General features: G+C 40.8%; 5 protein-coding genes and 1 long non-coding RNA gene across 10 annotated transcripts; 5 read left to right on the top strand and 1 right to left on the bottom strand.

The window, feature by feature from the left end:
- Window positions 1-26,382: 26,382 nt before the first annotated feature.
- Ms4a7 (membrane spanning 4-domains A7) lies at window positions 26,383-41,255 on the top strand. Of its 2 annotated transcripts, none has more exons than XM_076560121.1 (7): window positions 26,383-26,510; window positions 30,780-30,929; window positions 34,632-34,766; window positions 36,179-36,235; window positions 37,468-37,674; window positions 40,278-40,379; window positions 41,077-41,255. In XM_076560121.1, exons 2-7 carry the CDS (start codon window positions 30,831-30,833, stop codon window positions 41,143-41,145), a joined length of 669 nt encoding a protein of 222 aa, XP_076416236.1. In that variant the 5' UTR covers window positions 26,383-26,510; window positions 30,780-30,830; the 3' UTR covers window positions 41,146-41,255. The 2 variants fall into 2 exon arrangements, with proteins under 2 accessions (XP_076416236.1, XP_076416240.1); XM_076560125.1 differs by having other exon boundaries at window positions 26,403-26,510; window positions 30,714-30,929.
- LOC143270367 (uncharacterized) lies at window positions 37,649-68,830 on the bottom strand. The gene is made up of 3 exons (XR_013047534.1): window positions 68,709-68,830; window positions 54,308-54,392; window positions 37,649-37,778 (listed from the first exon to the last, which is right to left on the bottom strand). It is a non-coding gene; the product is annotated as an uncharacterized LOC143270367 (long non-coding RNA).
- Window positions 46,205-60,485, top strand: Ms4a14 (membrane spanning 4-domains A14). The gene is made up of 6 exons (XM_042261109.2): window positions 46,205-46,495; window positions 48,301-48,429; window positions 48,961-49,014; window positions 50,998-51,147; window positions 53,983-54,081; window positions 57,220-60,485. The coding sequence occupies exons 1-6, from the start codon at window positions 46,358-46,360 to the stop codon at window positions 60,238-60,240; spliced, it is 3,591 nt and encodes a 1,196-aa protein (XP_042117043.1). The 5' UTR covers window positions 46,205-46,357; the 3' UTR covers window positions 60,241-60,485.
- Window positions 67,656-77,627, top strand: LOC102916937 (membrane-spanning 4-domains subfamily A member 5). Of its 2 annotated transcripts, XM_006998282.3 has the most exons (5): window positions 67,657-67,930; window positions 70,774-70,902; window positions 72,445-72,501; window positions 74,005-74,157; window positions 77,439-77,627. In XM_006998282.3, the coding sequence occupies exons 1-5, from the start codon at window positions 67,778-67,780 to the stop codon at window positions 77,523-77,525; spliced, it is 579 nt and encodes a 192-aa protein (XP_006998344.1). In that variant the 5' UTR covers window positions 67,657-67,777; the 3' UTR covers window positions 77,526-77,627. The 2 variants fall into 2 exon arrangements, with proteins under 2 accessions (XP_076416251.1, XP_006998344.1); XM_076560136.1 differs by lacking the exon at window positions 70,774-70,902 and having other exon boundaries at window positions 67,656-67,930.
- Window positions 72,446-99,275, top strand: Ms4a1 (membrane spanning 4-domains A1). 3 transcript variants are annotated; one of them, XM_076560090.1, is made up of 8 exons: window positions 72,446-72,501; window positions 74,090-74,157; window positions 91,516-91,689; window positions 92,140-92,259; window positions 93,649-93,708; window positions 94,911-95,147; window positions 96,238-96,339; window positions 97,594-99,275. In XM_076560090.1, exons 3-8 carry the CDS (start codon window positions 91,531-91,533, stop codon window positions 97,810-97,812), a joined length of 897 nt encoding a protein of 298 aa, XP_076416205.1. In that variant the 5' UTR covers window positions 72,446-72,501; window positions 74,090-74,157; window positions 91,516-91,530; the 3' UTR covers window positions 97,813-99,275. The 3 variants fall into 3 exon arrangements, with proteins under 3 accessions (XP_076416205.1, XP_042117047.1, XP_076416201.1); XM_042261113.2 differs by lacking the exons at window positions 72,446-72,501; window positions 74,090-74,157 and adding an exon at window positions 77,781-78,028; XM_076560086.1 differs by lacking the exons at window positions 72,446-72,501; window positions 74,090-74,157 and adding an exon at window positions 84,743-84,932.
- Window positions 99,276-124,349: 25,074 nt separating this feature from the next.
- LOC102903767 (membrane-spanning 4-domains subfamily A member 12) lies at window positions 124,350-136,129 on the top strand. Its single transcript, XM_042283101.2, has 6 exons — window positions 124,350-124,623; window positions 131,722-131,853; window positions 132,503-132,559; window positions 134,926-135,042; window positions 135,748-135,858; window positions 136,037-136,129. Exons 1-6 carry the CDS (start codon window positions 124,351-124,353, stop codon window positions 136,127-136,129), a joined length of 783 nt encoding a protein of 260 aa, XP_042139035.1. The 5' UTR covers window position 124,350.
- The last annotated feature ends 8,050 nt before the right edge of the window (window positions 136,130-144,179 follow it).

Here is a 144,179-nt window from a genome sequence, read left to right as displayed (position 1 = left end):
AGGAACCAAAATGACTCTTTGGAATTTAAGGTTGTATCTATGTCTGTCATCATCATACTTAGCTTGATAATCAGTGTTTAATCATTCTCGAGTGTTCTTACAAGTACCTTTTAACGTGAGCAATACATTTAAAACTGAGTTTCAATTAAATGAATTAATATGTCTGTAATATTCCCACCCAAACATGAGAATGTCACTGTCCAGAGCCAGGGCTGTGTGTCTTAATGCCTCTCACTATAGCCTCCCATGTCATTAGAGGTTAGCTGAGAATTCAGAGAACCTATTCTTGCACACCACCTCCCTCCTATGGCTCAATTAAATAACACCATGTTAATGTCAGGTATAAGGAAAGGAAGCAGAAAACAGAAAGAGAGTCAGGCACAGTGGCTTGAAAACAAGCACTCATTGTCTTTCTAACACACAAGTCTCTTTCCTCAGGTCATACGTTCTCATGTTTTAGTGTAAGAAAGTATATATAAAGATTAGCTCCTCCCCCTCCTCCCATCCACTGTTTCTATATTTATAGTGTTTGTTTCACATCTCTCAGATACAACCTAGTCCTAGCACCTCTTTATTATAAGGGGTGTTTTGTGTGTGTGTGTGTGTGTGTGTGTGTGTGTGTGTGTGTGTGTGTGTTTCAAACAACTCCTCAATGAGCTTCCTCATGACTTTAGCTTTGCATCTAAAGGAAAAGGAGAAGATATATGCAATGCTAAGTTCGTCAGTTCATCATATGTCCAAAGAAGGGCAACCAAGGGCCCTTGAGGACATTTCCTTTCCTTGGAAAATGTGCTTAAAAGGCCAAAAAATATAGGCTCCAGTATTTGATCCTAGGTTTTTTTGCTCTATACTCAGGTGCATTTGTCTCATGCCAGATTGAAAGTATATATACATATTCAATAGGTTGTGTGTGTGAGTGTGTGTGTGTGTGTGTGTGTGTGTGTGTGTGTGTGTGTGTATAATCTTAATTAAGGAAGAGGTCATGGATTAAGAGGGAGTGGATAAAATGTGGGACAAGTTGGGGGCAGGAAGTTAGAAATGCTATAAATATTTTATATGTATATGTACACACAGTATATATATATATATACTGTGGTATACTGTTGGGTTTGTTACTCCTCTAGAAAGCCCTGACTAACACAATGTAAATCATAAATGTTCTGTCATACAACTGACTTAGCAATAATTATCCTGTGGAATAATAAGGATTAATGAATGACGCAAGGAAGTATTTGGTTAATGGCAATAATGATGATTATCTTTTTTAAGTTTATAGAAAAGCAACTTGAAAGAAACTAACACAGAACTGCCTCTTTTAATTTTTAACTATTCTAAATACATATTATTATGCCCATAGGTAAGGGTGCCTCTCATCCCTCATCAGAGAAGCTTCTTGTTGCAGCACATGGAGACTATTACAGAGATCTCCAACTGGTCAAAATGCAGAAAACAACTGGTTGTAGAGTACCCAACATAAGTTGATATATCTATAACCCAGTCCCTATACTGAAGGCTCAGGGAATGTTACAGAAGAGGGGAAAGAAAGACTGAAAGAACCAGAAGACCAAGACACTTTCTGCTAGCTAGTGTCTTCTAGATGTGGCAGGAAAGCTGTACCCGTGAATTTCAATGTTATGAGTGCCTGAACAAGGCCAACAAGACAGTACCAGTTGACATACCAAAGTGGATAGGGGAAATTTCACAAGATCCCACCCTTAGGTAAACGCTATAGGTTATCAATGACTGCTGAGAGTTTCAGTCTTCTCCAGGTACAAGTTCCCTGATAAATTATTCAGTTCTAACTGATCAACCCTAAATACATATGAGCACATTCAATAGACTCAATAGGTTGTGTGTATGTGAGTGTGTGTGTGTGTGTGTGTGTGTGTGTGTGTGTGTAATATTAATTAAGGAAGAGGTCATGAATTAAGAGGGAGTGGATAAAACATGGGAGAAGTTGGGGGCAGGGAGTTAGAAATGATATAAATATTGAACTCTTATATAAATCCTTCAAATTAAATTTTTAAATTAAAAAACCAGAAGTTTCAAGATATCTCAAAGGAGAGAGGGCTTAGAGTAATGCTTCTGAAAATATGGCAAAGGCTGAGCCAGCATGAGTTTGGTGAGGCAATATTTGAGGAAGGAAGGCCAAGAGGAAAGGCGAGAATGTAAAGGTCTAGAGAAAACCAGAACTTTTTTCGTCAGTACTACTCAGAAAAGAAGAGAGCCCAGGACAGAGCCTGTGACTCATGACTGACAGTAAACCTTGATGAGTGTTAGTTCTCTGGGGCACCCCACTAGTGCTTACAGCATGGTCCCATGACAGCCATTTTTATCATCTCTCACCCTTTGAAAGTAACAATCAGGCTCTGGCCAGAGAAGCAGGTGGGCTAGCTGCAGATCTTCACCTCTCCCTTCTCTCCTCCAAATCTAATCCCCCAGTGTCACCCCAAGCTCTGTAGCAGACCTTCTGCTGCAGTCTCCCTTTCCACTCTGCCCCCACATCCAGTGGATCACACAGATCTTTCCTTCCAAACCCCCTTCCCCTCACTCATTGCTTTACCTCAGCCCCCAACTACAGGAGGCATTCTCAGGGAACCCAAAAGCTACTCTGGCCAGGGAAGCAGGAAGGCTAACTGCAGACCTTCACCTCTCCTCCAACCCTCCAAATCCAACTCCCTAATCTCACTCCCAGCTCTATAGCAGACCATCTAATGCAGCCTCCTCTGGTCCCCTTCCCCAGCTCTGATGGATCACACAGATTCAGTCTTTCTTTCCCCTAATTCATCACTTTTTCCCAGCCCCCAATTCCAGGAGATACCCTACAAGAACTTGTCAGTCAAGCCTGCTAGAGAAGCAAATAGGCCAACAAAAGCAGGTAGGATAGCTTTAGGTCTTCACTCTCCATCCTCTCCTCCAAATCCAATCCCCCAGTCTCATCACAAGCCCTTTAGCAGTCTACCTGCTGTGGCCTCTCCTCACTCTCTGCCCCATTCCCAGGGGACTCAGCAGACCTGGCAGAACACTCTGCTTCCTCCATCTGCTAGACCCCAGAGACACTAGACCCCAGAGACCTTCCTCCTAACCCATCCCCATTCCTAAATGTCAGCTCCCAATACATAAACTTACTGTACCCAGAACCTCCAGTGGCCATACCAATCAAGATCACAGAAGAATTTCCTACCAGGAAACACACAGCTACCACACCCTCCTAAGAACAAGAGAGGGCAACAGAAAGCAAGAAATAAAACGTCCACCCAAATGAAGACAAGACCAGATATCAGCACCTTGAATCTTCTCAAACCCAGATACCTAGATGCCAGCATAAAAACACAATCAATAACTGCCAGGACAATATGTCTTCACTAGGGCCAAGCAACCCTACCACTGTGGGCCTGAGAATTGCAACGTAGCTGAAGCACAAGACAAAGACCTTAAAAATAGCCTTTATGAATGTGATAGGGGTCTTTAAAGAGGAAATAAAGAAATCCCTTAAAGAAATGTATGAAAACACAAGCAAACAGTGGAAGGAAATGAACAAAACAGTTCAAGGCCTAAAAGTGGAAATAGAACAAATAAAGGAAATCCAAATTAAGGAAAATCTGGAAATGAAAAATTTAGGAATTCAAATAGTACCACAGAGGCAAACATTACCAACAGAATACAAGAAATGGAAGAGTGAATCTGAGGCATTGAAGGCACAATATAAGAAATGGAGACCTCAGTCAAAGAAGATGTTAAAACAAAACCACACACACACACACACACACACACACACACACACACACACACACACCATCCTGGAAATCTGGGATCCTATGAAAAGACCAAAAGACCAACTCTAAGAATAATAGAAATAGAATAAGGAGAAGAAACCCAGGCCAAAGGCCCAGAAAACATTTTCAACAAAATCATAGAAAAAAAATTCCCTAACCTAAAGAAGGACATGCCTTTAAAGACACAAAAAGCTTACATAACACCAAATAGACTGGACCAGAAAAGAAAGTCCCCCAGGCACATAATATTCAAAACACTAAACATGCAGAACAAAGAAAGAATATTAAAAGCTGCAAGGGAAAAAGACCAAGTAACATATAAAGGCAGACCTATTAGAATTACATGTGACTTCTCAATGGAGACTCTAAAAGCCAGAGGGGCCTGGAAAGATATTCTGCAGATTTAAAGAGATGACAGATGCCAGCTTAGACTATAAACAGGAAAATTTTCAATCACAATAGACAGAGAAAATAAGACATTCTATGATAAAAACCAAATTTAAGGAAAATCTATGTACAAATTTACCTTACAGAAGATGCTATCAGGGAAACAACAACCTAAAGAGATTAACCGTACCCAAGAAAACACAAGGAATAAATAATCACAGACCAGCAAATCAAAAGAGGGCAAACACATACACACAACAACAACAAAATAACAAGAATCAGCTACCATTGATCCTTGATATCTCTCAACATAAAGTGTTTTAATTCCCTGATAAAAAGGCACAGACTAACAGAATGGATATGAAAACAGGCTCCATCCTTCTGCCACATCCAAGAAACACACCTAAACATCAAGGATAGACATCATCTCAGGGTAAAGCATTGGAAAACATATTCCAAGAAAAGTGGACATAAGAAATAAGCTTGAGTAGCCATTTTAATATCTGACAAAATAGACTTCAAACCAAAACTAATCAGAAGAGATACAGAAAGACAATACATACTCATCAAAGGAAAAATTCACCAAAAGGACATTGCAGTTCTTAACATCTGTTCCCCAAGCACAAGGGCACTCAACATTTCTATAGCTTAAATCACATATCTCCCAAGGATAGTGGGAGACTTCAATACCTGACTCATACCAATAGACAGGTCATCCAGAAAAATAACAAAACAGAACAATGCTGGAGTTAACTGAAGTTATAACGCAAATGTACCTAACAAATATTTGCAGAACATTTCACCCAAATACAAAAAAATAGACCTTCTTCTCAGCACCTCATGGACCTTCCTACAAAACTGACCATATCCTTGGGAACAAAGTAAGTCTCAACAGATACAAGAAAATGGAAATAACACCCTACATCCTATCTGACCACAAAGATTGAAACGCTGAAACTTACTGATGTATAAATCAAATAGATATAAAAGACATTTATATATGCACAGGTGTAAATTAAAGCTGGTCATCTACAACAACAAGCTTACAAACTATGGAAACTGAACAATTCAACACAGAAAGAAAAATAGATCAAGACATAAATGGGTCAAGATTTTCTAGAATTTAATGAAAATTAAAACACAACATACCCAAACTTTTGTGACACAATGAAGACTGTTGGAAAAAGCAAGTTCATAACATTAAGTGCCTATGTAAAAAAAAAAAGGAGAGATCTCATACTAGTAATCTAAAACACACTTGAAAGCTCTAGAACAAAAAGAAGAAATTGCATGCAAAAAGTAGATGACAATAAATACTCAAACTCAGGCTGTAATCAATAAAATAGAAACAAATAAACAAAATTACAAAGAATTAATAAAACCAAGACTTGGTTCTTTGAGAAAATTAGTAAAATTAACAAAGCCGTGGCCAATTTAAATCAAAGGCAGAGATAAAATTTCACATCAACAAAATTAGAGATTAAAGGGGGACATAACAACAGATATTGAGGGAATCCAGAGTCATAAGGACCTACTTTAAAAGCCTGTATTCTTCCAAATAGAAACATCTAAAAGAAAGAGTAATTTTTTCAATATATACCAACAACCAAATTTAAATCAACATCTTATAAGCAGTTTAAACAGCCCTATAACCCCTAGTGAAATAGAAATAGTAATTAAAAGTCTACCAAACAAAAAAGAAGCCCAGGGCCAGATGGTTTTAGTGCAGAATTCTACCAGACTTTTAAAAAAGAGTTCATTCCAATACTCTTCAAATTATTCCACAAAATAAAAACAGAAGGGATATTTCCTAGCTTATGAAGCCATGGTTACCCATAACCCAAACCATATAAACTGCATAAAGACCCAAAAAGTTGAAAAGAATTACAGACCCTATTTCCTCATAAACATAGATCCAAAAATTCCCATTAACATACTTGCAACCAAAAACACATCAAGATTATTCATCACAACCAAGCAAACTTCATCCCAGAGATAATAAACATAATCAACCATATAAACAAACTGAAAGACAAAAACCACATGATCATCTCATTAGAATCAGAAAAGGCCTTTGACAAAATCTAAGGCAACTTCATGATAAAAGTTCTGGAGAGATTAGGGATACAAGAGATATGTCTTAACATAATAAAGGCTGTTGTAGGTTGTTTTTTACTCTTTTGGTTCTTTCCTCTTTTGGGGGGACTACAACCCACCTCCCAAATAAATCACACACAGAGTCTTATTCTTTTTTATAAATGCCTGGCCTTAATTTGGCTTGTTTCTAGCCAGCTTTTCTTAAACTATCCTGTCTATCTTTTGGCTCTGGCCTCTTATCTCTCTCTATTTCTTTACTTCTTTCTCTGTGGCTGGATGTGTGGCTGGGTGGTTGGCCCCTAGTGTTCTCCTCTCCTCCTTTTCCTGCTCCTTGATCTCCATCTTCCCAGCTTTCTCCTCCTTATCATTCTCTTTGCCTGCCAGCTCCACCTATCCTTTCTCCTGCTTTGCTATTGGCCATTCAGCTCTTTATGAGACCAATCAGGTATTTTAGACAGGCAAAGTAACACAGCTTCACAGACTTAAACAATGCAACATAAAAGAATGCAACACATCTTTGCATCATTAAACAAATGTTCCATGGCATAAACAAATGTAACATGTCTTAAAATAATATTCTACAACAAAAGACAATTTACAATAAGCCTATAGATAACATCAACTTAGCTGAAGAGAAACTCAAAGCAACTCAACTAAAATCAAGAACAAGACAAGGTTATCCACTCTCTTCACACCTATTCAATATAGCACTTGAAGTTTTAACTAGAGCCATAAGACAACTGAAGAAGATCAAGGGAATACAAGCTGGGAAGGAAGAAATCAAACCATCTTTATTTGCAGATTATATGATGCTATAATATGTGACCCTAAAAATTTCACCAGGAAACTCCTAAAGCTGGCAGACATTATCAGCAAAGTAGATGAACACAAAATTAACTCAGAAAAATCTGTAGTCTTCTTATATATAAATAAACTGAGAAAGAAATCAGGGAAACAACACCTTCTACTATCGTCTCAAAAAATATAAACTATCTTGGGGGTGACTCTAACCAAACAAGTGAGAACTTCTATGATAAAAATTTTAAAATACTGAAGAAAGAAACTGAAGGAGAAATCAGAAGATAGAAAGATCTCCCATGCTCATGACTCAGTAGGATTAATATTGTAAAAGAAATGCCAACCTACAAAAAGCAATCTACATATTCAATGCAATAATCCCCATCAAAATTCCAACACAATTTCATTGATCTGAAAGGACAATTTTCAGCATCATACAGAAACACACACACAAAAAAAAAAAAAACCAAGAATAGTTAAAACAATCCTAAATAATAAAAGATCTGCTGGAGGTATCACTATTCCCAATTTCAGAGAACTACAAAGCTATAGTAATAAGAAGCTATAGCATTAAATCTATAGTAGTAAAATAGCTACAAAGCTATAGTAATAAAAATAGCATGGCATTGGCACAAAACAGAAACACTGATTAATGGAATCCAATTGAAGATCCAGACACAAATTCACACACCTATGGACACCTGATTTTTGATAAAGAATCCAGAAATACACACTGGAAAAAAAGACAGCATCTTCAACAAATGGTGCTAGTCAGACCGGATGGCCACATGTAGAAGAATGCAAATAGATTCATACTTATCATCCTGCAGAAAACTCAACTCCCAATTCATCAAAGACCTCAACATAAAATCAGACACACTGAACTGGATAGAAGAAAAAGTGGGGAATAGCCTTGAACTTATTGGCACAGGAAAAGACTTTCTGAACAGAACATCATTAGCCCAGACACTAAGATCAACAATTAATAAGTGGGACTTCATCAAACTGGAAAACTTCTGCATGGTAAAGAAAACTATCATTTGGACAAAGTACAGCATACAGAATAGGAAAATGTTTTACCAACTACACATCTGATAGAATGCTATATTCAAAATATGTAAAGAACTCAAAAAGCTAGATATCAAGAAAACAATCCAATTAAAAAATGGGATACTGATCGAAATGGAGAATTTCAAAAGTGAAAACTCAAATGACCAAGAAATAATTAAAGAAATGTTGAACATCTTTAACCATTAGGGAAATGCAAATCAAAACTACTTTAATATTCCATCTTACACTCACCAGACTGTCAATAAAACAAGTGACAGCTCATGCTGGCAAGGATATGGAGTAAGGGGAACACTCATTCATTGCTGGTGGAAGTACAAATTTTTACAGCCACTATGGAAATCAATGGGATGGTTCTTCAGGAAGATGGGAATCGATCTATCTCAAGATCCAATTTTACCACTCTTAGGCATATACCCAAAGGATGCTTCATCCTACCACAGAAGAACCATGTCCATTGCTTCTCTATTAATAATAGCCAGAAACTGGAAACAACCTAGGTGCTCGCAAACAGAAGAATGGATAAAGAAAATGTGCTATATTTACACAATAGAATGTCACTGTTTAAAAAATAAAATTTGCAGAATTATGGAACAAAAAAATCATCCTGAGTGAGGTAACCCAGACCAAGAAAGAGAAATATGTGAATTTTATATGTGGAGAATAGCTGCTAAGTCAATGCTAACCAAGCTACAATCTGTAAAACTACAGAAGATATATATAGAGAGAAAGGGACAGAGTGGGGGCAGTTAGATCTCCCTAGGAAAATTGGGGGCAGGAAAATGAGAATTAAGTGGGGAAAGGAAGAGAAGATGAGAAGGATGGAAGGAACAGGGGAGAGACAGATAAAATGAAGGTCCATTTGAGTTATAGTATGGAAATGTAATATATTAGACGTTTCCTAAAATATATACATATGTGAAGGTGATCTAAATGAAATTGCCAAATAATGGTGGTGACAGCTCCACGAGGCCATCTATTTTCACCAAATGAAGTTTCTGGTACTGGGTTTGAGTTACATCTAATTTAGTTGTTGGCCAAAAGGGGTTCTCTGGGAATTAAAAAAAACAGGCTGTTAACATATCTATAGGTTGCTCTCCACCAACTGAAAGTAAGTCCCTATTGATGAAGGCAACAATTACACAACACATAGAACACAGAGAAGTTGAGTTGATGCCTACATAGAGCCTTCAACCCTACATTTTAGTGTCTTTGGTACAAAAAAGTACTCTGCAGGCTGCCAAAAGATAAAAGTAAACACCAAGCCAGCCACAAACCTTCTGATTTACAATAGTATCATGTGTATGGAAGGTATTCTTGGGAAATGGTGACACAGTTTGTGAGAGCTTTCATTGTTGATTAACCAATATCTGAACTGACTTAAGGCCCACTTCACATGATGGGACCCATACCCAACACGGCTTGAGTAATCAAGAACCAGAGACTAGGTAGCCCAGGGAACTAGGATAAAACAAAATATCACAGTTCTAATATATATGTATGTATGTGTGTGTATATATATATACATATATATATGACTCCTAATGACCTCCTCCTATACTCACAAATCAGTGACTTGCTCCATCATCATCAGAGAAGTTTTTCCCTGAAGCAGATGGGAACAAATAGAAGCCTACAGCCAACCATCATGCAAAGAGTGAGAGACCTTGGAACACTCAGCCATAAAAGGTATGTCTCCATCAAATCCCTCCCCTCAGGGCTCAGGCAACTCTGTGGAAGAGAAGACAGAAAGAGTGAAAGAGCCAGAGAGGATGGAGGACACCGAGAAAATGAAGCCCTCTAGATCAACAGGGTCGATGGACATATGAACTCATAGAGACTGAGGCAGCATGCACAGGGCCTGCATGGGACTGCACCAGATGGGGTTCTGGAACTGAAAGTAGAATTGAGCACAAGTCCCATCCCCAATCCAGAAGCAATCTCCAATTAATAACCACTTGTTATTGAAAGTTTAGTTTTCTCCAAGGGAGTCTCACTGGGGAGACCAAATATGCTAAAGGATAGGCTGCATGCTCAGTCATAGATGGGCAACAGATGGAGTTTTTGGAAGTTCCTTGTCTCATGATGTTGGGCCAGGGCTTTTCCTTTTTTAAAAATTCTCTCTTGTTTTTTATTTTATTTGTGTATTTATTTTCTTCTCTCCTTTTATCCCACAGGTTTTTGTGTGTGTATTATGACTTCCAGTTTAGTGCTCTTATTGCCGGCATTCCTGAGTGAGTGAACAAGTGGCTCTCTGCTTCCGTATGTTTCTTGTGCCTTTTCTTGGGCTCTTTTCCCTATGTTTGTTTTACTCTGTTCTGTTGTGTTTAGTTTTGTGTTATCTTATGTTTTATTTTATTTTATTATTACTCCTTAGAAGGCTGCTTGTTTTCTAAGAAAGGGTTTGGAATTAGATGGTGAAGGAGATGGGAACTGGGAGGAGTAGAGGGAGAGGAAACCATAAACAAGATATTTTATGAGAGAAAAATTTCTATTTTCAATACAAGGTAAAAAGGAAGAAAAAGAAAACCAAACCAAGGTCCCGGGGCTAAGCTACCCTCAGCTCAGGGACACCTCTTCATTTGCTTTCCTTATATGGCAAAGAGCCACAAATTACCTGTCCTCACAGTCCCAGCTCTCTCTCCTCTCTTTCCTTCTAAGCACATTAACTGCTCTGTGCTGCTCCCCTTCTGTGGAAGTTGCTCTCTCTCAACAGAGTCAGAAGCAGGTCAGTGGTCTTTGATCTCTTAGAAGCAGCTTCTGCCAGACCTGCTTGCCCTCTGCATCATGTGCTCCCCATGTCATTTTCACTGATTATTCCTCCAGTCTGTGAGTTTTCTATGCCTAGGGATCCTGGAGTTTAATTCCTAGTTGCCTCTAACTCCTATCTCACAGGTTCTAGTGTCCCATGTGGGTGTTGACAGATTCCATGGATTTCTCCTGTCCAGATATTTCTTGTGAGTTTCTCCTTAGCGCACATCTGCTGACACTTAGAAGTCTGATGTTTCCCGTGTCCACAATAAGACACCTGCTCTGGACTGAAGGTCCAATCCACAGAAGTTGTGTGTGTGTGTGTGTGTGTGTGTGTGTGTGTGTGTGTGTGTGCGTGCACTCATGAATGCACACATGAACATGTGTGTACATGGATGGGGAAGCAGAGGACAGTCTCAAATGTTGTTCTTCATGCACCATTCACCTCATTTGAGACAGAGTCTCTCATTGGCCTGGAGTTCGTCAAGTATGTTAGACCAGCTGACCACTGAGCCCAGGGATCTGGCCCTCTCTGCCTCCCCAGCACTGAGATTACAAGCATGTGCCTCCATCCCTGGGTTTTGTTTTGTTTTGTTTTGTTTTGTTTTTGTAGCCTTTGGCTGGCCTAGAATTCACTATGCAGACCCCAGGCTGGCCTCAAACTCCGAGATCTGCCTGACTGTACCTACAGAGTGCCAGCCACCACATCTGTCATGTTTTTTATTTGTTTTTTAACGAGGACTCCTGGAATGAAACATATGCTTTCAAGGCAAGCTACTTTTTCAATTAAGCTATCTCCTTGGTCCCCAGCTATGACTTTTGTTCCTCAGAGACTGTTCCCATTCCATCTGTCACCTTAACGTTAATCCCATTTCCAAACCCTTTGTGGTTGATGGGGCTAAATGGCCAAAAGCAATGTCACCTCTTCCTGACTGGGCCACCTGATCCTGTGCCAGCTCAGGGTGAGTATGGAACATGGAGGCTGAAGATGATTGAATGAATATCTACCCAGCTCCTTACTGGATGATAGAATAGAGCCCCAGCCTACCTTGGGCTAAGATAAGGAGCCTCTTCTTTGGCTTCATAGGACCTCAATCTTATTCATTCTCTTTTCTATTATTCCTAGATATACATCCCATTAATGACACATGGTACTGGTTTATCAAAGATTCATCAAGAATTATCAGAGTCACTGATGATATTGAATATTTATTGATAATATAAATATTTAATAATAGACTGGCATACTGGCATATAAGAATTAAGAAAGTAGCTATTAATGAAGGGTAAAATAGGAGCTGGGAGGATGGCTCTGTGGTTAAAAACACTTGTTCTTGTAGAGGACCAGAGTTCCATTCCCAGCACCAGCATTAAGCAGCTCATAACTACCTGTAAATCTAGCTCTGAAGAATGTGACTCCCTCTTCTGCCTCTGGGCATACACACCCACATGTCATGTACACATTTACACATAAATTAAAACTAAATTAGTTTTTAAAATTATTTTTTACTATTCCAGAAAGAAGATAGCCCTTGTGTTCGGGGTTTTCTGGGTCTGGGTCTTCAGGACATGCTTTTGACAGACAATCTCTAGATATATGACTCTGAAGTCCTACTTTATCATTCAGCCTTCCTCAATTGTCCTGGGCATCCTCCAGCCCTGAAGACAAGATACCAATGCTCTGCTGGGAACCTGCAGCACAGCTGTTACTGCCGTGACTGAATAGGCACAAATAGCACACAGCTGGGCCTGGGTTTCACCACTGGCCCCAAACTGACCACAGATGTGACAGACATCACATCTTCTCCTTTGGAACTTGGATTTCAGCCTCTTCCTGCTGATCTTGCAGAGGGCTCAGTCTTTCATGTCTTTTCTGGCTTCGTCAGCTCTAGTAACTTCCACATCTTGATTGTTCTCCTTAGGGTCTGCTTAGAGCCTTTCTCTGTGGACCATCTTTTTTGGCATCTTAAGATATACCACCATTCATTTTCTTTCAAATCAACAGATTTACACTGGTGAAACCTGATGTCCACTACCTAAGCCATATGGGTAAAGTTACCATCAACAGTGATGTCTATCGTATCCTCACTGAGAAAATAAGCATGATGTCCAACCCTATAGACCAGGTGCATGCACACCTTTCCTCCCAGAAGCCACTTAATTCTATCACCCACATGTGTGAAGCTTCTTTCTGGGTAGATTTCTTAAGTGTTCAGTGCCTTCCTCTATGTCTACAGAATGCAGACAGCTGGATTAGCAGTTCTCCAAGGAATAGAATGAAGAAAGCATACACAAAGCTCTATACAACACAGGAAAACTCATATCTCTTCCCTCTCTCTCCCATCACCATAAATAGGCACAATAAGCATCCTCAAGGTCACTCACAGAACTTTTTCATACACTCTTGTTAGATCAAACAAGGAGAATAATGCATGATGCAAAACATGTGACTCTGATTCTTTGTATCTTTGATAATATGCAATTTCATCTAGTTTGTATGCACAGATGTATTCATGGTGTATGCACATGCACACACACAAATGCACACAGAGTGCCACAACATATGAGTGTTTGGGTCAATACCCCAAAGCTCGGAGACCTTATACGCTTTTTTACAACCTTCATGGATTGTTGTAGTCTTTACAGCAATTACCCAGCAGATGGTGGCAAAGCACCTTGGTACCAAACAGACATTTCTACTTTATTCATACAAGGAAATAGAAGAACTAGAGGTCTGACTGTCCATCCAGTTAAGATAGGACCTAGGCAGGAGACTGTTCAGTTTTATCTGAGGTCCAAGGACAACAGACAACAGAAACTCATGCTAGCACCAGGGCTGGGCAAGGAAGGGGTGGAATCTTCTACTAAAACAACTGGAATTCAGAACATTACTTTTTTTTTCCTGAGAGAAGTCTGTTACTACCAGTATTGTTAAGAATCATCTTCATATGAATGTGAAAAGGCAGATAGCTTGTTTTAAATTTTCTGTATATAGTACTGACCCTTAATGTAACTAGAGGGACCAATTCTACATTTCTTGTTATTAGTAGGCAGAGAGTTGGTAATTTACAAAAAACAAACAAACGAACAAAAAAACCCCAAAAAACAAAAACATGCACAAAAAGAAAACACAAAATAAAAAACCAAAATAATGATTTTTTTGTATCCGCCTATAAACAAAGTTTAATGATTAAGAGACTATTGTGAGATATTTGATTGCACTATGTGAAGATATATTACTGTGATTGGTTTAATAAAAGACAAAATAGCCAATAGCTAGGCAGGAAGTAGAGTCAGGACTCCTGGACAGAGAGAGCTCTGGGAAGAAGAAAGGAGGACTCACCAGCCAGACACAGAAGAAGCAGGACATGCAAAAGGAGAGGTAAAAGCCACAAGCCATGTAGCAGCACGTAGATTAATGGAAACTGGTTAATTTAAGTTATAAGAGCCAGTTAGAAACAAGCCTAAGCTAAGGCCACGCTTTCATAATTAATAAGAAGTCTGTCATTATTTGGGACCTGGCTGGTGGGACAGAGAAAGACTAGTTATATATGGTGTCCAACATGGGGGCACGTATTTCTACATAGGAACTGAGAAAGCTCAAAAAGAAAAGGTCCAAATACACAAACATGGAGGCAGACATAGCTTCCTAGTCCCACAATCTCTCAGACAGGTCACAGCATACAGAGATACAGCTCCTCACTGCTGCCTGAGGGCTGGAGCCAGCTGCCAGCACTTTGTGCCAGCACCTTGCACTAAGCTGAACCACACAATGGCTAATGACAGTCTAAGATTTGTCTCATGTGGTCAGAGAACGCTGCAGGTGCTTAGTAAAGCCGGGTCCAGACACAGAAAGCCTCTAAAATGGTATAGTATGTTTAAAAAAATGTGCTTAGATGCTGAAGAAGGAAAAAAAATGGGTATAGGCAGTTGTAGAAAAAATAGTTTTAAAATAATAAAGTATTCTTGTAGGAGGGAATGGGGCGTGGGTTGGGGGGAGGCTGGAGGGGCAGGAGGAGGGAAGAGGGGGATCTATGATTGGTATGTAAAATTAATAAAAAATTTTCTTAATAAAAAAGAAAAGAAAAAATAATAAAGTCTTTAAAGGGAGAGTAAAGTAATATTTTTTTAAAGTCATGTAAAGATGGGAAATACACAGGACATCTGGATTCTGAGCGGTGCTTTGTTGACTTTGAATATTTTGAATGCTAATGAACAGAGAATAGCAGCTACTGAAAGACATTGGATTGTGGAAGGGACTGCTGAATTAAAACCAGTCTATACTGGTTAGGGATGTCTAGGCTTCTAAATGTAAATTGGACAAGGTGTTGGGGGAGAGGTTATGCTTTTGTTTCCAAAGGAAATGAAAAACTATGGATTCCTTCAACATTAATTGAGATCGAACATGGCTGGGGAAGAGCTTCTGAAGATCTTGGTTACAGACAGGGGGGGAAAGTAAAGAAATACTACAGGACAGGTGACATATATGCTTATCCCTCTGCATGGGAACAGCTCGGAGACTGGATGAATCAGTCCAACTATTGTTGGCTACAGAGTCCTCATGACTTAGTATTACATGCCATCCTTTCATATGGCTGGATAGAGATTTGTATTACAGTTTGGTTATACAATCCAAACAGACTTATAAAGTGGACAGGTGTCCTTTTCATGCTCAACATAAAACAAAAATTATCTTTAACTGACTTATGCACACTGCACATTCCATACTTGTGTTAATACCAATATATATGATCCCTTTAAAAGTTTATGTGTTTTCAGAAAAAAAGAACCAGGCACCAATAAAGACAAGTAGTTTAGGTGATACAGTCCCTTGGAATGCCTGTGTTACAGTTTCCTCAAAAGTCTACATGGGGAATAACTTCAAAGCTGCTAGCTGAGATGGTCCAGTCTGACAGGTTATCCAGTCAAGACTTCAGATAAGTTCTGTACTTTCCCGTCACACAGAGACTAAACAAAAAATAATACAGCTATCTCTCCCAGGACTTGACCATTATCCCAATTTCCTCAGGGTCCTCTAAAAATTCTGTTAACCCCAGACAACAGGGAGCAGTCTAGAGAACATGATGTTCACATTCCCAGGAGGTGGGGTGGGTGATTTTTGGTAATTCAGTGGGTTATGGATATTTGTCATCATTTAGGGGGGTTTGGTTACAAGTTGATTTTGGTCACAGAAAAAAAAGCTGAACAAAGGGGATTAGATTCAGAGTTCTCTTTCTGAAGGGAAAAGGGAGCATATAGTATAGAAATGATGGAATGAAGGGATGAATTGTTGAGTCTACTTTTGAAAAACCACTAGTCTCAAATATTTTACATTGGTATGGATTTTTGTATATTAATACAAATTTAAAGTTATTTTTGTTATACTGTATATATGTCAATACTCTTGTTTAAGGTGTTGTAGCTATGCACCTCATTTAACAATGTAATGTATAGTTATAGTCCTTAAAGGCTATTTCGGATAATAAAGAAATACAGGTTAGTAGTTAGTCATCTATAACAATCAATTTGTAGTCATGTTACATATGTTTTCAAGGTCATACAGAGCTATATTTTAGATAAATAGGTGATCTTCAAATACTTCAAAGACCTAAAGAATATGACATTTAAAATGTTTTAATAACATAAAACTTTTCATGGCAGTGAGACACATCTGCTCCTGGCAGCACCAATTCAATTAAAAAAAGGTGTTGGCTTTCAATGTGGCAAAGCTAGCCATTTGGGCAAGAAACTGCCCTTGTCTTAACTGCTGACAGTGTGCTGTCCAAACTGGGCGAGCAGGATACAAAAGAAGGCAACTGCAAAGCTTTGCCAAGACAAGTTAGGACAGTCCTTCAAAATTCCTGCTTCAGAGAAAAGTCTGTCAGATATTCTAGGTCTGCAAGCCAAAGATGGATGCCCCAATGTTACAAAGGAACCTTGGGTGATTGTCCAGTCAGCCAGCTGTTTTTGACATTTCTATAGTTTTGGCAGTTGCTTGTTCTATGCTTCCTGTTTACTCAGGTAATATTATCTCATTCTCAGGTCTCTGATGGAGATGAAGATGAAATAGTTATAGGTACAGTTTTCTTTGTTACCAAAATCAGAGAAGAAACTCACAAAAGAGGTATAAAGCATATGAGGTTGAGAAACATAAAAGCTTAAATTGCTTATCTAAGGAAATGTTTTAAGTCTAAAAAGATAGTTTTGGGTTAGTAATACAAGTTATGATTAAAATGTTTTAGGTATAAAACTTTGAACTTGTCAAGATAAGATAGTTAATAATTGCTCCGAATTTGACAAATACAAATGGACTAGATATTGTAAATAAAATTGCCTGATAATTGTTCTTATTGTATATAGTTTTACTATGTTAGAGTTAACTCTTTCCTTTTTATTTAGACAAAAGGGGAAATATTGTGAGATATTTGATTACACTGTGTAAAGATATGTCACTGTGATTGTTTTTTTTTTTAAAAAAAAAGCTAAATGGCCAATAGCTAGGCAGGAGGTATAGGCAGAGCTTCTGGACAGAGAGAGCTCTGTGAAGAAGAAAGGGAGAATTGCCAGTCAGATGCAGAGGAAGCAGGATGGGCAGGAGGAGAGGTAAAAGCCACGAGCCATGTGACAGCATATAGATTAATAGAAATGAGTTAATTTAAGTTATAAGAGCTAGTTAGAAACAAGCCTAAGTTAAGGCTGAGCTTTCATAATTAATAAGAAATCTCTATGTCATTATTTGGGAGATAGCTTCTTTAGAGGCATAATTTTATTTGAGAATGGGACTGGAGAATTTCCTTAGAAGAAACTTGTTGAGCTTGGTCTGGTGACAGATCTCTATAATCCCAGCATTCAGAAAGATGAGGTAGGAGAATTTCTGAGAGTTCAAGGCCAGTCTGGGCTGCATAGAGACTCTGTCTCAAACTAAATGAGAAAATTATTGAGGTTGTATGTGATTTCTCTCTTACCATAGAAGGAGAACTCCCCTCAACTCCACCTCTGACATAGAGACCATAGTGGGAGCAAGTGAGAAGACTGACATGAGTCCTTCCCTGTTTGTGGAAATTATAGACTTGTGTCCAACATTTCTTAAGAACAAAAAGAAATCAAGACCAGGGCCTTCTACTCTGTGGTCCATTATTTTTTTTTATTGCTATACAAACCAGAGAGGTTTGACACATTAATTCTCATTAAATTGTTGTGGCTTCATACTCTGAACATGGCCAGAGAGATGCTTAGCTTCAGGGCCTTACTAGACTGTGATCAATATGCTTGGAGAATTGAGTCTAATATGATGCCAGCCTTGGGAAGGTCCCACTTCTAATGTTGCACCACTACTAACAGAACTCAATTCATTGCAGTTGCAGGACAAAGAGCCTTATTTCCTTTTAGGTGTTGACAGGAAGTTCATATAGGCCATTGACTAGAGGCACACTCAGTTCCTAACAGCTGCCCACCTACATAAAGCACTGTGACATGACAGACAGGGTTTTCAAAGTAGCAAGAGGTAGAATGAGAATCTATCAATAGAATATAGATCTGCAACTGTCTCTAATAAAACCATGGAATCACACACATTCTAGCACTTTATACTTGTCAAGCAAGTCATAGAAGCCTTGCCTCTATTAACAATGCAAATGAGCTGAACACTAACTAGTAAGCAAAAGGTAGGAGAGCCATCCTAGAGTCTCCCACAGCTGAGCAAGAGGAGTAGATTATAATTAAGATAGTGTTTACTTCTGCATGTGGGCCATGTGAAAGATCCTTCACCTAAATGGTCTTAGAACTTTCTAAAAGAGAATATGAAGGCTGAACAAGCATATGCTGAATGCTGAAAAAGATGAAGCTGGAAATTTTTCTGACTCACACCAAGGGGCAGGACAGCATCTACATGAGTAGCTAAATTGCAACAATATTATGGTGTTATTTTATTTGTATGTTAATAAATAAAGTTTGCCTGGAGATCAGAGGAAGTAGCAAGCCATTTTAAGTAAACACAAAAGTCAGGCAGTGGTATCACATGCTCTTAATCCGATCACTTGGCAGGCAGGGTCTCTGTGTGTTCAAGGCCACACTAGGGCACAGAGCCAAGCATGGTGATACACTCCTTTAATCCCAGTACCAACCATGAGAACTAGAGGTCTGTATAGACAGGCAGTAACAAGGAAGTGAGGTAACTGGGCTAAAAGCAAATGAAAGGGCAGAACAGCAAGGCAATAAAAGCCTGGGTAGACAGAAAGTTGTGGCATTTTGGAAGTTGCATAGCTGGTGAGGTAAGGTTGGTTGGTGGCTCTCACTATTTTCCTGATCTCTAAGGCTTTCACCCCTATATTTGGCTCCATATTTTTTATTTAATAAGATGGTCACCTACAGAAGACGAACACAATAACAATACCAGTTGTTATGTCAACATGGGGAATTTCAAAAGGCTCCGCTCCTAGATGAGGAGCTATGGACAATTAATGGTTTCTGAAAGAGGGAGAATCTGTCTTCCCCAAGGAGGAGTCCCCAATAGGCTACCCAGTCTCAAGTGATCAGCCCTAAACACATGTACATATGAGTGACACTAAATGGACTTGGCAGATTATATTTATATATATACATACTTGCATTGTGCGTATTTTATATGCATATAAAATTACAAAACACATTGTATATATTATTTGTATATATAATATTAATGATTAAAGAGAAGAGTAGGGATTTGAGAGGGAGTGGAGGGGGCAAAGGAGGAATTGGAGGGGCAAAAGCAATGTAAATATAGTACTCATGTATGAAATTCTCAAAAAGTTACTAAAAGAAAAAGAAACAAGATCCTCTAGCAGAGAGCCTCAGTGATGGCACCACACATGCTTTGACGGCCTGGAGAATGCTGACATCCAGCCAGAAAGAGCCAACTAGAGAAGACATTCACTGCCTCTTCCCTCTTCTCATGCCTGTTCTTGACTCCGTAAGGAACTCAGAAAACTAGGAAGAAGAGGTGGAGAAGATAAAGAACATCCATCCTCTCCTAGGCCCCGCTCCAGGGATCCAGTCTGAAGCAAACCCAATCTAAAGAAGAAGGGCTTTAAGCAATAGCTGGTTTTGATTCTTATATAAGACTGAACACTAGTTCTCTGGTTGAAAAGAACTTACTTTAGATTTTAACAGGAGTGAGGAATTTCCTACTAAAGTGTATCCAAAAAGGACAGTTACAGGGAGAATAAGGTTGTCTCTTCATATATTTTGAGTCCACATTACTCCACTATAAATCACAAAGATTTTTGGAAGTTCAAATAAGGGAAATGCTAATTTATAGTAGATTAATTGAGCTTTTTAATATATATTTTATTTATAAGTCTAATGATTTTTTATTTTAATCTTTGACATGAGCATGGAATCTTGTCAGAATAGAGTTAGAATCTTGTGAACCTTCTGAGTCAATACACAGCTGATGAGATTTTCATGTTGGCTAATTTTTTAAAATAATTTATTTATTTGTATTTTGTGTGCATTGGTGTTTTGCCTGTATGCATGTCTGTGTGAGGGTATTGGCTTCTGGCACAGGAGTCACAGACAATTGTGCTGGGAATTCAACCCGAATTCCCTGGAAGAGCAGCTAGTGCTCTTAGCCATTGAACCATCTTTCTAGCTCTTGGCTAAATTTTTAAAAAATCATTTTATTGATTGACTATATGTTTCAGCTTTTAATTATTTTTAATTGACTTCCTTTTTAAAGATTTAATTTTTTAAATCATCTGTAGTATGGTGTGTGTGTGTGTGTGTGTGTGTGTGTGTGTGTGTGTGTGTGTGTGTGTGTAAGTATATGCACATTGAGTTCAGATGCCCTTGGAGGCTGGAGGAATCAATCCATCTGGAACTGTAGCTACCGGCACTTGTGAGACACCTGCTATAAGTGCTGAGAACTGGATTTGAGTCCTCTACAATTACAGCAGTCTTAACTGTTGATCCCTTTCTTCTCCAGCCCCTTTATGTCATCATTATAAAAACATTGCTTGTGTGTGTGTGTGTGTGTGTATGTGTGTGTGTGAGAGAGAGAGGGGGGGAGGGAGGGAGGGAGGGAGGGAGAGAGAGAGAGAGAGAGAGAGAGAGAGAGAGAGAGAGAGAGAGAGAGAGTTTTAGTTATAATGTTCTAAAATTTTACTTGTGTGTGGTCAACATCTACCTTCCAAAAAATGACATACAAAATGTACCTCAGTGACATTTGTTTCATTTTTTCTGTTTTTGCGCCCCCTTTTCAACCCTGAACCATTTTTCCCATTTTTTAAAATTTTTATTATTAAGAAATTTTCTATTCATTTTACATACCGACCACAGATCCCCCTCTTCTCTCTTTTTCTGCCCCCCAGCCTTCCCCCAACCCACCTCCCCATTCCCACCTCCTTCAAGACAAGGTCTCCCCTGGGGAGTCAGCAGAGCCTGGTACATTCAGTTGAGTCCGGTCCAAGCCCCTCCCCCTGCACCAAGGCTGCACATGTCCCACCACAGGCACTGGGCTTCAAAAAGCCTGGGAATATGGTGCCTGTAGTGTGACGCCTTGCACAGCCTTGGTGCCGTGGGAAAGGGCCTGGACCTGCCTAGGCTCAGTGTGCCAGGCTCTGCTGACTCCCCATGAGAGACCTTGATTTGGGGGATGTGGGGACGTGGGGATGTGGGGTGGCTTGGGAGAGAGGGCTGAGGGGTGGGAGGAGGGAGGAGGGGGGATCTGAGGGTGATATGTGGAGTGAGTAGAAAATTTCTTAATAAAGAAAAATGGAAAAAAAAAAAAGCCTGCTCATGCACCAGGGACAGATCCTGATCCCACTGCCTGGGGGCCCCCTAAGCAGTTCAAGTTACACAACTGTCCATCTATCCAGAGGGCCTAGTCCAGTCTCATAGGGGCTCCACAGCTATTGGTCCTCAGTTCATGAGTTTCCACTAGTTTGGCTGGCCATCACTGTACATTTTCCCATCATGATCTCCATGTCCCTTGCTCATAGAATCCCTCCTCTCTCTCATTGATTGAACTCCTGGAGCTCGGCCTGGTGCCCGGCCATTATCTCTGCATCTGCTTCCATCAATTACTGGATGAAGGCTCTATGATGACAGTCTCACTTCACCCTGTCCAATCTGCTGAAGCTGAGAAATAAACTTTGGACAATACTCTGGTTTCAAACAGCTTATTTGTGCTATCCAGAGGACTAGGCTTTAGTCTTCAGTGGCATGTAGTCTGAAGCATTTTTCTTTTACTATATATTATTAGTTCTTTGAGAATTTCATACAATGTGTTTTGATCACATTCACCTTCCTCCAACTCTTCCGAGACCCATCCCTACCTCCCTTCCCACCTAACTTTGTGTCCATTTATTTATTTTTCTAAACAAATCCAATTTGTGCTGCCCAAATATTCTTCAACGTATGGCTATAAGTGTTATAGCTCTAAAGGAAAAGGTATCCTGGTAGATGGAAGCCAAAGAATACCTATAACTCTGAAGGGAAAGGTATCCTCACAATTGGAAACCAAGGAATACCTACAGCTTGGAAGGGAAAGGTATCCTGGCAGTTGGAAGCCAAGAAACACCTACAGCTCTGAAGGGAAAGGTACCCTGGCAGAAGTGTTACAGCTATGTTCTGGCAGGCCGGGGATGAGAGACAGTTTCCCCAGCCAAGTATTACAGTCCTTGCTCCGAGAAAAGTTTCCCTAATGAAGTGTAACAACTCTGCTGCATCAGGGGAGGGTTTCCCCAGCCAGGTTGTTACAGCTGTACTGTACTGTGCTGTGCTCTGCTGTGCTGTGCTGTGCTGTGCTGTGCTCTTCTCTGTGCTCTGCTCTGCTCTGCTCTGTTCTGCTCTGTGCTCTGCTCTGCTCTGTGCTCTGCTCTGCTCTGTGCTCTGCTCTGTGCTCTTCTGCTCTGCTCTGTGCTCGGCTCTGCTCTGTGCTCTGCTCTGTGCTCTGCTCTGTGCTGTGCTCTGCTCTGCTCTGTGCTCTGCTCAAGTGTTAAAGCTTGGCTCAGCTCCCCCAGAGTGTAACAACTCTGTTCCAGTAAGGGGAAGTTTCCCCAAAGTGTTACAGTTCTGTTCTGCTCCACCTCTGCTCCACTCCACTCTGGCAAGAGTCATTACAGCTCTGTCTGCTCCAGCTAAAATTGTTACATCTCTGCTCCACTCGAGTGAAAGAAAGTCATTACGACAAACTTCACTCAAAGAGACTTATTGGGAGGGAGGAATGCAGGAGAGTGGCTGCCTCTGACAGGGTAGAGAAGGGCAGCCTCAAACTGAACAGGTACACGGCTTATATTGGGTTTCTTGGGGGCAGAGCTTTCCAAGGTGGAGATTTTCAGGGTGGGGTGCTGTGTTGCATTCAATACAGGGACTGTACCTTAAGCAACTGCTGTCCCAAAGGGCAATTGCAACTCCCCAGCTACCGGCAGTGGTTTGGCCAGCCATAAGAGCTGCAGCCAGGCAGGAATTTTGTTCACTCAGACAACAGCTCTATCATGGCCACTAAAGGAAACTGTCTAAATATCTATACTTCTATACAACTTAGGATTCAAAGGTCGAGGTGAAATCCTCCTAGCTCAGAAAGGCTGAATAGCAAATAGCTAACTCTCTGTCCTTGCTCCTGTCTCCAGAAAAAGGGGCATCCTTCTGCTCAGGCCCCACTAAAGAACCCTCGCTACACTTAGTTCCTTCCTACCACTTCCTGTCAGGTAGTTGCTGACTCAGCCTCCTGCCCCTAGGTATTTTATTTAATCAAAAAAGAAAAGAAAAGAAAAGAAAAGAAAAGAAAAGAAAAGAAAAGAAAAGAAAGAAACATCTTTGCATTGTTAACAAAAGCAGCAGAAACAAATGTAACACACCTTTACACAGTTAAAATAATATTTCACAACAGTAGGGATCGTTATGATATCAATTCCTGAGCTTGAGACAAGCACAGAGATTGGTTGGATTTTGTGCTTGGAGACTGGTTGGTTTTTATGCTTAGGGATTGGTTGGATTTTGATTCCTGAGTTGGTTAGGGGCAGGGTGTGTTTCCTTGGCTCTGGTCTCAGAGCCAAGGTGTTCTTTCACTGGCTCTTTTAACCCTACAATGGCCTTCTACTGGAGTGAGGGTGACTTATCAAGGATGCTTTTAAAGTAAATTGAGGCATATTAAAATTTTAAGAATTTTATTGTAGTCATGATTTGTGAAGCTCCAAATGAAAGACTGTCAGTGGCCCCACTGAAGGAACATCTTGGGGCCTTGTAGGGCTTTCACAGGGCAGTCACCAAAGTGAAGTAGATTTGGTTATACTTATACAATTGCTTATCTTATTTTTTATTATTAGAAAATGCCTATTCTATGGCTGTCTCCAACTCTTGTACTAACTTTTGTTAGTACAAGACCCTATTCCTTATACTGGGTCACCTTACCCAGCATTAATAGATGGGGAGTTGCTTAGTCTTACTGCAACTTGATATGCCATGTTTTATTGATACTCATAGGAGACCTGCCCCTTCCTAGATGGATACAGAAGAAGGGATTGGGGGTTGGGTGTGGGGTGGGGTGGATAAGGAGGAAGGGACTGGGAGGGGATATAAAATAAATAGATGAATTTAAAAAAAAGAAAATTATATAAGTGTAGGTTTGTTAGATACTTCGGGTACATCGGGCCCATTCCCATCCAACCTGATTCTCAGAAGATATATGTCACGATCTACAGTGGTGGTGGTGGGGTCTCAAACTGCATGGCTTAGTCCTACATACCCTAGATTTTTCATATACATATATAGAACAATTATAATATGCTGTCGTTAACATAAATTCTCATTCTGTCTGTCTGTCTCTGTCTGTCTCACTTATGGTACAATGTCACCACACTTCAGGGAACAGAAACAAAACTAACGAATATTTGTTTTTACAGTTACCCATGAACATTTTAAACCACAGTGGACTGTGAGTAAAGAAACCACAGAAAGCAAGACTACAGATTAAGGGTGGGTGCTATCATATGAAATTAAAACAAAACAAACAAAACAAATTAATTTTGCTTATGTTTGAAACAAAGTCATGCTGAGGGCCCACATAAAGCCTGACCATTAGTGGTTTTGTCTGCTCAGAATGTTTTAGGGCCATGGCAACAACAGTTTTAGTTTCAAGTACACTAGCAGTGTATGAACATCCATCATGGCATTGGTATCTCCATCTTTCTCTTCATCTCTACAGTATTCTTCTGCTTTATAGATAATCAGTCCTCTTTTAGACCAACACAATGGATGTGGTTTGGTTTTTTGTTTATTTGTTTTTGTTTTTAACTATTTTGGGGACTTCTTTTTTATTAAAAATATTTTTATTGAAAACAAAATTTTGCTTTCCTACAATATATTCAGTTTCCTCTCCTTTTTCTCCCAGATTTCCCCTAACCTCCCTACTCATGCAACTCCACATCTTCTGTCTTTAGAAAACAAGCAGGTAAAAAAAAACAGAATAAAACAAAGGAAACAGAAGAAATAAAAAAGAAAATCACAGGAAACACATACACATGCTCACTGGAGATCCTTGATCAATTTGGAGTTGACCTTCATGCAGGGTAATAGATCTGGATCTATTTTCATTCTTCTACATGAAGTTATCCAGTTTGATCAGCACCATATTGTCTTTTTTCATTCGTTCATTCGTGTGTGTGTGTGTGTGTGTGTGTGTGTGTGTGTGTGTGTGTGTGTGTCTGGAGAGAGAGAGAGAGAGAGAGAGAGAGAGAGAGAGAGAGAGAGAGAGAGAGAGAGAGAGAGAGCTTCTTTGTCAAAAAACAGGTGCTCCATACTTGTGTGGAGTTATGTCTGTGTCTTCAATTCTATTATATTGATTGAGATGTCTATTTTCATGCCAATACCATGTTGTTTTTATTACTATAGTTCTGTAAAACAAATTGGAATATGGGGTAGTGGTGATGCCTCTAGTAGTTTTTTTTTTTTTAATTCGGGATTATATTAGCTAAACTGACTTGTTTTATATTTCTATATGAAGTTGAAGAATTGTGCTGGAATTTTGATGGGGATTGCATTCAATCTATAGATTGCCTTTAGTTGGATGGCCATTTTCACAATATTAATGATCCATAAGCATGGGAGCTCCTTCCATCCTCTGGTGTCTTCTTCAATATTTTTCTTCAATGTCTAGAAGGATTACACAAAAAAAAAATTTGAAATTCTCTCAAATCCAAATGTACCATTGTTATTAGCAATAATTCTCTTTTGTCAACTCTTCCTTTCTTGTTACTTCTGCAACAGCCAGATGGCAGAATTACTAATATCCATCCTTCATTCAGCAGATAAGAAGAAAGACTTAATATCACCAATGTGCTTACTTCACTACATATAGAAGCGCAGGGGATTATTTCCCACAGAACTCTTTGTTTCATGAGATACTTTCATTTTGTGTTATTTCCCCAAACCTCAAAATTCAGAAAGGGGAAGCAGAGCAGCCTTTCATTTGCCAACTGCTTGTAATAACCACAAATTCACATCCTGAGTAATCATGAATACCTTCCGGGGAAAGCATACAGACCGCCTGAGTTTCAAAACTTCTGGAGGAAAGAGCTGGTGGGAGGTTGTGCCTGAGAACTCCCCGGACCTGAGTGAGCAGGCACAGGAGCACACAGCACAGGGCTGTGAGGACAGGTAGGTACACTAGGTTGAGTTAGAACCCCTGGGGGAGATTGTGCTTCTGACAGACAGAAACTGGATTCTCATCCTGTCTTTTCTGTTGACCACCTGGTGCCTTGGTTTGGATTGTAACCCCTGGGGGAGATTGAGCTCTGGATAGACAACCAAAGAACTAGATTCACATCCTGACCTTTCTGTTGTCCATCTGTATGAACTGGTGAGTCAGATGCCCATTTGGGGCCTTCACTTACTTACCTGCCAAAAGGCAAACTACCCTTTGATTTCACTTGAGATTTGAAGTGATGACCTTCTAGAGTTGCCTGCATTTCCTCACTGTAGCCACTCAGTTTTACAAAAACATGTTCTCAAGGAAGACTGGGATTTAATCAAATGTTTAATTTGAAAACTATAGTTCTAATCTAATATTGTAACACAGAAAAGTATTGTGCAGAGCTGTTTGCCTGAATAGTAGGAATTTTTGAACTTTTTCAAAAGCTATGGGCCACTCCCATTCACCTCGTTATAACGAACACCAAAGGGCAAAGCATTCCCTCTCCATTGTTGGATTTGGAGGTGATGGTGTCAGGTGGCAGACATATGCAACTCAAAAAAACCCACTTCATTTTTTAGAGTTGTCCCTAAAATAACTACACATTTCCAAATTTAAATACAATAGCTTAAATTCTATTTTTAAAAAACATACCTCTACATGCTATCATAAGGATATAATTTAGTAGATAAAATAAACATAAATTCTACAATATTTTAAAGTGCACAGATGTTTCTTACAGATTGTTCACAGCAGTAAAAAAGAAATAACCAAATGATCATGGACATGAGTCAGGTTTAATGAATCCAGAAATACGCATTCATTTGGATTTTTTAATTAGAGTTAAACTGCTTACATAATTGTAGCATTCTAACCGCAGGAAGTGTGCAGTTCAGTGGTATCAAGTTCATTCATGTTGTGACACCCGCACTCCCATCCAACTCCAGAACTTGGTCATCTTTACAAAGTGGAACCATATCCACTAAACAGCTGCTCCTCAGCCCTCCCCCAGTCCTTGGCAGCTACCATTCTACTTTCTCCAAAATTAAGTAGTAGTAGTCAGGGTACCTCATAAGTAGAACCACACAGCATCTGACTTTCTCTGACCGACTGACTTTGCATATTTTGTTTTGCCAGAATCTAGCATTTGGCTTTTATACTTAAGGCTCTTAAATTAATTAAGGATGTCCACTGACAAAGCAGTGGAAAGAAGTTCTAAATGGATGGAATGACCATTTGTATGGTGTTATAATTTGGGTAAAATAATACATAAAGAAGAGAGAGAAGCGATGAGAGGAAAAGGGAACATAAACTGTGAAACTGATGATTTCATATTAATTGTTGGGAAATCGAGAACATTTAGATTCATGCAAACTTTATTTCCTTTTAGTTGAAATTGTTGTTTGATGTTCTCTTAAAAAAAAAAAAACAATTGGACTGTTGGTCGTTTTGATGTCTAATTTCTTGAGTTCCTTATATATTCTGGATATCAGTCCTCTGTCACATGTGGGGTTGGTGAAGATCTTTTCCCATTCTGTAGGCTGTCACTTTGCCTTGTTGACCGTATCCTTTGCTCTACAAAAGCTTCTCAGTTTCAAGAGGTCCCATTGATTGATTGTTTGTCTCAGTGTCTGCACTACTGGTGTTATATTTAGGAAGTGATCTCCTATGCCAATGCATTCAAGACTACTTCCTACTTTCTCTTCTAGCAGGTTCAGAGTAGCTGGATTTATGTTGAGGTCTTTGATCCACTTGGACTTAAGTTTTGTGCACGGTGACAGATATGGATCTATTTGCAGCCTTCTACACATTGATATCCAGTTATGCCAGCACCATTTGTTGAAGATGCTTTCTTTTTTCCACTGTACACTTTTGGCTTCTTTGTCAAAAATTATATGTCCATAGGTGTGTGGGTTAATGTCAGGGTCTTCAGTTCGATTCCATTGGTCCACATGTCGGTTTTTATGCCAATACCAAGCTGTTTTTATTACTGTAGCTCTATAGTAGAGCTTGAAGTCAGGGATTGTGATGTCTCCAGAAGTTGTTTTATTGAACAGGGCAACGGTCGATGGAAAGAGAGTGGGAGATCCTAGCTGGATCAAGAAAAGAGAGGGAGAACAAGGAATAGGAGACCATGGTAAATGAAGACCACATGAGAAGGGGAGGAAGCAGAGAGCTAGGGAGGCCCACGGAGATCCACAAAGATACCCCCGCAAAAGACTGCTGGCAATGGTTGAGAGACGGCAGGAACTGACCTACTCTGGTGATGGGATGGCCAAACACCCTGATAGTTGTGCCATAAACCCCATCCAAGGACTGAGGAATCTGGATGCAGACATCCACGGCTGGGCCCCTGGTGGAGCACTGGGAGTCTAATTAGTGAGAAAGAGGAGGGTTTATATGAGCGAGAATTGTTGAAGCCAAGGTTGGATAAAGCACAGGGACAAATAACCAAATGAATGCAAACACATGAACTATGAGCCAAAGGCTGAGGGGCCCCCAACTGGATCAGGCCCTCTGAATGGGTGAGACAGTCATTTGGCTTGATCTGTTTGGGAGGCAGCTGTGCGGTGGTGCCGGGTCCTGGGCTCATTGCATGAGTTGGCTATTTGAATCCTGGGACTTATGCAGGGACGCTTGGCTCGGTCTGGGAGGGGGGGACTGGACCTGCCTGGACTGAGTCTATCAGGTCGATCCCGGTCCTCGGAGGAGACCTTGATCTGGAGGAGGTGGAAATGGGGGTGGGCTGGGGGGAGGGGGAAGGGGCGAGAGGGGGAGAACAGGGGAATCTGTGGCTATTATGTGGAACTGAATTGTGTTGTAAAATAAAAAAATAAATAAAAAATAAAAAAACAACCAAATCGGTCAATTTAAGAATAACAGAAAATAAATGCATACAATGTTGACAGGCTAGAGAGAATCAACTAGGCTTCCAGTTCCTAACACAGAGCTTAGAATAATGCATAAGATAGAGTTCTTGGATATGAGACCTTGCAAACCCAGGAAAGAAATCAGAACCAGAGAGATTAGTTATTAGATTGGGTGAAAGGGATTGCATTGATGTATTTAACAACAAAAATCAAGTCAAAATCCAGGTTTCCCAATATGGGAACAGTTCGGGAAAGAGACACCTTTAACACACTTCCCCTGGGTCACTGCCATTCCTACGGGCAGGCTTTGAACTCATGACTGACAGCCAATGCTCCAGATGCAAGCAGCATCTGACCTCCATTGCAGTACCATCCCCACCTGCCCCACAAATAACAAGAGTCTGGAGTTCATTTCGGTACTGTGGACCTGGTGGAGCACTGTTTTCTCCTAGAGCAGAGCTGTCAATATCGGGATGGGAGAAAAGGCAAGGTGAAATGTCACAGAGAGGAAATTATTGTCACATAAAGGAAAATATTGTTAAGATCCTGAGCCCAGTAGACACAGCCCAGGTACATGCAAGTCAGGCAAACAACAGACTAACGATAATTATATTTGCTACAGTGTATTAAACACATGTGATGCAGCAGGTAAGTGCTTTTTGTGACTTTCAGTTAATGAAATGAACTTGGTAGTTCTGAGCTGCTAATATATGAAATGGACTTAGCATCTAGGATGTAAGACTCTTAGAAGGAGTAAGACCTTTGGTGCTCCAGTGCCTGGAATTCAATGTGGGTTTAAAAAACAGAAGTGATACACATTCTAGATTAGATGTGTTCTTTTTTATAGACAGAAAAGCACTCATCCAATCATTTAATGGAGAGAAAATGAACAGTGGAGGATCAGACAGCATAAATGTAGCTTCAGTATAAGGTTCTGGGAGATGTGACAGAGGATTGTACTATAAAGAAGCAGGGGTACAAGAGGTAGAGAATGGGACCTAAAACTAAAGGCTCTGCAGGGCAGGCAGTGAGGTGAATACACTCAGGGCTGCAGAGCAAATTCTGTTTGAATTACTAACATCCAAATTGTGGGGTTCCTTGAAATGTTTGCAATTTTCCCCAAAAGCATGTTTCTTTTTCATCATGAATGAAGTGCAGCAAACCGACTAGCTCTCCTACGCTCTCCCTGAAACTCAGATCCAGTTCTGTTTGTAGAAAACATGCCAGTCTATGGTCATCACACCCTACATGTACCCAATTCTCATCTAAAGAAAAGTCATCCTTCTTCACTCCCTGCAGACTCTGGTGCCTGTGAGTGTCTGTCAGTCAAGCCCTAGGAACTAATGAGTTCAGTGCCTCTTCTAGCCTCGTCAGTGTCACACTTCTACGGCTTGGGATTTGGGTGCCTGCCTTCCAATGGACATCGTTATTCACAAAAGAGAGAAAGCTGGACACACATACCAAAAAGGAGATGAGCTGCTGGTTGGTGTGCCGAAGGAAGCCACAGTTCTTGGGGTAAGTCCATCTTGGTGGAAAGAGAACAAGGAAGAGATATACAGAGACTACAGAGGTTTGGTGGGTCTGGGAGCATCCTTGTCTTGTTTCTGGCTAACTCCACAAGCTAACCAGAATGTGAAATACAGCTGTTCTGGAAACTATACTCTCCTAGGGACTTTCATTTAATTAAATAACTAAGTAATTAAACCCACTCGTGCTTTTTTCACCAGAAAACTGAATAATTAAGAAATTAGTTTCTTCTCATTTGTCTTTAGTGCAGATTTTTGACTTAGATGCATGATTTTATTTATTTAGTCTGATTAAATTAGGTCTTCCTACTTGAAGTTTGGTTTTCAAACATTTTCAGATGATACCATCTAGATCACCTTTATCCACACATTTCTCTGTGTCCATATGAGCTGCTGTAAGACATCCAAGTATCAACATCATTATTCCTCACAAACTGGACCCTATTCATCATTGGGTTCTAAATACTTCCTATTAAGACCCAACCTGTATTCCTTCCCATCTTCAGAAACCTTACCAAGTGTGTCTTCTGGGATTTGGGTTGAGGAGGGTAGACTAAGTGACACCCAAAACAGTACAGATAATTGATGTAGCCCCTTGTTTGCTTCTCAGGGTTTGGGGGAGGGTCCTTACTGCTGAAGACACTGCAGACTTAGGAGACAGGACTCAGGTGATTCAAGCTGGTTCTGAAAGCATCTTTCCTTTGGTTTAGTTTCCATGGTTCCAGAAAATACTATGCCAAGGAAAGGAAACAAACAGTCCTACCCAACTGCAATACTATGATCCACAACTAACCAGCATAACAAGATATGAATAGAGGTGAAATAAATGGCACCCACAAGTCAGTGGCAACCAAAAGCTATCTAAATGGACTTAAGGCCAATTCAGCAGGAGGGAAATCACGCCTGGGAGGGGAAACCTAGCCAGCCTCCTGAGACTAGTAAGGTTATGGGTCTTAGAAAAATAATCTCCTATAGCCACTTAGCTATACCAGCATAATTCCTTACCACATCTTAAATCTTAATCATTAGATTCTTTATCCATTTTTTTTCTCTCTTCTTTGTTGAGTCAGCAGCACATTGCTTCCAGAAGACACTCTGTCAGCAATTCTCACCCCAAGTCATTGAAAGGAAGTCAGCACTGTCTTTGCTTTTCAGGACTCTGAGATCAATCTTTTAGCTGTCTTCTCACCCCTGGAAATTCCCACTCTAGAAACTCATGTCATCCTACTCAGTGATTATTTCACTACCTGCACACCAAGACCTTGGCCCTTATATCACTCCCACTGCTTTCAACAGATAGATGATAGATAGATAGATAGATAGATAGATAGATAGATAGATAGACAGACAGACAGACAGACAGGTAGATAGATGATAGATAGAAAGATATATATATACTTGCCTGCTGATTACATTCCTGATTGCTTCCCACCCTCTTGGTGGTTTTCTTTCTCTCCCAAATATTTTCTCTTTGCTTTTTTACCATGAGCGTGTGTGAAAAGGTGTGTGTGTGTGTGTGTGTGTGTGTGTGTGTGTGTGTGTGTGTACCTACAGTGCACAACTTCAGATTCTGTATATGAAAGGAGAGCATGGCACTTGTCTTTCCCTCTCATTGTTTTCTCTTATCTCCCACCTTGGACCACTTCCTCTCCCCTAGCAGTGCTTCTTCCAGTCTCATGTTTATGGATATACACATACATATATATTTAAATGTATATTTTTCATGGTAGAGAAAAGACATTATTTGTCTTTCTGAGTTGGTCTTATTTTATTTAGTATGATGATCCTTTGTTCCACCCATTACCATGACATTATTTTATTCTTCTTCATGGTTGAATAAAATTACATTGTGGGTAAAGACCACATTTTGTTTTTCTATTCAGCTGCTGATGGACATCTAAATTGTCCCATGCCTTGGCTATTGTGTAGCAATGAGCTTGGCTGTGCAGGCCTCTCTGTGATATGCTGACTTTGATTCCCTTGGGGACATACCCAGAAGTCATCCTCTGGATCATACGCTGGTTCTAATTTAGTTTTAGTTGTTCCAGGAACCACCATGTTGATTTCCACAGTGGCCACACTGGTTTACGTTCCCATAAGCAGCATTTAACAGTTCCTCTTTCCTCACATCCTCATCAGATGTGTGGTCATTTGTTTTCTGGATGATAGCCAGTCTGACTGGGATGAGAAGAAATCTGAAATCAGCTTTTATTTACATTGCTCTAATTAGTCATTAGGATGCTGAATGTTACTTAAAATATTTGTAGTCTATCCTTATTTGTTTTGAGAATTGTTTATTCTACTCATGAGCCTATTTATTGATTGCTTTGGTTTTCTTAGCGTTTAACTTTTGGGGCTATTCATAGGATATATAGTCATCAATGGTTTTCTCCCATGTCTCAGTCTGTAATTTCACTCTCCTATTTGTTTCCAATGCTAGGCAGAAACTTTTCCATCCCATGCAATCTTGTTGATTTTTCCCATTGTTATCTGAATTATTGGGCTCCTTTTCATAAAATCCCTTCATCTTGAAGTGTTTTCCTGATGTTTACCTCTGGCAGTTTCTGAGCTTCAGATCTTACCTTAACGTATCTGTTCTATTTTGAATTATTTATGAGCAGGTGAGAGATGGGGCTCTAGCTTCATTCTTTGGCACGTGGGTTTCCAGTTTCCCCAACACCATTTGTTGAAGACACCTTTGTTAAATATTAGGTGGCTATATCTGTGTGTGTTCTCTTCTGGATCTTCTATTCTATTACAATGTCTCCCATCTATTTAGTCACAAATCTCTATCCCTGATGGCCCCATCCTTGATAACATGCTCTAGTAATACTTCATCTCAGTTGCCATGAAACCTGTCTTTACATGGTACAAGTAAGAGGTAAGATTCTACACAATGACTTTCATTTGTTTCATGCCTGCCTCTTGGTACATGGGTATTCAATGATGAATTGTGGATATTCAATGATGAATTGTGGTAATAGATAGCATCTTGTACTTTTGAGTTACTTTGTTTGTGTGTAAATTACAATATATACCCAGCAGTGAATAAAAATATGGATTCCCTTTCAAATTGCAGAGTCCAAACAACATTCCAGGTCTTTGACATTTGTTCGGTTTTGTACAACTTAACTCCCTGGTGTTCCTCATCTGTAACACAGATGTGATGAATACTGCTGAGAATGCAGACACTTTAAACATGTTAACTAGTCTGACACTTGGTGCTGCGACAATCAGAGCGATTCTTAAATTCAAATCACAAATAAAAATGGATGAGAGACAGCACTAGAAATACGATGCTCACCAACTCTCAGTTGAAGCTGAGGCCTGCATTGACACTCCTGTGGGAAGTTCCTTCTCCATATTTTCTTAACTGTGCTCTAGTCCAAACAACTTTTCCCAATGACTTTTCCAACACAAAGAAATGCTTTGTGAAGTAGTTTTTTTCAGAATTACAACATTCACATGATCACTTTCTGAGTTTAATGAGCCTTTCAAAAAAAAAAAAAGAGGTAAATTTTGGATTTTTTTTTCTCTTAGAATAGGCATATTTGGTACTTGTGGGGTTTACCCTTTTTAATACAGGAAATCATAACATATTTTACACTCCTTATAAGTCAGTGTATATTCAAATAATCCTTTGCATCCACTTAAAAACATGTTCTAGAGGTCCATGTCTTGTCTGTTGCAGACCATCCAGATACTATGTGCCCTGACGATTGCAGGCTTGGGGGGCATTTTGGTGTCAGTTTCCTACTCTCCCTACTTCAACCCAGCAGCCTCCACTACTTTGATGTCCGGGTACCCATTTGTTGGATCCCTGTATGTAAGTAAAGTTTGATCTCCGAAAGCATTTATGCCTCCTAAATATACACCAGGCATTCAGTCATAGAATAGCTTCCTCTTCAAGAGGAAAGAATGCAAGAGAGAGCCAGCTCAACATTCCTGTCATCATCTCATGTCCTGTCTTGCCTATTCAAAATCAGCACCTCAGGAGGGCTCTGATTAGGACAGGAGGCAGGAGGAGAAGACAACACACTGAGCATATCAGCACATTTCTTATCTGACACCACATCATGTTAGACAAGAGGGATATTATTACAGCCCTCTTTGGGGCTTTGAAGAGGCCATTAAATTCTACCCATTTTAAGGGTAATCCACTTCTCAGGTAGAGAGTGAGAAACACTGGTTAAACAGTAACCTGGGACCTCTATCAGATGTCACAGGTTTGCAGACATTTATCTCAGTAATGACAAGATTCATAGGAAATAGAGGCATTCTTCTGCTTCCAGGTAACCCTAAACATCTGTAGAGTTTGGGGGCTTCTTGTCATATAATGACTCATGCATAGGCAAGGGTACTACTGCAGTTTATTTTGAGAGTAGCTAGGCACAATGTGTACCTCCTGCCAACAATCATTTCTCTTCATAGAAAATCTTGTAAAAATGAGGGAAAGAGGCACATTCTAAGAAGGTGAATTATACAAAGGGGTTTTAGTGACCATGGTCCCTGCATAAACACAACTATACAGTGTGCAAGGAAGTCTGCTCCTGTCCCCAAAGCACAATTTGCCCTGGAGTTCACTGTCTAACCAGTGGTGGCAGCCTCCATATTTCATTAGTGCATCTACTGCTAGTTTATTTTTGTCTCTCATTATCTGTGAATACCCAATACTCAAGCCACAGGCATAATCAATGTTTCATCTTCCCAGACCACCATACATCTGCTTGCTGGGATCCTAGTACCACTGGAATAAAAAACTGCCTTCTAGGCAGTTATAATAAAGGTTTTATGTTGGATCTTGTCCTCCTGGTTTCCTAAACTCTGGATAATACTCAATCCACATACACTAATAGCTTCAATTCTGTATTTTTCTGTCCTTTGCAGTATCAGAGGCTCTTTCATAGGTACTTCTGTTGGTTTCCTTATCTCCATATTGTCTCAAGTCATTGATCACCCCCAACCTCCTCTTTCAATATTAGTAGCATCTGCCAGGCATCTGTTGCATCTTGCCTGCAGCAACTACTGCTTTCCAATAACATAAACTCAACCTCCCTGAGCAGATGCCTGTTCTTTAAAGTCAGCATACATAACCATCCCAAGTAGATATGAAGCCTCCCTAGCAATATGGACATGTCATTCCTGCAGGATTGTCTCCCTAGAGGTTTCCCACTGCTTTCTGTGAGTGGTTTGAAAGCAGTTTAGGCCAACTCTTTCTTTTCTCTCCTTCCTGAACAGTTTGCCATTGCTGGAGCTCTCTCAATTATCTCTGGGAAAACCTCAGTCAAACCCTTTGTAAGTATGAAGACCATCAATCTCCAGTTGGTTGTATTAGTTGGAAACTCATAGGTAATTTTTCTAGTTCCAAGCCTCCACTGCACAGTTTAGGGAAACAAAGCTCAGAACAGGTTAGAGGGCATGTATTCTTCCGCTGGCCCACTGACACACTTGGGACGTCACTTCTGAGGTGGATGTGTTCATTTTCCACATGTGATGGGAGAAAAACTGAAACACAGAGTAGAAAGGAGCTTGCCCGGTCACACACAGAGATTAACAACAGCAGAGATGGGAGTCTACATTTCTTGATCCCAAGCCCAGAACTATGACCCCCATTCAATGCTGGGAACTCTTCAACCACCCCAGGACTTCTGGGTTTGTACTGCAGCTTCAGTCATCAGGAACATGTGCCAGCTCCTAAACCACCTTGTGTGCTCAGCCATAGCTAGCCAGACCCTGTGGCTTCTGGAGTCAGGGTGTGCCTTTCCCACCTGGGTGGGTATGGGGCAGGAAGTAGGAAGGGCTGCTACCCACAGGAGCAGCAGTGTTGCTGCTTCCTCCTGCTGTGTTTTCAAGGCTACTGTCTGCTCATTGTATTGTTTGAGGGTGGGCATAGCCAGAACCACAGGAACTAAGACCACACACCAATACTTCTCTCTTTCTTGGAAGGAAAAAGAAGGTGCAAATTCATCAACTGCTTGTCAGATGAAAGTACATTATCTTCCCTTTGGCCTGATCACCCTGTACGGACTGTATTAAAGGGTCTCAGCATTAGGAAGGTGGAGAACCACTGCTCTAGGGTATCCAACCTCTTCAGGTTGCTTCCATTATTCTCTAAAGCTCCTTTTTATGTGAGGTAAAACTACCTCTGGGTTCTCCAGAGGGTGCCAAAGGCCATATTGTAAGAGGTCTTCAGAGGACAGTTCTGGGAGCTTTGGGAAAGTCAGCGAAGATAGTGGCAGCAGGCTGAGGATCCTCATCTCAGTGCTCAGTGTCATAGAGAGTCGGGAAGCCAGCCTGTGGGGAGCTGCTCACATTCTCCCACTCAAGACATGTTTTCTAACTGTCTCATGGAACAGACTGCAGAGCGCTGAGTGATCCAATGACAAACTATCCATGGTCTGCCTGATAAGAGGCCACAGATTATATTAGAAACAACTCTGGGGAAGCACCATTAAATATAACAGGCAAAGAATGGAGCATCCTGCACAAAGCTGTGACGAGACTCCAATACACACTCTGTCTTCCAGGCACTGAGCAGTCTGGCCTCCAATGCTGCAAGCTCTGTTGTTGCTGCAGCTGGCCTCTTCCTCCTCACGCATGGCCTCATCATCCTGGGGACTGCCTCTCCACACTGTAATTCAGAAAAGAAATTTCTGCCCTTATTATCTTCTCCGGAATCCCACCATTGGATGAGTGAAGACAAGAACTGTCTCCTTGCTGATGTCGGTGTCATGGTAAGTCATTCCAGACTAAATATCTTGTGATGTAAAGCACCAGTTTCTCCCCTTTGGGTAATTTCTGCTTTTTCAGCAATCTCTGGTTTTGTTGGTCTGACTGTCTGGGGCAGACAGGGAAAAAAAAAAACAAGTATGACAGAAAGTTAGCAGATTGTGCATTGGGGGATGCATGAAACACAGCAGAAAGGGGAAGAAGGTGAAGAGATGAAGGAAATACAATGGAGAGTTTTAAATCACAACAGGCAAAGCTATTCTTTGGTATATGTGTTGAGCTTGAACTTGGAAAGTTCTTTGGGGTTGTTTCCTGGCACTGGAAAGCTCCACATATTAGATAGGTTTGCCTTCTGGTCACATGTACTCCGAGACTTGGAGCAGACACAAAGTGCTTTCTGTCCTCAAGTGCACGTCTGCTCAGTGTTAGCACAGTGAAGAGAGGGCAGGGGGCAGCTAACCAGCAGATATGACTCCTATGAAAAACATCAGTGTTCCTGGGCAGAGTTTTCTTGGCACCTTTCACCCAAATGTGACAGCCACCACCTACTGATAGTGACAAGCCTGGTTTAGTCAATGTTCTAAATGTAGGGTTAGACTGTCTAAACCCTAACAACGAGTCTTTTAAAGAAGAAGATTGTTCCTTCATGACTTCTCCTAGTGGGAGCAATGAGTGACCAAGCCGATATCTTTCATTCCCTTGTGTCCGTCTCACTCAGAAGTCTTAGAGAATGTGTGAAAGCTTTTGGACTCACATCCTTCTATGAGTCTGACCATGTGAGGAGATCAAAAATGTTGACCTGGGAGCTTGAGGAAGTGAAAGAACAGAGTCTTATCTGGTTAGAAGTGAGCATGAGAAAGCCCAGGAGGTCATACCGCAAGACAAACAGGGTAAAGCAATGTGAGAGACTCAGCCTCCCACTGGGATACTGGGGGATTGCTTTAATTAGGATTTATTTTAGCACATCAAATTGTCTCCTATGCTCATACAAGTAGAGTCAGAAAGAATTTCCTCAACATCAGAAAAGTTGTAGCATGGCAGAGAAAGCCAACCTCAAAGATATGCTAGTACTTAATAAATATGGCATTAATCTGAACAAAAGTAACTGTGTGTGTGTGTGTGTGTGTGTGTGTGTGTGTACTTAAGACTGGAAAAAATAAAAAAGGAGCTAGAGGAAGGAAGAAAAAATGATGATGTAAGTTGCAGAAGCTAATAAGGACTCTAAAGTCAAATTATCAAGGCAGAAAACTGGGAGTCTGCACATAAACAGGTGCTAGAGAGGAGGATCCAAAACTGTCAACGCCTGGGTAAAGCTTTAGGGCTGTCAGGCTCCCCTGCACACACCAAGAGCCCTGCAGATGCATTAGAAACAGAGACTGAAAAGTCATTTGTGATGACTGGACAAGGAAATGTACTCAATACCACAGGAAGTTTCACGAATCCCTGCCCTCAGCTCACCCAACCCCGTGCAGATGGCACATGGAAACTCACAGTTCCACAGATACTAGGAAGGATTCTAAAAAAGGGATTTTAAAACTGTTTCTGTATCTCTGATATTCTTAAAGTCCTTACAAAATCAGACTTAAAGCAACTATGTAGGGACATATCAACAAATCCCACTTATAAGATTCTTATGTATTGAAGACACACACTGATACCATCACCATCGCATATGCACTTAAACTATATAATGATAAACATATAGGAAATGTGAGAAAAATGCTCAATCCTGCTGAGTGCTGCAAGAAAGCAGGCTTAGCAAGCAAATCAGCAATGTTCCTCCATGGCCTCTGCTTCACTTCCTGCCTCCAGGCTCCTTCCTTGAGTTCCTACCTTGACTTCCCTCAGTGATGGTCTGTTACCCGGAAGTATAAGCTAAAATTAACCCTTTCCTCTCCAAGGTGTTTTTGGTCTTGGTGTTTTATAATAGTAATAGAAACCCTGACTAGGACAAAACCAAAACATAAGAACAGGACAGTATGATCAAAAGGACAGGGGACTTGATAAAGAGGGACTATGACTAGAAATTTAAAAAAAAATCTTAAAAATTAAAAACTGAGATCAGCGAAAAGCAGATTTAATGCATCTAAAGAAATACCTTAATTAAATCATATCAAATTTGAAAAACATGAATGACACAGAGGCTGAAGTTACAAGAAAGGGTTGACCATGAATGTAAGTTCTAATAGAAAAAATGTAGGAGAGAGAAGGAGACTATAAAAAAAAAATAATTATCTAAGAATTTTTCATGAAATTGCACGCGAAGGAACCCAGGGAAAATCCTACAGGGTAAGTGAATCTGAATCCACACCTGAAAACAGGATGAATGAAAAGCACCAAGGACAAACAGGAATTGGTGAAAACAAGCAGAGACAGGTGGCCAGTCACTCTTGCTTCTCATCTCTGTGTGATCACCGAGAAACCTGAACAAGAAAGCAGAGAACTGAGCCATTGCCTCTGCTCCTCCTAGTCTCCATTGCTGAGGGCTTCAGTGCCCAGCCTGCCACGCCACGCCACGCCACGCCACGCCACGCCACGCCCCTATCTCCTCTCAGTAGGGCCCAAAGGCTTTGTGTGAGGTCTCACCCAGGTCTGTGTTCCTTTGCAGAGTGGGCTGGTGGTGATGCTCGTCTTCACTGTGCTGGAGCTTTTCCTAGCTGTCTACAGTTCTGTCTTTTGGTGGAAGCGAGTCTACTTCAACAAGCCTATGGTAAGCAAGTTGATATCTCTGTGACACCCCCGGTGTCCCCACCCAAAGGATCAGATGGAAACCGACTTTAATAATGAAAATAAGAGTTCACTGATTGGTCACCTGGGATCAGAGTGCCTACAGGGCAGCAGCGCTGAAAGAGAATCCCTCCCCAAGAAACCAATTGGCTCTAGCAGTTAGCTCATGAAATCTCATGAATGAACCGAAACTTAGATTAAAAAATATGTGGGGAAGAATAAGAGTTTATACAGCCTTGTTCTTATCGTGGACACGGACGTCTGTCTCCACAGCCAAGCCCTTGCTAGTGTGATTTTTACCAAGATTTTACTGTTTTGTTTATGTTGTTCTGCTCTTCCCCTTGCTTTTTCTTAGCCTCTTACATTATAATTTCAAACTGTTTTCATTTCTCCTAAATGCTACAGCAAAAAAGAAAATGTTATAATTTCAACAAATAATGCTTCAATACCGAGGCTACTAGAAATCAACAAGATGAGGAAATGGGGAGTGATATTTGCTTGAAATAATACTGCTCCAACTATATATTATGATAAAGCTGCAAAAGTACTACTATGAAATATTACTATAATATATATAATATATTATATATCATGTATTTGAGGGAAAGATATGAAAATATTTTAAACCTTATCCCCCAAATCAAAGTGTTAAAATCTATTAATAAATTTTATTCTTCTAGAGTGCATATTTCATGTCTGAGTCACAAGATCATACCCAACTTATCAAAAGCAGTTTGTTGAGGCCATGAATGTGAAATACAGAAGAAGAAGGAAGAAATCCAGTGCTCATGGCAGAGCACAGCTAGACGTTCCTGAAATCCCAGCCTTGGTAGATCTCAATAAACTTCTGAAGAAAAGCTTTCCTGTGGTACTTTCAATATGAGTCACTTCATTTCCATTGAAAGTCATTTCCTCAAAGTCTAAGTCAGCAAGATTCTATCATCCAACAGTCCACAATGATGAAAGACTTTATAAATGTCTCTGAACAGAGTGAACAGACAGTGTTTTATCCATATGATGTTAGATGAGAAAGTGTGCAGTCCTGTAGTGGTGGAGGCTAATGAGGTCATGCAGCTGGGTAGGATATTTCTTTGTGTTACTTGCACATTCCTGTTGCTAAAATATTAAACATTATGCATTGCAAGAACATTTGAGATCCTTTGAAAATATGACAGCCTGTGCAAGGACTTGGGTTTGATCCCCAACAATGGTAAGCAATAATAAATCATAGTTAGGCATGATGGTTCATGCCTTTTATCCCAGCATTTGAGAGGCTGAAACAGGATTGTCCTGAGTTCAAGGTCAGCTTGGCTGCAGAGTGAGACTCTGTTGCAAGAAAATGACTTATTTCTGTCTCACATAACAATTTCAAATGTATTAGGAACAGGGTATTGCATTTAGGACCTTGGATATGCTGAGAAAGTACTCTACCACTGAGTTAGCTCCCCAACACACTGGCTTTATATTTTATTTGAATTCAAAGACTATAATTAATCATAGTACACTCTCTCATCTAATTACTAGAAAGAATAAGTCATTGGACATAGATAAGCAATAGCAACTTCAATCGTGGACTGGAAAAATCAACATTGCTCACCTGTGGTGATATATTGTGTACTCTAATAAAATTTGCCTGAAGATCAGAGAACAGAACAAGCCACTAGATTAAACATAGATGCCAGGCAGTGGTAGCACACACCTTTAATGATAGCACTCGGGAGGCAGAGATCTATTTGGATCTCTGTGAGTTCAAAGCCACCCTGGACTACATGAGATTGACTCCGTCTGGGAGAGGAACAGAGCCAGGCAGTAGTGGCACACACCTTTAATCCCAGTACTTGGGAATCACATGCCTTTAATCCCAGCACTTGAGATCTCATGCCTTTGCTTGAGAAGCACACAGGCCTTTGATCCCAGCACTAAGAAGGAAGTGATATGCTGGGTGGAGAAAGGTAGTGAGGAGACAGGAACTAAGGCTTTTTGGCTGAGAGCTGTTTGAGCTAGAGGCCTTTTGGCTAAAAAGTTTTTCAGGCTGAGGAGTCCTAGAGGTAAGACGTGGCAGTGGCGTGTTCCTTTGTCTCTCTGATCTTTCAGCATTTACCCCAATATCTGGCTCTGCTTTTTTTTTTTTTTTATTAAAAGACCTGTTAGAATTCGTGTTATATTTTAGCCTAAGAAAGAGAGCTTCCAATATTGCTCCCCACAAAGAAAAGTGCAACTGAAATAAATACGTAAGGTTTCCAAACATGTACTATGTTTGTACTATGTACTATGGAAATGCAGCAGTACATAGATTGGTTCCCTACATGCCTGAGAACTCTTAAAAAAGACAACTACAATCTATAGAGAACTCAGAAAGCAGAGTGTAAACAGAGCTGGTCTCTTTTTCTTGGATTCATTTTTTTTAGTGTGTGTGTGTCTGTGTCTGTGTCTGTGTGTGTGTGTGTGTGTGTGTGTGTGTGGTGTATGTACATATGTGTATGTGAATGCATGTGCCTCAGAGGCCAGATGTGTCAGATGTCCCTTACAGTTATGAGCCACCAGATATCAGTGCTAGGAACTGAACTCTAGCCCTCTGAAAGAGCAATACACACTCCTTTATCATCATCATTGTCATCATCATCATCATTTATATATAATGGCATGGGTGACGACAATGAGAGAAAGCTGGTGGGATGACCAATCCAGCTACCACCCAGGCCCAGTACCAGGATTGTGAGTTAGCCCATCCTAATATCCACCTCATCTATGGACTGCTAGAGGATTGAAGGGGCCAGACCTGCAGATCCAAAGTTGCAGGATCTCCATGATCCAGGACAACAAAAGGATATCCAAGAGGAGTTCCAGTGAGGGTCCAGTGTCAATAGTATAGCAGGACCCAGAGGCCTCGAACCAGACCAATGACTCATTGCAATGAACACGTACAAGTAATGACCTGTGAACTAAAGGGTACGCTGTGTGACTCACTGTGATACACTACAGCTTCCGCACCAATATCTTGTTTGTTTGTTTGTTTGACTTTCGCTTTTAAATTTTGTTTAGTTTGGAGGGGTGAGATTGCAAGGTCAGAGGGCAGAATCAAGAGGACAGGAAGATGAGTATGATCAGGATGCATGATGTGAAATCCAGGAAGAATCAATAAAAAGTTTTTTAAAAATATATAATGGCATCACTTCTCTCCTTCCTTTCCTCCCTCTACCCTCTCCCAAGTCCCCTCCTTTGACCTCTTTCCATGCTTCCGCCCTCCGAAATTGATAGCCTTTGCCTTCCTGATTACCATTGGTACATAGAGTACATATGCACAAATATATTAATATAATTATTATAATAATTATATATTCATAATAAAAATGGCTGTGTGTATATGGTTTCAGGGCTGACCCCTTTGTATTGGACAACCGGTTAGGGGACACATCCCTAGGAGAGGCTAACTCTTCCTATCCCAGCAGCCATTAGTTGCCAGTTGTTCTCTGTCTAGGGGTAGAACCACACGAGATTTCCCCCTCTCACACTGACGTGTCTATTGATACTGCCATTCTTCAGATCTTGTTCACGCAGCCATTTCTATCAAAGACTGTTTCAAGCAGACATCCTGGTATTCTGGCTCTTACAGTCTTTCTGCCTATACTCCTAAGACATTCCCTGAGCCAGAGATGCAGGAGCTGTGGTATAGATGTATTCACTGGAGCTGGGATTCCCACAATCCACTGATCTCTGTATTGTATCCGGTTATGGTTTTCTGTGACAGTCTCCACTTGCTGTAAAGAGAAGCTCCTTTGGTGAGAGGTAATAGCTACACTTACCTGTGAGTAAGATTTACAGTGTGGTTAGGAAGTACACTGATCCAGCAAAGTGGAGGTAGTAGTTTTAGTCTCATGTCCTGACCTCACTATCCCTGAGGGGAGAATACATAAATTATTTGTCTTCCTGGGTCTGAGTTCCTTCACTCGATATAATCTTTCCTAGGTCCATCTATTTACCTACAAGTTTCATTTTTTCATTTATTTAAGGCTAAATAGCATTTCATTTTGTATATGTACCACATTTTCGTTATCCATTTTTCTGCTGAAGGACATTCATGTTGTTTCCACTTCTTGATGATTGTGAATAGGACAACAGTGCACACTGCTGAGTATAAGTGGAGCAGGACGCCAGCTCCTTTGAGCATATGTCAAGGACTGGTATACTGGGTAATAGGGTAGATTTATTTTTTGTTTATTGAGGATTCACCATACTGATTTCCAGAATGGCTGCACCAGTTTGCATTTCCAACAGTGACTGAAGATTCCCCTTTCCCCATGACCTCACTAGCATTTCTTGTCAATTGTTTTTATTGATCATTGCCATTCTTATTGGAATAAGATGAAGTCTTAAGGTTGTTTTAATTTTCATTTCCTTAATTGCTAAGAATGATGAACACTTTCTGAGTTATTTCTTAGCCATTTTTATTTCTTCTGTTGAGACCTCTCTGTTTAGATGCCTTGCCTACTTTTTTTTTTTTTATTTCAAATACCCTCTTTATTGGCTTTCTAAGAAAACAAACAGCTGCTAAATGGCCGAGTCATCAGAAAGGTTGCCCTTATTTACAACTCAAAGAACGGCTCACAGGGTTTTCACAGTGGCAGTATCACCTTGCCCATTTTTAATTGGATCATTTGTTTCCGTGACTATCTGTCTTTTGAAATCTTCATGTTCTGGATATTAATCCTCTGTCAGATGTGTAGCTGGCCAAGAGTCCCTCCAACTCTGTATCTCTTCACTCAACTGATTGTTTCCTCAGCTTCTGCACAAACTCTTAACCACTGAGCCATCTCTTCAGCCCTGAGAGTGGATCTTTAGTTTCTCACCACAAGAAGGAAAAACAATAACAATGTAAGGTGATGGATACATTAATTGCCTTCATTATGGTAATCATTACGCAGTGTATATGCATATTAAAACATTACCCTGAACACTGTAATTATATGCAAGCTTTAAATATACTTTAAAAATCTTGAAAACATAATTACAAGTTACTGTTTTTATACTATTAAGAGATGTTGTTAAACAAGAACATTTTTTCCTAAAAGAAGGAAATTCCGTTTGCCAAAGGATGGAAGTATGGCTGAACAGTAAACACACAGGCTGTGGAGACAGAAGCACAGCCTCCTCCACCTATGCCCGGTGTTTATCCTCTGGCACTTGGGCCTTTCCGCTTCTCGGGTTGAGCACTGTTCACGGGCAGATGTGCCACTGCGGTGCACACGGAAGCGAAGCACCTGACACAGTCCCTGGGACATAGCAGATGTGCCAAAGGCTTAGTTCCTTCATGTTTCCTCAGCAAGCCCATGGAAGTTCAAGAGCTGGAGTAGGTCCAAACAACAGCATGCGAGAGTTAAGAAACCCTGGCGTTTGTGACTGCTGTGAGCCAGGAAATAGCTGAGAGGATTCTTGCATGATCTGTCTGGCCTTATTAAACGGCTCACCTCAGTGACTTAGCAGTTGAAATCATAACAAATACATAAATTTAAAAGATTGGTCTGGAAAAACAAAGTTCTAAACCATGTATAATTATAATTAGTACTTGGTAGAGACCAGAGCATAATTGTGAAATATATGCATGCACGTATGTATGTATATGTGTATATGTGTATATGTATGCGTGTGTGTATATATATTAATACAGATACAGGCACTTGTTTTGTGGGTACCATCTATCAAATTTTGTGTTTACTACATGCTTTTTAAGCAAGCTGATAATAGTAACTTTTCCAGGTTTCCTCTGTGAGAATCGAGAGGGCTGGTACACTCTAGAATTCTCAGATTCTTATGACTCAATGACTGGGATTCTGTGGTTCTAGTACTATGTAATTGCTACGGGCTCACTGCGGAGGACTCCATGTGGCCCTAGGGGGGAAATACATCATGATTATGGCTACAATATCCTTTCACTCCTTCCCCTAACAGCTCTGCCACTGAATCATGGCGTCACCATCTGAGGAGAAAAGAAGGACCCATGTCATCACTATAGATCCAGATGAAACTGTCTTGACTGCCTTTCCCTACAGACCTCATAACTCTCTGCTGGATTTCCTGAAGGGGGAGCCAAAAGTTTTGGGGGTGAGTTTTGCCTTATCATGGATCATCCCAGAAGGGAGGAAAGGGACCGCATCTCCATTTTTTTCTACAGAGGTAGTTCTGTGCAATAATATTCAGGGAAGGAGTTGATCTCCCTTCCTTCCTGGCATTTCATCTGCAATGTATCCTTTTACAGTCGAGGAAGCTCACTAGTCTCCACCCTTCCCAGAGGAGCTATTGACAACTAATGGTTGCTGGGGGGCAGCAAAGGAATCAGTAATTTTCTTCAAAAATGTAACTACTGATAAGTTTTGCTCATGCTCCAAAAAATAACCCCATAGCCCTGCTTATATAAGCAACTCTAATTAAAGTCAGCAAGTCATCAAAAAAAAGACCTGAAAATTAAGGACTAGTTGGAAAGAAGAAAGGGTCAGCATGGGAGGAGGATGGAAGGGGGATAAGAGGGCTAATATGATAAATACATTGTATACACATATGAAATATTTTTAAAAGGCAGCACATCTAAGACAATTGCTTGTGAAAAAATGGATCCTTCAGAGAAGAGTCATCACATGCTAGTTCCCTGAATTTTGAGAGAATTGAGAGAGAGAGAGAGAGAGAGAGAGAGAGAGAGAGAGAGAGAGAGAGAGAGAGAGAGAGAGAGAAGATCTCTTTAGAAGTGCAATGCACAGTTTGCCTTGGGTCTGTGTTATACATTAACTCTCAGCAGTCAATGAAGAAATGTTTCTGAGGTGATGGATTAAGTAACTCTTGGAATTAACTAGTCTACTAACTCACCTAACCCCAGGGAGGTCCCATGGCTATTTCATGGGGAGCTAGTTCTGATCTTTGATTTCCAACCCAGGGGAAGTAGGAAACTATGTAATTTTTCCAAATATCTTCTTGAGGAAGTGACCCGAGGGTATGGCAGTGCCTCTCATGGAACTAAGAAGCCAGTGAAGGTGAGGTCAAAGTCCATCAGTGGAGTATAGGTCTAAAGGATGCATAACCACAGGCTCAAACAACATGGAATGAAAATATTTTTTAGTTACTCCTGTACTGAACAAGTACAGCTAGTGTTCTTGTACCGATGCCACAGACAGTACAATAAAAAGCTACTTCCTGCTTTTACATTCTATTAAGTATTTTGTTCACTCCTAGGCAGGTGATGCTTAAAAGTTTCTGGTGTTTGTATGTATGGTACATCGCATACTACCATCCTAGGAGACCATTTAAAGTGTACAGAAGGAGAGGGGTGTGGTGCCACAAGCCTGTCATCCCAGCTTTGAGAGGGGGAGGCACAAGAGAAGGTGATTACAATCATCCTGTGCTCCATAATGAGTTTGAGAACAGTTTGGGATGCAGGAGATCCTGTCTGAGGAAAAATGTACAAAGAAGAGGATATGTGCAGATTACCTACAAATATTATGACATAAGAGACTTAAGCATCCTCAGATTTGGGTCCTGGAACCAAGCCTCCCACACACTTTCCCATGCAAACCAAGGAATGACTGCACTTAACACGGACAATGTGGAGGCTAATTGTGAGGATGATCCTAAGAGTTCAGTGCCAGGGAGGAGGGAGGGGTGCAAGGAAGCAGTTTGTGGGGCCAATCACTACAAAGTTTGCAGTCTAGGTTCAGTCACACGTGAATTCAAATACGTCTGCTACAAGATATACCAGTGACTCTGAGAAATAGTAAAGAACAAGAGTGAAGAATTAAAATTTGGAGGGACTCAGCATGATTGGAGATGTTTATATTGGGGTAGTGGGCAGCCACAAGTGTGTCTGGGGCAGCCCACAGGCCTGGGCTCTTGTTATCTCATGTTCATTTTTCTCCTTCCAGGCTATCCAGATTCTTCTTTCTCTGATCATTGTGGGCCTTGGGATTATATTAGCATTTAATTTCATCTTTTTCTCCAAAAAATTTCCTCTCGTGATCCTCACAGGATATCCATTCTGGGGAGCATTTATTGTGAGTACCACTTACTAAGAACTTGACAGAAATTGCTATAAAGTCTAATGTGAATTGGATTAAGCTCTATGACAATAAATTTCATAATGTGTTCTCATTAGAGTACATTATGGGTTTTTGAGTGGGAAATAAATTCAAAGATGACAGCTATCCTGGGAAAATCAATTGGAAAGAAGTTGCAATTACCCAGAGAAGGAAGGTGAGACTGTGTGGCACTAAGAGAAAGGCTTTGACAGGGACTGGAGGTGGATGGGCCAGGTGGAGCAGAGGAAGATGCCAACAGTAGCTTCCCAATGTCTGTACTGCAGCAGAGGGATTTTAGAGTCTAAGACCCAAATGTCCCCAAGTGCTGACACCAACTCCTACAGATGTAATTAAAACAAGTACCTTTCTATTAACACTCAGGTTAGAAAGACTAGATGCCGGCGGGGGTGGGGGGGGTGGGGGGGAGCTTGAAAATCCAAAGGAGACTGTGTTGTAGACCATTTAGATGTATCACCTGTTAACCATTGCCTCTTGTCTTCTGGACAGTTTTTCCTGACAGGATTCATCTCAGTGTTCGATGATAAATCAAAACAAATTCTGGCAAGTAGTTTTTATGACTTCTACCTGATTTCAAATCTCTTTTCTTTGTAGCATCTTTGCCCTTAAGCTTCAGGGTTTCTCTGGAAGATCTTTATGCATCAAGTTTGTGGTTCAAACCCATTTGTGGATGATTTATCCCTGCATTCTCTCCCTTTCTCCCACTTCTCTAATCAAGTAAACTGGAAGTTATTCTTGGGAACCATCCTATATTGCTGTAATTAAATGATTCTCAATTGGGAGTGGATTTTTGCTTCTTCTCTTTCCACGGGGAATAGTTCACAATAACCAAAGATATTTTTTGATTGTCATAACTGGGTAGTGTATACTATCGACAGGTAGAGGGTAAGAGCCAGGGTTGTCTCCAAGCATCCTTTTTCTTTTTAGGTTTATTGTTTTTATTTTATGTGTAGGAGTGTTTTACCTGGTGCCCACAGAGTCCAGAAGAGGGTGTCAGATCCCCTGAAACTGGAGTTACAGATATTTGTAAGCCACTATGTGGAACTGAACCTGGGTCCTCTGAAAGAACAGCCAGTGCTCTTAACTACTGGGCCATCTCTCCAGTCCCCTCTAAACACCCTTGAAAACAATGGAAGCAAGGAAAGGCCTCCTAACAATAGAAAAATTATTGGACCAAAACATCTACAGTCTCCAAGTTGAGAAGCCATACCTCAACCAAAATTTATCCCAGAACCCTGTCAGCCTCACTTTCTATCTCCAGCCCCACCTCCAATGCCAACAGAGAGGCCTGCCCAAGGACCAGACAAAAAGTGTGGCACTGATGCCACACAGTTGTAGGATTGAGTCAGAGCTGCTTGGCTCTCCTTGCTCTGTCAACTTGAAGGAAGATTACCTAAGAGCTACTTTGAGAATTAAAATATTACTTACAAAAGACATGGTGATATTTTAATGTTCCTATTCTCATCTAATAATTGCAGAAAACCCTAGAGTTGTGGGCTTCTTCTCAAAGTCACCGAATCCATTTTCATGGCTCTCTGTCAGTTTCCTTGGGGATAGTTACAAACTCTAGTGAAATCCTAGGGAGAGGGATGAATGCTCCATCTGCTCCTCTGGAGATAAATGCTGACAGTTCCTATAAGTGTTCAGCCCTAAACAAACATACAAATGAACAACACTAAATTAACTCTGTAGGTTGTATTATAAATTTATATGTACATATATGTAAAAAATAATCATGAAATAGTAAGGAGTGAATAGTTGAGGAGTGAAGGGACAGAACATGGGAGATGTTGGAGTTGGAGTGGGGGGATGATGTAAACACAATACTCACATATGAAATTCTCAAAAAAGAAATAAAATCATTTTAAAAATTAAAAGGAATTAAGCAGGTCAGTTTTTTATGCCTCCCATGTTGGAGCACTAAGATCAAAACAGGGCAACTTTAAGCACTAGTCCAAATTTTACCATCTTTAACCATCTGGTTTTGTCAGTCATCATTTGACTCTTCCTGGGGAATATAAGGGAGCCAGATGGTGAGCCGTCAGTTCCCACATGAGTCTGTACATTCGGGGCTTAATGTGGTAATGACACATATTTAGTATACACGAAATTTTTAGAAAATAAATGAACACTACACTAAAGGCATTCTCCTTTTTAAAGGTAGAAATTGAGGCTCAGACAGATTAAATAGTTGGTATAAGTCCTAATGAAAGCAGGACTCACAATCAAGTCTGATTTCCATGTTGTGATGCTTTCCAAGGCACCATGTCCTTTCAGGGTATAAAAGATGGTTTGTGCTGAGATGAGATGGACATTTTCAGGAGCATTAACCACACAGTGTTGTTGGCCCATTCTACAGTGGGCTTTGCCTCCTGACTTTGACCAGTCAGAACTGAACTTATCAAGCCTTCCAATCACATGGATCTGGTGAGACCTCTAGAACTAGAGAAGTTCTGAGAATTTCCAGCAAGGTATCTTTACCTTTAGTTTTTATTTACTTTCCCATGTTTTAAATCTATTCTCCAGGGACAAGGAATCATGACCATGAATATCTTCAGCTCACTGGTTGCGTTAGCTGGGATGGCCTTGATCTTCATCAGCTTCACACAGCAGCACAAATTCTGTCAGGCGCCCTCCCTCGAAGGAACGTGTGTTGTAGGCAGAACACTTCTCCTTGTGAGTGACCTGATTCTGGATGAAGAGGCTGAGTAACCTTAGCCAGGCTGTGTCCATGACACAATGATGAATTGATTTTTACCCCTGACCTCACTACAGGTGGTTCTGGAACCCTAGACTCTGATTTTTAATCCTACTTTTAGCTCCTGGGAGCTTGTGACTTTGGCATAACATTGTAGTGTCTCTGCATCTTGGTTTTTCCTCTTGAAAAAACTTGATATAGTAATATAATAGCTGCCTCACTGACCTGTGGTAAGGATTACTTCAAATAACACCTGGAAAAGTATAAATACTCAATAGTTTTAGCTATTACAACTGTTATTACTTCAATTGTATTAAATTTTACCTTTTTACTAATCAAAAAAATTACTCTATTGATATGAAACAAAATACAGTGGAAGAAAGTACTTCAGTGAGGTGTTTCAATCTTTTTTTATATACAAGCCATTTTATATAATTATATAATTTTTACTCAGTATGGTAAATTTACCAGGAAATATAATTATACATGATGTTTTTATTTTACTTTTTTAACATGTGTAGGTATCTTGCCTGAATGTGGGACTGTGCACCACATACATGCCTAGTGTTCTCTGAGGTCAATAGATGTCAATGGATGCTGTGGAACTAGAATTACAGATGTTTATGAGCTGCAGTGTGGGTTCTGGGAACTGAACACAGCTCCTCCAGGAGAAAGCCAATGCCCAAAATTTCTGAGCTATCTCCAGTCCCTAATGATAGTTAAGGTTTTAAGAGTCTATTGTATAAGTAATACATGACATTATAATTATTTTAATTATTTTTTACACTTACTTATTTGAAGTGTGTGTAGTATGCAATGCCACAGCTTCTATGTGGACATCAGAGAACAACTTGCAGGAGTTCTTTTTCTCTTTCCAACATGTGGATCCTGAAGCTCAACCTCAGGGTGTCAGGCTTAATAGCAAGAGCTATCACCATACCAGCCCTGACACCATTTTCAGTCATGTCAAAGACTCCCATGAGCCTTTTCCTCTGCTCCCAAAGCAAACTCTGGGCTTTTAGTCTGCTTCTGATAGCAACATCTGGAAGCCTGCAGCCCCAGATTTTGAAAATTTGAACTAGTAAGGACAAAAATGAAGTAGACTCATGGGAAATTATCTCCCATGATTTAATCCCTGTAACCACCTGTTGAAGTGGACTAAAGGACCTCTTTGTGTGTGCTGAGATAAATTCCAGAATTAGACTTGAATTCCTAAGGACAGTCGGAAAACAATTACAAAGGATGAAATCCTGTCCTACTTGATCCAAGTGCATAGGATGGAAGGTTTGCAAGGGCTGGGGCCAATTCCCTCCTGCTGGAGGACAGGCAGTGTGGAGGACAGGCGGTGGGAGGACAGACAGCGGGGAGGACAGACAGTAGGGAGGACAGGCAGTGGGGAGGACAGACAGTGGGGAGGACAGACAGCGGGGAGGATAGACAGTAGGGAGGACAGGCAGTGGGGAGGACAGACAGTGGGGAGGATAGACAGTGGGGTGGATAGACAGTGGGGAGGACAGACAGTGGGAGGACAGAGAGTGGGGAGGATAGACAGTGGGAGGACAGACAGTGGGGAGGACAGACAGTGGGGAGGACAGTGGTGAGGACAGTGGGGAGGACAGACAGTGGGGAGGATAGACAGTGGGGAGGACAGACAGTGGGGAGGACAGACAGTGGGAGGACAGACAGTGGGGAGGACAGACAGTGGGGAGGATAGACAGTGGGGAGGACAGACAGTGGGAGGACAGACAGTGGGAGGACAGACAGTGGGGAGGACAGTGGGGAGGACAGACAGTGGGAGGACAGACAGTGGGGAGGACAGACAGTGGGGAGGACAGACAGTGGGAGGACAGACAGTGGGGAGGACAGTGGGGAGGACAGACAGTGGGGAGGACAGACAGTGGGAGGACAGACAGTGGGAGGACAGACAGTGGGAGGACAGACAGTGGGGAGGACAGACAGTGGGGAGGACAGACAGTGGGGAGGACAGACAGTGGGAGGACAGACAGTGGGGAGGACAGACAGTGGGAGGACAGACAGTGGGAGGACAGACAGTGGGGAGGACAGTGGGGAGGACAGACAGTGGGGAGGACAGACAGTGGGAGGACAGACAGACAGTGGTAGGACAGACAGTGGGGAGGACAGTGGGGAGGACAGACAGGGGAGCTTCACACAGCAAAATGTGCACACCCTTCAGCTTCAGCAACACGGCCGTTACCTAAGCTCCTGCATGTGCTCAAAGGAAACTGAGGTGCAGAGAGCTGTAGTCACTCTCCTAGTGTAAGCGTGACCCTAGGCCCAGCTGTGCCCAACTTGTGTTGCCTCTGGTATTGAAGCCTTTTTGAATACCACACTGCACCATCTCACTTCTCAATGAAAACATTACCTGAAGTAGTGTCGGCAAAAGCTGATCTGGGTACTAGATCCATCTTGCAGATTTATTTGGCACAGAGGTGGATACATAGCTGAAACTTTCACTTCAAAAAATATGCATTAGCAGCTTCCTCAGGGAAGAAAAAGCAGGTGTTGGGGTACTATATTCCCACACTGAAACAAATTATTTTAATGAAATGGCAGCTATTTATAGGAATGCTCTTTCTCTCTACTGTCCCTCTCCTGGTGTCACTCTAGAGACTGTCTTAGCCCACTCCTTACCAGAAAGACATTAAAATTATGCAATATTTAATAGCTACAGAACAGCATGAACATGAGTTTTCCCAAACTTGGTCATCATGTGTAAAGTGTTCTGGGCTTCTGTTTTTAAAGTGATGCTGCTTTTGTCCTAAATATGATTTCTTTCTCTTCCTTATTTGCAGGGAATTCTGTCAGTCTTATTAATCATCACCATAGCAGAGTTCAGCATCTCTGTGACTATTGCATCCTTAAGAAGCAAGTGCTGGACCAGTTCAAGAGAGGTGCGCCCAAGGTTGTCATGAGAACTGAATATATGCGCGTGTGTGTACATGCGTGTGTACATGCGTGCGTGCGTGCGTGCATGTGTGTGCATGTGTGTGTGTGTTTGTACATGTTCCTGTGTGTGAGGAAGCAAGTACTCTTATGCCACAGTGTGAGTGTGGAGATCAGAGGACAACCTCAGGAGTTGGTCCTCACCTTCTATGTTGTTTCGAGAAAATGTCTCACCTGCTGTTCACTACTGCATACTCCAGGCTAGCTTGCCGATGAGCTTCCAGCGATCCTGATTTTCATGTCTCCTCCCACACTCCCTCTAAGGGTACAAATAGCACAGAGGTTGGTACTACTGCATCCACACTGAGAACATCACCCAAACCCAACATTGACCTCTATTACAGTGCAGAAGCAGTATGCTCAGATACCACACTGAAACTCCTAAATTAGAAAGGTCAGAGGGGTTTGAGCTTAAGACTGATGCTCACTCTACTCTTTCAGGTAACTTACTTTCCTTTCTTGTCCTATCTACTGTCCTCAGTCATCTCTGTTAATATATAATTCTTTATCTTCCTGGGGAAAAAATGGGAAATATGGGACTTTGTGGAAATCCCATAGTACTGCGACATTGGGAGTTTATAGCCCTACTGATTGTTTATAATGTCAAACATCATTATAATTGCTTAGTGGCAACTTAATAATTATGTTAATATTATATCAACACCTTCATTATACATCAAAATGAACTAAAGCTTAACAGAGAGGTTAATTAACATCGCCAGTATGACAGAACACAGGATTCTGACTTGTGTGGTACAGCTCCTGGCCTTGCTTTCTGAGTTACAACAGCAGTCTGGATTGTGCTTGGTAGAGTGTTTGCTTACATCCTCGATTGCTTTTAACTTCAAACAATCCAGTGCACCAATTCTAAGCATACTGTGCAATAATTTTTGACAAATGACACACATCTATTTAAAGATCATCACAATCAAGATACAGTTCAATCCCACCATCCCAAAGGTTAATAGGATGTTCCTGAGGGTTAGTCATGCACCTATTAGCAGGAACAGATCTTCTTTGAACAAGAGCTTTTACAGGCCCATGCTCACTTTGGGGCGGGGGGAGTTGAGACAGGGTTTCTTTGTGTAGCTTTGCACCTTTCCTAGGTCTTGCTTTGTAGACCAGGCTGGCCTCGAACTCACAAAGATCCATCTGCCTCTGCCTCCCGAGTGCTGGGATTAAAGGTGTGTACCACCTTAAAATGTGTAGCCCAGGCTGGCCTCCAACTCGTGATCCTCCTGCCTCCACCTCCTTCAGCAAATCCTACCAGCGTACGCCACCACAACTGGCCCATGCTCACTTCTTAATTAGGCTGTTCATTTTGTTGTTGTTGTTGTTGTTGTTGTTGTTGTTGTTGTTGGATTGTAGTGTTTCCATATGTACAGTTTGGTAATTTCTTATTAGACATATTGTCTATAACTATTTCATCCCATTCTGTCCCTTCAGATAGTTATTATTTTTTTCCATCCTGGACAGTATCTTCAATACACAGAAGCCATATATTGATCAAATCTGATTTATGTATTCTTTTATTTCTTTCATTATTACATACTTGAGTATATTGTGATATTGTATATGTGGTGTGTACATGTGCATTCATGCACACTGTATGTACCCATGGTCAGCAATTGGATGAGTCTATGTTTGTTTTTGAAACTGGAACTCTCACCGAACCTGGGGTTCATGGATCTGCCTAGCTCATCTCCATGCTCCCAAGGCTAAGGTAACAAGAACATGGTGTCATGCTTTGCTTTTTACATGGTTTCTGGCCATCTGAACTCAGGTCCTTCTGCCTGGGCAGCAGGTACTTTACCAAATGAGCCATCTCCCTATCCATCTTGTGTTGTCTTACCCATAAAATTGTCACCAGATCCAACTGTGACAGTTAATCTTGGTGTCCATCTTGATTGGATTACAAAAAGCCTACATGACTTTAGTCCTATGGGCTTGTCTTTGAGGCTATTTTCAGAAAGGAAAGGGTAAGTAAAATCTGTCCTGAATGTGGGCAGCACCATCCCAGGACAAAGGGATTAAAGAAAATGGGGCCCACCAAAGTGTACATTTTGTGCTTTTAAGTTTATCTATGGTACTGGGTAAGTGTTGAATTCATTCTTTGCATGTGGCTATCCAGTTTTCCTAGTGCTGATTGTTAAAAAGACTGTCCTCTCCCATAGAATGATCCTGGCATCACTGCTGAAACTCAATGAACTATTTATGTTACGTTTGCTTCTGGGTTCTTTATTGTATCTACCTATCCATCTTACCATAACTTTATGGAAGTCGCAAAATTGACAACTATTATTTCTCCAAATATTTTTCTTCTGTTTAAATGGTTTTGCTATTCTGGATCCCTTAAGATTCCATATAAATCTGAAATGTGTTTTATGCTGAGAATGAGCTTATTTATATTTTGACATGGATAGAATTGAATCTGTATATTTTTTGCATAGCATAGATTTTTTTTAAACAAGTTTAAACCTTGTTATAAACAAACGGAGAAGACCTCCATTTGTCTAGTTCTTCTTACAAATACTTTCAGAAGTATTTTGGAGGTTTCAGCATAGAAGTCTTTCATCTCCTTGGGTAGGCATTTTTCTTGAATATATTATTCTTTTAAATGATACTGTAAATTAGCTTCTTCCTCTGAACCTAGTAACTATTTCAATAATAGGCATAGTGCTGGGTGATTTTTATCATTATCTACTCATATGTTAGTCTGGTTATAATTGTTATCACTTTAAGGGTAAATTCTGATTGTCTTTGATAGTTTAAGTAATTAACAAATCATATAGTAGGCTTTTGTGTGTGAATATTAACTGGATACTTTAAATGTCTTAGAAAACTTAGTATTATTCAGTATAGAAAAAATCCTGAGGCAAGTTTGATAAAAATCCCTTTGTTTAGTTTCTAGGATATAAGGATAGTGACATCACCCAAATCTGATGAACAGACAGGAAAGGCTAGAGAGCTTCATCTCCTTTCTCATGTACACATGACAGAGGAAAGATAATATGAGAATACAGTAAGGATATGACATAAATACAATTCTGGCCTATTAACACTCTGCTTTCCCCTTGGTATTATAGGCTGTATTCTTTTTTCCTTCAGAAGTTCCTCAAAATACTGAACAGCCTGTGCCAGAAGAAAATAATCAATTACAATTTGAGTTTCAAGGAAAATCTCCCAGTGGTAATACAGCTTCAAACATAAAAACCATTTTCTTAGGGGGTTATGCTTTCTTCAAGTTAAGAGTCTCAAGAAATCCTTCAGCTCCCACAGCTCCCAAAAATATCCCACAGAAAAGTGATAAGGGTACATCTTCTATGCGTGTTCCAGATGAACAAGAGACTATTACTCAACTCCCACAAGAAGAAAATACTAAAATGAATGCTTTACCTCCCCCATTAACACCAAAGTCTTCAGAAAATATTCCTTCTCCAAAAGAGTCTAGAAGCAATAACCTGAAAGATGAGGACCTAGAAGCTGTTACACCTCAAACCTCTGATCTGCAACCCAAATTGCTTGACAACCAAAATGTGTCACTTGCAACTCTTAAAACTCCATCCTCACATGATTTCCTCCCTTTGTTACCTGACACTTTATCATCCCAAACATTAATGGCAGGTCTGTCAACACAAGTTTTACGCTCTAAACCCCCATCATCCCGTTTTTCTTATGATCTGACATCTGAAGACTTGCCTTTTGAAGACATGCCATCTCAAGACATACAATTCCAAGATACGCTAACTCAAGACCTACCATTCCAAGAGACTCTATCCCTAGGGACTCCATACCAAGAGCTGTCATTCCAAGATATACTAACTAAAGACATGTCATTCCAAGATACTTCATCCCAAAAGACTCCATCCCAAGGAACCCCATACCAAGATATCCTATCCCAAAAGACTCCATCTGAAGCATACCAAGATATCCTATCCCAAAAGACTCCATCTGAAGCATACCAAGATATCCTATCCCAAAAGACTCCATCTGAAGCATACCAAGATATCCCATCCCAAAAGACTCCATCCCAAGGAACCCCATACCAAGATATCCTATCCCAAAAGACTCCATCTGAAGCATACCAAGATATCCTATCCCAAAAGACTCCATCTGAAACATACCAAGATATCCTATCCCAAAAGACTCCATCTGAAGCATACCAAGATATCCCATCCCAAAAGACTCCATCCCAAGCAACCCTATACCAAGACATCCCATCCCAAAAGACTCCATCTGAAGCATACCAAGATATCCCATCCCAAAAGACTCCATCCCAAGGAACTCCATACCAAGATAGCCTATCCCAAAAGACTCCATCCGAAGCATACCAAGATATCCCATCCCAAAAGACTCCATCCCAAGGAACTCCATACCAAGATACCCTATCCCAAAAGACTCCATCCGAAGCATACCAAGATATCCCATCCCAAAAGACTCCATCCCAAGGAACCCCATACCAAGATAGCCTATCCCAAAAGACTCCATCCGAAGCATACCAAGATATCCCATCCCAAAAGACTCCATCCCAAGCAACCCCAAACCAAGATATCCCATCCCAAAAGACTCCATCCCAAGAAACTCCATACCAAGATATTCTATCTCAAAAGACCTCATCTCAAGAAACTCCATACCAAGATACACTAACTCTAGACATACCATCCCAAGACACTCAAGCTGTAGAGACTCCATCACAAGAGATTCCCTCTCAAGATACTACATCCCAGGATATGAAATACCAAGATCTACTGTCTCAAGACAAACTATCCCAGAGCACACAAACCCAGGATTCAGCACCCCATGACATGTCATTCTCAGATCTTCAAGTATCAAACACTCAAGTTCAAAGCCAGCCATATCCAGAAATAATTTATAGGGACATTCGAACAGAAGTAATGGAGTTGACTCAAGAATGGAAGTCTGATACAGGCAAGAAAACCCCAAGAAGACTTTCCTTATCCTTGAAAGGCACACATGAAAAAGTCTATCCCAAGAGACATTCCCTGGATCTGCAAATCAAAGGTGACAAACCCCCAAGGAGACATTCTGTAGACTTACAAAGGAAAACTTCAAGACGGAAATCCATAGATCAGCAAATCAAAGCCTGGCTATCCCCAAAGAAGCACACCTCAGAGAAACAAGATGCATGTACTCAAACCTCAGAGCAATTCCTAGAGCAAGCTGGTCAGCAGCAGGCAGATGAGGAGGAGGTCCCAGTACAAGAATCCCAAGATCAGCAAAGCAAAGACCAAAAATCTGTAGAGGAACTATACCCAGAAGAACAGCTTAGTAACAAAGAGGAAGAAGATCAGGAGTCTAATAAAGAGCAACCTCCAGAAGAACAAGCTCAAGTTCAACAAGCTGAAGACCAGCAGCCCCAAGAGCAGAAAGCCCCAAAGAGCCAGTCCTCAAACTGGCAACAAAGACAACAAGTGCTAGTAAGGAGAGTCCCAATGCAGTCGTGTGAGGACTGGGACTCCCAAAGCTTTCAGTTCACAGAAAAGTCATGTTCATACTGGTCAACTTCATCCTGGCAGCCTGCTAGCCTGGGATCCCAAGACTGGAGAAGTCAAGGCTGGAGAAACAAAGATTGGAAAGCACAAGAATGGCAGTTCGAAATACATCCTTCCCTAGACTGGGAATCCCAAGAGCTATTAGAGAGAGAATCCTTAAGGCAAAGGGCACTATACCAAGAAATCCAACCCCGCAGCACCATAGTCCGATACACCCAAGATCATCAATTGCGTAACTTTATATTTCAAGTAGGTCTGTGTCAAGGTAACGACCAACAAGACTCTGAAGCTAGTGTTGTAAGAGGAGATACGTATGCAGATGATGTACAAACAAGAGACAGAGAACCTGGAGACACAGAAGATACATGCCAGAAACCAAAAGATGAGCAGTCAGAAGACATGAGGCCAGATAATTATCCTGCTTCTTGTCAGAGCCTGGTTCCATACACATATGTAACCTGTTTATCCAATATAGCTTCAGAGCAAGAGGTGCAGAACAGTACATCACCCCGTTCAAATTCATCCAAAGATCTGAATGCTACTTCTTCCTCATGTTGTCAGAGAGATCAACCTCAATCTGAAGATTCAGACTAACATGCATATCTAACCAAAAACCACAGATCCCAGATAATGGAGCCAGATGAGGATGAAGTGGTTGATTTCCCCCTAACCTGTCTTCTCACCTGTGCTTGCTGTCTAATTCACTCACCAGAGTAAAGGGCATGCAGGACCTACAAAGAACTCATTCCTTTTAAAAGCAAAATGACAACAAGCCAAATGTTAAGACTATATCAAAACCTTCTGGGAGTGAAGAAATAAATGTCATCTAAGCTGTAAAACTTTTGTCATCAATTTTAGTATTTCAATGTATGATCGTCAATTCATCTCACACCTTATTACTAAATGGATCTATTTCCCCATAATGCTAATATTTTTTTCTCCCCACATTTGTGTTGAAGATATGTGCACCAGGTTTGGTGTCCAACACTTGGTGAAAGAGAAAGCATAGCTAGAGATGGAAGAGTAGAAGTCAGGAAAGGGTGGCCATGTGCATATTATAATAGAAAATACGGCAAAGTGGACTGTACTGAAAGAAGCTGCAGCTCTCGCTCTCACACACCTGCACTCACAGCTTTGTAAGTATTGGGAGCCAATTGCACCTTCTCTGGCCAAATGAATTGTGTTAAAAACTGTCAGTTACTCTCTGTCTTCCAAGCCAACCACAGTTTTTGAATTTTTTATAAATATTTTTATTTTATAATTAATTTAATTTTACATATCAGCCACGGATTCCCCTGTCCTCCCTCCTCCCACCCCCCCATTCCCACCTCCTCCAAGGCAAGGTCTCCCCTGGGGAGTCAGCCCAGCCTGGTAGATTTAGTTGAGGTAGGTCCAGTCCCCTCCTACCTGCACCAAGGGTGAGAAAAATGTCTCAGCATAGGCCCTAGGTTCCAAAAAGCCAGCTCATGCACCAAGAACAGGTCCTGGTTCCAATGCCTGGGGGCCTCCTAAACAGTTCAAGCTTATCAACTGTCTCACTTATCCAGAGGACCTGGTCCAGTTCCATGGGGGCTCCTCAGCTATTGATTCACAGTTCATGTGTTTCTGCTAGTTTGGCTATTTGTTCTTGTGCTTTTTCCAATCATGGTCTCAATATCTCTTGCTCATATAATCCCTCCTCTCTCTCGCCAATTGGACTCTTCGAATTCTTTTTCTCTTTGATGTCTTTGATAAAATCTTGATTTTCTGTCAGCTCTGATGCTTTGCATTTTACTAGGCTGCACAGTGTTTCCTTTCCATGTATGTGTACCTGAACTTTCTAATCTGTAAATACAGAACCCCCAAGAACAAACATGGAAATAGATATTAAGGGTAAGAGCTAATTTTGGAAGCACATAATGTTGGATCTCGGGTACTTCTTATGTAGTCTAACAAGCTTCCTGAGCCACTATAAAGTTGGGGCCTGTGGTCAGTTAAGTCCAGTTAGAATACAGAAAAAATGACAGTGGGTACAGTCATGTCCTGATGAGAAGGATTGTCTGACACAGCAACTCCTTCAGAAAAGGCCATCATAGTTTTTTCAGGCAAGGGATTATTCATACAGATAGCCAGGCCCCATTGGGGACAGAGAGACCTCCTTCCCTGAAAATGATAGACTCGTCAGAATTTAGGGTCCAGTGTTTTCAGATTTGCAAAGTCTTGTTGTACTTAGCCATTCCAACTTTAGAATCACACTTGCTCTTACCAATGTCCCTGCTTCAACAGCAATGTTGCTGAAGAACAGAGAATTCACCTTGCATTGTAATCCAGCCAGTTGCTAAATGAGATTCTGCACTTAGTTTCCAGCAACTTTAACTCTGTAGCTACAGATGAGAAGAGGATCCTTCAGAACACACAGCAATGGGTCCTGTCTACTGTGCTTGGTCTAGGAACCCAAATCCCCGAGCTCCTCCCTTTCTTTCCCTACTTTGCCCAGAAAAAAAAAAAAAAGCAAAAACTACAAACGTGGCAGCAATCAACTTCACTATATTTGTGCACTCTGAAAATCTTAGACCAAAAATTGTATTGTCATAGATGTCTGCATGAACAAATCATTATTAGATGACAAATAGGTGATAGATGATGTTTTATAGTATTAATCAAATTATCTCTTTGCTTTGAACTGAAATATCCTACCTCTAAATTCTAATGTGAAAGTCCTAAGTCCTAATGTGATAACATTGGAAATAGAGCTTTTGAAGATACTAGGTTCAGATGAAAATAGAGGAGTGTGACCTTCATGGTGGGAATAGTACCCTTCTACAATGGTACGTGCCTACAATTCCAGCATTCAAGAGTATGAAGAAGAATTGTGAGTTCAAAGCCAGCCAGAGCTAGTGAGCTTAAAGCCAACTTGGACTATATTGTGAAACTCTTTCACACATACACACACACACACAGAGGTGGGGGGGAGAGAGAGACAGAGACACAGACAGACAGACAGAGACACAGAGAGAAAGGGATACAGAAAGAGACAGAGACAAAGATACAGAGGCAGAGAGACAAAGGGGGAGGGAAAGAGAGAGAGTGGGAGGGAGGAAGGAAGGTGAGAGAAAGAGTGTACATAAAGATCTAAGGAAATGTCATATAAAGGCATCAGAAGAAATCAGCCACCTGAATGCCAAGAAGAGAGACATCATGAAAAACTAAGTTTGCAGGTATAAGAACAATTGTTTATAGACTGTTGTTAGGGATTATGCTGGTTTAACAAATTAGGGGTCTTAGATAACCCTCCAATAACCATGATTTCACCAACACTGAAAACTAGATTCCTGGTGCCAGGCATGGTTTCTCTCCTGTATAATGGGTTTCAGTATAACTATAGAGCTTTTGTTTTCCACCAAGATTTGTGTGACACTATTACACCCTTAGGGTTATCGTGCCATGCTGGTTGATGCGCTTCATAGGCATCATGGGTGGGTAGAGCTGTTGGTTGCCTCCCTCTTTTGGAAGCTTGCATCGTACCTTCTGGCACCATGAAAACTAGGCCTCAGGGAGGGGACATTCAAGTTAGTTCCACATTACAGACAAGCGTAGTCTTCACCCCACATCAAAGAAACTTTGCACAGACTGAGACCACTACAGAAAACCACAATGACTCAAAAGCACAGGTTTGTAGAGCACAGTATTAGTGGAAATATACACAAACCAAAACCACACATAAAGTTCAGGGAACACTGTGGAAGAGGGGGCAGAGAGATTATAAGAGGCACAAAATCAAGGAGTTTTCTGTGAGATTGTGTCATGTAATAACATCAGAACATGTATCCATAAAGTCTTACCAACATGATTGCCCAAACATCAACTGAAGGAGGATGACACCAGTTGACATGCCAGACTGGATGAGGAAAAGCCCATGATCCCTCAATCCTACACAAAGACTACAGGCAACTGAGGAAAGCTGGGAGTGGGAGGTCTTTGCCAGAGAAGGGCACACCAAATGGCTGTCTAGTGACAAGTAGTTAGTCAGGAAAGCATATACATACAAACAACATTATAAAGACTAAGCAGGTTATATTTAGAAATATATGTGTATTTATTCACAGTGAAAAAAGAAACCATGAATTTGAAGGAGAGCAAGGAGGGGTATATGGAAGAGATTGGAGGGAGTAAAGGGGAGACATGTTGTAATTATATTAATCTAAAAAAGTTAAAAATCTAAGTTTGATGGCACCCAGATTTAATATTTTCCACTTTCTAGAATCATAAATGAAATTGTGTTGTTTAAATCCCCCAACCTCAGGCACATGGTTATGGCAGCCCAAACATACTAACACAAACCTTTTATATTTCTTCTTATATGGTAGAAAGAGCAAAGATATTTTAAAAAAATCATCTGACCTCATGAATCAAATACCATTTTGTCTCTGACAGAAAAATCCCTGGTAGTCAAAAAGGGAACACTATATAGAGAGAGGCTGTGTGGACATACTGATGTGCCAATGAATAGGAATTAGAGAGTGTAAGTCAGAAGATACATCCAATGGGAACTCCCTAGTGCCTGCTCTTGTGGGCTCTATAAAAATGTTTGCAATCTTTATTTTAAAATTGTCTATACATCTTGAGATGCTGCATCATTACTGCTTGAAGGTAATGAGGACTCAGGACCGTGACAACACAGTGGGGAAGAGATGTCCATAAAAATCAAGACAGCAGCCCAGGACAACTCAGCAAGAGAGAAACACCAGCTGCTTTTTCCCTCTCATGTCTCCTTGTTACTCCCCAAGACAGCTGAAAATATTAGGAGAAATAATGGATTTTTCACTGCCCTTCATGGAATAAGGTCCAGAGTCGGTGTTTATAATTTAAATATCAAATGACTCCCAGAAGATTTGCAGGCCCCCAGGCAGAGGACACCTGTCACTGTCCTGCTCTCTGTGGTTGGATATGGGTCTTTGGAAGGAGAGCAGTTTTCAATATAAAGACAAGATATTTCAAAACAAAGAAAAATAAGTTTCATCTACGGTATGATATAAATGAAAGGACTTGGGAGACTTTCTTACAACCACCCAGAAAGGGACTCAGAGAAGAAGCCTTGAACTTGGTCTGACCACTTGCATCATCATAACTTCCCAAGAAGATAAAACTTCCCAGCAAGATAAAATAAAGGTGTTGTAGTTTGAATGTAATTGTACCCCATAAGCTCATAGAGAATGGCACTATTGGGAGGTGTGGCCTTGTTGAAGTAGGTGTAGCCTTATTGGAGGAAGTGTGTCACTGTGGGGGCAGGCTTTGAGGTCCCTTTTGCTCAGTGTGACAGATAGACCATTTCCTGTTGCCCACAAGATTAGGACTCTCAGCTACTTCTCCAGCACCATGTCTGCCTGCATGCCACCATGTTCCCTGCCCTGATGATAATGGACTGAACCTCTGAAACTGTAAGCGAGCTACCCCACCTTGGTCATGGTGTCTCTTCACAGCAATAGAAACCCTAACTATGACAAAAGGTTTGATTTGGGAACATTAAGGCCTACAAGATAGTATCCAATCATTCATAAACCACTTTAAGATTAGAGGGCCTCCCAGCTAAGACTCCTGGCAGTAGTGGATGCAGAGCCTAGACTGGCCATCCCCTATGATCAGATTGGTGACTACACCAGTTGTCATCAGAGAGTCTCACCCAGTGACTGATAGAGGCAGATTCCGAGACCCAAACCTTGGGCCAAGCTTGGGGAGTCCTGATGATGAGAGGGAAGAGGGATTGTAGGAGCCAGGAGGGTCAGCGTCATCACAGGAAAATCCACAGAAATGACTAGCCTGGCTCATGGGAACCCAAAGAGTCTGAACCAACAAACCAGGAGCCTGCATGGGACTGACTTGGGCCCTCTGCATATATATGACAGTTGTATAGCTTTGTCTATTTGTGGGACTCCTGGCAATGGGAGCAGGGGCTGTCTCCAGTGCTTTGGTTGGCTCTTGGGAACCTATTCCTCATATTGGATTGCCTTGCCCAGCCTGCATACAGGGGGAGGTGCTTGGTCTTACAAGCACTTGGATATGTCATGCTTTGTTGATGACCATGGGAGGCCTGCCCCTTTCTGAGAGAGGGGTGGATTGAGGGAGGGCAGAGGGGAGGGGAGGAAGGAGTGGAGGAGAGGAGGTTGTGGTTGGGATGTAAAAATAAATAGATTAATTAAATTAAAAAAATTAGAGGGCCTCTCATGAAAAGATGAGATTTTGTAATGTCAGGAAATAAGGTATGTAAGAATATATGAAGCTTTTTAAGGCTATGATCAGCTATGCCATTCATGTGTGAACACAACTGAGATGTCTATTAGCAAGCAACTGCCGACAATGGAGAAATACAAGACAATAACATATGTAGTAACTCAGTGTGGTACTGCCGAGGTTCTTATGGTTAAGCTCATAAATACATATTCAGCTGATAAAGAAATAGCCAAAATGAACTATGGAAGTAAAGTGAGACAAAATATTTGATCGTCATGGTCAGAACAGAAATAATATAAGAAGTAATGCTGCCTGATAGCATTTTCTTATTATTACTAAAATTTATTTATATACCAAGAACATAATTCACTCAAAACAGCCTTATTATATAATCATTACTCCAAATAAGACATGTCATGTTTCAATAAATATATAAACTAATATGAACACAGAAGTTAGTAACTTTATCTTGACCCTAGAACTAGTAAATAAACTTGAGAATGAGACATAGAACTGGTCATTGGATACATGTTTGAAATTCTCAAAGAAAAAAACAATCTATTTTTAAAAAGGCTTAGGATTAATTCTAGATTTTCATGCTCCAAGGATTTAATTCTGTGGTGCATCATGAGAAGTGGCTTGGATAAAATAAAACATAATAAACAAGTTATTTCCCCACTTACCAAGCAGTTATAAGAATGTTACCATGCTTGGGAGAAAAACAGAGAAACTTGAAAAAGCCTATAGCAAAGCTAAAACATGGGCAATAAACAAAGTTCATATAGTCCATTACAACTAAGCCGTTACATTGGCCCAAAGATTACTTAACTCAAAAGAAATGAATTAAATACCCGATGATTTTCATGAAGGATAACCATCAGCAGGAATCCACATTCACTTAAGCTGAATGTGACAAAGGTCCACTCAAAATAGAAACTATGCTATATGGATGTAATCGACTAGTAAGATGCTGGTCTTGACAAAAAATTCAATGAAGGTATGAGATCAATAGAATAATAGAGCATGACCCCCCCCACACACACACACACCTTAAAAAAATAAACAATTCTTTTTTTTTTTTTTGCTCACTTATGTCCTTGCAGTTTTACATGCCAGATCCACTAATGAAGTAGTCTATTTCTATTTATCACTTGAGTCTAAACTGCCTACAGAATTTAGGTTAATGAATGGGACACTAGCAAATGACTCAGAAGAAGTCTGAAGAGCAATATTGTCCTGAAAAAAGTCTCCAACTATCAGATGCATGACTGATGTCATCCTCACTCATTTAACCCTACACAATCTACTAGTGGACCAAAGATGTATGAGAAAACTTGGCGAGGATTAATAGAACAGTACCAGCAGTGTAAGTGGCAGAGTGTCCACAAAATCAAATTGTAGTTATTTGAAGCCACTATGCTTTGGGGTGGTTTATAACATAAAGCTACTAAAATGAGGTTGCAAAAATTATCTTTTAAGTGACAGGCAACATGCATAAGGTGTGTGCTTAAAAAATTGACTAGTTAATTCTAAGGTCTGAAAGGTTTTGTCCTCTCTACATCTGAAATGGAAGAACTGGAAATTTGGGAACTAAAAGATTTCACAGGTTAATATATATATGAGGAAGTTGTAAAAACAGAGGACTATGTGACTTGCCCAAGGACATAGTGTTTTCTGACCAAATCAAGACCACTAGTCAGCTTCTCCAATCCAACACACAGATGTGGGCACTTTAACTCATATCTTTGGGCTCTTGACCATTCCTGAGATTCTATGACTCTGTGACTTGATGGTTCTATAATTCTAAGCCAAAGTACAACAATGCCAGTGCTCTAGCCAGCCTCAGTACAGGAAACAAACATGGTCTAAATGGGAGTACCAGCTAAATCCTTTTCTTTCACTTGAAGAGACCAACTGTACCATCATGGATTCAAACAATATGCACAGTCCTGTGTTCCTGGTGCTTCCTCCAGAAGTTACCAGTCAAGAATACCAAGCAACAGGACTTACAGCCACAGCCTATGACTCCCAAAAACGAGTGCAGAAAATCCTTATTAGAAAATTGAAGATTTTAGGGGTAAGTAAAATGTGTCCCTCTGCATATTCTACACTGGGTGGAGGGGACGGGGGGAGTAAGAAAGTATCTGGTGGCACACATTCTCCAATAGGAATAAACTCAATTAAGGAAGTGTGGGTTGGACTTCTATATAAATTATGCACAAGATTCTGTGAATATAAAAACACAAGATGAATAAATTCAATGTTCCTGGACTCTTAAAAACCACAGCCTCCAAACTAACCATCTTTGAGGTTTTTCTAGTCAGTTTCAGAGAGAAAAAGGAAAAATGGCAATCAAGAAGTTAAGCTAGATTTTCTATCAGCATACTGCAACATGTAATTTTATACCTTCTCAAAGCTCAGAACTCACAGCTTTATATAACATGCACATTATAGGCTTATTTATGCATATAAGTATAAAGATTTTTAGAATAGCCTCTTTTTCATTTTTTAAATTAAAAATATAAGTACATCATCTCCCTCCAACCTACTTTATGCTCCCTCCCTCACTGTTCTCTCTGAAAACTGTGGTCTCTTTTTATTTGTTATTGTTACATATATGTATAATACACAAATACATAAATACAACCTACTGATTCTGATAGTGTTGCTGACCACTTGTACTTGGATAATCAATTCACAGAGGTGGGAGTATGCTTATCCCTAGAAAAGACTTATTCTCCCTTTCTCAGAAGTCCTTAGTTGCCTGTAGTTCTTTGTCTAGAGGTAGGGTCCTGGCAAACATTCGTTTCTCCATCAATCAACTCATTCATTCTACAAATACTAATTTTATTTACCAAACTTTTCTTAAGACAATGGGCAGGTGAGAGGTAGTCAGGTATATTTGAGGTTGTAATGTCACCAATATCTTTGAGAATATGCTGTCCTTTGAACTCCAACCTCCCAGAATGGAAAATAGAAAATAATCTTTTTCTGAAAAAAAAAAAAAACAGAAATAAGAAAGACCATCCTGTGGCACGTGGAAGACCACTAGTGCACTCTGCTTCAGCATCTCTTCAAATACGATGGAGTCCAATCTCGAATGAAATAGTTTATAATACTTTAACAGAAATGGAACTAGGTGCGAGCAACTATGTTAGCTTCTGTACTCACAGAAACAAATACAAGCTAGTTATTCCTCACTGAGGCAAAGAAAGGTGTCATTCAAACACAATAATAGCATGAAAATATTGAGAATAATATTTCAATGGAGCATGTAGGAAGAGCATAAATGGTGATAATGAGAGTGGGAGCCCCAGAGTTGGAACAGTCATCACCAATGAAAAGGGGATGAGCACATTTCACAATGAAGTGGACATTGAACCCAGACTCTGATGAAATAATGTAAGTTCAACAAATATACATGAAGGGGGGAAGCAGAAGCCAGCTAGCATAGGGAGGGGTGGTAGAGGAGAGCTGGGAGGGGTCAATCTAGGCCTAAAAGATTTAAGAAGACTAAAAATAAAAAGAATTAATCTGTCTGATAAATTAGTCATGATATACCCATACAGAACAACAGTGTTCTGTAGTACAAGAAATAAGCTAACAAGCCAAGAGGAAGCATAAAGAATCTCATTTTCATATTGTTAAGTGAAAGAAGACAACGAGTGCTTCAGGTGATGATAGACAATGGAGGACTCTCTCTACAAATTCACCAACATGTGGGAAAAACATAAAAGTTATGAAATAAGCACCCCAATGTTTCCCACAACAGGAAAATGGGATCAAAATCAAATACGTGTGTTTTTGTAATTCCTCTATCAGATTGCTAGTTTATATTTTACCTGTATTTATTTGTTGTTGTGCATATATGGTCACATGCATGCCACAGCAAATGTGTGGAGGTCAGAGAAGAACTTTCAGGAGTCCACTCTCTCCTTCCACCACACACGTTCCAGGGACCGAACTCAGATTGTCCTGCTTGGTGCCAGGCACCTTTACCTGCTGAGCCATCTTGCTAGCTGAAGTATGTATGATTTTACAAGATGAGATAATAGGAAAAGTTAGCTACTTTGGGATTGTTGCAATCAGGGAACTTGAAAAGGACAGGTGACCTGATGGCCCCAGGCCTAAAAGGATGACAGCACCAACAAAGAAGTCAGAAAATCAGGCTTAGAGGGGGAAAGCAAGCCCATTTTAGGACACATGGAATATGAGTTGGTAGTGGGACATTCAAGAGGGATAGTCATCCAGATGTGATATGCATACCATACCTCTTAGGATTTAGCCACCAAATGTTGGTACTGCAGCAAAAGAGCTCACCCAGACTGAGGAAGTACAGCAAAAAGACAACAGGGGACATAATCCCTGGGTCATACACCTTCTGTTCTTCTTGTCATTCTTGCCAGGCTTCTTTAGCACCCCTGGGCCCCCTGCCTAGCATTCACAGTATGTCCAGAATGTGCCTTACAAGCATAGCACAGGGAGAATGAAGAACAACCTATGAGGAAACCTCCAGGCCTGGGGATACAGCCCTGCTTCAGAAGGCTCAAAGGATTACTCACCTCCAAGAGGATTTTCCTGAGTGTCCCCTGAGGCCAAACTGGTTCAGTAATTTAAAGTCGACATTCGCATGCATGTGCTGAAGAACTGGGGGCTTTAGTAATAAGCGAGTGGGGCCTGAGAGCTTCCTCTCATAGCATCAGCTGACCTTGAGCTTGGGAGCAGTGGGACAGACTCATTTTCCTCTTAGTAATTATCAGATGGAGGGATTAAGAAAACACAAGGAATATTGAAGAGGGACATCCATTATCCTTCCCCAGACTATAAAGAGGGTAACCGCCAAATCCTGGCAGTAAAGATGTAAGCGGAATGGGCTCCACCCCCGCGCTTCTGCTGAGCTGACTTTCCCTTCTATTGCAGACCGCCCAGATCCTGTTTGGAATCATGAACTTTTCGTTCGGAGTTGTTTTCCTTTTCACCTTGGTAAACCCATACCCAAGGTTTCCTTTTATATTTATCTCAGGATATCCATTTTGGGGCTCTGCTTTGGTGAGTTTAGTGCATTTAGTTCAATTTAAAGGCATGTCAACCAGGCAATGTGTTAGTGAATGGATTCTTAGTTATGAAACAAGATAGGTTTGGGTATATGATTCTGTAGAAATGCCACAAAGACATTAACCCCATCGCGACTACTTCTATCCTCCACTGAATCACCAGAATTGGTGGTAGCCCATCTTTGGGTCTTGAAATTTGGAGGGACTATTTATTTGGATTTTATGATTGTTTATTGGTCCATCAATTCATCCAAAATTTCTCGCAATACATGATAAACTGTATTCACAGAGCAAGACAATGAGGATCCAAATTTTAGTACAGTGGTTATCCTCCAATGGACATTCAGTCTAATAAGAATGAAACCATGCCAAGAGATCAGCATACTTCTTATACCTATGTGATACTGCTTCTGATGCTGATATGCTAGCGGTTTGCTCTGCAGAAAGTAAAGGAGGGACAGGGACAGCTCCTGCATGTGCCTTCTGAGCCACAAAGAGAAGCTTATTTAATCACATGTAGTCCTCGTTGACTTTGCACCTGCTTAGCATCAGAGACTGGGTAGAGTGTGGGATTCAGTAGAAGGCAGTCCCTGGTCACAAGTCCTCATACCATAGGGTATGACAAGTATTTGGCAGAGGACACAAAAGCTGCTAGAGGAAAGGCATCTGAGTGTAAAGGAAACTGTGCAGAGTTATTTCCAGCTGGTCTATGGCTTAAGGATGAGGGGTTGTTTAATTAGGTGAAAAGCATATTCAAAAGATGGGAACAGAGGGTGTCTGGGTATAAAGGGAGGGAGGTTTCATTATCTGTCTGATGGTCTAGGAGAGCATCCACTACTAATGGGGCTGAAAGAAGAGGATAAAAATTTAAACATAGCAGGGTTGAACTCAGATTGTAAGTTTCTACTGGACAATGAGGCTGCCATATTTGACCCACCTCCACAAAAATGAATGTGTGTGATATCTTCCTTTTTACCTTCCTCCCCCCTTCCTTCCTTCCTTCCTTCCTTCCTTCCTTCCTTCCTTCCTTCCTTCCTTCCTTTCTTTCTTTCTTTCTTTCTTTCTTTCTTTCTTTCTTTCTTTCTTTTTTCTTCCTTCCTTCCTGTCTTCCTTTCTTCTCTCTCTTTCTCCAGTCTGTTGACTGAAATCATACCTAGTGTTCCCATACAACAGAACACACTGATTGTACTATAATGACTCTGCAACCTTAGTATTCATAAACTGATGACACTGGTATCATTTGGTAGCTGAGTCATAGTTATCAATAACAGGAGAATGGATGAGGAAATAAAAGTCCAGTAAAAACATCCTCTTCTTCAAACAGGTGGCTCAGACTAAAGCAGATCTAGCCTTTTTGTTCTCTGTTCTGTGGACAGCCATGTGAGGTGGCTCACCCACCTCACTCCCTTGGGGTTTCTGCGACCTTAGGAGGGAGGCATAGGGAAGAAATGGCCAGAGACCTGACTGAGAAACCCTCCACATCAGCTTCCTGTGTCCATCATTAAAACATTTATTCTTTATTTATTTGTTTGTGTAGTTCATTAACTCTGGAGCCTTTCTGATTGCACTGAAGAGAAAAACTACGAACACTCTGGTGAGTTCTATTTCTACCTTATAAAAATTTTAATGGCTAAGTAATTGCCTGGCTTTGGAAATCATCATATAATCAGAAACCATTAGTCATCAGGAGACTTTTCCAGGTTATCATGTTTGAGTCTCATATTCTACATGAAGACACTGAGGCGCAGAACAGTTCAATGACTCGACCATGGTCTCTGGTCGTTAATGCAGATTCGGTCTCAGTAATCTAGTTATTCATTCATTTTTTTTGTTTTTTGTTTTTCAAGACAGGGTTTCTCTGTGTAGCTTTGCGCCTTTCCTGGATCTCGCTCTGTAGACCAGGCTGGCCTCGAACTCACAAAGATCCGCCTGGCTCTGCCTCCCGAGTCCTGGGATTAAAGGCGTGTGCCACCACCGCCCGGCTTCATTCATTCTTTTTATAAGTAGTTTTGGTGCCTACTGCACACCAGATGCTTTACCAGGAAAAGCACAATGTAGACAACCCAATTAAACCATAAATGGACTCCAGAGGTAAAGAATACATTGATGATCTATATAAATTTGTAGGAGTAGAATATTCTATCTCACTCAAAGAAACAAAGACATTAGATAGTAATTAATAAGTCAGTAAGTTATTTGGATCAAAAAACATTGGAAAATTTTATAATTTTAAAATGTGCTTACTTTTATTTATCAGGTATGTGTCGGGGGGTGGGGGGGCATGTCCATGCCACAGTGTACCTGTGGAAGCCACATTGTACCTGTGGAAGTCACAGTGTACCTGTGGAAGTCACAGTATACCTGTGGAAGCCACAGTGTACCTGTGGAAGGCACAGTGTACCTGTGGAAGCCACAGGGTACCTGTGGAAGTCGCAGTATACCTGTGGAAGCCACAGTGTACCTGTGGAAGTCGCAGTGTACCTGTGGAAGTCGCAGTGTACCTGTGGAAGTCACAGTGTACCTGTGGAAGCCGCATTGTACCTGTGGAAGTCGCAGTGTACCTGTGGAAGCCACAGTGTACCTGTGGAAGCCACAGGGTACCTGTGGAAGTCGCAGTGTACCTGTGGAAGTCAGAAGACGGCTATCAGGAGCTGGTTCTCTCCTTCCACGGTGTGGGTCCAGGGATGGAACTCTGGTTGTCAGGTGGCAAGTACCTTTATCTGCTGAGCCATCTCACCAGCCCTAAAAGTTTGTAATTTTAGGAAGATATAAAAGTGACAGAGAAATGCAGTGTTTGGTTAAATACGGTTTTTAAATGAACATTTAAACAGGCCATAGCTACCTCTATTTGAATGGAAGTTAACCCAGGCCCAGAATGTGAGAGATGGAGAGGTTATCAAAGGCTGGCTAACTTCCCCATTCACTGTGGGTGAATGTCTAAAGATGTATTATGAGTGGTAAATGTTTTTAAATGATCACATGGTGGCTTCTTGGTGTTGTGACTAATCCAGCTCTCCAGTACTCACCCACCCCACACTGCTCTGTTTGTGGCACAAGGTAGGCCTGAGTCTTGTGTTATGTTCTGATTCTATTGCAGATAAAAATGAGCCAGGTGATGAATTTACTTAGTGCCCTGGGAGCAGCAGCTGGAATCATTCTCCTCATATTTGGTTTCCTTCTAGATGAAGAATTCATCTGTGGCTATTCTCCAGATGCTATTCAATGTGGTCCTATTACTGTTCTATTCCTTGTAAGTACCCTGTGCCATTTCTAGAGTGAGAAGCCAATGGTTTAAACAAAAAAAATAGCACCCAGTCAGCACCATCCAGACAATATTATAGGCACCTGTGTATTTCCTTTTGCTCAAAACATCCAAGAGTCCACTATACTAGACCAACATTATGTCAGACATTGTGGAGTAGAACAATGAACAGTCAACAACTTATAAAAGGTATAAAACATGCAAGTAAACTAAGGATAATAAAAAGAGAAAGTGACACTAAAGGATAGAGGCATAGTGGTATGCTTGTGGTTCAAAGTTGCCAATATATATTATAATTGTGTTTTTGGTTTTAATATTTAGATTATATTTCTGATAAAGTATGGTAAACTGAAAATAGACATTTCTGCTCTGTCCAAACTACTGCAGTAATTGGTGTAAAATAATGTAAAAGGTATGAGTGAATCTATATAGAAATAAAATGATAATCAAGTAGGCACATTAAAGACTGCTAACATGGCTAACTTCATTATAGAGTGCATGCTTAGTCAAGATGGGGCAATAGTTTGGATCCTAGTGCCCCCCAAAAATTGCTGAAGAAGTTCAAAACTACCTAAGAGAATGTAGCTCAGGTAAAAGAGAGCTGTTCTAAGATAGTGTGTGGTGTGATTAGGTGCAATAGGACCCCCAAAATCAGGGGAGGGGAACAGAAAAGAGGGAACTTATCCTGGTCATGCTGAGTAGAACTTTTCAAATCATCCCTTCTCTGAAAAAGAAGTACTATATATAAAACACACAAAACAAAACTCACTCAAAGATATTTAAAAACCTTAAAAGTCTGCTATTCACAAACTAGAAGTTTGTAAGAGAAAAGTTTAGGACTTGGAATTTCTAAACAGAATATTAAAGAACACAGAAGCTGCTTACATGTCACAGTTGTGTGCCAGTGTTGGCCTTCTGCAATATAATTATGAGAAAGACATGGAGGCCATTGTCCACTCAAGGTCTACAGTGACCTAGGCCCTCAATAGGCTTCTTAGCCTTCGGGTAAGGATAAGACAAAGTGTCGTGCAGTAAAGTGGTACAGAGGACTGCCTGAATAAGGTGAATACAGAAAAAAAATACTCATGAAATTGTAGTAACAAACCAAATTTCTGACTTCTTCCCACTCCTCAGCCCTGTCCCCACACCCTGAGATTTTAACCTTCAGTAGACACCAACGATATAATCCAAGAATGCTCACAACTTGAACATTTGCTAATGCTAAAGGATATATGGGGATAAATGACCAATAGCTTCTAGAAGCCCTATAACTTTTCCAACTCAAACTGAAAACATGTATAAAAAGAAATGACTCTGTGAATGACAGCTAATAGAAGCAAGATAGACCATGCTCCTTTGCCAATAATCCAATCCAATCTATCATTGTTCTTTGTGATTTTCAGCAAGAGAATATACATACATATAATATTGTATATAACATATTTTATATCTTTATAACATATAGATATGTTTATGTGTGTGTGTGTGTGTGTGTGTGTGTGTATTCAGAGAAGTTGTATACTGAAGCATCAGTGGATAACATCTTACTAAAACCACCACCCACTGTCACCTGTCTACCTCATGTAGTCTCAAACAGTAGTCCTTACGAAATTCCAAAGTAGATGTTCTATAAGACACAACAGCTCATAGGCAGCTCAAACTCCTTGGGATTAGCAACTACATCTTTTCCATTCAAGACTACTGGAGCAAAAGCACCCTCCTTCAAAGTGCCAGTTACCATTAATTGTGGCTTTCTTATTTTCCTATTTTTCCCATACTAGCTCAAGGTTCAAAATAACTAGTAGACAACCTTACTAACATGTGTGACATCACTGTGACAGTGTCTGGCTATTCTGTAAGGCTGAAATTAACCAGGCTCAAACACTAAAAACCCATGAAGATAACTACAGACCAATATAAATATAGATATAAATATCCCCAGTTGAATACAAGCATGTTGAATCTAGTGATATATACACAGGGTCTCCAACTACAACCAGGTATCCTGTATCCTAAGAATGAAATGTATGTTTAAGTAAATCTATGTATTTACTATACTATATCAACAAAACACATGATGGAACTCACATGATATTTGAGTGGAAATAGGAAAAAAAACATTGACTAAATTCATCATTAAATGATAAAAACACTCAACAAGCCATGAATAGAGGAGGAACTCTTCAGTTCAATTAAGTCCATCTGTAAAATTCTTCAACTTGCTTTCTCTCTGTCAAGTCTGATAATTTATTAATCGATGTATTCAGCATCCACCAGGATTCAATCAGAAGCTCCCAGGCTGCAGTCAATGATTAATGAGGAAGTAGGATGGCAAGCAGAGACATGATGAAAAGATGCATCATCATCTGAGATGGCACAGTAAGGAGACAGCATTCATTTACATAAAAGGCACACATAGATTTCATCCCAGTATCTATCTCCACTGCAACTAAGTCACCTGCATATAAACATGTGTTACAAGAACACCACTGCAGCTTTGTTCAGAGTAAAACAAAAAAGAAAAGACAGAAAAGAGAAGGAAATATATCAGCTCCTGTCACAGAAGAGGAAAGTATTGAAATGCTTTACACCATGACATTAGATTAAAAACCAGGTGGCCTTAAATGGTTATTCAACCTATCATAAAGATACAATAAACAAATATAGCATAGAACAGACTGTTAATCACATGAGCCTTTGCAATGGCCATAGAAGGATCCATTCTTGGAAGAGGACAGGCTTCAATCAGCTCTGTGCCAGGGTCCAGCCTGTGGACTTCTGGCCAGGTATGTATGGCTATGTGTACTCTTAGCTAGCATGGTACAATCTATTTTAAAGTCTTCTGAGTGGTGCTTCTAGCCTAGCTTTCTCTCCATGTCTCTTTTTCCATGTGTTACTTTTTTCTGGGGTAGTAGTTTTCTCTTTCCCCCTCTTTTTCTTGCCTTTTCTATTTTTGTCACAACCATTTTCCTATATCTTGGCTTTCTTCTATCTTTGTCCTTCAAGAGACCACTTTTTCGATATGCATTGCTCTGTGGATGTTGTGTCTATGAAATGGAGGATATCCTGAATATAATTTAGCAAATATTCTGTCTAATTTTTCTTTAAGACAATAATGTTATCCTATGCTATTCTGGTATAGCTTATATTCCCATTATCCTTCACTAATTTGAGAAGTAATGGTTTATTATGTGGTAATGGCTACTTCATTGTGATCAGAAAACCCATCACTGTCCTAACATCATGACTCCATTTTCTTTCTGTTGCAGGGGATTTTGGTTATGTTGATGATCTTCAGCATTGCTGAACTGCTTATTTCCCTCTTTTCCTCATTTTTGGGATACACCAAAAATTAATTTGCAGAAGGCTGCTGTTGAATAGCACTGTGCAAGTAAAGATGCAATGTGAGACAGCTTAGAGGCCAGTACTGCGTGTGATAAAGAGCCAACACAAATACATATTTAAAGTTTGTAATTATTTGAAGCAAAGGGGGCTGGGAGCGACTCAAGGGGGATCATTTTGGCCGATGAAACCCATCCTGCATCCCGGCAATGCCACTTCCTCTCCCAACAGAATGATTCCCTCAGTGTAATCACCCTTCTTGTTCTTTGTGGCATGGCCGCTCTATAAGTAAAGAGAGGAACCAAAGCTCAAACTCAGGTGACCACATCATCTGACTGGAAGTCTACACATGACAGTTTCCTGATGAGTCCCCTAAGAGATGCCACACAAGGGCTCCCGCTCCATGAAGCAAGAAGATGAACTGAAAGGAAGAATAGGTCGGTCAGAAACTTTTACCTTGAAGCCACAAGACTGTCAATTGTTATTAGCCAGCTACAAGAGTAGCTACAGCATGCAGGTTAGTTTTTATTTTTAACTTGACACTAACTAAAGATACCCAGGAAGAGAAATGGCCAATTGAGTAATTGCCCAGATAAAGTGACCTGTGGTCATGTTTGGGGCACTGTGATGCTTGACTTGGCAGGTCCATGCCACTATGGGTGGTGACACCCCCCAGCAGGTGGGGGGGAGCTGTATAAAAAAGCTGGCAGGGTGATGGGTCAGAGAGCAGAGTAAGCCGCATCCCTTTGTGGTTTCTGCTCCAGATTGCTGCTTTGAGTCTCGGACCTGACTTCCCTCAGTGATGGACTGTTATCTGAAAGTATAAGCCAGATATAACCCCTTCCTCCCCTAAATTTCTTTTGGCTATAGTATTGACCAAAGCAGCAGAGAAGCAAACTAGGATAATTAATACTCAATAATTAATACTCAAATCAATAATCAACGATGACAAGTATTGGTAGAGTTACTATGGTACAGAGTTTGTACCAAATGGTAAAGCTGCTGCTCCTTTGACCTCACAAAATCCTGAGAAAACTGTTATTGTTACATCTAAACAAGGAGGCTGAGCATGAAAAGGGTAAGATCTGCTCGATGTTACAAAGCTTGCAGTGGTGGGTCCGCATCAACATGCAGTCTGGTTCCACAGCCTGAGAGGTCTCACTCCTCATCTGCCGGTATCTGTCTCTCAAGCTCTTGTTGGGTCTCTGAACTCTTTTACAACCCTTCAAAATTAAAAGTAATTTCATGTTGACAGAAATAATGCCTTCCTAAAACAACTATATTTTCCAAAGTAATGTGAAGAATAGCACTGGCTTTATTTTCAAAACCCCTAAAGAAACAGTTCACAGATTTGGCTGGCTGTGCATTCACATCATCTAAGGAACTTCCAGAATCCCCAGTGCACCATAGGCAAACATATCAATTACATCAGAATATAGTGGGAGCCATGCACTTGATCAGTTTTCTGAGATTTACAGGGGATTCCAATGCAGAGAATCCTGGAAGAGGCTGCTGTAAGACAGCATAGTATATATGGGGGTGGAGGGGCAACAAGATACTCTCTATGACAATTCCCTGCAGTCCATCATGTCTCATGCTCTGCAACCTGTGGAATGTACCAGTAACATCTAGTGAAAGAGCTAAATAAGATCTTAATGTGGGTGCTGGAAAGATGGCTCAAGTTAAGAGAATTCTCTGCTCTTCCACAGTTCGGTTCCCACTATCCACACTGGACAGAGCACAGCTGCCTGTAACTCCAGTTCAGAGGTCTCTTACACCCTCTTCAGGCTCCCATGGCATCTGCAAGCATGTGGTGCACATGCACTCAGGCAGGCACACACACATATACAAATAAATAAAATATAAAATGTTTTAAGGTCCTCATGTTGTTTTGAAAACAAATGACATCATGAGGTTTGCAGGCAAACGAATGGAACTGAGTGAGGTAACCCAGACTCAGGAAGACAAACATGGTATGTACTCACTCATAAGTGGATACTAGATGTAAAGCAGAAGATTACCAGACTGCAACCCACAGCTCCAGGGAGGCTAGCTAGTAAGGAAGACCCTAGGAAAGACACAGGGATCATCCAGCGATAGAGAAACAGATGAGGTCTACAGGAGCAAACTGGGGGTGAGTGGGGGTAATGGAGGGCAAGGGTTGGGGGAAAGAGAGCTTAGGAGAGCAGGAGGTTTGAGCTGGATCAGGAACAGAGTGGGAGAACAAGGAAAGAGATACCATGATAAATGAAGACACCATGGGAATGGGGAGAAGCAGAGTGCTAGGGAGGTCCCCAGGAATCCACAAAAATGACTCCACCATAGACTACTGGCAATGGTCGAGAGGGCGCCTGAACTGACCTACTCTGGTGATCGGATGGCTGAATACCCTGTCATGATAGAACCCTCATCCAGTGACTGATGGAAGCAGGTACAGAGATTTATGGCCAGGTCCCAGGCGGAGCTCCAGGAGTCCAGTCAACAAGAGAGAGGAGGGATTATATGAGCAAGAGATATGGAGACCATGATTGGAAAAAGTACAGTGATAACTAGCCAAACTAGTGGAAACACATGAACTGTGGACCAATAGCTGAGGAGCCCCCATGGTACTGGACTAGGCCCTCTGGATAAGTGAGACAGTTGTTTAGCTTGAACTGTTTAGGGGGACCCCAGGCAGTAGGACTGGGACCTGTCCCTAGTGCATGAGCCAGCTTTTTGGAACCCAGTGCCTATGATGAGACACTTTGCGCAGCCTTGGTGCGGGGAGGAGGGACTTGGACCTGCCTTAACTGAATCTACCAGGATCTGCTGACTCCCCATGGGAGACCTTGCCTTGGAGGAGGTGGGAATGGGGGGTGGGTTGGGGGGGGAAGGCTGGGGAGTGGGAGGAGGAAGGACAAGGGAATCTGAAGTTGATATGTAAAATGAATAGAAAATCTCTTAATAAAATTTAAAGAAATATTTGAACACACATCATAGGACATGATAAAAGTAAGAATCAAAGATGGGAAGAAAAATAAAATTGAGTACCTAAAAGAAAAAATGAACAACTTGATAGGAAAAATGGACCACACTCTTGACTAGACACTTTATAGAATAGAACATCACAAAACCATCCACATATATGAAGATAGGCATTGCCATCAGCGCCATAGGAAGAAAAAACCTAAACCACACTGACATGCCATACTTCTATTTATAAATATTTGTCATAGAAAATGATGAGCTACATGTATGAGGGTGTATATATAGCATTCACTGAAAAGTATGTTCTAAAGATTGAAAGCAATCATGACATTTTATTTAAAACAACACAATTTGTTTAGATTAAAAATAAAAACCAAATTAGAGCCAAAAAAAGAATAAAGCATTGGAATTTATTTCTGGAATCTTCTAGACCCAATAAAGATAATTTTTCCTCGAAAGAAAGGAAGGAAGGAAGGAAAGAAGGAAGGAAGGAAGGAAGGAAGGAAGGGAGGGAGGGAGGGAGGGAGGGAGGGAGGGAGGGAGGGAGGAAGGAAGGAAGGAAGGAAGGGAGGAAGGAAGGAAGGAAGAGAAAGAAAGAAGAAAGGAAGGAAGGAAGAAAGAGAAAGAATGGAAGAAAGAAAGAAAGAAAGAAAGAAAGAAAGAAAGAAAGAAAGAAAGAAAGAAAGAAAGAAAGAAAGAAAGAAGAAAGAGAGAGAGAGAAAGAAAGAAAGAAAGAAAGAAAGAAAGAAAGAAAGAAAGAAAGAAAGAAAGAAAGAAAGAAAGGAAAAGAAAGAAAGAGAGAAAGAAAGAAAGGAAAAGAAAGAAAGAAAAAAGAAAAAAGAAAGGAAGAAAACACTTTTGAACTCATAGATCCCAAAAAAGGTCTTGAGGATGCCAAAAGATTTCCAATCCTCACTCTAAGAATCACAGCATTGTACTGCATTTCCCTACACTAGCTGGATACCACCAGCACTGAGACATTGCCTGTGTCATTTCAAACTGGCATGGCTGCCCATTAAGGAAGGTGTGCCTTCAGTCACAGACATGAAAGTGAAACTCAAAGCAGCCAACTTTTTCTGAGAACACAAAGGGCATCTTATTTAAAAACAGGATTTGAATTAATATTCCTAACTGCAAATCTCATATTTCATGCTGTCTTGGGCATAGGAAGAATTGTAGCCTGTTCAAATGAATAAACTAACAAGCTTTCTTAGATTTCTGCCCTAAGCTAGAAGGAGCTGAGGTGTGCTCTCAGCTGGAAGTTACATGGATGAAGGTGTGGAGCAAGAGACATTAGTTTTTATTTCCCATAGATTGAGGTTCTGGTGAAAGAATATTTGGTAACTGAGTGAGTGATATTTAGGCTTTAGAAGTATTTAAAGGTGAAAACCTGACACATTATGGTAAGGACTTGTAAGTTAGACTAATTATTAGATGTTATTTTATCATGTACAGTCGTGTGACTTAACAGAGTATTTAAACACTATGGGCTTTAAATTCTATGGCTAAAATTCAGTAACATTTACCTAATGCTTTGCTGTGAACTGGGTAAATGGTGTAGGTACTTATAATTGAATTTTTTTTTGCTTCTAAAACTTTATTAATTTCTAGCAGTGTGTTTGGGGACCAGCTCCTTTATTTCCTAAGCCTTGGTTTCTCTAATCATAAAACAATCAGTTGATATTGTGGGTGTTATCAGAATTTTGACACAGGTGGAGCGTGGCATGTGCATGGACATTTGATGAATGTTACTTTTCTGTGCAAAGTGTGAAGTGTTTCCTCAGAACACAAAGAACTATAAGAATGTTAAGTACTTGAACTTATAAGTACAACATTGGGATCTTCAGGCCTACAGCCAGATTCGATTTCATTTCAATACTGAGCCTCAGTTCTGAGCAACCTGCTTCTCCCTTACCAATGCTCTGAACCAAAAATCCCTCCAAAGGCAGATAATTCTGGGTGCCAGGACTTTGCTGAGCAGCTGACAACATGGCATCAATTTCCTTCCTAATTCTGAGTAGCCTGCTGGTCCTTACCTTCATGAGAGAAAAAGCCAAACAGAGCCCTTAGAAAGACTCAGAAAAGCCTAGCCCTGCTTTTAAAGGACATGGTGATCAAAGGCTGAGTAAGGAAAGGACACAAACAATCACAATGTAGAAGTCAGTCTTCAGAAGAGGGAAGCACAGTACTAAGAGTTGGGAGTTGAGAACATATGTGGGTCTGCAAATGCTAGCTGGATCAGAGTTATTAGACGTTTATATGCACCGTCAGAGCATCTTTTCCAAATTAGAGGCAGAGGATAGTGATAAGAGGATAGTTTAAAGGAAAAACCTGTTAAGGGTATAACAGCATCAACAAAACATCCAACATAAAACAGGAAAATCAAAGGCAGGGCAGTTGACAAAACCTAACTGTGGTGAGCATTTGAGCACACTCAGTCCAAATCAGCCAAGACAAATTAAGTGGATGATATAAACTGAATTCGAGTTGGTTTGGGAGGATTCACACTGAGACAAGGTCATCTCCTTGGCTAGAAAGACAAGAGAAACAAATATCCCAAGACTAGGAAAATGGGACTTAGAAACAGATATGAAGGCTGGGTTGTACATCCCTGGGTCAGGGCTCTCAAAGGTCATACATTTACAAGGCCTTGTCCTGCTCTCACATGCAGTGCACTGAAAGGTACTTATCTCTAACCCACCCACCATGCCTGGATAGGAGCTTCAGGTCTCACAGTCATCTACAGCCCAGGCCTGGAGAGCTCTGGTTTGAATATATTCCTAAAGATCTTAGAAAAGTTAACTCTCATTGTGACCGTGCTGAGAAGTGGGCCTTAAGTGGTGATTGATCATAAGGACTCTGCCCTTAAAAATGCTAACACTGTCACCATGGAAACTAGCTAGTACCCATCCCTAATCCCCTCCGTGAATATGTGTTCTCTTGCCCTATGCCTTTCTCCACGGGATATTAGAGCACAAAAGCCCTGTCAGATGTGGGACCCTTGACCTTGAACTTTCCAGACTACTAAATTGTAATACGTCTGTTATTTATAAATTTAAAGAGTCTTGGATATTTTAGTGGAGCAACACAAAACAAAGACATTATGTCATTATATCCAACCATTGACACTTTTCAACAGATGTGCACCTAGAATCTTTAATGGTTGGGGGATCTGCCATTTTCCCTCCCCTCCTCACTACAACATTTCTGACAGGTGGCTGAAAGGCTGTCACCTCAGTTTTCTGAATGGCAGTGTGTCCCCTACCCAAATAGCCAGCTTGTTACACTAATAAACCACTTCAGCAATATGGTGCACCAAAACCAGCCTCCCCAGAAATACTTCTACTCACTGGTCCTAATAATATGTCTCTAAACCAATTTAAATGAAATAGAGAGGGGAAAAAAGAGAGATGAGAGAGAGGTGAATAGCCTCAGATTCGTTAATATAGTTACTGCGTTTCAACCCTTTAGATTAAATGGGCAAAGATACATATCTACAGCTCTGTACCTCTAATGAAATAAAATAATAGACAATGAGATTAAAAATTAATAAAAAAGCCTAACATATGAGCATACAGGGTGTATATAGAGGAGGGGATAATAATAACCTTAAGAAAACTCTTTTATTCACCTCCCAGATGTTTAGAATTTCGCCATGCCACCAACTTCCTCCACTTACCTACTTGATCTGTCACTGAACGTGGGCATACAGCTCCAGGCATACTGAAGAGAGAGGGCAGCAGGAAGGTGGAGAAGAAGGGTGGACTCCTATGTAAAAGTGTTGTTTCAATTCATAGCACCCAAAATGGGAGCTGAGTCTTGCCTCATGCTTCTGGGTTCATGTTCTTTGGAGAACAAATTATATTTGAGGCCATTTCTGCTGAATTTGACACAAGATTTCCATGGCCCGCTAGAACTGTGTATGAGCAAATGATAGTACCGTTTGCAAACCAACAGGTACAACACTCCCAAGTGTACCTGTTCTGGGCTTCTGAGTCTCTGCATGGGTGCCTCCCCGACCTGCTCAACCCTAAAAGTGAAGCATGAAGGTAGTCATGTCCCTAGCAGCCCATCTCTGGAGAATTTCTAGCGCCCCCCCTAACCCTTAGGGACCCACCATCCACACCTGCTTACAGGGTGGGGGCTGCAGAACTTCTTCTAATTAAGGTAGCATGAAGCACACCAGACTGTCCCCAGGGTATTTTTCAAGAAGTGAAACCTCCTGGTAAGGCAGAAACTTTTTTGTATATCCTTTCTATCAAAGCGAAGTGATTGGAGCGGATCTCAAGGTAGCAGAAGCTGCCAATTTCCTGTCACCTGGTGTCAATCAGAGGTACCAGCCCCAGGGCCTGGTCTATCTCACTCATCTTCAAGTACTTGAGATAGGAGAAGCAGCCAGCTGATCTCAGCAGTGTCTGAATTGGCCCTTGAGCCTTGAAGCCTTGGAGACTCAGGTAAGGCATGAGTTTGCTCTGCTTAAATGATTAAAAAGAGAGGCCGGATGAGGAGAGGAGTGGTTTTAGAGACTAGAGAGTCTTTCAGACTGGGGTGCCCCTGGTGAGACTTTCAAATGGCAGCATGATTTAAGCTGTGATGGCTTCAAGTCTGGATGTGCCACCTTCCTCCTAACTGCCTCCCCCTCTCAAAAATGACTCTAGGCAATGCGTGGTAAGCAGATGCCAGCATGGAGGTCAAGTCTCCGACATGTTGGGCTCAACCTGAGGCTCTACTATATTGAAGCCTCATAACCTTGGGTGAGTGGCCGAACCTCTCCACGCCCCATAAAATGGGAGCAATAGAAAGGCCCTCTGCATCATGAAGATTAAACCTAAAATACGGAATCTTTTTAGGATGGCCTGAGACTAAACTAGAAAATAAACCTGGCCGTAAGAGTATAATTCCGTTCCTCGTTTCTGCTGATTTTTGTCTCCAAAGATCAACTTCACTGTAAACATGCATAGATGGTGTCAAACTTTAGTGGCTAGCATTTTCTACATGTTATTGGTACACTGAGGACAACTCCTGCTTTCTATGTACCATCTAAGAAGCTGAGGGTAAGAGTGGGCCCTGGAGACAGACTAGAGGGATTGACTTTAACTAGGTTCTAATGTGTTCCCAAAACTAAACCATAAAGTGTGTGTGTGTGGTGTGTGTGTGTGTGTGTGTGTGTGTGTGTGAGAGAGAGAGAGAGAGAGAGAGAGAGCGAGAGAGAGAGAGAGAGAGAGAGAGAGAGAGAGAGAGAGAGAGAGAGAGAGAGAGAGAGAGAGACTGTCCCTGTTTCCCTTATAATGGTTTGGTCTCATCGATGGTCAGGTGAAGGGAGGTTATCATCTTGTGAATAGATAGCATCCTGAGTATTTATCTGTAAACCTTCCAGAGGAGGAAGCTGAGCTTGATGATCTGTTTAACTCTGAGTGAGATCACAGCATCACAGGAGGCAGGTTCCCTGTATAATCCTGCACAGCTCCCTTAGTGGATTAACACTGTTTCAGAAGTTACATATCATACTAAAATGAAAGTGGTTGGTGGGAAAGTAATAAACATGAGTGACTGTGGACTTGGAAGAAGTTCTTACCATCAGGCAAGGAATGGCCTCATGAACATCCTTTTGTGGAGGTTGACAGAATTGGGGGGGCGGGGGAGTTTTTGCAGATTCAACAAAGAAGGCAGGAGACATATCCAATTATGACTACTGAGGACATGGGTTCTGAAAGTCATCAGAGCTGGACTGTAATGAGGAGTCAGAAGGATGTATCAAGAAAGCAAAGAAAGTGAGTTAAAGGTAGTGAGATAGGTTGGGGAGAGCTGAGGCCCAGGAAGAGCACAACTTAGCAGTGATTTAGGGGATGTGTCTCAGTTGCTTTGTAAAGGGTGTATTAGAAAAATTATCGAAGGAAAACAATAACCATAATATTTCTAACATTTCTGACATTAATGTGTGTGTGTGTGTGTGTGTGTGTGTGTGTGTGTGCGCGCGCGCGCATGCGCATGCACACATATGTGGAAGTCAGAGGACAACCTGCAGGAGTCAGTTCTCCCCTCCTACCATGTGAGTCCTGGGGATGGAACATAGGTCATCAGCCTTGGCAATAAGCTGGCCTCATCACAAGATTTTTTTTTCTTATGCTATACCAGGAAAGGAAATGGGAATAAATCTACAGGTGATACTAGATGTAAGGAAAAGGTCCATGTGTATGAGGTATTGCAGATGTAGAAATGGCATGCTTTTGCTATTGCCTGAATATGTGAGGGAGCTAAAGAAGCAGGAGTAAAATCTGCCTCCAAGCCTGTATGTGTCAGTGCACATCCATGCACACACATGTGGAGGATGGAGGTTAACATTAGATGCCTTCTTCAGTCACAAGACAGGGTCTCTCACCCAATCTGAAATTTAAAATTTTGGCTAGACTGGCTGGCCAGCAAGCTCCAGGGATCTGACTGTCTACACTTGCCCAACACTGGAGTTACAAGTGCATGCTACCACAGCTAGCATTTTATGTGGATGCTGAAATCCATACTCAGGACCTCACACTTGTGATGCATGACCTAAGCCATCTCACAAGCCCCCTGGTTTAGACCTTTGAAGTCTGGGCAATTGGCAAAATAAAGTGACCCAAGGCACTGTGCCCAGAAAAGGCCACAGACTGCAGCACAACCTTTGTGTAGAGAAGTTTCGGGTAAGTGACAGAAACTAGTTTAAGAATTGTGTGAGTGAGGAGGAAGTTGGGGAAGGGTAGGAGGCAAAATTTGAAGAAGCTGAAGTGAAGAAAGGGGAAATGAGGACGTAACTGGGGACTTTACCAGAATTTTTAAATGGGAGTTTAGGGACTGGGGAACAAGGTACCACAATTTTGTTCAAATAAGGCTCGGGAATAATAATTATTCCTTGAGTATTATTTTATCAATCACAGCATGTCTTATATAATCCTAATTTTACAGAGATCACGAATTGCATAATGCCACACAAAGAGTGAGAGTAGGTCCCAGGAAGAAGAGATTTCTGGAAAGAGCAAGCATCTGGTGATAGGAAATGGACTGAAAGGGCTGAGGAGGAAAGATTGGAAGAAGATTCACCTACAGCCACAAACACAGGGCAGAGGGAGGGAAGAATAAGTGCAAGGCTATTTTTAGTGGCAAAGGAGGAAGGTGAGGTTGGAGGGGCTTCAAGCATCTCAGTAGATGATGGAGTTACTGAACCTAAAAGTCATTATTCAAACCAAAACCACAGAAGAAGTTGTGACATCTTCAGGGGGATGGACAAGGAAATGGCGATGCTCTAGAAGTCACAAAGGTTTGTGGAAGTTGCAGTGATGGTAAAATGGGATGGTGTGTGAGCAAATTAAGTTGGGATTTCAGTATCAGTATTTATTTTCATATTTGTGAAAATAAAGCCCTGTATCGTTACAATTTTGGCCAATGTGGTCAGTAATCTTGATAATCTACCAGACAATCTTTGCTGTGAGCTGGGGTCCACTGAGGCCATTTCATATAATGTTTTAATGATAAGGCAAAGTTGGAGAAATCTACATTTGTGGGAGTATGTGGACTAGCTCTAGCTTCACAAGTTTCCATTGAATGTAATTTTATTGCACTGTCAATCTACAGTGTCCTCATGTGTGTGAGAGAAAGGGAGGGAGGGGAAGGAGATCATGAGCATAAAATGGCATGTCAAAGTCATATTATAAATAGTATTATAAAATACTATTTTGCAGTAATATTTATTTAACACTTTGTAGAAATACAGTTATTAGAAAGATACTATTCTAGCCGGGCGGTGGTGGCGCACGCCTTTAATCCCAGCACTCGGGAGGCAGAGCCAGGAGGATCTCTGTGAGTTCGAGGCCAGCCTGGACTACCAAGTGAGTCCCAGGAGAGGCGCAAAGCTACACAGAGAAACCCTGTCTCGAAAAACCAAAAAAAAAAAAAGAAAAAAAAAAGAAAAAAAAAAAAGAAAGATACTATTCTAACAGAAAGAATGTTCTTCTTTCCATATTATTATTGCCAATAGCCCATATAGATAGCTCCATGAGACTTTGCCTAAATCAAAGGTTTATCTCAGCAGCAACACAGACCCAAGACTTAATGAGCAGTTGGTAACTACAGAAGAATTATAATGATGGTAGTCCAATCATTTCCATCACCCTGAATAATTAATGATCTTGCACTTTAAGTCACCATCACTAAAATTAGTCCCCTAGAATGGAGTTAAATGAATTCTAGCTCATTCCATAGTTACCAAAGGATCTTGGGAAAATTAACTTATGGGGTCTTCTATACATCCACCAACAGGAAATACAGTGCCTACTGAAAGAGAGAGGTATGAAAAAAACTGAAAATAGCACAGCTAATATCCCTGGGGACATAGTACATGCCTAATTAAACAACTACAGTCTAGCCTGAGGGTCCACAGAATGAGCATTGGTGTCAGTGTCTTCAAGTTTGACTTCCTTACTAAGTATAAGGATTTTGCAAAAGCATGCCCCATGTCCAGGAGCAGGATCCTTATTTGTGACAAGAGCAAACTGGTTTCTGAGATTTTTCTACTTCTAGACCAGAATTCATTTGAAAATTCCTTGGCGGGTTATGTAAATAATTTTTATTTTGGTTGGTGGTCTCGTGGGATGGTTTGTGGCATGAAGCAGATTGCCCTGGGCCAAGTGACATCTGGTAATTTAGAACAGGAAGGCAATCAAGTGAGAAACTCTTCCCTAAAGCCCACGCTGCAGACAGCTCATGCTTTGTTATTGCTTTAAGTCATGAAGAGTGTGCATATTTTGAAGGGAAAGGAAGAGAAAATGAACTGTTTCCCACAGGAGTCAAAGCAGTGAGAGAGTCATGGACACTGCAGTTGACAAGCTGGAGGCTTCATTTCAGATCATTAGCAGTTATATAACTTCAAGTGAGTTGCCTAACTTGTCTGTCCTTGCCCCTCCCACACACACACTCTGTAAAGCACAGGCAATGATTCATCCCTTATCTCCTCTACTGGGCTCAGAAGAGATGTCCCCGATGGAATTTCCTTGTAATTATAAAATCAGCAGAAGTCTAAGAGATTCAGCTGCCCAGCTCTCCTTGACTTTAGTGTAAGACTCAGCAGCCCGAGTAGACAGTCTTAATTCTCAAGGCCTGTTACACAGCTTACAATCAATAGAGACCAGAGGTGCAGCCCTAGAGAATAATATCCAGGGCACAGGAAAATATCAAGGGAATTCATGTCTGTGGTTTTGACATGACCAATCAGTGAATACCCGCAATAAATGGCACGTGAAGAAAGCTTAATGGCTTTAACCTGTCAGAACTGGAAAGAATGTGGTTCATCGTCACTTCAGAAACAACTCATGAGCACTGACAGAAGACACTTGCTACCCTCTTCCTCTAGGCACATATGTCCACTCATTTCTTAAGATAATTCTATGAGAAGGGTACTATTCTCACTTCACAGATAAAATGGAAACTACAGCTCAAAAGTATACAACAAGAATTGCAACAAAGCAGCTAATATTTATTCAGATGTGCTTTGCATAAATCTAGCATTCCTTCAAAGTTTATTAAGAAGCTATAACATGTGAGCATTCTTTTAGATCCTGGTCAAGAGGCAACGACATCATTTGTTTCTATAGAGAGAGGACTGCAAAAAAACAAGTAATTTACCACAGTAATAATTGAAATGAGGTGAATAGAACAGGATGTGTTAAGCCAGAGAGAATATATGTAAGAACATGTGTGATAGTTTGAAGGTTTAGATAAGGCCTCTGGGAATAACTGATATTTAAGCTATGCCCAGGTTTTTAAGAAAAAAAGCCACCCAAACATGAACCATCACCATCTATCTCTTACAACAAGCTTCCAGTCTAGAGCTGAAAAACCTGAGGCCAAGAGAACTTGTCCAGCACCTCAGAGTAATTAGAATTACTGTTTAAACCAGACAGTCAGATTCAGAAGCTGTGGTCTTACATGTGAAAACAGAGAGCATTCTTGATGTTACCTGTTCAAAGTCAGAGTCAAAGGGAGAGAGAGGCCTAGAATCATCCCCTCCTGATTTTAAGGACAGTCCTTACCATAGTCAGGCATGACACCGCTGGGCCAACACACTATTCAGAGACAAATAGATGAACAAGCCAATAAAAAGTATGCTTTGCTCTCATTTTTTAATAAAAGGGGGACCTGCAGGGCCCTTGCCCCCGTTTTGGGTAACTGTTGCCTTGCTTGCGGACCTTGACCTTAATATCCTCCCTATGCTAATTCCCTGCCAGGCTCCACCCTCCTGAATGCTTAAGGGAAGTTCCTTGTCTGGGTATCCTGATTAATGGGCGTTAACAGCTTAAATGCAAGATTGTAAAACATCAGTAGCGAACTTCTGCCCTCCGGGGTCCTCCCATTGTTCTGTAAGCCTATAATTAAGACCTCCTACCCCCTTCAAGAAATGACATTTGACATTTAAAATTATATATATATATATATATATATATTTGAATGAATACTGTGAATGTAATCTATGAATACCACAAATGTGATTATCATGAGTGTAATTTTAAAAATTAATTAATTAATTAATTAATTTTAAAAAGTATGTTTTGCAGTATTAAATAGTAAGAAGAGTATCCAAGGAGGGGCCAGAGAGCCAAATGCACAGATTAGGGATGAAGTTCAGTGATATTTTCTTAACATTCATAAGGCTTTGGGTCCAAGCCCCAGCACAGACAAAAATCTATGGGGACATAAATTCACAGTGTGTCCTAGGGTCATTGGTAGAGGAACTGACTGCCTAGTATTTTCTTAAATGTTAATGTGTATCCAGACATGATTAGCAGGAATTCCAGCTCAGATTCCTGGTCCCATGAGTCCTTGCCTGAGATAGCCCCTCCAGATACTTTCCTAGAACACAGTGGTAGACCTTGCCTCACATCGGAAGCTACTAGGAAGATGGCATGCCACAGTGGCACCACCAAGGGAACACTAAGAGAAGTATTAGATGGTGACAGAAGGTAAGATTGCCAAAGACTTTGTCATCGACTTTCCTTACTGTTTTATTTTCAGGAGCTTGAGAACAGAATGACAACACCCAGAAACTCAGTGAGTGGAACTTTCCCAATAGAGTCTACCAAAGGCCCTCTTGCCATGCAGCCTTCTCAAAAAGTAAACCTCAGGAGGACATCTTCACTGGTGGGCCCAACACAAAGCTTCTTCATGAGAGAATCAAAAGCTTTGGGGGTAAGGCTGTTCTCCTCTATTCTGCACCCGGGAGATGCTCTGGCCTACAGATGCTGATGCTTCCAAGCTATACATGGAATTCAGTCTACCTTGCACTGGCAGATCTGAGTGGATGTGTTCTTTATGTCTCACACAGTGGGCTAGGCCAGAGGGTACAAAAGAGTTACCACCTGGATCACTGTAGGGTGATCTTACATCATCTCTTGGCTTGGTTAAGAATCTTCCATTTGGGTCCATTGTTCAAATTTCAGACATATCTGTTCCTTGGAAATGCCTTGTGTAGTGGGAGAGATAAATCTGAATGAGAAGGAGGCAAAGTTTTTGGTAGTGCTACCACTCCATTTAGTATCTTTGTGTGGTCCTCAATCGGGTCTCAGGCTTCCCACCTGGCCTTTGACCTTCACCAATGATGGGTTCAATTCACCACCAGTGCTTTTCTTCTTTCCCCAGGCTGTCCAGATCATGAATGGCCTCTTCCATATTTCCCTTGGGGGGCTGCTGCTGATCCCCACAGGGGTCTTTGCACCCATCTCTGTGAGTGTATGGTACCCTCTCTGGGGAGGCCTTATGGTAAGTTAGAATAAACAGCAACCGTTTGTGAGATGTTGGAGGGGAAAAAGGCCAAAAAAATATCTAGATTGTTTCCGTGCTGATGAAAGTAATCTGGGCAGGAAGAAGGCTACTGGGTTGACATAGCTAAGTGAGAAGAAGGATAGACTACACCACGTGACTCCTGTGGCTGATCGTGGTCATGCTTCATGTGGATTCACAGAAAGGAGCTCTGCCAGCTGTGCTCAGAGAAGCAAGACTGTACAAAGCAGGGTCTCTCCACAGCTAACTCCAGCAGGGTGAGAGACACCAGATACTTGGTGTTTTGGAAGGAAAAGAAAAATGGGACATCCTAAGTCCTCGTCCTCCATCTCCCTGCAATTTTGTTAGTTACTATGGCATCTGATGAAATTATTCCCATCCCAAATAATCCCTCTGTACTTACAAATGCAGCAACACTCTTTGGGGCTACTTAATGTACATGTTTCCCAAACTTGTAATTCTGTGTGTGACATGGGGCTAGGTAGTGCTTATTTTGCCAGGACACTTTTCATGACTCTAAGTGCAGAATTGAGGCTCTCAGAACTTAGGCGGATTGGTTGCAAGACTTTTCTGCACTTTATAGCTTGACCCTTAAAAAAGGAAGTTGAGAAATAATCACTATTACTTCCTATAGCAATCAACATTTTTGTGAAGTGTATTATATTCAAGATAAGTACTGCCTTGTACACTATCTCTCAGTGGCATCAGAGCCATTAAATCACTATGACCCCAAAAGAACATTTTCATTAATTACAATTAGAGAGATGGGCTGGAGAGATGGCTCTGCAGTTAGGAACACTGACTGCTCTTCCAGAGGGCCTGGGTTCAATTCCCAACACCCACACATAAAACAAATTTAATTTTTTTATTTTCAAAAAGAAATAGAATTAGAGTAAGTGTTTTAATTCACACTGACATTCTCTCCTACCTATTCCTCTGAGACCCCAGTCTTAATTGTGTTTTTAAAACTAGTGACTTAGTCTACTTGCAGCCTGTGTAGAGAAGGAGTAAGTCATGTTATTGAGGATGATTTCTTATTTTTTCTATTTGATGGTATGGGCCCAGAGGATTCTCACTGACACAGAAGTATGAATTCTGTCTCTTTTTTCTTATTCTATTCCTAATGGTATCCAAAGGTTGAACAGTACAGACTGAGTATATGAACCTTAATAACAAAGAAATATAGCTACCTAGAAATAATTTAATGGGATAAAATTTGATGCATAGTTTAATGAAAGACTCTAAAAATGTAGGTGGTTCCTTCCCAACCAATCATCAGTGGAAAGCAGTGACCCTTCTCTGCCTCTCCCCTTCTGCCCCCTTTTCCTCCTCCTCCCTCTCCCTTCCCACTCACCCCTCTCTTTGCAGTATATTATTTCGGGATCACTCCTGGCAGCATCAGCAGAGCAAACCTCCAGGAAGAGTTTGGCAAGTAATCATGTCTTTTCCCACACATCAGACACAATAATGACTTTCTCAGTTGAAAACAAATCCTAGGGACCCTTAAAGAGTTTAGCAATCACTGACTCTCTCTGAGCAAAGATCCTGTATCATCCTGGTTGTGATATGACGTTCTTCATGAAAAACTGAAAAATGGCATCTGCCTTTAGTCTGTCCATAGCAAGGGAATCAAAGGACGAGCCCAGAAGATGGCACTTACAGTCTTTTAATGCTAAGTTCCCTGTGGAGATGACAGAACTGATGTATTCTGAAAGAATGTCATTTTCCTCACACACTAGTTAGGACATTTTTCTGATCAAGTGCTTGAGTCATGTTCTAGCTAAGTCAGAACCCTGAGTGAGTGAGTACAGGGTGCTCCTGATTTTTCACCCTGTGAACAGAAGTTGTAATTCTAGCATAAGAAATCAAGGTAAGACGGAGCAGTGGTGGCACACGCCTTTAATCCCAGCACTCAGGAGGCAGAGCCAAGTGGATCTCTGTGAGTTCAAGGCCAGCCTTGTGTTTCATGAAACAATCATCAAAATGCCATACCATTGTGGTACTTGGCATATGATATGCCAAGCTTTTATCACCCATGTAGGACAGAGCAGTCACAGCCATATCCTCTAACCTGTGTATCAAGAGACATCTGCCCTAATGGTACTGGGGGAAGACAGCTGACTGGGAGTGACCTTGTCAGCAGGGAGTGGTAGCATTATTATGGCTGATGCCTTTTTTATTGGATGGTACAAACCTAGAAGGTTCTATCTATATCTACAGCAATGATCTTTAGTCATGATGTAAAATGCTTCTTATCCCTCTGCCCATTGCCTTAATATGCAAAGAGATGATAATCTGGATGCTCATTAAATCCTTACTGTATGTCTGGGAGGATGGTGCCAATGAAAACGTTCAGGGATACAACATGTGGGTAAGGAATCACTGGAATTTCGGTTTCATAAATTGGGTGAATGGTGATTGTATAAGATGAGAAGACTGGAGAAGGAGGGAGAAGGAGGCTAAAAGTTGTACTTCACAGTGACAACGAGGCTAACACCCATAGCGAGAACTGAACTAGAATTCAAGTGTGGCATCTTTGAGTCAGGGAGATAGCAACTGGAATCCCACATGCTACTCTATGTTTTCTGAATAGAAATCAAATCTAATTAACAAGGCTGCCTCTGTTTCAGGTCAAAGCCAAAGTGATAATGAGCTCCCTGAGCCTCTTTGCTGCCATTTCTGGAATAATTCTCTCAATTATGGACATACTGAACATTACCGTTTCTCATTTTTTAAAAATGGAGCGTCTGGATCTTAGTAAAACTCCCAACCTGTATGTTGATATCTACAACTGTGAACCATCTAATTCCTCAGAGAAAAACTCTCCATCTACACGGTACTGTTACAGCATGCAGTCTGTGTTTTTGGTAAGTATGAAAACGGTGCTCCACCAGAGAAGAAAAGTGCTATGTTTTATTACGAATATCAACTCTGGGTCCAGGTAGTCTGTGTCTGCTATTTTTTCTGTATGTGGCTTTGGGCAGGAAACCTCCTCATATACTGCTTCTATTTCCTCAGCTATAAAACTGTGTATCTCCTTGGATTGACTTGAGAAACAAATTAGTTAACATAAGCAAGGCACTTAAAATCATTGGTATGGAAGATTCTACCTGTGACTTTATTATTTCTTCTGAGAAATGGTCTTGCTGTGTAGCCCTGGCTGGTCTGCTACTGACTATTTAGCCCAGACTAGCTTCAAATTCACAACAATCCTGCCTCTACCTCCTGAATTCTGGGATTACTGGTATGTGCCACCGCACCAAGCTTTATGTGTTCATCATTCATCATTGTTAATATCATTGATGACATTAATACTTATTATCAATAAGTATTATTATTAATAAAAATGGAAGAAATTCCTACACTGTTATTAACATGTTTTCCCTCATAGAATTTTAAATACAGAGTTTAAAGGGGAAAGGCAATACATCTCCCAAGTGTTATGGAGTTTCCTTGGTGTGATGTTACATCCTCTAAAGCTGATACATTTTCATAATCCAGGCTGGCCTTCACTTTGCTGCATAGTCAAAAACAACCTTGAACTTCTGATCATCTTGTCTCTGCCTTCCCTAGTGCTGGGATTGCAGGCACGTGCTACCATACCTAGTTTACACAGTGGGACTAGAACCCAGGGTGTCAAGTATGCTGGGCAAGTACCAGACCAAACTGACAGAATTGAATGTGGGACTCTTTCTTACAAAGAATTGATCCTCCAGTTTACTATTCCTACCTTACTTTCTTGCGCCTGATGCTATGCTCAGCATTTGGGTTGTAAAGATGCTGCCTTTTATAGCAGCCATCCCCCCCCTACACACCTCGCCCCAGCTGTTCAGTTTACTCACCCTAAGAACTGAGCTGATTTTTTGCTCATTGAGTTCCAGTCATTAGTCACCACTGTACGCTAAACACATCCATCTGCCATCATCTCATCTTTGCCTCCATTCTGTTGGTTTCCAGGGCATTTTATCAGTGATGCTGATCTTCGCCTTCTTCCAGAAACTTGTAACAGCTGGCATTGTGGAAAATGAGTGGAAAAGAATGTGCTCCAGACCCAAATCTGTAAGTTGTAGCTACTTGTCCATAACACCCTTCTAGAAAATTAATATCTACAAAGAATTATTTACATAGAATGTAATCTGACAAAATGTTGAAAGTAAGGGCTTCACTGGAATAAACTGGTTCTGCTATATTTTGGGAAACAGAAAATACCAACAGTAACAGCAAATGTTTTGAAGTGTAAATGAGTCTATGGTTAGACAGAAGCTACAGTTCCACGTGTGTACAAGTGTGCCTGTCAATCAGCTTCTTCTACTTGACTTCAGACTCCCACTCCCACCCTGTCTTAGTTACTGTTCTATGGCAGTGATAAGACAGCATGGCAAGGCAACTTATAAAAGAAAGCATTTATTTGGGGTCTTATAGTTCCTGCATATTAGTTAGAGTCCATGACCTTCATGGGGAGGAGTATGGCAGCCTTCAGGCAGGATCAGATGTAAGCCCTCAGTTACTGATCCATAAGCATGAGGCAAACAGAGCTAACTGGTATGACTCTGGCTTTTGAAAACTCAAAGCCCAACCCCAGTGACACATCTCCTCCCACAAGGCCACATTTCCTAATCATCCCCATGGTTCTACCAACTGCAGAACAAGTATTCAAATTTTTGAGCCCATGAGAGCCATTCTTACTCACACATGCCTGGATTACATGCCCCCTCCCATCTTAATGCAACACAGGATGTTGAAGGCTGGAGGCGGATAAAGCCACTGGCTCTTGGACTTTTCAGTGTTCCCCTCTCCTCCCACTCTCTTCACTTCATTCCATTTCCAAAACAATAGGATTTCAAAGAGACTCCAAAGCTAGGAAATATCAATGCTCCAATAGTAGCTCTTGTATAAACTCCATCAAAACTACAGACTGTAAGATTTAGTTTATAGCTTAGAAGCCATTACTGATTCCTTGACTATACAGATGGGGACAGAGTAGAATGATAGCATCTTCCCAAGGTTATGATCACTAAAGGCAAATCAATTCTAGAATCCAACTCCTCTATTTTTGGTGTGTTATATGTCCATGTGGTATGATTGTTCCAGGCAAAATGGCAAATGCCTGAAGTCCTGAACAATTAACTCATACTCGAGATTAGTAAGTAGGTGATTTGATAAGAATTTGCACATCCAAGTAGTCAATCCTGGTATCTATAGTATTTGGTTAATTAAATAAAGAACATGAGAATAAGTTGGCATTTGGATAGATTTACATTGTTGGGAGGCGTGTCAAGGGTAAAGGTCAAGAGGCATTTGTTTATATTCTAGAATGTGGTTCTGCTGTCAGCTGGAGAGAAAAAAGAACAGACGATTAAAATGAAAGAAGAAATCATTGAGTTAAGTGGAGTATCTTCCCAACCAAAGAATGAAGAAGAAATTGAAATTATTCCAGTGCAAGAAGAAGAAGAAGAAGAAACAGAAATAAACTTTCCAGAACCTCCCCAGGAACAGGAATCCTTGCCAGTGGAAAATGAGATCTCTCCTTAAATTCTTTTATAAGCATTATTATTTAGAGAGCTTCCAAGACACACAGTTACCCCCATTTCTTGCGATCTTCCACATCTATTCTCCATGTTTCCACAGCTTATCTTTGCATAGAGAAGCCACATCTAGCTCTTCTTCACATTTGGAGAACATAGCAATTATAGCAGATTGTGTTGTCCTTTGCTTGGGAATCTTACACCGGCAGAAATGCTGCAGAACCCAATTCTCATTCACCTTTTTCTTGGGTGGGCATTTTAGTAGTATTAGTGCTTTTCCCCATTTCTTCCATCAGCAGCTGCAGCTGAGGGAAAAGACACATTACTGTTCCATCCGTCTCTGAACTCTCGGACTCCTTCCCTACCTGCACTCTTAGTGTAGTCCTTTTTGCATTATTGTTTTAAGGAAAATAGAAATAATAATGAAAGGAAATGAGACAGCTATTTTTTCAGGGTAACAGAGCCTGTAGCATGTTCTTCCAGCTTCTGTATCCCATTTGGAAAGCTGTGAAAGACATTAACTAACCCTATCTCTGTATAAACAGCAGAGCTTACACATAAGCAAGTCTCTTTGACTTAACTTTGCCCAACTCCTGTTTCTGGGCTTCTGGTCACATTGTTTTCTTCCTTGTATTCTTTAGTCAAAAGAAGAAAGGATGGTGGGACACAATGGGTACCCAAATCTCAAATCATAAGCAACACTCGTACTTACAGGATGCTTTCCAGAGGGCAGAGTAGTTTATGAAATGGTTTCATTTGATCTTTCACGACCATGAAAGAATCCATATTACTATTTTCAATTAAACTGAAAGCAGGAAGCAAGCCAAAGCATCCTATAACCATCATACCTAAGGGTTGTGGGGACTTGACTCAGACCTAGCTCTTCAAATCCTGGTGATATTTGAAATGACCAAATTATATATATCCAATGTCTGCATAAGCTGTATCAAGAGCATAGTCTATGAGCAATGTGTTGAGTCACAGAAGAGTCAGAATTGGATTTGATACCCTGTGAATAAAAACACCTAAAAACTTACATCATTCAGAAAACTAGTCAAGACATTAATTAGCAATTAGCTAGTAAGCTATAAGATGCAGATACTAAGCACTATAAATGGTCTCAGAAAGATCAAGCTTGGAAACAATATAGTTAAGATGTCAAATCTCAGGTCACCATAATTTTCCACTCCTGTTCATGTGTAGGGAGGCTAGCACCTGACCTAGGAACACTGTTAGCCTAAGAAGATCTCACCATAACCTATCAGTCAGATACCATAATCAGTCTGCTTTGAGGCATGATGGGTATACGGACAACTTAAGTTACACTCCCTGGAATTTTTCCATTTCATTAGAAGTTACTGGTGGGAGGTATTTCCTGTAATTACAAATAAAATGGAAGTAGAACTTTTCCCCTCATGAAGTCTTCAAAACAAGCTCTAGATGAATAAAACTGTGTGTTCATGACTGCAATGGTTAACTCCACCTTGGGTGTTTCCTTATTCTTCATAACATCAAACAACAGGATGCTCCTGCAGCCTCAGTTCATATTTATATAACACCAACCTGTGTTTGAATAGAGACACATCAGGCATATTGGGCTATTCCTACATACCTCACACATGTTCCAAGGAAATTATTCATCCAGTAGGTCATTACTAATTACTGCTCATTCTTGCAAGCAACAGCATGATTCTCCACATCCAACATACGGAAGGTGCCCCTGCCTAAATTAAATATTATCATGGCAGTGGCTGGAGTATGGTGGGGAGGTGAGAGGGTGAGTAGAGTAACAAGCTGAAAAATCTGTAAAAAGTGGCATTTAATTTCTAAATATTTTCCTCGCTGAAACTCATCATTTCCTTAAGGAATTTACTTTATCCATTATTAGGTTCTCAAATACTTTACAAAATTCTCATTTCTCTTAATGGGATAACTTTAATGCCTATTTAAAAAGAATGAAAATTCTTGCTGATCTCCCCTCAAGAACCTTCTGTCAATGTAGAATCTGATAACAGTCCCCAATGGCAGACATGTTTATCAAAGCAGAACATATTTCTCTAACTTTAAGTTACTTTTTCTCTCAATTTTTATTTTTGTAAAAAAAAATACAATTTTGTAACCATAAAGAATATAATCTTAAAAAAAAAATAAGTCAGTTGCTTGATATACCATGGCTGGCTGATATCAATGGGAGCCCTGCCTGTATCTGAGACAGTGGTGGAGGAGTGGACGGGACATTCGCAGGGGAGGGGAGGAAAGAAAGGGAACCTTTGATTGGGATGTAAAAAAAACAAAATAAACAAACAGAAAAAGCCAGTTACACCCACTGACTAAACACCCATCAGTGGAGAGGTTGCTTGGCTCCACTGTTTGGGGACCAGCAATGAGGCAGAATGTCAAGGAAGGAGGCACGTGGTGTCACAAACCTGCTCACCTTGTGACAGCTGGGAAGCAAAAAGAAAGCTGAAAAAGGCCTGGGTCCCAGTGACCCTTCAAGGGCACGTCAAGGCTTAGCAGTAGACATTTAGAGGGTATTTAAGATCCAAACCACAACATATGATAAGACATACTGTTAAGAAAGGTATAATTAGCCGGGCGGTGGTGGCGCACGCCTTTAATCCCAGCACTCGGGAGGCAGAGCCAGGCGGATCTCTGTGAGTTCGAGGCCAGCCTGGGCTACCAAGTGAGCTCCAGGAAAGGCGCAAAGCTACGCAGAGAAACCCTGTCTCGAAAAACCAAAAAAAAAAAAAAAAAAAAAAGAAAGGTATAATTAAAAATAAGACAACGGCCTTAATTTCAAAAGGTTGAAGATAAAAATGTGTTCACTGGTGGAGACCCATGAACTGTAGACTAGTGGCTGTGGAGCCCCCATGGGACTGGACTAGGCCCTCTGGATACAGGAGACAGTTGTTTAGCTCGAACTGTTTAAGAGACACCCAGGCAGGGGGATTGGGATCCATTCCTGGTGCATGGGCAGGCTTTTGGGAGCCCAGTGCCTGTAGTCTGGCACCTTGCACAGCTTTGGTGCAGCAGTGAGGGGCTTGGACCTGCCTGGGCTTGGTGTGCAGGGCTCTGCTGACTCCCCATGGGAGACCTTGATTTGGAGGATGTGGGTATGGGGAGTGGCTTGGGAGGGAGGGCTGGAGTGTGGGAGGAGGGAGGAGGTGAGATCTATGGGTGGTATGTAGGGTAAGTAGAAAATTTCTTAATAAAAAAAATGTGTTCAAAGATAATAAGTTGGACTCCAAGAAAACTCAATGAGAAAGGAATAATCATTTCAACAAATGCTCATGGGATGCGTGATAATGGCACACACAAAAATATAAATAAATAAACTGAAAGTTTACCTCACACAGTATTAAAAACTAACTCAAAATGCATCTGAAGCATAAATGTAAGAGCAGCCATTAAAAAAATCTAGAAGAAAAATACAGATTTAAATTTTATGACCTTGAACTAGACACTGGTTTCTAAAATATGATACCAAAATAATAAGCAACCAACAAAAAACTGAATGTCATCAAAATTTTAAAATTTTATGATTTTAAAATATTTTTTAAATTATTTTATATTTGTGTGCTTATGTGAGCCTTTGTGAGTTTATTTGTACCACATGTGTGCTGGAGTCTGCAGAAGCCAGAGGAAGGGGTGTCAGATTCCCTGGAACTAGAGATACAAGTGGCTTTGAGCTACCATGTGCCGCTAGGAACCAAAGCCAAGTCCACTGCAAGAGCAGGTAAGCACTCTTTGCAGTTGAGCTATCTCTCTAGGCCCTAAAAATTTTATGACTTAAAGGACACAGTTTTTAAAAGTGTAAATACAAACTGGGTGGTGGTGGTGCATGCCTTATATCCCAGCACTCAGGTGGCAGAGGCAGGCGGATCTCTGTGAGTTCGGAGGCCAGACTGGGCTACAGAGTGGGTTCCAGGAAGGCTCCAAAGCTATGCAGAGAAACCCTGTCTTGAAAAAACAAAACAAAAACAAAATGAAAAAAAAAAGTGTAAATACAACCCACATAAGGGGAAAACACGATCCTAAATCTGATAAAGATGCTATCTCCAGAATTCACAGAGAAAGCTTAAATTTAATAATAAAAGGGCAAGTAGCCTAATTTTTTAAAATTAGTAAATAATTTGAGCATATATTTCTCCAAACAAATTGTACAAATAATCAGTAAGCAAATAAACTGTTCACTATACACTATAAAAATGCGAATAAAAATCTCAATGACAGACAGAGCTTCACAGTCGTCAGGTTGACTACCAGCAGCAAGAAAGCAGCAAGTGCTGGTGAGGAGCTGAGGAATCAAAACGCTCAAAAAATACTTATTAAAAACAAATTAATGTAATCTCTTTGAAAATTATTTTCCAATTATTAAAAATGTTAAATGTAAAGTTCCATATGACCCAGGAAGTTCACTACCAAACAGATAGATGCCCAAGCACGATAGAAACATGAACACACAAACGAGTACAATTATCCACAGACAAAATAACTAAAAATTGGAAACAACTCAAACATCTATCAACTAATGAATGAACAGGAAAAATTATGGCATATCCACATGAAAAATTACTCATCTGCTAAAAGAATGCACTCTTCAGAAACTTAAAAGACAACATGTTAAGGAGCAAGAAACCAGTTATATGCTGTTTGATTCCATTTACATGACATGGCCAGAACGGTTTCCTGAGACTGGAAGTAGACAAAAATCATGAGTGGATGCTAATTGATGTTTCCTCAACCCTGTGAATTAATTTTAAAAAAAAAACCTAAAAGGGTGAATTGTATGGTATTTGAGCCTTACATTGATAAAAAGTGTTTTTAAAGAATATCATAATATAAGCCCTATAGCTTAGCATCAAATAATTGCTAAATGATATGGCATAAGAGGGAACTCAGGTGTCTATAATAAAAAAAAATACTTTATGAAACAGGAAATATTTGAATTGAATCTTAGCAAATAGGTGAAAATATATGGAAAGAGAAAGAGAGGAAAGACTGTCCATAAAAGGAAAATGAAAGTGCATGAATTAGTCACTTAAAATTGATAGACTGAAAATCATGAGGTGGACCAAAGTCCCCAGAGGACAGTGACACTTCATTAGGAATACCTGTCAGAGAAAAGGCAACTCATGAAAGTGAGATTGAGGACACCCAAGAAAGTAAAGCAAGGGCTTTACAGGCCTGTTTTGGAAGTGTCTTAGTGTTGGAGCCCACTGGGTTTCCTAGCGGCACGGCTGTACCCAGCAGGACTGCATGGGAGGTTGATTGGACCACAGGCCTGGGTACCTGGTATTTGTAAGGGTCTAACTAGCAAGGGGGAGGTCTTTTGCTCCACCCCTTGGCATTGTTATAAATAGACCTTTGAAATAAAGTTCTGGGCCGGTGGATAAGGATCCAGGCCCACCCAAGTCTATCCTGTGCTTTCTCTCTCCTTTTTTTTTTTTTTTTTTTTTGAGTGATTGTTTTTTATTAATTTTATTTAATTAGATTTTCTATTCATTTTACATACCAACCACAGATTCCTCTGTCCTCCCTCCTCTCAGCCCCAGCCTTCCCCCAACGCACCCCCCTATTCCCACCTCCTCCAAAGCAACGTCTCCCATGGGAAATCAGCAGAGCCTGGTACATTCAGATGAGGCAGGTCCAAGCGCCTTCTTCCTGCACCAAGGCTACTCAAAGTGTCCCACCATAGGCACTAGGTTCCTAGTGCATGAGCTGGCTTTTTTGAATCCTTTCTGTTTCTAACTAAATCTCTTATCCTTCAATCCTCAAGAGTTCCTGGGGTAAATAAGTGTGGGGGCTGGTCCTCTACATCTTAGTTACTTTTCTGCTGCTATGTTAAAACATTCATGACAAAGCTACTTATAAAAGAAAGAGTTTAATTGGGCTTGTGACTCCAGGGAGAGTTTAGGATGGTGGAGTGGATGCATAGCCTCAGGTGGCTGGAACAGCAGCTGAGAGCTCACATCTCATCTGCAGGCAGGGGCGGAGAGCACACTGGAAATGGCTTGGGTCTTCTGAAACAAAGCCTGCTTCCAGTGACCCATGTCCTCCAATAAGGCCATGTCTCCTAATCCTTCCCAAATAGTTCCACTAACTGGCGCACAAGTATCCAAATATATGAGCTTATGGTAGCCATTATATTCAAATCAGCACAGGAAGCTAAGGAGAAAAGGCCTCAAGGGGCAAGGAAGAGAAGCAGAACACTGCTGTGGAGACACTCTCAAGAATGATAGCTGAGCAAAAGCCACTGGGTCCAGGTTAGGGAAAGCATATGGAGGACAGCATTAATAAGAAAGGTCAGAGTACAGTTCACTGGAAAGTAATCAAGCTATGAAGAATTCTCACTGAGAGCTGACTCTGCTTATGAGATGTCTTTGCTGTAAAGGAGATAGCAGTGCTTTGCATAAAAATCAGGGCAAGAAATTGTTCAGAATAAATAGGTACAAGGCCACATCTTTTAGCAAAATGAACAAAATGTATTGCCTGCTATCATGTGGTATTATTCTGAGGACAGAAAAAAGCCATGAACAGCACAGGCAGATTCTGTCTCCATTGGATTTACAGAATTCTGATGTGTTAGTCTACGTTTCACCAACAATGTAAGGCAAAGAATGTAATGCATCCCTGGCACTGAAGACAAATCATGTCACTTCCAGTTAACTGATAGCCTAATGATGTGTTGACAGTAGTGTGTGGTATGCACCACGTTTTTTATTCTTAGCTTTGACAGGGATAATCACTATGGCCCATACAGTCAAATTTGTGGGCTGCAGCCTCAAGGACAAGGACCCAGCTCCCTGGACCAGCTGAGAAGTGCATGACTCTAAAATGTCCAAAAGCTCTTGCCATGTAACAGCTCAGACACGATTCTTCATTAGCTCCCCCAGTAAGGGGCCACCCACAGCTAGCTACCCACACCTCTGCTTTTGTCTTTATAGGAAATGAAACTGGTTAAGCATTGGCTTTTGCATGTTACAGGAAGCAGCTGTGATGAATCTTAGCATATGACAGGAAAAGTGTGTGTGTTGCAATATGTTAGAAAACATTACTAAAACTTCTTAAATCAGACAACACAGTTTTTTCTTTTAAATAAATTTGATTCAAGTGCTTGTCAAAAATAGTAAGTAAAGCTCATTTTAGGATGTATTTATAGTCCTTTCACCCACGTAGAACTACAAGACAGTCATTTGAACATCTTTTTCCTAGATGCACTGTTTTGAGTTAATTCCTTACTTTTTCTCTCACTGTGCATGTTTGAAATTTTACAGTATTATAGGTGAATAGCAGAGTTGTTCTTTCATAGGGATAAGCAAAATAATAACATGTCTTACCAAACCTGATATAAAAGATTCAATGAAATATTTAAGTATATGACTAACTCTTAAGAAAGGTGCTGGAAGAGATATTTAAATAATGATGATGATGATTGATGATGAAGATGATGATGGTGATAATAATTTAGAGTCAGATATTCACTTTGATGAAAGAGGCCATAACAGAAAAAGTCCCTAAGAGGTGACTTGGTTTGACTCGAAATTTCCCACACTTACTTCAATAATATTTCATTCTAAAATAGTCTGCTATCCAACACAATATAGATGCCATCATTCATTGTCCTGGTTAGTTTTTTGTCAATTTGACACAAGCTAGAGTTTTCTGGGAAGAGGAACATCAATTGAGAAAAATTCCTTGATTAGATTTCCTGTGGGCAAATCTGTAGAACATTTTCTTAATTAATGATTAATGTGGGAGGACCTAGAACACAGCGGGTAGTGCCACTCCCAGGCAGGTGGCCCTGGGTTATATAGAAAGCAGACTGAGCATGCCATAGAGAACAAGCCAATAAGCACCACTTTTTCATGGCCTCAGCTTGCTTCAGTTTCTATCTCCAGGTTCCTGCCTTGAGTTCCTGCCCTGACTGCCTTCACAATGAGCTATAACCTATAAAATGAAATAAACCCTTCCCTACCCGAGGTGCTTTTGGTCATGGTGTTTAACACAACAGTAGGCAACTAACTAGGATATTCCACTAAGTTCTATTGCTTTGCTTATTTTGATTTTTTAAAATATAGACTGTACCTACAAAAAGAAACTGTTGTTAGCAATGCAACTCTTATAAAGGAAAACATTTAACTGGGGGCTGGCTTACAGTTTCAGAGGATTAGTCCATTATCATCATGGCAGGGAGCATGGGCACACACACTGCACTGGAGCAGTAGCTGAGAGCTACATCCTGATCACAGGATAGGGGAAGGGGCTGGCCTGTCAGAGGCTTTTGAAACCTCAAAGCCTGCCCCCAGTGACACACTTTCTCCAACAAGGACACCCCTCCTAATCCTTTCAAGTAGTGCCACTCCCTGGCGACTAGGCATTCAAATACATGAGCCTATGGGAGCCATTCTTATTCAAAACATCATACTTGGGTCAGCCTCCCTCATTAGGAAGAAAGCTTCTTAAGAACAAAACAATTTATTACTAACTAAACACAGCCTCCTGAGCACCTACTCAGCCAATCATCTTTAAGTAACTATATCAGATGCTGTTCTTCAAGAACCCAGGAAAATTACCTCATTACAATTTCCTTCAGCAACACTAACTTCCCCACAAGGGAGAGGTATGTGGGTGAACAGATGTGTTAATGAACTTGACTTAATCAATCCACAAGGTAAGCACATATAAAAACACTGTAGTGTACACCATGAGCATATGCAATTTTTCATTTACCAATTAAAATAATCAATAAATTAATTCAGAGATCAATTCTAAGCACATTGGGTTTTAATCCTCTTGGATCAAGAAACAGGTATTTCAAAGCATATTTATGTGATCCTCCTATCTGATTCTTCATAAAGCCCTGTGACCTGAAGCAAACAGGCAGGTCTCATTGGTACTCTCCTCGAAGCAGGCTATTCTCCTTACCTCTCTACTGTCCCCCATGACAAGTCTGTCATTCTTCCCCTAGGGTCCCCCACTGGCTTTGTTCCCCACATCCATTTCAACTCAAGCTTTGAAGGTTCTTTTCTCCTGTCTCTAAGGCAATAATGGGACATCTTGGTAACCTCTCCTGGCAGCAAGCATACTGAGTAGATTATATACTCACCCCATTTCACCCTCATGACTACCCTTTGAGGAAGATATTGATGTTTCTCTATTGCCTGGTGGAGGTTAGCCAGTCTGCCCTGGGCTTCAAGGAAGCAGAAGGGAAACAGGAATCAGAAAGAAAGTGTCTGCATTAGGTTCCATAATGTTCTTTGGGCATAATGTTCATTTCTTTGGACATTTCCTTGTTCTCTTTCCAAACAGTATTTGTTTTTTTGTTTTTTTTTTTTTTTTTTTTTTTTTTTTTTTTTTTAAAGATTTATTTATTATGTATACAGAAGATGGCGCCAGATCTCATTATAGATGGTTGTGAGCCACCATGTGGTTGCTGGGAATTGAACTCAGGACCTCTGGATGAGCAGTCGGTGCTCTTAACCTCTGAGCCATCTCTCCAGCCCTCCAAACAGTATTTGTAATCCTCCCATGTATGACTTCACATACATAGATCTTCCATTGTTTTTGCTTTTGTTTTGTGGAAATAAATTTAGATTCATATATTGCAGTCTTCAAATAATACAAGAAGCTCCTGAACACCCTTCTGCTTCCCTCAGGTTCAGGATGCAGTATTCCTAAGAGCCAAGTTAGAGGTCAGCCTAGTATCCATCAGCAGATAAATGGGTGAGTGAGATAAACCAGATTCAGAAAGATAAATACTGTATTTTTCTCATTTGTAAGCCCTAAATTTTATGTAGATACACAAAACCAGACAGACAGACAGACAGACAAATTCACATGAAGTGGTAGAACAGGAAAGAATGAGGGAGGGAGTAGGGGGCAACATGGTTTAAGTAGGTGATCTGCTTAAAAGGAATTATCTTTATGAAGCCTGGTACTATGTACAATGAACATGCAGAAGTAAATAAATAAAGTCCATCACTCTGTCATTTTAGTAGCTCTATGGAATAGGTGTGGGATTTGCCTTGATGGCACTCACAGACTTCTACTCTCCTATGCTTCATCTGTCAGGGATAATCTAGGGATTCTGAAGATGCAAGGTGCTTCAGGATCTCATTTTTATCTACTTAATCTGAACATGTGCATGAAGACTGGTGTTAGAATATCTGCAGTTGAAATACTTAAATGTACACAGTGCTAATGTTAATTCCTTTCTGACTAGCTGCCATTCAACCTGGAATGGAGATGGTTAAACAGACTTCTGCTCATGAAAAACATTCTCCAGAGGCAATTGGTACTGAGCAATATCAGACTCCTTTGTACTTAAAAAAAAAAATGCCAGATTGCTGTGGGATGTTTTGTATGTCCTGTGGGAGCCGGTTCTTGGGTTCCTCGTGGCTTTACCCAGCAGGTCTGCATAGAGGATGATTAGGACCACGGGCCTGAGTGCAGGTGTCCGAGATGGTCTGCACTTGGCTGTGCTGGGGGATGGTCTGTATGTCAAGTTGCTCTGATTGGTCAACAAATAAAACCTGATTGGCCGTGGCTAGGCAGGAAGTATAGGCGGGACTAACAGAGAGGAAAAAAGAAAGAACAGGAAGGCAGAAGGAGTCACTGCCAGCCACTGCCAGGACAAGCAGCATGTGAAAATGCCGGTAAGCCACAATCCATGTGGCAGGATATAGATTTGTGGAAATGGATTAATTATATATATAAGAACAGTTAGCAAGAAGCCTGCCATGGCCATACAGTTTGTAAGCAAAGTAAGTCTCTGTGTTTACTTGGTTGGATCTGAGTGGCTGTGGGACTGGCAGGTGACAAAGATTTGTCCTGACCGTGGGCAAGGCAGGAAAACTCTAGCTACACCAGATTTTTTTTGAAACTCAACCATATGACAAGCAAAATGAAAGGTATTACTCTGTTAGAAATATTTTCCATCCTAACATGAACACAACATACAGAACAGTATCTGTAGCTGTTACTCTTCCATGCCAGATCTGCTGTTCAGCAGTACTGGGAGGACTGATGATGAAAGCCTAAGTCAGAACATGTAGGTTCTCTGCACAGTTAAACCTTTCAGACAGACAAGGTGGGGAGGAAGACCTAAAGGAAATAACCTAGGAGTGTGACAGGCATATCCTCCGGGTTCAGTTACAAAGATCTGAACTATGACTGCCCCAGAGCTAGGCTCTGAATCAAAACTTCTTGAATCCTGTCCAAAATTTGGATGACTAACTCATTTGATACCATGATAGAGAGAGATATCATGGGGATAGAGAGAAACCCGGTGCTAGGAAAGTTGCCAGGAATCCCCCACTACTAGCAAAAGTGGAGAGGGTTCCTAAATGAAACTGGCTTGCCCGAGAGATTAGACTGGTGAATACCCTAATTCTCATCATAAAGCTTTTCTCCAATGACTGATGGAAGCAGATGCAGAGATCTATAGCCAATCACCAGATAGAGCTCCAGGAGTCCAGTCAAAGAGAGAGAAGAGGGATTCTATGAGCAAGTGCATCAGGACCATGATGGGAAAACATACAGAGATGACCAAACCAAACTAGAGGAAACTCATGAAAGTTGAATCAATGGCTGTGGAGCCTACAAGGGACTGGACTAGGCCCTCTGCATATCGAGACAGTTGTGTAGCTTGATCTGCTTGATCAGGGGGGCCCCTGGGGGTAGGATCAGAATCCATCTCTGGTGCATGAGTGGGCTTTTTGGAGCCCACTACCTATGATGGGACACCTTGTGCAGACTTGAGGCAGGGAGAAGGGCTTGGACTTGCCTCTACTGGATGTGCCTCCCCAGGGGAGGCCTTTCCTTCTTGGGGGTGGGAGAGAGGGGTGGGTTGGAAGGGGGAGGCTGGGGGTGGGGGAAGGAAGAGGGGGATCTTTGATTGTTGTGTAAAATGAATGAAAAACTTTTCTTAATAAAAAAAGGGAGGGATAAAAGAAATCTATCTCTGCAGTTGGGCAATTTCTCCTGAATTAAAATTCCTAATAGTGGAGGCAGGGACTGTCTCTGACTCTGTTACTGCTCTGAGGACCCTTTCCTCCTACTGGGTTGCCTCAGCCAGCGTTAATAGGAGAAGAGGTGCCTAGTCTCACTGCAACTTCATATACCATGGCTGATAATATATATGGGAGGCCTGCCCTTTTCTGAAGAGAAAGAGTAATAGATGGCAAGAGAAAAGGGGAGGTTTGGGGAGACAGATATGGATCTATTTGCCCTCCTATATACAAATGATAAGTGGGCTGAGAAAGAAATCAGGGAAATAACACTTTTTACAATAGCCACAAATAATATAAAATATCTTGGGGTAAGTCTAACCAGACAAGTAAAAGTCCTGTATGACAAGAACTTTAAGTCTTTGAAGAAAGAAATTGAAGAAGATATCAGAAAAATTGAAAGATCTCCCATGCTCATGGATCAGTAGGATTAACACAGTAAAAATGGCAATCTTATGAAATGCAATCTACAGATTCAATGCAATCCCCATCAAAATCCCAACACAATCCTTCACAGACCTTGAAAGAACAATACTCAACTTCATATGAAAACAAAAACAAAAACCAGGATAGCTAAAAAAATAATCCTTTATAATAAAGGAACTTCTGGAGGAATCACTATCTCTGACTTCAAGCTAGATTATTAAAAACTGACAGGTGGATCAATGGAATCAAATCAAAGACCCTGACATAAATCGACACACCATGAACACCTGATTTTTGACAAAGCAGCTGAAATTATACCATGGAAAAAAAGAAAGCATCTTCAACAAATGGTGCTGGCACAACTGGATGTCAACACATAGAAGAATGCAAATAGATATCTATTGCCCTGCACAAAACGTAAGTCCAAGTGGATCAAAGACTTCAGCATAAATCCATTTACACTGAACCTGATAGAAGAGAAAATGGGAAGTGGCCTTGAACACATTGGCACAGGAGATCTCTTCCTGAACCAGTAGCACAGAGATTGAGATTGACAATTAATAAATGGAACCTCCTGAAACTGAAAAGTTTCTGTAAGACAAAACAGCAGTCCACAGGATGGGAAAAGATCTTCACCAACCTCACATCTGACAGAGGGCTCATCTCCAAAATACATAAAGAACTCAAGAAAATAGGCATCAAAATACCAAATTATCCAATTAAAAATTGGGTACAGATCTAAACAGAGAATTCTCAACAGAAGAATCTCCAATGACTGAAATACACTTAAATAAATGCAAATCAAAACAACTCTGAGATACCATCTTACACCTGTCAGAATGGCTAAGATTAAAAAAATACTGATGATAGCTTATGTTGGAGAGGATGTGGAGTAAAGGGAACATTCCTCTACTGCTGTGGGAGTGCAAGCTTGTAAAGCTACTTTGGAAATTGATATGGCAGTTTCTCAAAAAATTGGGAATCAATTTACCTCAAGACCCAGCTACATTAATGTTAGTTATATAACCAAAGGATGCTCAATCATATGACAAGGACACTTGCTCAACTATGTTCATAGCAGTATAATAGCCAGAACCTGGAAACAACCTAGATGCCCCACAACCAAAAAAAAAAAAAATGGATAAAGAAAATGTGCCACATTTACACAATGGAATATTACTCAGCTGTAAAAACAATGGCATCATGAAATTTGCAGGCAAATGGATGGAACTAAAAAAAATCATCCTGAGTGAGGTAACCCAGACCCAGAAAGACAAACATGTTATGTAGTCACTCATAAGTGAGTATTAGCTGTAAAGTAAAGGATAACCAGGCTGGCTACAATTCACAGCCCCAGAGAAGCTACGTAACAAGGAGGGCCTAAATGCATGGATTTCCTTGGGAAAGCTGTTGGAGTCCAGCTCCAACGTGACAAAGGGTTCTTGGGGAGAGAATGGAGGAATGAGGAAGAATTAAATAGAAATAGAGGCAGAGATGACAAGAAAGACAGAGACACAGGATAGCTATGGGAGGGCCCTGGGTCAATACCTTGAGTTTTAGTCTAATGAGCTCTTTATACACTACCAAGAGGCAAAAGACCTCTCCCTTTCAAGATCAAAGCACATCATACAGCCAAGCATAGACCCTTCAAAACACCTGGCAACCACACCCTTGGCCAAATCATCCTATTATGCAGCCCTGCTAGGTAAAGCAAGCTCAGAGTCTCTGACCTTAATTAAGGCCTTACTAGGGGGACTCTGTCGGTCCCCACAGAAGGGGAAATAGAAGAGATCTCCTGAGTAAACTGAGGAGGGGGATGGGAACATAAGGGATTGAGTAGGGCAGGTTAGGGGCTGAACGGAGGGGGAGAGTAATGAAAGAGATGTCTTGATGGAGGGGGCATTTGGGGGTTAAGGAGAAACCTGGTGCCAGGAAAACACCCAGGAATCCACAAGGATGACCTCAGCTAAGATTTCTAGCAATAGTGGAGAGTCCCAGAACTGGCCATCTCCTGTGATCAGATTGGTGACTACTCTAACTATCATCAGAGAGCCGTCATTCAGTAGCTGGTAGAAGCAGATGCAGAGTTTCACAGCCAAACCCTGGGAGTCTTGTTGAAGAGAGGGAGAAGGGATTGTACAAGCCAGGGGGGTCAAGGTCCTGAAAAGAGAACCCGCAGAGACAGTTAGCCTGAATTCTCGTGAAAGCTCAGGGACTTTGGACCGACAGCTAGGGAGCCTGCGTGGGACCAACCCAGGCTCTGTACATGACTGTGACAGTTGTGTAAGCTTGGTCTGTTTGTGGGGCTCCTAGCAGTGGGATCAGGACCTGTCCCTGGCACTTAAGCTTGCTTTTGGGAACCAATCATCCAGGTTGGATTGCTTCACCCAGTCTTGATGCAGGGGGAGGAGCTTGGTGCGCCATGCTTTGTTGATGCCCATGGGAGGCCTGCCCATTTCTGAACGGAGGGGGAGTGGAGGGGGGGAGGGGAAAAGAATAGGAGGAGAGTAGGGAGGGGAAACTGCAGCTGGGATGTAAAATAAATGAAAAAATAATTAATAAATAAAAAAGCAATATTAAAAAAAAAAACTCAGACACACTTCACAGCATAAGTGAGAGGAAAGTGCAAACCACAGCGCATTCCCAAATTTACAAATAGAGTGAAAGTGAGCAATAAAAGGACTTTGGAATTATATAAAGATGGGATAGGCTGGTTTGACGCAAGGAAGTAAAGGTACTTATAAACTCCAGATAAATATCTGAGACCAGAACAGATCTTGGAGCTGAGAAAAAGAAAAGTCAGAGGTGCCGGGGAAGCTGCATAAGTCCACTGAGATCACTCTGCCTTTCTTTCTTAGTGGGTATGAAATGGGGCTGGTCTGTTTGGGTGGGTTCGCTGCCGCATTTTATTCTCTGGGTTGTAGAGAGAAAGCGAGTTCTTGAATCTGTATTGAGATAGTTGATAAATGAGGGAAAGAGAAACCCAGAAATGAAGACAATTACTACAGGGAAGGCTAAAGGCACTTCAGGTCTAGCCACATACACTTGCACATATATAAATCTAATGCTAAGAACGTATGAAATTCTGTGAATAGTAACGAACAAACAGGACTCCTTGGTGATGATATGGTGACCGCGATACCACACAGAAAAACAGACACTGAAGCACTTGGTTTCTGAATATGAGTCATTAAAGATGCTTCTTTGGAAAAGAGCAAGGGGGTTCATCCTTCACTGGGTCAGCATTTTTCTATATTTGTTGAAAGATGATGTTTTTAGATGTATATACTGCATGATTCTGTGAAAATGCTTATGAGTCGCTCTGGTGTTTCATTATATGCTATAATACATTCTAAATGATAGCATCATCTCCATTCTGTTCAAAGAAAGTTAGAAAGAAATTACAATCGTATTTTTCCCATTTTTATTTGAAGTTAGCTTATTGGCTAGTTTTTCTCTTATTGTTGTGGTCCCTGTGCTTTAGATTTCATCAAAACTTGGGTGTTTTTATGTATTCATGTGCTTAAAAAATAGTTGTGCTAGTTCTCATATTTTTAGAAAAAAAAAGACAACTGATGATAAATAGCTTATCAATTGCTAAGTGAAAAAAATGAAATAACTCTGAAAAAAAAAAAACTGACTCATGACTGAACTCACTGGTTTCCCTTTATATGGATCCTCATTTTGATTGGATAATCAGTTAATCTGTCATCCAGTGTTGGAGCCTAATAGGTTTCCTAGTGGCTGTACCCAGCAGGAGTTCATGGGAGGTTGATTGGACCATGGGCCTGGGTACCTGGTGTTTGTAAGGGTCTAACTAGCAAGGGGGAGGTCTTTTGCTCCACCTCTTGGCATTGTTATAAATAGACCTTTGGAATAAAGTTCTGGGCCGGTAGATAAGGATCCAGGCCCACCTGAGTCTATCTTGTGTTTTCTCTCTGTTTCTTTACTCTCTATTTCTAACTAAGTGTCTTATCCCTCCATCCTCAAGAGTCCCTAGGGTAAATAAGTGTGGGGGCTGGTCCCCTATAATCCAGACATCACTTTCATATATACATACTAGTCATTTGGTATGAATCAAAAAATACAGAACTGGGTTATTTCCTAATCATTTTCTAAAACTACAGCCTGATCTGGCACAAATACATTCTGAGGCTAGTGTGGGTTTCATACAGTCAGATATTAGTAGTTTGTGTTCTGTGTGAAACTTCCATATGGAGCAACTAGGTAACATATTGAAATCAGAAATTGATAGTAAATAAAAATCTTGAAATTTTCCTAACAAATTTATCAGAGGTAAAAATTTGCAATGATCTGCAGCAAAGGCAATAATATTCTGTGTGTGTGTGTGTGTGTGTGTGTGTGTGTGTGTGTGTGTGTGTGTGACTGTCTCTCTCTATCTCTGTCTCTCATAGGACAATTATTTCATTGTATGTACTTTTTTTAAGCCCAAGAAAAATCTTGTCCTGACTCATTACTGTACCTCCATCTCCTGTCTCCTTGCTCTTGGAATTGACTCTTTGAAGTTCAACTCTTTTTACCAAATGGACTCACATCCTCTACTTGAAATAGACTTTGGGTTCTAATAACACAATAGTTGCTGATGTTCATCAAACTCTTGTACTATGCTGGGAACTCTTACAACAGCTTTATGAAAATTGTCATCATTCAAACTTTGTGCCAACCATTTAAATGCCAACATCTTTTTTTTATACAACTTAGATGTAGGAACTAAAAGTGAATTAATTGAGAAAACTGCTCAAGGCACCATAGTTAGTGAAGTATCAGGTTGGAGGCTAAAAAGATCTGGAATACTATTTAGTCTCAGAAAATGGATCAACAAAATGCATGGTTCCTATTTCAGCAGTTACTTGCATGTCATGAGGAATCACTCCTTGTAGCCCTAGAAGGAAGGTATTCTTTTATTGTTTTAGTACTGTATTGCAGAGAAATAAGAGCAAAGAAAGTTCAACAAACTTTCTAAACACATATCTGGTGTCAGAGCCAGAATTCTAACCCCAGATTGATGTTTATAACTGAACACTACACTCACACCCTGTGGTATTTAATGAATGTTACCCTTAGCTCATTTGAAGCCTGCTTAGGAGAGACCTCACTATCTTACTGCTAATCTCTTACAGCAACAGATAGAAAACTATATTGATGTTAATAATGCAACTTGATGGCAAGGAAAGTGGTCCAAGATTAAAATCATTTGTTAGGGAAAGTCACTAGCTCACATATGGCCATTGATGTTAGTCTCCCTAATGTTATTTAGATAAACTACTCTTGAGGATTCTTATTCATTCAATATCTCATACCCAATGTGAACAAGGGGATTTTGTTGGAAGTAGCTCTCCATGATTAAATGTGGACAAAAATCACTAGTAATCCTTAAAGAAGGAAAGACTACACACCAAAAACATTGTGTTCAGTATTCTTAGATTCGTTTCTGAGATCTTCTCTGTGAACCATCTTCTTGTATTCACAGATGTCAAAGAGCCCTGGAGAAGGGATGCCTTCACCCTTTGTCTAAAGTACAAATTATATAAACAACCTACTGGTACATCAAATCACTGGCATTTTTATAGGAGCACTTTTTCAGACCATGTGTTCAGAGTCCTGACATTTCAGTCCCCCTGACTTTCTGTTACCCTTCAAAAGCAATGAACTCAGGAAAACACACACACACACACACACACACACACACACACACACACACACACACACACGAAGATACTACAAAACTAAATATTCTTGCGGGCCGCAGAAATATATCATAAGAACTCAGCTGGTTATGGCAAAGTCACTACCTGGAGGGATCATGGAATTCCTCCAGAGGAAGCCAAATCCCAAGGAGTTTTTGGTGTTACTTGGCTTGTTATATATCAGCTGTATTCTGTTATGAAAATCATGTGTGCCTTCGTAGCTTTCCCAATTGACTTTTCCCTAAGAAGGACTAACAGTGTAGACTGAGCACTCTCTGGACATACACATTCCAGGTAATTTGGAGAACAGCCTCAGGGAAAGGCTTTCTCTGGAATCAGATATCTCCCTTGGCCACTTTCAAGGACTACAGGAAACACCACCCAGGTGGGCGCCCATTGTTAGTCTCAGGTGGACTAACAATGATAACAACCCACAGGCGAGTCTCCTGACTTAAGGTAAATTCCACAAGGGGACACCGCCTAGGTCAGGTAGACATTAAGTAATAGCTTTACACAATTTAGCTCAGACCCCTCCTTTCTTACAGCCTTACTAACTTTATAGACTTCTAACTACTTACCTAACCACTTCTAGGAATTTTTAGATAACCTTCTGTGCTAACAGCTATGCTCAGCCAGAACTCCCAGTTCAAGTCTCCCTGTAATTATTCTTATCACCCCTCCATTTGACCCTGGAAGCCTGGCTTTGCACTGCTAAGGAAATACTGCTTGTAAGTGTATATATATCAGAACTCCCAGGGCAAGAGGGGAAGAGAAGAGAGAAGAGAATGGAAGAACGAGATGGGTAAGAACTTGAGAGGAACAAGCTGAGATGGGGAAGAACTAGATTGAAGAGCTAAAAGAGAGGACTAGAGGAACGAGATGGAAGATGAGGAAGAGCCAGATGGGGAAGAACAAGATGAGGAAGAGCCAGATGAGAGAGAAGGAGACAGGAGAGGAGCTGATAGGGGAAAGAACTAGATAGATGAAAACCTAGAAGGGACAGAACTAGATGAAGGAATTAAGATAGAACCTAGAGGGGACAGTAGATAAATATAGAGAAATCAGGCAAGAAAGGAGCTAGACATGAGAACAGAACTGAAGCTGTGTATAAAGGATGTTATGCCAGAGGAATTAAAGCGAATGGATCAAAGAACTCTGAGTGCGTAGACTGATTTACCGACCCTAAAGATTCTCTGCTGGTTGATAGAGCCTTCTGCGGACCCTGGGAGGGGACTATCGAGGGGCTGGAACCCCATAGTCCTCGTTACCTGGCGCCACGAACAGACTTAACTGTTTAGGTACTCAGGGGACTGATAGAAGTAGGTACTGAAGCATATCCAGGGGTAGAGGTATCGCTTCACAGAGAGCTGCCCAGTTAGAGGTTCAACTCTCCGGGAGGTACGATTTTGGAGACCTCCGAAGTATCAGCTATAACCAGTCCTCACCGAAGGGTGCTGCAGACCCCGGGGAAGCCGATCCCCCCGTTGGAGCGGTGAGTAGCTATGAACCCACCCCCCCCACCCCCCCGCCCCCCCGCAAATAGTCAGAATGAGTCTGAAGAGAAACAGCTTCTGATAGAAGTTACAGGACACAGGCTTAAGACAAAAGGCACTTCAGTCCGCTCCAGTCAGTTTATAAGCTTAAATAAGGAAACAACAGACTATCTTAATCCCATAAGGCCTCCTAAAAAATGTATGGAAAGATTTAGGAGACCCCTAAAAGCTGCCAACCTTATTAAATTAATTTACCATCAGACTATGATAAGCGTCAGAGATTTTAACCCCTCCCTTTTAAGGAGAAACCTGCCATTACTTCATTCAGGGTCTTACAAGGAGGTAACACAATATTCTCACACTACCAGACCTCCTGAGAGCATAAACCAGAGCTAATGAAGTTCACTATGTTCTCCATAGTAGTAGCAGCGTCCTGCTACAAACAGCCTTTCTTGCTAAAATTAATTGAAATCCAAAGGCGAACTTGAGCTGTAAACTTCTAATTGTTAACTAGAAGCTTGATCCAGCAGCCTTCATTTAAATAACTGTACAAGCCTGACAGCCTGAGCCGGTTTAAAAACTAATGGCAACTTCTAACTCTCCTAAAAAAGTGTCCTTTTCTCTCTTTCCTTTTTCTGAGTTGACTATTAAGTTCTTGGTAATTTACAAAAATCTTGGCCAAGTACAAGAACTTCAGTTAACCCATTTCAAAAAAACAGGTCCTGGTTAGGGGACGCCCTACTACGACCTGTATGGATTCATCAGACCCCCGAAGACGTTTGGGGGTCGGAATCCTAAACATCTGCCTTCTCTCTGAACCTAACTATCTGCTATCTGCATCTCAGCTCACTTGGGCTCCACCCTTCTCCTCACCTTGCCATTCCCGGTGGCGTGGCTATCTGGCTTGATACAGACTGGACAAACAGGCTGCAACTGCTACAAAAATAAAAAATAAAAAAATAAAAAATTCCTCCTCCTTTGTTTTAGTTTGGGCCTGTAAATTTACTGTGCTTATCTCATTTCATGATATACCTTAAAGGATTTATTAAATTGTTACTCTCCTCATATACTATATTTTTGAATAAGAGTTCCTGTTTCTATATTTAAAAAATTTCAGTACAAACAATATTTTTAAGGCTAAACTGGCGGGTATAAAACCAAAATTCTAAGCTTATAAGGGCAACTAACTTAAGAATAAGTTTACTTTAATTAAAGATAATTAAGAAATAAAACGGGGCTGGAGAGATGGCTCAGAGGTTAAGAGCACAGCTTGCTCTTCCAAAGGTCCTGAGTTCAATTCCCAGCAACCACGTGGTGGCTCATAACCATCTGTAATGAGATCTGGCGCCCTCTTCTGGCCTGCAGGGATATGTGCAGACAAAACACTGTGTACATGATAAATAAATCTTTAAAAAAAAAAAAAAAAAAAAAAAGAGAGAGAGAGAGAGAGAGAGAGAGAGAGAGAGAGAAATAAAACTTATTGATTGATTGGCCGACCTAAACTGTAAACTGTTAAGGATAAGTTGTACTTAAGCTATAAGCTATTAGAGATAATTTTCAGGATACAAATTAAAACTTGATCATCATAAATGATCAAATCCTCTAATGTATACAAAATTATACTTATATACATACTATGTATGCTAAATTTCATATAATCAATTCATTACTTAGCCCCCTAGCATTTAAAAAGTTTACGCTTTGGACAAAACTGCCATACCCCTCATTGCCAAGGTTTTGTCCAAACTATGCTTTAAGATAATTTAGATTATATTTCCATTTACCAGGTTTAAAGACAAATTGCCTTACTATCCAATTTCAAGTAAAAGATAGTTCACCTAACAGATTTCGAAATGACCCTCTACCATTCCTTTATTAAAAGAAATTCACTTTACATTGGCTATTTCTAATAATCAATCACTTATTTCTCCTGACAAGTTTAATACATAGATGCTTTTGGATATAAAGTTTTTATAGGGATATAAAGGTTTAGATATAGAGAATGTTTAGTTAAAAAATTCAGTTAAATTAGTTAAAATTTAGTTAAAAAAGTTAAAAAATAACATGATATATGAATTGCCAGTTATTAGGATAGATCATTGTAACACATAAACATCTAGATGTGTTATTAATGATACATGAATCTCAGTAATAACCTAGAGATACTGAGGATGTATGCCTAAGTTAGATCTATGGATAATTTTTTTATTGAGGTCTGAGATATATAAGCTTTATGAATGGACTTTTATGTCTTAATATAAGAGTCTGGACCTCCCCAGAAGGGACACTGGGGCTAAATATAGGCTGTAACTCCTCTGCTGTACAAGGTATAAAAATTGTCCCAGTAAAGGTTGATCCTGACTTTACTAAAGAAATTAAGATTATTGTACAACCCTCTACAAAAACAATTCAGATTCATGCAGGGCAGAGCCTAAGGGAGCTACTGGTGTGAATTCCAATGATATGGCCTTCTGGATTCAGGATTCCAAACCAACTAAATACTTAAAATACAGGGGAAAAATATCGGTTTGCTAGACATAAGCACGGTTGTTTCTTATATTTCAGGAAAAGATTTACCAAGTACTTAAGATGACTATTACTCCTTTGTCTCTTATATGAGTTTTAAACTTAAAGAAATGTGAGTAAATAAGCTCAAGGCATAATTAGGCCCTTTATTCCAGAAATCATACATGACAGACATAGCCTAAGGTATCAAAATGTATCCTAGGGGCCACTGTCCACTGTTGACTCTGTTACTTGTAAATCTGATGCTCCTATCTGGGTTAAGCCATGACCTTTAAATGCTGAGAGAATTGTAATTGCTACCTGTCTGGTGGAGGAAAAACTTAAATATTGGGCATATAAAGCCCCCCACCAGCCTTTAAATCACCCCAATATCTCTTTATTTAGAAATATCAGGCTTATAGACTGTTACAAGACCTTAAGAAATTAAATATAATTTATTAAAACCAAGGGGAACCTCACAGCCTGGCTTCCCATCTTACACGGCCACCCCAGAAACTGAAAAATAATTGCCATAGATGTACAAGATTGCTTCTTTACCATGCCTCCTCACCTTAAAGATTGTCAGCATTTCAAATACTTTGTTTGCCTACTCACCCTGCCATGATGGAGGCCAAGGCCGACATACAGAGCAGGAAATGTGAGTTCTGTTTATCCAGGACTCATTCTTTGAACAGAGTTCCTCATTTTATCCATACAGATTAACTTTCAGAACTAACGGTCAGTTATAGCTTCCTCACGGTCCCCCAACCTAATAATTATATGTATGTGTGTGTGTGTGTGTGTGTGTGTGTGTGTGTGTCTTACAATAATTTTATTGCACAGATGATGCCAAACTATGAAACTTATGAGTCTATAGAATGGCAAATAACTCTACAGGATATACTGGCACCTTTTCTTATGTGTGTCCAACAATTACAAATTCTTTCCCTATGGAAGCTCACCATGAGGCTTACTTATGATTTATGGTTATGAAATAAGAAGTAATACACCATTTATTTTTACTGCTTTTCAATTTTAGGAATGCCTAGAACTCATATAGACAACAGCCTTACTTATACTTCAAGAACTCTTAAGAATTGGCGCTTAGATTTTTCATATCTCCCACTACAGGCATTCCTTATTACTACCAGGCCAAGCCACAAAGTCGTACCTAAGCCTCTGTGATCTTCTCACTGGTATTTGAAAAAGTCCTGGTGTTTTCATACTGTCAGGAGGAGGATATGCTTACATGTCTTCACAGGACATTGACCTGCCTTTATGAATCCTGGATCGCCTGGTCACGCCATATACTAGGCCACTGCAGGACAAAGGCGCTCTAAAGCTGCCAAACTGAATACAGACTGTTATTTACATCTAGATTCTTAAATATTGAGTGTTAAATATAAATAAATTGATACAATTCCAGATCCTTTTGATGAACTGTTCATCAATGATATAAAACTCATAGAAATATGATTAGAAATAATAATTCTCTTCTAAATGTATTTTATTAACTTTTGTCAAAGGATAATGAGACTTGAGAGATATATAAATGACATTTCAGATTTCATTCTCTGGCTATCCTGATTCTGTTGAGACTCCAAGGATTCATATTTTTGTCTGACAAAATTTACCTCTGTTATATTGCTAACATGTCTAAGACTTTTGTCCATTAAGAAGGTTCTCACAAGCTTCAGGAAATCAAAATTTGCCAACGCTCACAAACCAAGAAGGACTGGGAGGAATGCAACCTATCTACAGTTCTTATCTCCCACTTACAAAATTTCCTTTTCTCCTCTGGGTGGGGGAGGAGCCTTCCCTCTCCCTGGCCTGGTATCCCCTTCTCTTATCTGCTAACCATGCATTTAATATCCCATAGGTACGCCTAAGAGAAAAAGTTTCCTCTTTAAAACTCCTCATCTTTAAAACTCTTCGGCTGCATGTTCTACCATTAATACACATATTTGTTTCCAGCAGAAACTCTAACCATTTAAAGAGTTACAGGTTGTCATTCTCTGGACCATGGACATGCTGTCTAGCTGCAGGTCTGCACCCCACCCTCCAGCCCACACCGATGTGCTGTCCAGGCCAGCCCTGCGTCACGCCCTCCAGCCCACGAGACAGAAAATTCTGCTACACTGCCTGTCTCACAGAGCCTGAAACAGCCTGCGCTTCCTGGGTTTCCACTGCATCCCAGGCCTCAAGACCCCCAGCTTCGCCCCCATATCCGCAGGAAGCAACCATGAGAGATTTCTACAGCCCCCTTTGTCACGTACCCCTCTTTGTGAACTGAACTTTCCAGCCCAGGGGCTGGACTGCCCTTAAAAATGCTCTATTGTTAATTGTATAAGTTTTGCCCATGATCCTGAATTGTATGTATGTAAGTCTTGCTATGTATACCCTGACACAGGTTATTACTGTTCTCTCATAGCTAATAGTTTAATATTGCATTGATTACAAATTTAAATTAGGTAAGCCTCAGCTGCAGCCTTGGTCCCACAGGTGTTCAGGACTAGCTCAGGTAACTCTTTAACTATGCCTCATTAAATTACAGGTTAACCAAATTAATACCACTAACCAAAGATTAATAGATAGAGTTAATGTTCCAAACTAACCATTTCTTTTTGATAAGTCACAATCATAGTATTCAGACACTTTTGACCATATTATGCCATACTAGCTAAGGATAGATTTTTATGATTAATCATCTGCTCCCTTTTGGAGACAGAGATATTCTAACTACATACAGATATACCTATTAGATGGTTAAACTAATCCTCAGCCTGCCATCTATATAGAGTATTGATTATAAATATATATTATAGGTACAATATTGATTAAATATCAATGTTAATTAATCATTATTTATCATTTTTCAGAAATCTCCAAACTTAAGTTTATCTACATATTCACTGTCCTACAAAAAAATTTTTTTTTAACTAAATGAAAAAAGGGGAACTCTTGCGGGCCGCAGAAATATATCATAAGAACTCAGCTGGTTATGGCAAAGTCACTACCTGGAGGGATCATGGAATTCCTCCAGAGGAAGCCAAATCCCAAGGAGTTTTTGGTGTTACTTGGCTTGTTATATATCAGCTGTATTCTGTTATGAAAATCATGTGTGCCTTCGTAGCTTTCCCAATTGACTTTTCCCTAAGAAGGACTAACAGTGTAGACTGAGCACTCTCTGGACATACACATTCCAGGTAATTTGGAGAACAGCCTCAGGGAAAGGCTTTCTCTGGAATCAGATATCTCCCTTGGCCACTTTCAAGGACTACAGGAAACACCACCCAGGTGGGCGCCCATTGTTAGTCTCAGGTGGACTAACAATGGTAACAACCCACAGGCGAGTCTCCTGACTTAAGGTAAATTCCACAAGGGGACACCGCCTAGGTCAGGTAGACATTAAGTAATAGCTTTACACAATTTAGCTCAGACCCCTCCTTTCTTACAGCCTTACTAACTTTATAGACTTCTAACTACTTACCTAACCACTTCTAGGAATTTTTAGATAACCTTCTGTGCTAACAGCTATGCTCAGCCAGAACTCCCAGTTCAAGTCTCCCTGTAATTATTCTTATCACCCCTCCATTTGACCCTGGAAGCCTGGCTTTGCACTGCTAAGGAAATACTGCTTGTAAGTGTATATATATCAGAACTCCCAGGGCAAGAGGGGAAGAGAAGAGAGAAGAGAATGGAAGAACGAGATGGGTAAGAACTTGAGAGGAACAAGCTGAGATGGGGAAGAACTAGATTGAAGAGCTAAAAGAGAGGACTAGAGGAACGAGATGGAAGATGAGGAAGAGCCAGATGGGGAAGAACAAGATGAGGAAGAGCCAGATGAGAGAGAAGGAGACAGGAGAGGAGCTGATAGGGGAAAGAACTAGATAGATGAAAACCTAGAAGGGACAGAACTAGATGAAGGAATTAAGATAGAACCTAGAGGGGACAGTAGATAAATATAGAGAAATCAGGCAAGAAAGGAGCTAGACATGAGAACAGAACTGAAGCTGTGTATAAAGGATGTTATGCCAGAGGAATTAAAGCGAATGGATCAAAGAACTCTGAGTGCGTAGACTGATTTACCGACCCTAAAGATTCTCTGCTGGTTGATAGAGCCTTCTGCGGACCCTGGGAGGGGACTATCGAGGGGCTGGAACCCCATAGTCCTCGTTAAAATATGAAAAACTGAAAACTAACTCATTTCCATCATCCCCTCTTTTACTTCTTTTGAGCCCCAGGATATATGGCATTCCAAGATCAAATAAAAATCATATTTTTATTGCTTATCACTAGCTCTCTCCATTTGCATAGAAAATTGATGCTTGACAAGATATCCTTTAATTTCTTATCTTGGTAAATGTGTTACTTTTGTATGTTTTGTACTGCTTAGGACATAATGACGTCTTCCCAGACAACTACCTACCCTGGAATGCATGTCACCATTCCCAATCCTTACCCACCAACAAGTTCCATGACTCTTCATCCTCAACAACCTCTGGGGTTTTTAAATATAGGAAACCGAGTACAGACTGGGCAACTTTCCTTCATTACATCTCCAGGAATCTTCACTACCAGTCAGCTGGGTCTAGAAAATGTGCCAACAGTACATCCAGCTCCAGGAATAACAACAACCAACACCAACTTTAAAGATGCAGCAATAGCTCTTGGGGTGAGTATATTTGCCACTAGAATTTTAATGTTGCATTTGCAAGGTTTCCATGAATCTGTCAGTTATAATAGTATATTGTCCAATGAGCAAAAGCATTTGAGAATTATTCTGATAATTGTGTCTTTCCCAGAAAAAAAATGACCAGTCTGTGTATGAGTCACCCTGGGTTAATTTATTTTAGATTCAGTCATGAGTCTAACAGTTGACAGAAGGCTCTCCCTAGCAGGAAGATCCAGTAATGGTGACATGACGGGAGCCCAGCTATTTCTCACTTGATCTCACTGTTGTGAAAGTCTTTTTAGACAACCTCACTTCTGTCTGTGGACTGGTTATAAATGCATATCCTATAAAGATGAATTAACTTTAAAGAGATCATTGATAATTGTTTTAAAGGGAATGGAGCTGCTATCAGTCTGGGGAAAGGAGAATGTGAAAAAAAAAAAAAACCTTGGAAATGTTACATCTTTGTTGCTTTACTTCACAAAAGTTGATTTGAACTGGATACCCACAATCTTGTTCCTATATACATTGTAAACCCAGCCTGACTTGTCATAAAGACTCCACATGCTTAGACAGAAGTGACCGTCATTTGCTAATCTTTTCCCATACCTCTTCACACACTCCCACCAATGTGTCACATCTCTTCCTGTGTATGGCTACAGAAGTTGGTAGACAATAGGTGCCCACTATGTATTGGAATTCTTCTAGCCATTCACTAGCTAGTGGTTTTGGTAGTCTAGTCAAGTCACAGTGTTTCAGGCAAGTAAAAATGAACAGTACCCCACCCTCCACTCCAGCAGCCAGTCTACACTGGGAAGGATATTCGCCTGCCAAGTGGAGTATGTTCCCTGAAAACTCATAGTTCACAAAGCCAATCCACACAGTTGTTGAAAATATCTGGGAGTACAAGGCAGGCACAGTCTCTGCCATCAGGGGACTTATGGCCTAGCTGGGGAAGTAGAGCTGTATATATAACAAGGATACAATCTAGAGAGTGTGTTGGGAGGTAAAAAAAAATAATACATAGGTACTGAATGAGGTAACCCAGACTAAGAAAGACAAAAATCTTGTGTTCTCTCTCATATGCACATCCTCTTTTACTGTTGGGGGGGGGGGGCATGAGGGCATGAGTGTGAGTGTGAGTATGGGCTATGAAACTAGAAAGGAGATCCCAAGAAGAGAAAAAGAGGTGTTGAGAAAAGGGGATGAGCAATAAGACACATGTAACATGTAACCAGGAGGGAGGCTCCTGGGAGTGGAAGGGTATAAGGAGGATTCAGAGAAATAGATGAGATGAGAGGAGAAAGAAAATATCAATAATTTCAACAATTTCATTTGAAAATGCCATAATGAATCCTAGTACTTTATATGCTAACTTAAAAATTAAGTAAGTAATATACAGAGCATAAGAGGGAGAAGAAAAAGCAGGCAGTGAATGGGTAGAAAGTTGAAGTTCATCAAGATGGGCATTCCAAACGCATGAAGTTCAGAGTGGGCCACACATATCAGGACAAGAAAAAATGACCAGTGTAAAGTTTTCAGATGAAAAATGTGTGTGATGTAATTGATGAACAAGAGGAGGCCAATAAAGAGAGCAGAATGCACAAAGGAAGGAGCAGCTAGAAGGAGGCCAGAGGGGAATGGGGGAATACCAGGTGGAATATCTGGAGCAGACAGCTTTGGCTTTTCCTGTGTGGAACAAGGATTCATTTGGAGCATTCTTTCTGGTAGAAAAAAACATATGCAATCTAAATATATTTAAAGAAAAGGTGAAGTTCTGCTTTAAAAAAACAAAAACACACAGTTGGCAGAGGCGGGATCCTCTCCATGAGGACTGTGAAGCTACACCCCAAGTTATACTTCAGGGACCACAGATGGTAGGGGTAGAATATCTGTCCCCCTCCACTCAAAACCATTGTGATGGTTAGCTTTAATTGTCCACTTGGCACAACCTAGAATCACCTGAGAAGAGAGAATCAATGAAGGATTGTCTGCATTGTGTTGCCCTGTGGGTATATCTTTGAGGGTTTGTCTTAATTAAGTTAATTGATATGGGGGAACCCAGCCTACCATGGGTGACACTATTCCCTAGGAAGGGAGTCCTAGGCGATATAAGAGTGGAGAAATCAATCTGAACATAAGCAAGCAAGCAGGTGTGCATGCATTTCTATCTCATGTGATATGGTTAGCTTTTTGAAGTCTCTGCCTTGACTTCTGTATAGTGATAGACTATAACCTGGGATTATGGGTTGAAAATAAATTCTTTACCCTAAGTTACTTTGTGTCTATGATATTTTTCACAGCAACACAAAGGAAACTTGGGAAGAAATCAGCATAGAACAAGTTGAATGTCAAAATGGGTAAGGCTATGGGCAATTTTAATCAATGAAGTGTAAACCCAAGGCTATATAGGTAGAAAAGAGGGGCCAATAGGGATTAAAGCTGTAACGGCCCCTCATTAAGATGACAGTAAGGATGGGAAATTTGTACTCAGATTGTGCTCTTGGAGAACAACTTGTGGAACAAATCTGAAGTCATACACAGGAGTTTCCAGTTTCAGATGTAGCATTGACTAAAACAAGACCATTACTCTCAGAAGCTGTATCTAAAGGATGATGTACATATGTGGATGTGCAAGAGTATTTGCTCAGAGGGAAGGTTCATGGCTTTCACAAGTTTCAGTGCATTTCAACAATATATTACTATTTTAGCACATTTATGAAATTGTTATTTTTCTTTTAATTCAATTTAATTATATTCAGTACCTATTCATTGAGGAAATAAATAAACACAGAAGTTTCTGTGGCAATAGTCTTCCTGGATAGATAAGATACAAACTTGAGAAGAAATGGACTATGGGTATGTTATTGAGCTTTGGACCAATATAGCAAATGTTGCTTCTCAGAAATCTGTAGGTGGAAGTTTTTCCCACCTGGGCCCACAGCCACCCAGACCCAAATAAACACACAGATGCTTATATTAATTAAAATTGTTTGGCCTAATGGCTCAGGCTTCTTTTTAGCTAAATCTTACACTTAAATAATTCTTATTTATGTTTAGCCACATGGCTTGGTACCTTTTCCAAGTTCTGCTTTCATATCTTTCTTCTCATTGCAGCAGCTGGAAGCATCTCCTGAGTCAGCCTTCCACTTCCCAGAATTCTCCTCTCTCTTTGTCTCGACTATACTTCCTGCCTGGCTACTGGCCAATCAGCATTTTATTTATACAGAGTGATATCCACCTTCAACTACAGAAATCCTCACTTACTCTACAAAGAAAGTGGTGATAAGAGTTACAAAGAAGTAAAATATTTATCCCATATCATTGGTAAAATACCTCTTATTTGGTATGATAACAGTTGCATACGAGCATTTCAAAAACAAACAAGGACTAGAAAGATGGTGCCAGAGTTAAGAGCACTGGCTACTCTTGCAGAGGACCTCAGTTCCACTCCTAGCACCCACTTACTGGCTCATAGCTATTTGTAGCTCTAGTTCCAAGGGATCTGACCACCCTCTTCAGGCATCCTTGAGCACCACCAGGCACACAGGTGATGCATAGACATGCATACAAGCAAAACATCCATACACAGAAAATAAAATAATAATAATTTTTAAATTAAAAATATTAAAGAATATAAAAGCAAATAATACCACATGCTTTATTTCTTAAAATGCAAGAGGAATTTATGAAGAAAAAAGTCTATTTGACTAGTATAATAACCAAGACAACTCAGAATGGGTGGAACCAAGCTGAGCCTGAAAGGACAGATGGCAAATGAGTTCTGGAGTCAGTCCACTACCCTGCATTCTGGGCATCTGCCCCTTCATAACTATGTACCCTTGGGCACTTGATTTCTTATGGCTTTGTATTGCCACCTAGTGGTTAGTAGAGTGACATGCAAGATGTTTAGAGCATTGTCAGGCATATGATTAATACTCTAGGTGACTTCATCTTCATTGACTCCTTTTTTCATGACTAGCATTGCCTGGGCAGGGAGCTGTGCTACTTTGCAAGACAGTTGCTGTCACCCCAGCACAGCATTCTTTGCAAACTCACAGGGGACACTAAGAGATGCTTAAGGAATCACAATTTCTAAAGGCTTCTCTGTAGACCATTCATAAATCAAACAAGACCTCTTTACAAATGTTTATAATGCATGTGTGTGTGTGTGTGTGTGTGTGTGTGAGAGAGAGAGAGAGAGAGAGAGAGAGAGAGAGAGAGAGAGAGAGTGTTCACACACGCAAGCACATACATGGAGGCCAGAGGCCAATTTGCAAGACTCAGTTCCTACCATATAGGGTCTAGGTATCACACTCTGCTCATCAAACTAGACAAGAAATGTCCTTACCCACTGAGTCATCTCACTGACACCTCAAACGAGGGCTTTTATTAATTAATTAATAATTAATTAATTAGTTAATTTCCAGACCAATTACAGTTTCCCCTCCCTCCTCTCCTCCCAGTCCCTCTCCTCAACCTTCACCCCCATTCATTCCTCCTCCTTTCTCTTCAGAAAAGGGCAGGCCTCCCATGTGTATTAGCCAGTCATGGTATATCAAATTGCAGTAAGATTAGGCACCTCCTTTCCTACTAAGACTGGAAAAGGCAACCCAGTAGGAGGAAAGGTCCCAAAAGCAGGTAACAGAGCCAGAGACAGCCCCTGCTCTCACTGTTAAGAGTCCCACAAGAAGACCAAGCTATACAACTGCAACATTATATGCAGAGGGCCTCGGTCATTCCCATGCAAGCTCTCTTGCTAGCAGTTCTGTCTCTGTAAGCCCCTATGAGCCCAGGTTGGTTGATTCTGTGGTTTTCTTGTCTTGGCACCTCTATCTCTCACAGTACTTCCTCCCCCTCTTCTATGTGATTCCCTGAGGTCTGCTTAATGTTTGGCCTTTGGGTTTCTGCATATGTTTCCATCAGTTGCTTGGTGAAGCTTCTCTGAAGACAATTGGGCTAGGCAACAATCTATGAGTATAGCAAAATATCATTAGGAATCATTTCATTGACTTATTTTTTTGACCAGGCATGTTTGGTTCTATCCGGGGTTTCTGGGCTGTCCAGACTCTGGGTCCTAACCCTCCAGGCGGTGTCAGTGGTAGGCTCCCTCTCATGGTATGGGTCTTAAGCTAGATCAGTCATTGGTTGGCCATTCCAGTAATTTCTATACCACTTTTACCCCCAGATTATCTTGTAAGCAGGGCAAATTGTAAGTCAACGGTTAAATGGGTCAGTTTGGATCCCAATCCCTCCACTGGAAGTCTTGCCTGGTTGTGGGAGATGGCCATTCAGGCTCTGTATCCCCCATTGCTAGGAGTCTTAGCTAGGGTCACCCTCATACATTCCTAGGAGTTTCCATAGAACCATGTTTCTAGCTCATCCTAGAGAGGCCCCTGGTTCCAGTTGTCTTTCCCAGTACTCTCTCCCTCTATCCTCTCCCCACCTGATACCTCCTGTTCCCATGCCTACCCTTCCCCATTCAGACACACACACACACACACACACACACACACACACACACACACACACACACACACACCTGTGATGTATATTCTATTCCGCCTTCATAGTGAGATTCATGTCCTCTCTTGGTCCCTCCTTATTACTTAGCTTCTTTTGGTCTATGGATTGTAGCATGGTTAACCTTTACAGCTAATATCATGCTATAAGTGAGTGCATGCCATGTTTATCTTTCTCGGTCTGGGTTACCTCACTCAGGATAATCTTTTGTGGAGACCCACAAAGGTTTCCTAGTGAGAGCTGAGCTTGCTTGTAGTTGGAAGTTTTCCTGTGTCCTGCCCAGCCCTGCAGCTGCTCAGACCCAAATAAATACACAAAGGCTTATATTATTTTTAAACTATGGCTAGGGCAGGCTTCTTGCCAGCTATTTCTTATATCTTAAATTAACCCATTTCCATAAATCAATAACTTACCATGTGGCTTGTGGCTTACCAGTACTTTACATCTCATTTCTTCTGGCGGCAACTAGCAGTGTCTGCCTTGCCTCTCCTTTCTCTTCCTGTCTTTCTGTTTGATTTCCCACCTGCCTCTAAGCTGCCTTGCCATAGACCAATGGCTTTATCTATCAACCAATCAGAGCAACACATATTCACAACATACAGAAAGACATCCCACAGCACTTGCTTTACCCAGCAGAGCTGCATTAGAGGATTGCTTGACCATGTGCATGGTTTCTAGTTGATTGGAAAGGTCTACACTTGGCTGAGCTAGGGGGAGGTCTTTTGCTCCACCCCTTGGCATTCTTATAAATAGCCCTTTAGAAGAGATAGGAGGGGCTAGTGGATAAGGATCCAGGCCCTCCTGAGGCTATCCTGTGTTTGTATCTGTTTCTCTCCCCTCTATCCTTCTTTTATCCCTCACCCCTCAAGAGTACCCTGGAGTAAAATGTGGGAGCCAGTATCCCAGCCAGGCTCCTACAATCTTTTCTATTTCTATCCATTTATAGCAAATTTCATGATGCCATTGTTTTAACAGCTGAGTAATACTCCATTGTTTAATGAACCACATTTTCTTTATCTTCTCTTTGGTTGATGGACATCTAGGTTATTTCCACTTTCTGGCTATTACAAATAAAGCTGCTATGAACATAGATGAGCAGGTATCCTTGTGGTATGGTACAGCATCCTTTAGTATATGCCCAGGAGTAGTATAACTGGGTCTTGAGGTTGGTCAATTCTCAGTTTTTTGAGAAACCACTATATTGATTTCCAAAGTGGCTGTTCAAGTTTGCACTCCCACCAGCAACTGAAGAGTGCTCCTCTCATTCCACATCCTTGCTAGCATGGGCTGTCACTTGTGTTTTTTTATCTTAGCCATTCTGACAAGTGTAAGATGGAATCTCAGAGTCATTTTGATTTGCATTCCCTTGATAGCTAAGATGTCAAACAACTCTTTTACCTGAGGCCCCTCCTCCCTAGTTGTTTCAGTATACATCAAAGTATTCACTGTTTGGGTGAATTCTCAAGGATCCTGGAAAGACAGACAGTAAATAAACAGGAGTAACTGCAGTCATAAAGCCTCACAGGCTAGAAATAAAGAAGTCATTTTTAGATGCCTCTTTGTTTTCCTTTTCAGGCAGTCCATATCATAATTGGATTGATGCACATTGGCTTTGGAGCTATTCTTGGGTTGATGAGCACCTATGTGTCTTGGACATTTTCCTCTACTGCTTTTGTTGGTGGATATCCATTCTGGGGTGGAGTCTCTGTGAGTAGATTCCTAGGACACCTCTTCCTGTACAGTATGGGTATCTCCAGCCTGTTTATAGCTCAATTCTTGATGAATGACATGTCTGAGGGCTAGAGGGCTTTGAGAAATAATCTCTCTGGTTGAGAGAAGAAAGGAGGGCCTGTCACCCCCACTTTAGATCGGCAGCTTAAACTCATTCCAAATGCATGTGCAGATCAAGAACCAATGTGTTGGACGGAGAGTCATGAAAGGGGATGATCTGAAACATGACAAAAATAGGCCATTGACAAGATGAGGTTGAGGACAAGATGAGGCTGAGGACAAGATGAGGCTGAGGACAAGATGAGGCTGAGAACAAGATGAGGCTGAGGACAAGATGAGGTTGAGGACAAGATGAGGCTGAGGACAAGATGAGGCTGAGGACAAGATGAAGTTGAGCAGGAGGCACAATCATCCAAACAAACTCAGAGTCATCTGTAACAGGTGTTCTTTACATGCAAAAAAAATGAGGGTGGGGAATCAGAGATGTATCCCCCAAGAGTTAGCCTTAAACTGAGCTTTAGATAAGTAAAACCAAACATACATAGCTAGAGCAACATCTTGTATAAGGAGACAGTCCCAGGCACAGCAGAGAACCTACCATTCATGAATTTGTCTGTTTCTATAGTTCACTGTGTCTGGCTCACTCTCCATATCAGCATTCAAGAAATTCTCTCCCTGTCTGGTAAGTTAAAAAAAAATATTTCTACTTTAAATTCCTTTAAAGACTGGTTTGATTTACTAGCAAGGAAAACTTGAGATAATAGATTCAAAGAGTGCAGACGGAAGCTTTCTCAAAATATCTGCCAGCTGCTGGGTAATGACTGTGCTGGTGCAGGGGAGGGGAGCAGTTTGCCACTGAGAAAGGTAGAGCACCACATCCAGGCTCTTGAAATCACAAGAGTGGGAATTAGTATAGATAAGTATTGTTTAAGCTTTAACCCGATGGCTCCCAGGTTCTGTTGGGTCACACAGCATTCAGGTAAAACCAAGGAGGAATCGAGGAGCCAAAACCCATCTATGTACCACTTCAATAACAAATTCTGGGGTGTTCACTGCCTTTTCTCAGCTCTATCTTATCTTCACTTTTCACTCATGTGTAATTCCTATTCTTATTCGGGTTGTCTCTGTTGTCAGTTCTTTAAGCTGCATCTTTAAAAAGCATCTAGTTCAGAGGACAAGAACAGCACATGGAAATGTCCACAGAGAGGGGGGTTTAACGTTCCAAGCCACAGCATGCCCCTTGTCCAATTTCCTGGCTTAATGGCAAACCAGGAAAAAAGGCATTTTCCCCTAAGCCTAGAGAAGAAGTCGTTTCAAGACTGTGTGAAGCTATGCACGAGAACAAAAAAAGGGGGAAATGAGAACATGGAATCATGTTGTCTATGCGCTCCAGATAAAACAATGGATCAAGCTAAAGTTAGAATCAGCATAGCTCTGATTAGTCGCATCTACTATAATCAAAAACAAAAAAATTAAAAATTAAAAAATAAAAATAAAAACCCCAGAGTATCCTCTTCTGTATAGGTCCTGCCTGCCAGGGTCTGTGTAGAAAGAGACTGTCTTTTGGAGTGGTACAACTAGATAGGAATGTATAAAGTCAGATACTAGGACCATCTCATGTGTGATGGCTGTAAGCGTTAAAAGTGATATCATTTTAAATACAAAACAAAATACCTATCAGAAAATAACGCCCATTAGTTTGTTCTTGTAGCTGGAGAGATGGCCCAGCAGTTAAGATTACTGACTTGACACTCCTCTAGAGGACCTGAGTTTCATTCCCAGTATTCACCTAGTGACTCATGATCTCTGTAACTCCAGGTCCAAGGGATCTGATGGTCTCTCCTGGCCTCCTTGGGCACTGCATGCTCATGGTATATAGATATACATGCAGGCAAAACACCTACAAATTTTAAAAAATTAAATAAATCTCAAAAAACAACAATCTTATGTTTGTTGTTTTATTGTTTTTACAAAGTAGAATTGTATTGTATTGTATTGTATTGTATTGTATTGTATTGTATTGTATTGTATTGTATTGTATTGTATTGTATTGTATTTTGAGACAGGGTTTCTCTTTGTAACAACCCTAGCTGTCCTGGAACTCACTCTGTAAACCAGGCTGGCCTTGAACTCACAGAGATGCGCTTGCCTCTGCCTCCAAGTGCTGGGACTAAAGGCGTGCGCCCCCTCTCTCAGCTGTTTTTTAATTTTTACTTTAAATTATTTCACACAATGTATTTAATATATCCTCTCCCCTCCCCCAGCTCCTCCCAGATCTTCCTGACCTCCCTACTCACCCAACTTCATGTTCTTTCTCTTTCACAAAAAAAAAGGAAAGAAAGGAAGGAAATAAGGAGGGAGGGAAGAAGGATGGAAAAAGAAAGAAGGAAGAAGAGAGAAAAGGGGGAGGGAAGGGCTGAGGGAGAGAGGGAGGGAGAGAGGGAGGGAGGGAGGGAGGGAGGGAGGGAGGGAGGGAGGGAGGGAGGGAGGGAGAGAGGAAGGAAGGGAGGAAAGAAGGAAAGAAAAAATAGCAAACTCTTCCCCGTAGACCCCTGACCCCTGAGAGGAGGGGTTTGATGAAGGCATCTCATGTAGGCTTGAGTGCTCCAAAGTCTCTCACTCTCAGCACATTGTCCATTCATAGGTCTCACAAGGCAGAGCTGTTATTGTGAACAAAGCTCATATGTAAATGTAGTAAATGAACTTCTGATTCAAATTATATTTATATGATTTATTATATTTCTATTATTTCCAATATTTACAGCTTTTTAGAGAAGACTGACATTTAGGATACAGAGTAATTTTCACAACTACTCAGAAGGACAGAAGAAAGGCATTCTATCAACTTCAAATATTGCTTCATGCTAGTGACATAGCTCAGTGGTAGAGCACTTGCCTAGGATGCATCAGACCTTGAGTTCAATCCTCATTATGATCAAAACTAAAATAAGATGTCAAAGATTAAGAACCATTAACTTGAATAAACTCCCACTCTCTTTAAATTCATTTGTCTTCTTCGTGATGTACTATTCTTATTGCCTCCAACAGGTGAAAAGCACCCTGGTAATGAACATCATTAGCGCTATCTGTGCCTTTGTTGGAGTGGTTCTGTTCCTGTGGGATCTGAACATCAATGGCTACAATAATCAAAACTATGTGATGGTGGTGAGTACCCTGACATGGACCATATGACTGCTCTCTCCTCAATGCCAGAGTATATCTATTGTTGCCTCCTATTTATTATACAGCAGCTCCATTGAGAAAAGTCTCTCTATTTCTAACCCTACTCCTAGGAATGTGATTGCTAAAAAACAAAGTGAGAAAATTACATTTGCAGATAGATGAAGTCAGAGAGACCACCCTGTTGCCATCACAGAAACAATGGATAGAGCTTGGCAGCTCCAAAATATACTCAGAATTTCTTTTTCAGCACTTTAAAATTCTGCATAAATAAGATATCAAAGTTTTGAGTGGCTTTTTTAGAATGAAAACAGAGATGAAGATTGTCTGCTCATGTGCAATCAAGTCCCTCTGATTATTTCTTTATTGTCATCAAATGCTTATTTTGGAAAAATAAAAAATAATTTTGATTTTTCTTTAAAATACCAGAAGAATTTTCCTTTCAGCAAGTAGACTATTTAGGAATATTAGAAAATAAGTGTGTGTGTGTGTGTGTGTGTGTGTGTGTGTGTGTGTGTGTGTGTGTGGTTTTTTTCTTTGCAACAGACTCCTTGCTGTTATGAAAAAAAATTCCACTCACAGAGTAAGTTGAACATGAGTGAGATAGCACTTTTGATGAGTCGGGACATTTCTGAAATCTACCTGAGACCCTCACATTCAGCCTCACATTCTATGTATTCCTGATTTCAGCTTTCTGGGAAAGGAATTACAGGTGTGCTGGCAATGTTTTCCTTTTTGGAGTTCAGCATAGCAAGTGCCATGGCCTACTTTGTTAACCAAGCCATGCTCCATGGCAACAGGGTAAGTTGAGTCTCTTCTTTATAAAAATAACCTGAACACACATTGCAGAAACGCAGGCTCGCATGTCTGCCAAACTCCACTGTGGGCTGACTACAGCGCTCTCTGTACTCCACTCTGCTGGGACAGAGGAGAATGAATGGACTGTTAACAACACTGCTTGTTTTTTTATCCTTTCTAGTCTGTCCTGGCTGTTCCAACTGTGTGTGCGGCCAACCCCTTGATGCAAGAGTCTTTCCCAGATCCTCCAAGCTATGACAGCATATGCTCCTAGACAATAACAGGCATAAAGAATCACTGGTACGATTTGATATAGTAAAACTTCTCTGGAAAAAAATTCTTATGAAGCTGGTTTTTGCTGCCCACGGTGCCTACAAATCTATTTAGTGCCTATATTTGGAATTTGTTCCTAGGCTAACAGTCACGGGGTCTTCAATCTGGGCCTCTTTCTGCTTGCTGTACTGCAGCTGTCAAGGGGGAAGGACAAGGGGCTGAAAACTGACTCTGCGGTGCTCCTACCATTAGAAACCTTCTATTCATGTTACCTTTTCCACAATAAAATGTCATGGGGTGCTGTGGGACGGTCTATATGTCAAATTGCTCTGATTGGTCAATAAATAAAACACTGGTTGGCTAGTGGCCAGGCAGGAAGTAGGTGGGACAAGGAGAGAGGAGAATGCTGGGAAGGAGAAGGCTGAGGCGGAGAGACACTGGAGCCGCAGCCATGACCAGCAGCATGTGAAGATGCCGGTAAGCCACCAGCCATGTGGCAAGGTATAGATTTATAGAAATGGATTAATTTAAGCTATAAGAACAGTTAGCAAGAAGCCTGCCACGGCCATACAGTTTGTATGCAATATAAGTCTCTGTGTTTACTTGATTGGGTCTGAGCGGCTGTGGGACTGGTGGTTGACAAAGATTTGTCCTGACTGTGGGCAAGGCCGGAAAACTCTAGCTACAATGGGGACATAAGCCTCTTTTGATATCTTTCTGACAGATGCTGGCAAGGCTGATGTTTCTTGAATGGAGGTTTACATAGCGTCCAGTCACTTGAGTTCCTTAGTCATCTTCCCCATGTTATGTTCAGAAACCACAGGTCCAGCGGCGTTTGTTGGGGGCCTCATTATTTTATACATGGACATAATCTCCAACCAGCTGACTGGTATTTATATTTTTTATTAATTTTTCTTTTATAAATTGCCATACACGATCTTAGATATCACTGTGGAATTGGGGGGGTGTTTTAAATACATCTTTAATTAAAATATAATTACATCACTTTTCCTTTCCCTTTCCTCCCTACAACCCCTTTCAAGTCCCCTCCCTCCAACTTTTCCCATGTCCCCACACTCCCAAATTGATAGCCTCTTTTTTATTATTGCCGTGCTATTACATACATGTATGCACAAACACATACATATAACCTGCTTAGTCTGTTTTGGTTGTTTGTGTGCTTATGGTTTCAGGGCTGACCACTTTGTCTGGATAACCAATTAGGGGGTTCATCTATGAAAAAAGCTAATTCTCCCTCTCTAAGTAGTCATTGGTTCTCTGTAATTCTGTGTCTACGAGTAGGACCCCATGAGATCTCCCCGCCTTCCACACTAGCATGTCAATTGATACTGCCACTGTTCCAGTCTTGTTTATGTAGCCATAGTACCAGAAAACACTGCACAAGCTGCTAAGAGAAGGAAGCATTTAACAGTCCTACCCAACTGTGACAATCATGAATCACAACAATGACCAGCATGGCAAGATACCCATAAAGGTGAGGAGAGTGGCACTGACCGTCAGTGGTAGCCAACAGCTATCTAACTGGACTTAGGCCCACTCAACAGGAGGGAAATCGTGCCTGTTACTAGAAACCTAGCCAACTTCTCAGGACACGTGAGGTCATGGATCTTAGAAGAGAATCTATTACCATTATTTTATTAGGCCAGCATAATTCCTAACCACAGTCTAAATCTTATGCTTACACCCACCAATAAGTGCAGCTGCCACCCCTCATCCAATATATATAGCAAATGAAGACCATCACAGAAAACCACACGTGGACACAGTGCAGAGATCAATGGTCCTGGGTGTCACCAACCCCAGTGGATACATCTGTATCACAAATCATACATCTATGGCTCAGGGAACATGGTGGAAGAGGAGGTAGAAAGATTGTAAGAACCAGAGTGCTGTGAGACAGCCTGTCACCATGGATTTTTGGACAAAGTGTGTTTTAATAGTCTCCTTTCCCTCACTTCCCCCTCCCACTACCCTTGACCCCTCCTTTCAAGTCCTCCAGTCTCTTTGCCTCCTTCATGTCCCATGTGTCCTTTTGTGCTTATCCTTCCTCGTCACATATTTCTCTCCTTTCTTGATCTCCTTCCAAGTTTTGAAAGATTTACTCACAATTACATCTGTATTGTGGGGGTATGCATTTGTGTATCACAAGCCAGGGTCTGCATATGAAAGAGAATGTGTGGCCTCTGTCTTTATGAGTTTGGTAATCTCACTTAATATCGATCTACCCAAATCTCAAGCTTCCTTTACTCTATGCAGATGGAAGCCATGGAAAAGCAAAGGGTGGCTTCTTCAGCACAGGCAATTCGGGTCTTTGAGTGCCAAGGAGCCATGGACTGGACTAATTGATCCAAGGACTTATAGTTCTTACTCCTGAAAAACAGAGGATCATGGATCCGAGAGAATAGACTCACAGGTCTAGGTACTCAGGTTGGGGGTTTATAGCTCTGGGTCTCCACTGTCAGCAGCCCTACACGCAGTGACCAGCCATCAATGGCTCTCAGCAGCCACTAGTGTTAGCACTAACAGGCAAAAGAAGTGTTTTGGCTTTCAGATCCTGAGGCTCCTAACAGCAGCTATCATTACAGCTCTTGGGCCTTGAAGATCAGAACCTTGGCCCCTTAGGGCTTGCGACCTCCCTGGACCTCTTCCAGCCAAATAGAGCCCACAGTCTCTCACAAGCTTTAACTTTCACAACCTTCTACCTTCTGTAGCCTTGGCTTTCTAGTTCTTTTTGCTTTACCCCACTATCCTGTGCCATCTCAGCTGTCTCACTGCCCTACAGTTTCTGCCTCTGATCCCTCCCTGGAACTCTTGAACTGTGTTCTCTACTCTGTCCCCTCTTCTTTTCAGTTATCAACTTAGCACACTCTGCTCATGACAAAGATCACAAGTAGACAAGAAAAGATCATTCCAAGAGAAACAGTTTGATGGGGTCTACTGTTACAAAACAAGGGTAGGGCACAAGAGGGTACCCCGGGCTGACTTGAAAAGTGAACCAAATATCCTAGCTGTGTGGCCAGAAGAGTGGCACAACACACAAACGATGCAATGTCATTGCCACTAATCACTACCTAGCTTCCAGTTCCACTAGGCACAGGGTGAGAACCAATCACAAGCTTTCTGTGGACGCATCAATGAAGTCCTCCCATCATGCCTAAAGAAAACAGTTGCAAGGAGTGCAGGGAAATCAGGATTACTTCAAGGGTACTCTGGCTCTTCTTGAGTGATGTCTTTTTCATGAATGGAGCCAGGGAAACAGGGGTCGTGGCTTCAGTGCAGTGCTACCTGCAGGTGGGATAGTGTGTCCTCAAGGTGTCATTAGAGCATTCAAGTGCAATAGGAGTCCCTGACACGCAGGCCATCAGAAGAGGGGCTGTTTGATTGACAGCTTGCTGCCAGAGGCAGCTGAACACATGGGGAAGGATCTGACAAAGATCAGACTTTTTGTCAGTTAAAGACTTGGACCAGCTGGAACCCAGTGACTTAACTCACTTAAAGAAACACTGTGAAAAAAATTTCAGAAAGGCTTGTTTTTTAAAGTAATTAATAATTATTATTCAGAATTTCCCCCATTCCTATTGGCAAAATGAAATCAGTTTGATTCTGACAGTTGTTTCTTTTTTTTTTTATTTTACAATACTATTCAGTTCTACATAATAGCCACAGATTCCCTTGTTCTCTCCCTTCCTGCCCCCCTTGGCTCAATCTGGGAGGAGGGGATTGGACCTGCCTGACAGTTGTTTCTAAGTTCAATGTTGTGTGTGTGTTTCCTTTTGTTTTTCTTTTTGAAAGCAGCCTGTATATATAGCCCAGGCTAGCCCAAGCTAGCATCAGACTTCTGTCTTCATCTCTTAGTGCTCCCAGATTATAGGCATGCATAACTTAACAACTCTTGAAATAAAGCCTTATATTATTGCTTCCAGAGTTAAAAAACAACAACACTGTGTGTTAGCAGCTGTTTACAAGAAGGACCTGTCTAGACGTATAAAATAACTATAAAAGGAGTGCTTTCAGCAAGGTTGACTTTTAAAATAAATGTGTAATATATTTTATATTTCACTTTTCTTTAAAAGTGATAACAATGATATTAACAAGTATTTAGCTCTCTGTATGCACTGGTCTCATTCTGAACATGTATCTTATGTCAGTGTGCTTGGTGCAGCAAGCCAGCAGGGTATGTTCTATGGTTAATACGGCTTTAAGATGACAGAACTCTGGCATGAAGCAAACAAAAGTTGAAGAGCAAGTGAGATAATGGTAGATTGAAATAGTGTGAATATAAATAAGGCTTATCTGTATTGGAAGTTTTCAAATGTAAAGCATCAGATAGGGACAGATGGATAAATAGATATAACTATAGTTATGTAAATATACATATATTGGACTAGATTATATAGGTATAAATCTAGATATATAAAGATGGATGGATGGATAGGTAGATAGATAGATAGATAGATAGATAGATAGATAGATAGATAGATAGATAGATAGATAGATGGGGCAGAGAAATAAAAGTCATAGAAGAAGCAGATGAGAAATTTTGCATCTGTGAAGTTGCATGCATTATTTCAAGGGAAGAGTTACTTAGTACCACCCAAGTAGGATTTGGAACCCAAGCAGTCTGGTACCCACATACATCCACTTCTACTGACCTTTGCTTTTTCATGTTTGGAAACAACCAAAGATTTACAGCTAGGAAACCAGTAAGCTGGCAAAGCTTGTTTCCCTATAGCAGATTTGTAGTAACTTTGGAAGGTCTAGTTCACCCTCCTTTGGGGTGCTTATATCAGGTAATATGATGTCACTGCTTCCAACACTTGTTTCCTGAAAGCTACTATGTCCTGTGAATCACTCCTGAGAATCTCCAGCCTAACTTAGAACAGCATTCTCAACCTGGGGGTCAAACGACCCTTTCACAGAGATCACCTAAGACCACCAGAAAATACAGATATTTGCATTATGAATCGTAATAGTAGCAAAATTATAGTTATGAAGTAGCAATGAAAATAATTTTATAGTTGGGGGTCACCATCACATGAGGAACTGTATTAAAGGGTTGCACCAGTAGGAAGGTTGAGAACCACTGCCTTAGAATGTCATAGAGCCTCTCAATTCTCAACTTACCAACTTCTCTTTGTACAGAATCATCAAAAGATGCTAAAAAAGTTGGGTCTCAAACGCCTAAGATTTGCACTTGCTATTTTTCAGAGTAGGATAAAAAAGGCAACCTAGTCTAGCAACTTAAACAAAGATGAAGGCATAAGCTTCTTATACAGTGATAGTTTTATCCAGATAGGAGTAACTGCCATCCATTCACTCACTAAGTATCTATTGAGCTCCTACTCTAGAGGGCAGTATTTCTTGCTCTGGAGAAAAAAACCAAGGTTCCCCATTGTTGGAAGCTTGTACCACATAAACTTCAAGCTGCCAGTGGAAAGTAAAATCAAGTAAATGTTAAACATATATACAGTTTAAAAATAACAATAAAATATATATTTATGTAATGTATAAAAATATTAAACAAATGTTACATAAACATATTAAACAATAAAAGCAGGTTAAACATTTAAATGTGTCTAAGATTTCTAAACTTGTGCCTGTGAGTTGATACTTGAGAAGATGATTGAAACAGAAATATGTCCCAACATAGAGGTTACATACTTGCTACTAATTTCATTCTGGCATATTTTAAGAAAGCATTCATTTGTTCATTAATTGCTTCAAAAATATATTGTACTACTGCTTTCTGTCCAACTATCACTATATAAAATTTATATATAGATATGTGTTAAATATACTATAAATATATATATATGAAAATACACATAGGTATGTGTTAAATTACTACAAACATATGTAAATACACATAGGCACCTATGTATATGCAAATGGTAACGAGTTTTCTTGGAGTTTCTACATCACTTAAATGCCATTCTGTAATGAAATACTAACTACTGTTTTACAAATTATTTTCTTTTCCTTTTTGGCATTTACACTATTAGGACAATATGCTGAGTCCTGTATGTTGTTTATTTTATTTCAGCATTGTAGCATTCCTGTGACACATACATCATCGATTTTTTTCCATGTTTGAAGATGAGAGATTTGAGAACGTTAAGGGTCTTCTCCACAATCATCTGGTTTATAGATACTTGAGCTGAGAACCTTACTCCAGCAATCTAAATGGAGGTGAGCTCTAGAGTTCACCTCCTCACCCCTTATTTCCTCCAAGCCCTCTCTAGGAGAGGCTCTGGCTTGTGACAGTCATGGGATTGTGTAAAGAACACTGTTAAGAAAGCACAAGGTCAAAAAAAAAAAAAAAAAAAAAAAAAGAAAGCACAAGGTCCAGGGATGGTTCTCCACATCAGTTCTGGCTGTGTGTACTCCACTGTATTACTCTTCAACTTGGCTTTTTCATCTGTGAAATCGGGATTATAAACTAGGAGTGAGTACTGACTGGGCATGTGAGGTGACGCTCAGCTTAGACGTCCACGTCACATGCTGGAGTGCTGTTGAGGAGCACATGTGCTGGAGGAGCCAGAGGAGTGGTGACATAGGAAGTTAAATTGTAGGTACAGTGATGACCTATGAACAGGTGACGTAGAAAAGAGTTTGCCTGGAGCATGGCTCAGCTGGTGAAATTCAATAAACTGTTTGTCTTTAAAAATGAATCCATGTGGATGTAACCAACCGTCTTATTAAATAAGAAACACAGAAACAATGTAAAAGAGAGAGCCGAGAAGTCAGAGCTCAGAGCTAAAATCTCACCCTTCCTACTGCTGTCCCAGCTTCTCGAAAGAGACCTACTTCCTGTCGGTTCGTTTTTTTTATAGTATGTTGTTCTGCCTTCTCATTGGTTGTAAACCCAAACACATGACTACCTCGTCACTGTCTGAATGTACAGCCCCCTAGGTCTTAAAGGCATATGTCTCCAATGCTGACTATATCCCTGAACACACAGAGATCTTATGGGATTAAAGGCGTGTGCCACCACCGCCACACTCTTGCTATGGCTCTAATAGCTCTGACCCTGAACACACAGATATCTATGGGATTAAAGGCGTGTGCCACCACCGCCACACTCTTGCTATGGCTCTAATAGCTCTGACTCCCAGACAACTTTATTTATTAACATACAATCAAAATAATATTTCAGTACAATTAGATTACCACCACAAATCCAGGTAAGATTAAAAACATTGATGACACCTTATGTTGGAAAGGATGTGGAGCAAGGGGAACATTCCTCCACTGTTGGTGAGAGTGCAAACTTGTACAGCCACTTTGGAAATCAGTATGGTGACTTCCCAGAAAATTGGAAATCAACCTACCTCAAGACCCAATGATACCACTCTTAGGCATATACCCAAGGAATGCTCAATCATATCACAGGGACACTTGTTCAACCATGTTCATAGCAGCTTTATTGTAATAGCCAGAACCTAGAAACAACCTAGATGCCCTCAACCAAAGAATGGATAAAGAAAATGTGGTACATATACACAATGGAGTATTACTCAGCTGTAAAAAACAATTACATCATGAGGTTTGCAGGCAAATGGATAGAACCAGAAAATATCATCCTGAGTGATGTCCCAGTCCCAGAAAGACAAACATGGTATGTACTCATTCATAAGTGGATACTAGATGTAAAGCAAAGGATAACCAGACTACAACCCACAGCTCCAGAGAAGCTAGGAAACAAGGAGGACCCTAAGAGGGAAGGGACATAAGAATCACCTTGAGAAGGGGAAACAGATGAAAACTCCATGAATAAACTGGGGACAAGGTGGGCAATAGATAGAGGGGAGGGGATGGGGGATGAGAACATGAAGGAATGGGATGGTCAAGCTGGGGGAGGGATGGAGTGGGAGAGCAATGAAACAGATATCTTGAGAGAGGGAGACTTTATGGGGTAAGGGAGAAACCTGGTGCTAGGGAAATTCCCAGGAATCCACAAGGATGACCTCACCCCAGATTAGACTACTAGCAATAGTGGTGAGGGGGCCTAAACTGACCTACCCTGGTAA

This window comes from Peromyscus maniculatus, chromosome 1 (genome assembly GCF_049852395.1).
Source record: "Peromyscus maniculatus bairdii isolate BWxNUB_F1_BW_parent chromosome 1, HU_Pman_BW_mat_3.1, whole genome shotgun sequence".
In the NCBI taxonomy this organism is placed as follows: Eukaryota; Metazoa; Chordata; class Mammalia; order Rodentia; family Cricetidae; genus Peromyscus; species Peromyscus maniculatus.
Note: the sequence above shows the minus strand (reverse complement) of the source record. Positions and strands in the feature narration are given on the sequence as shown.

Coding starts and splice junctions, on each gene's coding strand:
- Ms4a7 (XM_076560121.1), top strand. CDS start 30,831: ATGGACATCGTTATTCACAAAAGAGAGAAAGCTGGACACACATACCAA. Junction 34,767..36,178: donor CATTTGTTGGATCCCTGTAT/GTAAGTAAAGTT, acceptor CTTCCTGAACAG/TTTGCCATTGCTGGAGCTCT. Junction 37,675..40,277: donor TTGCTGATGTCGGTGTCATG/GTAAGTCATTCC, acceptor GTTCCTTTGCAG/AGTGGGCTGGTGGTGATGCT.
- Ms4a14 (XM_042261109.2), top strand. CDS start 46,358: ATGGCGTCACCATCTGAGGAGAAAAGAAGGACCCATGTCATCACTATA. Junction 49,015..50,997: donor ATAAATCAAAACAAATTCTG/GCAAGTAGTTTT, acceptor TCTATTCTCCAG/GGACAAGGAATCATGACCAT. Junction 54,082..57,219: donor GCTGGACCAGTTCAAGAGAG/GTGCGCCCAAGG, acceptor TTGGTATTATAG/GCTGTATTCTTTTTTCCTTC.
- LOC102916937 (XM_006998282.3), top strand. CDS start 67,778: ATGGATTCAAACAATATGCACAGTCCTGTGTTCCTGGTGCTTCCTCCA. Junction 70,903..72,444: donor CATTTTGGGGCTCTGCTTTG/GTGAGTTTAGTG, acceptor TTGTTTGTGTAG/TTCATTAACTCTGGAGCCTT. Junction 74,158..77,438: donor CTATTACTGTTCTATTCCTT/GTAAGTACCCTG, acceptor TTTCTGTTGCAG/GGGATTTTGGTTATGTTGAT.
- Ms4a1 (XM_042261113.2), top strand. CDS start 77,891: ATGCCACACAAGGGCTCCCGCTCCATGAAGCAAGAAGATGAACTGAAA. Junction 91,690..92,139: donor GAGAATCAAAAGCTTTGGGG/GTAAGGCTGTTC, acceptor TTCTTTCCCCAG/GCTGTCCAGATCATGAATGG. Junction 92,260..93,648: donor CTCTCTGGGGAGGCCTTATG/GTAAGTTAGAAT, acceptor CTCTCTTTGCAG/TATATTATTTCGGGATCACT.
- LOC102903767 (XM_042283101.2), top strand. CDS start 124,351: ATGACGTCTTCCCAGACAACTACCTACCCTGGAATGCATGTCACCATT. Junction 124,624..131,721: donor ATGCAGCAATAGCTCTTGGG/GTGAGTATATTT, acceptor TTTCCTTTTCAG/GCAGTCCATATCATAATTGG. Junction 131,854..132,502: donor CATTCTGGGGTGGAGTCTCT/GTGAGTAGATTC, acceptor CTGTTTCTATAG/TTCACTGTGTCTGGCTCACT.